This window comes from Gallinula chloropus (genome assembly GCF_964237585.1).
Source record: "Gallinula chloropus genome assembly, chromosome: 7".
NCBI lineage: Eukaryota > Metazoa > Chordata > Aves > Gruiformes > Rallidae > Gallinula > Gallinula chloropus.
Window position 1 is genome coordinate 13,831,885 of NC_140092.1, and position 108,742 is coordinate 13,940,626.

At 42.8% G+C, this 108,742-nt stretch overlaps 5 protein-coding genes across 5 annotated transcripts; 2 read left to right on the plus strand and 3 right to left on the minus strand.

Moving 5' to 3' along the window:
• Positions 1–5,404: 5,404 nt before the first annotated feature.
• On the plus strand, positions 5,405–21,030 carry KLB (klotho beta; the record flags this gene model as incomplete). The annotated part of the gene is made up of 5 exons (XM_084267015.1): positions 5,405–6,142; positions 13,580–14,087; positions 16,274–16,542; positions 18,062–19,205; positions 20,104–21,030. The coding sequence occupies 5 exons, from the start codon at positions 5,405–5,407 to the stop codon at positions 20,463–20,465; spliced, it is 3,021 nt and encodes a 1,006-aa protein (XP_084123141.1). The 3' UTR covers positions 20,466–21,030.
• A 1,851-nt stretch (positions 21,031–22,881) lies between these two features.
• On the minus strand, positions 22,882–28,116 carry RPL9 (ribosomal protein L9). The gene is made up of 8 exons (XM_084266892.1): positions 28,106–28,116; positions 27,621–27,667; positions 27,424–27,539; positions 26,485–26,580; positions 26,053–26,185; positions 24,590–24,670; positions 23,990–24,108; positions 22,882–23,003 (listed from the first exon to the last, which is right to left on the minus strand). Exons 2-7 carry the CDS (start codon positions 27,664–27,666, stop codon positions 24,002–24,004), a joined length of 579 nt encoding a protein of 192 aa, XP_084123018.1. The 5' UTR covers position 27,667; positions 28,106–28,116; the 3' UTR covers positions 22,882–23,003; positions 23,990–24,001.
• A 156-nt stretch (positions 28,117–28,272) lies between these two features.
• LIAS (lipoic acid synthetase) lies at positions 28,273–38,203 on the plus strand. Its single transcript, XM_084266910.1, has 11 exons — positions 28,273–28,390; positions 29,062–29,234; positions 29,907–30,000; positions 31,383–31,463; positions 31,690–31,846; positions 32,721–32,778; positions 33,818–33,946; positions 34,648–34,793; positions 36,435–36,505; positions 37,039–37,150; positions 38,061–38,203. The coding sequence occupies exons 1-11, from the start codon at positions 28,313–28,315 to the stop codon at positions 38,111–38,113; spliced, it is 1,152 nt and encodes a 383-aa protein (XP_084123036.1). The 5' UTR covers positions 28,273–28,312; the 3' UTR covers positions 38,114–38,203.
• A 5,093-nt stretch (positions 38,204–43,296) lies between these two features.
• On the minus strand, positions 43,297–55,705 carry UGDH (UDP-glucose 6-dehydrogenase). The gene is made up of 12 exons (XM_084266707.1): positions 55,625–55,705; positions 54,753–54,921; positions 52,459–52,560; positions 50,948–51,148; positions 50,664–50,861; positions 50,057–50,204; positions 48,849–48,943; positions 47,992–48,122; positions 47,170–47,303; positions 45,945–46,036; positions 45,730–45,840; positions 43,297–44,533 (listed from the first exon to the last, which is right to left on the minus strand). Exons 2-12 carry the CDS (start codon positions 54,912–54,914, stop codon positions 44,423–44,425), a joined length of 1,485 nt encoding a protein of 494 aa, XP_084122833.1. The 5' UTR covers positions 54,915–54,921; positions 55,625–55,705; the 3' UTR covers positions 43,297–44,422.
• An 8,262-nt stretch (positions 55,706–63,967) lies between these two features.
• Positions 63,968–106,653, minus strand: SMIM14 (small integral membrane protein 14). The gene is made up of 5 exons (XM_084266790.1): positions 106,524–106,653; positions 90,089–90,199; positions 77,446–77,494; positions 67,680–67,828; positions 63,968–67,121 (listed from the first exon to the last, which is right to left on the minus strand). The coding sequence occupies exons 2-5, from the start codon at positions 90,161–90,163 to the stop codon at positions 67,089–67,091; spliced, it is 306 nt and encodes a 101-aa protein (XP_084122916.1). The 5' UTR covers positions 90,164–90,199; positions 106,524–106,653; the 3' UTR covers positions 63,968–67,088.
• Positions 106,654–108,742: the final 2,089 nt, after the last annotated feature.

Genomic DNA, 108,742 nt, shown 5'->3' on the forward strand with positions numbered 1-108,742 from the left:
TGCCAGGCCGCCGCGGGATACGTTGTTTTGTAGTGCAGAGAGCAAGTGGAGCATCCTAACTGGGCGTGCAGCTGGTGGCACAGGAGTGCAGTCACCATAAGTCGGGTCCAGCTCAGCACATAAAATAACTTCTCTGCAATAAGGGTGCCTCGGTCCCTTCTTTCTTCCTGGCTGTGCAGGAAGTGTCAGGCTTTTGATTCCTCATCCGTATTTTCTGTCACGCATTGAGGCTTGGGAGAGCTCAGAGCCTACATCTGAGGAGAAAGTGGAAACAACGCTCTGTCTTCACCCACTGTTGGATTTGTAATACATTTCTAATGAAATGCTGAGTTTTCTTCCCACTTTTTTCCCTCTTTGCTGAGCAGCAGAGGGTAGAAACCTGAGCGAACCGAATAAAAACAGTTTCTCAGTAATTACTTGTTCAACGCTTAGATTCTGCCCACCTCCTGAATTAGTAATTATTGCTTGTCTTGAAGAGAATGGGCATGTCAACCAAAACTTAGGACATTAAAAAATACAGCCATTGGTTTAGAAAACCACATATAAAAACAAGGGGGGGGGGGGGTATGCATTTAACTTTTAGGTGTTGCATCATGCAGTTTCCAGTGCTATCATTTGTTTACCTTCAGTATTACTACATTTTTTCCCAAAGAATAAAAGATTGTCTACATGACAATCTTTGTCTATGGTCAAACTCCAGCAAGGACAGTCATGTAGAGATGAAAGATCTTTGTCATATCTGAGATGAATGCTAATATTACCATTCCTGTTTAATTCTTTAAATTGGACTTTAAGTAATTGTAAGACCCCATTTGTCTAGAAGTTGCTAGTGTTCTTTTATGAACACAGGAGGACTCATATTTTGAATACTGAATTTGGATTTTTGCATAAGGAGAACGTGAGAGAGGAGCAAGTAAATGCAGACGTACAGCACGGGCTGGTTTGGAGGTTATTCTGTATGCACTCAACTATAACAGCTATGCAAACAAAACTGGTATTGCTTCAGAAAAACATCTCCTCCAATATGTTTGGATTTAGGTATTCTCGTTATGTCATTTTTAAAGCTGTGTGTATTGCTGATACGAAAGCGTAGTTAAAATGGCTGACGTTTGTAAGAGCTGGGCAAACTGTTTAAATAATGCTAAAAGAATTATTGCAGGTGGTTATCTTTATTTGTAGTTGATAAAGCTACCTAGAATAACATGCGGCAGAGCAGTATCAGCTTGTGGGCTTGTGACATGTTCATGTTTCTTGGAAGGCAAGAGTTTAACCCTTTAAGAAGAGATCAGACCGTGTACCTGGAATGACAGCATTTCACGCTGGATAAGGTGAGGACACAATACCGCTGTTTCTATGTGCATGGCTATTGCACCACTGGAAGTAGGAAGAACAGTGCTCTGCAACAGGAAACAAAGCTGAGTACTCATTGTATTATGATGGGCTTTGCAAGATGAAATGAAGGCAGTATCCCTTTAGAGTCTATAATTTACCATAGGTCATGTTTTAAAGGTGTATTACCTAATTAAAAGTACAGCTTTTTAAAAAGCAGCAAAGGTACACTCAATAACATCACTCTACTTACAACTAAGACAAATAATTAAAGAAATCAGACTTGTTTTCTGCCTTTCTGAAAATCACAGACTATTTGGCTTTTTATGCCAGTTTTCTTTTCCAAAAGGCATGAAAAAGTGAGATACTAATTCTCGAGCTTGATTTTTCTCCCCATTGAATGAAAACAGTCCTGGTGTTATTATTTCTGAAGGGTTTGTCTTGCTTATTGAGAGGGAGTTATTTTTAAGAAAAATACATTTTCTTACACTGAGAATTTTTTTTAAAAGTCAGTGTTCTTAGTATTTTCTTGTTTAAATTTTTGTATATTGATACAATGATACAATTTTGGAATTGAAATAAGCTTTTATTGCAACCTTTGAAGCAATGTTTCATTTGCCACTCTACAAAATCTGTATTTTGTATTGTTTGAAATTTAATTGAAGGTCAAGGTAGATACCTGTAACTTAACGCTGAGATACTTTTGAAGTCCATAATGCAGTGCTTCTCATGTGTTTTAGGAACAATAGACTTGGATCATTTAAGAAATCTTTATACTGGAACGGAGATGTTCTGAGCTTCATACGTGTCCAAAGGACCTGAGGTAAGGAATTGTCCTAAAGAAATACAACATGATAATGCTGATATAACAAATGTGTTTTCTGAAACTGAAAATTCAGGTTAAATTATGTATTTTTTTCATTGCATTAACAAACATTAAAATACTCATTTACTAGATGGTAGGCTGTAATTTGGAGGAATCCTGTAGGGAATATTTTGCTTGCTACTGTCTCTAGTAAAGAAAATCAAATTTCTCCCACATGGTAGAAATAGGATCTAGCATTTTGTTGCAACCCAAAAATTCCAAAAATCCTTTTAAAATCTGTTGTCTAGTTTCTATTTACATTTGGGTTTCTATAGTATCCATCACAATTATGTGTCTTAAGAAAAGACTTGATCCCATCTCAAACAAGTTTGTGCTCTATACGGTGAAGTTAAAAGTAAGTGTTTGATTTGCGTCACACTACAATTACATAAGTTGTGGGGTTTTGGGTACCTAGCACTAGTCTGAGCTGTTGATGTTAATGTAAACATTACTCTTTTTTGAAGTGAACTTTGTCTTTAGGTCTTTTCTCTCTCTTCATTTGCATATCTAGGCAGAATGAATGTGTCTTAACTCAGCCTACCATTGCATACGTTCAAAACTCTACTCCTTTCAACTAATGTGTTAGCCATTTCTGCAGATCAAATCCCAGGTTTTCAAGCCAAGCCCCTAAAATGAGGAGAAAACATATTCAATGAATGTGAAAAGTTGTTTCCATGATTTGAATCACTTGCCTTGGCAGAGGCAAGGATAGAAAAGGAAATTTGATAGCTAAGAATCAAACTGAATAATCATTAAGCTTGCCAACTACTGCAACAGTAATGACAGGTGCGCTGGAGCCCTCAGTCTCTCCCAGCCTTGATTCATTCTGAAACCAGATTCATGAAGTGCACAGCCAGAGACAGGAAATCCCATTGTGCAGCACCATACAGATGTCCACCAGCAGCATCAGGGTTCGAGCCCGCTTGAGCTCATGGAGTAATTAATTCCTTTTGCACCCTCACTTCTCAGCAGCCCCTGATCACATCTCATTTGTCTGTGCTAATTGTTTTCCAAATGAATAGTCACAGTGTTTCCCCAACTCTTGCCTCAGCTAGTCAAAACTTCCTTCCAAATTCAAGTCACTGTCTGACTCCCATCAGTTAAATCACTTCCTCCTTAATAGCCCAACAATTAAATAGGAGAAAGCTGTAAGAAAATTGATTCAGAGCCTTGAAATATTGAGCCATTTTTAAATGTAGAATATAGCATGTTCCCAGTCATACCAATAGTAAGGAAATAAATACAGCTCTTAACTGTCCAGATCAAGCATCTGCACCTTTCACTTCTCATGCAGATGCAACACACAGTCAGCAATAAGGTGACAGTGGTACTAACTCTGCTGTAGTTAGTGAGAGAAGCCTAGTATCGTTACCTTGCCAGTATGTTGCCGTGATATTACAGGGCTGTTGTGGGTGTTTTGAACTCAAGCATCTGGTAATCATGGTAACTGACTGCTTTAGAAGTATTGTGGCATGCATCATGTCTCGTACTTGGGTTTTCTTTCATGCAGTACAAATCAAAGCATTTAAATGTTAAAATAGAAGGATTATGTTCACAGAATAACTATCCAAATTAGCAGTTTAAAATGCTATTCCACAGAATAAAAAAGGAACATGTCAGTATATGCTGTAGATCATCTTGGTACAGTCCCTACCTACTCCTGTCTCAGCCTTCGGCAAGACCCTGGCTGAGAAGTGTGGGTCAGATACTTACGGTAGTTGAGGGAGCACTGGGGTTTGTTACATGGGAGAGGGTGGTGTTAGGTTCATGGCTGCCCCACCAGCAAGGAAAAATTGCAGTGCAAAAATTGTCAGCAGGAGCTTTTTTCACCATCTGTGGTACAGAGACATGCTTACAAACATGCATTGAGGTTTCATTGTTTATCATAAAAACAAATGTCTTCCATTTTGTATGTATTTATTAGCTGTATTGTTAAACTGAAGGTAGGTCTCAGTGGCATTATGCAATGCTGCAAGCTGCCTCACAGGTAGCAGGAGCAGTAATGTGGCAGTAGCCCAGCAATCCATCTTCAGTGTCCCACATGCCAGCAGAGCTCATTCATCCAAGCACAATGTCCTACTTAGGTCCCTAGGTTCAGATTTCAGCACGTTATCTTCCTTGCTGTAAAGTCACTTCACACTACTATCTTGTTCCACAAACCTCTTTAGCAACAGTGGTCTATGTGTGAGTACACTTTACATTACTGTACCCCAAGAAAAGCAAAAATAGCAGGCAGGAGTCTTGCTGTATTGAGTAAACTGACAGTCTCTCAACACATGTAGTTTTGCTGTGATTTGAAATAGATGAAAAGATTAAATTGTATTTTGTAAGATATGCACTGTACCAGTGCCCCAGCTGTGTGTATCAACATTGTTAAATTAATACTGAAATATTATCTTTCGGGGCTAATTATCTTTGCTAATTGTATTTATTTGAAGAAATCCAGGGCAATTGCTCAAGGACTGGAACAGACCCATGTTAATTTTGACCTGCTGCTGTAGGTAGGGGAGATTTTCATACAGGATAGAAAGACAGTTTCGTGTGTTTGAAAGAAATACGACTAGCTCTGCATTTTTATACAGGTAGTGGGATGTGTGTATATCTCCTGTGCACAATAAACTTTCCTACAAGTCCAGGAAGAATTTTTCTGCAGAAATAGGATGGTTGAGCAGGGCAAAACTGAGGAATGACGCACTGCCCTTCCAGCCACCCAATTAGATAGACAGGATAAATTGCCTTTTAATTGGAGACTGATTTGTAGTCTGAATTACATTTCTGACACATTTTCTTGAAATACAGCTGCACAGGGAATAAAGGATGCGATAGCTTCTTAGCACCCTTGGTCACCTATATTCTCCCACCCAAATGACTGAGGTCTAAATAATGATAATTTAGTTACTAGTGTTTATATTGTTCAGGTGACCTATTTTCCTGCAGGAAGAATCCAGCTAGGTGTCTCAATGGTCATACAGAGGCCACCTCCCTAAAAATTACAGCGTTCTCTGACCCGTTCCAGGTCTCACAGTTCAGGCTAATCATTGACAGGGCTTTTACGATCACAAGCTTTAAGTGAAGCTTTGATAAGACACTCCAGCAGTTTGTGGCAAATGAAGATAGTCTGCACAGCAGCCAGTCCAGCAGATGAATGGATTTCTTTCAGCATCGGTGCAAGGAATCTGACTTTTAATGCTGGCACTATAAACTGGCGTAATGTGTGGCCAACGACTGGAGAGATTTATTGCCTTTTGGACATTAGTTTTCATAAGGATAGTTACTGGGCTTGCTGGAGAGGGAAGATCTGTGTGGAAAAAGGACCCCCACTTCAGCCCTGTGAGTGAAACACAAATATTTTTGTATGACACTTTCCCCAAGGAGTTTCTCTGGGGTGCAGGGACAGGGGCTTTCCAGGTGGAAGGCAGCTGGAGGAAGGACGGGAAAGGCTCCTCCATCTGGGACCACTTCATCCACTCGGAGTTCAGAGAGGCTGACAGCACAGATGTCTCCAGTGACAGTTATACCTTGTTGGACAAAGATTTATCCGCTCTGGAGTTTTTGGGAGTTACCTTTTACCAGTTCTCAATTTCATGGTCCAGGCTTTTTCCCACCGGCATGGTAGCAGCTCCCAATGAAGAGGGACTCCGGTACTATAACACCCTGATCGACTCACTGCTGTACAGAAATATTGAACCTGTGGTTACGCTGTACCACTGGGATCTGCCCCTGATGCTGCAAGAAAAATACGGGGGATGGAAAAACGAATCAGTAATTGATATCTTCAATGACTATGCTACCTTTTGCTTCCAGACCTTTGGGGAACGGGTTAAGTACTGGATTACAATCCACAATCCATATTTAATTGCTTGGCATGGGTATGGCACAGGTATTCATGCTCCTGGAGAGAGAGGGAAAATAACAACCGTCTACTCTGTAGGACACAATTTGATCAAGGTACAGTATAGTAAGATGTTACAAACTGATCTTGCACTGCCGTGGGAAGTGATGGGAGCAATCAGTCATGTAATCGATGTTAAAAAAAATCAAGGAATGTGAAAACACTGAGAAGTAACCCTTAGCTAAATCCACACATTGATTTTACTATTGTTGTCACAACAGCTGACTCAGTCATTATTTGTTTTAAAGTCCTTGTTTGTTGTTTTATTTAAATTCGGCTTTGCCTACAAAATCTGGCTTTTGTAGAGCACAATTTTTCTTTGGAATTCTTTCCACTTAGTTATGCACACTGACATAACCATTTGGCTAAACCGAAATGACTATTCTATTAGTTTAAAATGAAATTTATTTGCATTTGTTTATTGGATCAATGCTACTAGCAATAGAGAATTTATAAAAATATGATTAGTTCTAGCTTAACACAATCATACAGCAAAATGTTTCTTGCTAAACTAAGAAGGTGGACAGTTCTTGGGTTTGGAAGAAAACAAATGTCCTCGTCAGTATTCTAAGAGTTTTGAAATTTCATTATTTCCTTGATGCTTTCAGCATTTTAAATTTCACGCCAGTCTTTTGTATCAGCTGCCTTCTACACAATTACACATCCAAAAGGCTTGATCCCGTGATCAGTAGCTTCAACAGCTGCAGTACTGGGTCCTAAGTTGTTCATGGTATCCTTTCTTTGAGAAGGACAAAAAGAGAAGTGTGAAGTAGGTCGTATTTTTTAAAGGAGAAAGTGCAGACGTAGTTTCTGGCAATCTCAACCACATTTCAGTGTCCAGGCTCTCCTCTGACAGATTATTAATTTCATTCTACCAAGTAGCTAGTTTCTTTGCAGAGGAGCTTATATTCTTATTTTATCTTGCAGTAATTGAAAACAGTTTCAAATAAAAGCCATTTAAGATAAGAATTAACAATATCAATACAGCATTTTTTTCATCTGTAGGGCTCAAAGTACTTTACAGAGCAGGTTGCGATCTTGTCTCTATTTGATAGAGCAGCTAGTGTAATTCTTCTTGCTCAAACTATTCCTAGCTGGCACAAAGAGAATTTTTCTACTACCTATTACACGTGACAAATGTAATTAACAAATGAATGTATTTTTCCTGCAGAAAGAAGTATGCATGAGGGGAAAAAATAACTGCTAGAGTAGTTAAAAATATTCTGCAACTGGCCATTTCTATTTCTTGCATTGTTTCTGGGTGTAAACCTCCCGAACCTCCTGTTTTTTCAGAAAATTCATGCTGCAATCAATAGAAGTTTTACACACAGAATCACTAACAGATTTCAGAGATAGCACGAGAGCAATTTAACTATAGAGATTTGTGAAGCATCTCAAAGAGAACTGATGCTCAACCACTTTTTTTTTTCTATTTTCAAGTGCTATATAAAATATATTTGATATAATACTTGTAAAAAATACAATGTTAAATTGGTAGCATTTCTTGCCTTCATTTCTGAGTGGCACACTGGGGTATCAGCATTTTCCCACTCTGTAAAATCCATGTGAGCAGTACACAGCACATAGGGAGCAATGCTTCTGCTGTGGAATCGATGGGGTGTTCCAGGAAGCCAGGCACAGACGGGTCTGATACGCAAATTACTGACCTGAGTTCCTTGGTCAGTATTACTTAACTCTCAGACTCGATCTAGCTTTAAAGTCTGTGAATCTGAGTAGAAAATAAATCACTTCAATGAAAGAGTTAATGAGACTTTCAGCCACACACAACACATTAACTAGTACGTTATTAAACTTGGGCAGAAGTCATTTTCATTGTATCTCTCTTACAGCTCCATGAACATTACCTAATGTGTTAGCAGTTCTCTCACATTGCACTGTAAAATTTCTGAAGGTTTTAAGTCTTCATGAAGAATCTCAAATTTGTAGTGATGTATTTGAGGAACTGCAGTTTGATGTTTGGAGTTGGAGGAGGTGGAATGGAAGGAAGCTCTTGGGGTACCAGTTGGCATGACAAAACTCTTCTTATTTTTTTTTTCTTAATAAAATGTAATGAAAACCAGTCATTCCACAGAAGTCATAGGTCCTATTACATCTTCTGAGCCAAGTAGACATAATCTTTCTCAGATATTTTTGTGGGTATCTAAATATTCAGTTTGTTCAGTATTGTTGACAATACCATATGAATATAATGCACTGATCTGCAATCAGGATTCTTGTGTTATGAAATGTCTCCCCACTGAAAGGCAGGGAACGTTACAAGAATCTCTCTTTAAAGAGATTTCTCGTGGCTTTTTATTTCAGGACTGGCATCTGCAAATCTGTTTCTCAGGCACAGCATTATGGCTACCTTCTAAGTTACCACTGCAGACCAACAGTGTCCTCCCCAAAAGAAACAACCAGCAAAAATGCCAGGATTTGGCAGTGTGAGGCAAAGCCTGTTAAAGCTGTTGTAAAGACTCCCAATTATGTCAGCAGCTTTAGGAAGAGACACGTTCTTGTCCATGTCAAGGCTTCATTTTGCACAGGCTGTCGAAAGGCGGTGTTCTCTGTGCCACCCCATGTACCAGGTCAGCCCAGGGAAATGGGTCTGTAATGCTAAGAAGAGACTAATCTGGACAACACTCCGTTTACACAGCAAATTGCTGAACAGTCATTCTCAAGCCTTTTTGACGAGCTTAAAACTTCAACTTAAAAAGCAAATGTGCACATTGCTGTGTATGCTATTCATACACAGAGGGTAATAATAGCTACTCATCCTTTAAAAGGACCTGACACTACCTCCATGGAAATTAAAAGGAAATTTAAAGTTTGATGCTTAACAATTATAAATTGCTAAGTGGGTCATCTAGATAAATCTGTCCCATTGTATGATCATTGCTATTGACAGGAGGCGCAAGTGGAATATTGCATCAGGTGGAGAGTGGCCATCAAAAGTGTATCTCCTCTCTTCATTAAAGGAGACCGTACTTGACAAAAGCAAGATCAGAAAACAATTAATGGTAGCACGTCACTTGCCATGTGACATTTGAAAGACACATCAAGGAAGATATAAAAACTATGAGCGTGTTTCTGAGGCAGCTGTCATACTGAGCCAGAGAAGAAAAAACCTGCACACTGAAAAAGTAGATGGGTTTCTGTGATTTAACAGTAAATAAATCTGACAAGACACAAGGAAATATAAAGCAGATGAATCCTTGTGGCAGGAGCTAAATGAGGTATATACCTGATATATTGCTACCATTTTTTCTGCATATAGTTATGTACTTTTATACTTAGATTGAGGTTCATAAAGATCACACACTGCAGACCAAAGCTCTCCTTCCCTTCTCTGTACCAGTGCCCTCCAGGCAGTTCTGCCTTCGCTACATAACAGGCAGAAAGGGGATTTTTCTTTTTTCCTGTTGAAGATCATTCACACTCCTTTTCATCTGGTAGAAAAGCCCAGGAGAAAACTGTCAAAGTAAGATCACCCTAAAAATTTTCTTCATGGACACACCTTCACATCACATAGTGGGAAAAGGCAATAAATTCCCTTTCAGACAGGGTGTCTCCAGATAGATGTGTCACAGATGGGGTTCATCTCTGTGCCCAGCTGCATTACTCCCAGCTCTTTGGTAGCTCTCACTATGCCAGGATCTCTTTGTGGACACTGCTGCCTTGGGGAACTTTGGATGAGCATGTTCCAGAGAAGTCCTGTAATTTATTCTCCTTAAAAACAATTTTCTACTGAATGAATGGGGAATAATTCATACCTCTGCATCCAACCAGACGCTCTCTTCCCTTCCTCCCGAGGGGCTTCCTTTCCTCAGGATCTGGAATGATGAAACTACACAAATGCCCGTATTTCTTAGAGGAGGAGGGAAGTCTGTCTCCATCAAGTAGAGCTGTAGGGTAAGCAGCAGAATTGTCTCTGCTTGTAAATGCCTTTGCTGGAAGATTTTTCAAACAGTAGTAGCCATCAGTGATGTAAAGTTCAGCACTGATACACGCTTTTTGGTAGGATTTGTTATTTCCAGGTTAGTTCTCTTACACTCGTCGGCAATCATGAGGAAATACACAATCCAAATGCAAGATGGTTAGGGCACAACAAATCTGGTAGTAAAGCCTCAGTCCTTCAAACCACCCTCTTAGAAGTTTAATTGCCTACATCTCAAGAGCCCTTTTTTCCTTCACCAGGACTGAGCTTCAGAGTCAGTTTGCAAAATAAGGGATTTAGTTCTACTGTGTGTCATCTTTACCACAAACCAGAAGGGCCTCGAACTGAAATAGACTCTCCAAATAAGCCACACACACCCACACACCTGCCCTTCTTCTAAAGTGAAGTTTGACACTATCATCACCAGACTCTCTATTCTAGCTCTTCATGACTTGAAAAACAATTAAACACAAAGTCTGAATAATTTTATTAATACTTTTAAAATTCTAGCTTTCCTAAATGCTCTTGCACTCCAGCACACGAAAATAATGCCATATACCCCTGACATCATTTTGTCTGCTCATTGTTGAGTCAGTCAAGGAAAAATTCTTGACTTTAGTATATCTTAAGAATTTGAAAGCATTGGTTTTTCGATAGTAAACTCTTTGCATACGTACATGATAAATTATAGGATCAGAGTTTGAAGAGAGCATTTAAAGAAGAAAGAGCAATACTGTTGTCTCAATTTTATTAAATTGACTTATCTTACCTAGCCTTTTTACAGAGTTAATACTAACTGATTTAGTGCACTCTGTGACTTTTAGATCTATGGAATAATTTCTGTATAATACCAGAAAAACATGCTGAAATTAATGTGTCATATATATCTAGAATAAATACACAATATTGATCCTGCTTTCACTGTGTACTTAGCCTTGACATTTGTCCTTGATCTAACAAGGAAAGTGAAAGATTAGGGATTAAACTCTAACTGAAAAAAAAAATATTTGTCAAGATTTACTCAAAATAGCAAACTGATGTATGATACAGCTTTTAGCATTCTTCCTCTGAGAACCTTAAGCTGCTTTCCAGCTAATTAACATCTGAAACAGAATTACAGACAAACAAATACTATTGTCTCTGCTATGTCTGTAAAAACTTTCTCTGTGGACAAGTGGCTTTTTTTCAGTAGTTAACCCTTAGTGAGACATCAGCAAAACATACGAATTTGTGTATGGGGATCCTGTCTTGACCCATTAAATGTACTTGTTTGTACTTGAGGCCTGCTCTGGTGACTGGGACTGTATTCTCCGCTCTGGGCAGTGTTTTTAATAGTAACTTTACTGTCTTCTAATCAACCTCTTGGAGGTGCTTATGAATACAGAGAGTTGTCCATGATTGTCTGTGACCTGCCGATGCTGCAGTCTAATTAGCTGCTTTTTGACAAATGGCCTTTCTCCGCTTCACCCAGAAGCGTGTGACTGCCAGGACTCACCTGCTGCTCCTGGCATGCTGCTTGGCCCTGTGCGTAACACAGATGACTTCAGCAGGGTTTTTCTTGTTGAGCCAACGCAGCTACAAACCTTTTCATTATACAGTAGTGTTAATGGCCTGTATCTGGGGGAAAAAACCTGTACTAGCCAGGTGAGAAATCACTAGAGGCAGAGAACAGAGCAAGCCTGGCCTCAGCACCAGCCCTGGGCTCGACCTTGGGGAGAGGACAGTGTGGGGATGGCATTTTCTGGTGGGACTGGTAAGAAATCCATTTTATAATATTTTAATTGTATCTCGCAGTTTGCCTCATGAGTTCAATTTTGCTGACTTCCTTTTTCAGCTACAGAACCTGCATTTCAAAGGTTAATGTTACTTTATCAGTATTTTCAAAGACAGACCTTGAACAAATGTTACGAGCGTGACCTTAGAAACCATAAACAACTGATACACAAAATTTCACAAAGTGTAATTCTTCAGTACTCCCTGGCTTAGCCAACTATCTACCTGACATCTGGTCTTTTGTTTTTTTAAACTGTCAAGGCTGCGTGTTTCTAGATAAATTAACTGAAATTATTGTCAAAGGTAAGCAATGCTGTTTGGCTTGGTAATGATGTCAGTCTAACTCGGCATTCTGTTTCACAATGCCTCTCAATGTTTCTTCTGGGTGCAAACAGTTATTTTCTTTCCAGCTTAAGAGTACAGAGCCCATGTCAGGAATAAAGTAAACCCTGAGTTACTTGACAACTCCTCAGCTGGGAGAGGTCAGCTCCCCTCCCCGTGTCAGATCCTCTGGCATGATTCATGCTGTGATCCAGTCACCCTTCTCTGACACCCCAGCTCTCCCCCTTTCCTATGGGGCTCTGACAATGGTAGTGGTCCCTCAGCCTCCCATATATTCAATTTTTTGTGTGTGTATAGATTTTGACTGCTGTATTCTCTTATTCAAGTAATTCACAACATGACATTTGAAGGCAATTCTGGTGTGTGACCATGTTAAGCTTTCTAAAACACAATGATAATCAGAAGAATGGAATTAATGTTCCATACAGGGCATGCCTCCATCATCACCAACAAAAACAGCAAAATCCTGTCTGTCCTAGGCAGTCCCTATTTGGCCAATGACAAGTATGGAAGCATACCATGCCCTGCTCAACAACATACCATACCCTGCTCATAACCCATACTCTTATAAGCAGATCTCACGAGATACTGCTGCCAAATTTCTGTTTAAAACCCAAGTGGTGTTGCTCTCTACTTGAAAATGAGTAAGTTTCATTCTGTGCTGTTGTATGTACTATCAGAAAACTGATTATAACAGCAGCTTCAAAGAAGTGAACTAAAATCCTGGACCACAGGACTGTGAAACTTGACATTTGGTTTCAAACTTTGCAGCTGGGTCCTTTATCCAAGTTTTTACATTTAGGGACTGTGCAAATACTAAAAGTTGAAGATTTACTGACATGATAAGGCCAAACTAAAACAAATGGAAATATATCCCAAGAAGAGGGATGGGGAGGACATGGTTTGGTCAGAGTAAAGCCAGGTAACCCCCCATAGCACAGAGCAGTTAACAGCACAAAGCCAACACCAACAAAGGAAACATCATTTGAGATTAATAATTCATGGAACAATTGTAAAGATGGTTTAAAATTTTAACTGTGCCAGAAATTATTGCTTGACAAAGAAAGACCTAGACAGGACTGTCTATGTCATAGAGTACAAATCCCACATTAACAGCTGTTTAGTCCCAAAGCGTGCATCTAACAGCTATTCACATCCCTGATGGGGCCTCTCCTGAGATTCAAACCTACGTTAAAAGGCAAAAAGGCACAGCCCTAATGTGTCACAGAGCAGTGCACATCTGATAGTGAGCATTACCAGCACCGTGAGGTGCCATGCAGTACAACAGCATGTTACAGCTGTTACAGCTGTGTGTGCCTTTACCTGTTAATATCTCCATAGAAGTCTGCAGTGGATCAGATGCAGCTACCTGCCTGTTTAGCTGCCAACACACAGAGATTTATTGGAGAGTTCAAATTTAATGCTGTTTTTCTCTCATCAGGCTCATGCAAAAGTTTGGCATAACTACAAAAACCACTTCCAACCATATCAGAAGGGGTTGATGTCCATAGTATTGGGATCCCACTGGATCGAGCCTAACAAATCAGAAGATGCTTTAGACATTTCTAAATGCCAGCAGTCTATGGAGAGAGTACTTGGGTGGTTTGCTAAACCCATCCACGGGGACGGCGATTATCCAGAAGAACTGAAAAATGAATTCTTGTTTTTGCCACGCTTTACTGAGGATGAGAAAAACTACATAAAGGGAACAGCTGACTTTTTTGCATTTTCCTTTGGTCCTAACAACTTTAAACCTCCAAACACTCTACCAAAAATGGGACAAAATCTATCGCTTGATTTGAGGGAAGTACTGAACTGGATTAAGCTGGAATACAACTGTCCTCGAATCTTGATTGCGGAGAACGGCTGGTTCACTGACAGCCACGTGAAAACAGATGACACCACAGCCATTTACATGATGAAAAACTTCATTAACAAGGTTTTACAAGGTTTGTACATAGATTAATTGTTGGATTTTCAGGGAACTCATTTCATATTTAGCTCTGGAATGATTTAATTGTTGTGGCTTTTTTAAAAGAGATAATGGCAACTAGGTTAATTATTAATATAGCATGAGTACAAATCATGGATCAGGATCTACTGGTACTATGTGTTGGACAAACATGGAAAAAACCCATAGTCCCTGTCCCAGAAAGCTAAAGTCCAGCATCTGAGTTTGATTTTAAAACTCAGTGCAAAACTCTGTCAGAAATGAATGAAAACAAATCTATTGGATCACTTTTCACCGCTGGCAGCCCAGCTGTAAATTTTTTGTGCAGGTACACACTTTGACAGCAGGAAAACAAGACAGGGACTACTGTCTGACAGACTGCCACTGCCATGCTGGGTTCCTACTACAGCATAAAAAGCACAAAGGAAATCAGCAGAAGGGCAGTTGTTCTTCAGGGTTACTGTATGACAAACAGAGATACCATACTTTTCATTGTGTTATTTGCCCTTCATAAAGCCAGTGTACAGGAGTACTCTCTGAAGGCAAAAGATTTCATTTTGTATGAAACACAGAAAAGGGAAAACATGAGTAATTTTTTACTCCGACCCCAAATCAGGAAGTACTCACCAAGAACTGCAATTAAGCTCCAAATGAAGATTATCCAGATACTTTGAAAATTGGTTCAAACTGTAAACTTCACATAGCCCAGCTGTGCAGTATGTCCTGCCTTTCCCAGGCTTTGGGGAGGTCACATTCCAGTACTTGGTTTGTGATATTTAACATGCTGCAGAGCCACAGCAGGGAAGTCTCGATGCAGGCCTGGGTTCAGAGGTGTGAAACAGGTAGATTTCTGGACACATACCTTCTTGTTTTAATCCTCTACAGCAGACCTGGCTGTAATAACCATCTGTGGATTTATACTTCTGAAATACTTGGTCAATATTCAGCAGTAACTACTTCTTGAGAATTGTCACCTGCATTTGTATGTCTGCCTCAGAACGCTGGTTTATCTCTTAATCCGTGCCGGTTTTTTCATGAAGTGAACTTTGTCTGATAAGAAATAACATTTGGAACACATTTTCAGTTTCACTTACAGAGAATTCAGGTATAAATTTGTCATTTGCAGCAAAATCAACTAGATCACATTAACCTCAAAACATCATTTATATAGGCCAGATTGTCAGGGGATGGTAGCTGTTAGGGTTGCATGTAACAGGCTATAAGGAGCTACTCTGTGTGTGTGTGTGTAAAGCACTGTAACTGTCCATCTGTCTGTGTCAAAATCCTCAGTAACCCCACCTGGTCACTGCTTTGCCCTTGATATTGCAGCTCTTACAAGGTTAAGGTGAGGATTTGTCCTGTCACGTTTCCTAGCTTAAAGCTGGTGATAGGCAACTAACAGGACTGAGCCTGGAGTCTGGACTTCCAGGCTGCCAGCTGGCACACACCAAAAGTGGGTAACGAATCTTGTTGCTTGTTAGTGTCTAGCAAGAAGCTGCTTTGGAAGTTCTGTTGCCCTTCCTGGTGAATTGGGTTCCAGGTCTGAAAGCAGTTAATTCTGTCATCTTTCTCAAATATAACATGTAAAAGATTGTACATACAGTTCCTTGCAAGGTGGAGGGACATTAAGATTGCCTGAAGAAGGACACATGTGCTGCACCCTTTCCATGAACAGATCAAACACTTCACGCAGATTCTTCTAAAGTCAATACATACCTCATACCAACACATTTAATTTTTCAATTTAGGAATTTCAATTCTTATATGTTAGAGCTTCCACAGATCTTTCAGCTAAAGGGAGAGAGTTTTAGCTTCATGACAAATAAAAATTCATAAACTAGATCAACTGTTGCACCCTTAATTTTTAGTCATGATTCTCTTGTTTTATTGGTATATGATTTGCACATCATCAAATGAAACGTAAAATCTGGATATGGTACAGTATTTCGTGTTTACTCAGAGGAGAAAAAAAACACCCTACAGTAATTTAAGGAACTAGCTATGTACATATTTTTTAATTAGTAAAGACTAAGATGCATAATGTTTGCCACAGTTTTGCAATTAATTGCAAAACTAAGAGCATTAAGAAAATCCTCAAGATTTTCAAAGAGAATACTTTCTCATAAAGCTTTAGCATATATAAGGGACATTTAAGACTCACGGATGTTACTTTCTCTTATGCAGCTGTTAAATACGACAACATAGATGTGTTTGGTTACACAGCCTGGTCACTCCTTGATGGCTTTGAATGGCAACATGCTCACAGCATCAGGCGTGGATTATTTTATGTAGATTTCCACAGTGAAAAGAAGGAAAGGATTCCCAAGTCATCTGCACTTTACTATAAACAAATCATACAAGACAATGGCTTCTACCCAAAGGAGTCTACCCCAAGCTTACAAGCTCAGTTCTCCTGTGATTTCTCCTGGGGTATCACTGAGTCTGTTCTCAAGGTAAGTGTAAAATACTGGGAAGACCACTGGAGGCAGAGTGATCAGCAACTTTACTTTGTGGTTAAATGACTCTGTCCAGCACCTTGTGTTCAGGAATCTCAGCGCGCGCTGCAAACAGAAGTTAAGCCAAGCCATGACTGCATAGGTTCAGCTTTAGGTACTTCACAGGTTTTCAGGTGAGCTAGTCACAGAGCACTGGGTGCTCCTGCAGCCGCAGACACTGCTGCAGGAGCCCTTCCAAGGCTTGCATGTCCATGTGGCATATCAGATCGGGAAAGCACGAAATTGACCCCAACCGATTGTTCCTGGGTTATTTTTTAACCAGGGGAGTTTCCCAATCCAGTTCGCAGTGTATCCATAAGGATGCCTACGAGAGGGTGGCACAGGGCAGGGACGAGGTGGTTATGCTGGTGGCAGCAGAGCTACCTTCAGGCTCAAGGTCTTGCCTAAAGCTACTGAACAAGGCAGAAACAGATTCTAGCTCTAAGTGCTACTTAGACAAGAGGGTGAGAAGGCATTCTTTAAAAAGACCACCGCAGCAGAGACATCAGCACACATGGCCCTTACCATCTAAGCTGCCACTGAAAACATAGCGCACCACCTTTTTTCCAAACTGTTTTCTACAGTACCTATTACTATGTTAGATGTGGTAGATAAGCTATCAGGATGTGTGGCCAGTGTTTGAATACTCTTTTTATCATCACATATGGAAAGACAGTCCAACGACCAATGTCAGCCTCAAAAAGTAACAATAAAACTCTGTAAGTTAACCTACTTTCTGACAACCAGGGGGAAAAAAAGTAAAGCTTATATATACATATATATATTCAAAGTCCATTTTCTTTTAAAAAACCACCAGATTTAAACTGAGTATTTTAAACTTTACTATATTGGATTCCAAATCTGACAAGAAGCATTTTTAAAAATGGAATAGAGAAAAAACCCAAAACATGTGCTACACAGAACCTTACTAACTAGTAGAAGATAATGAAAGATAGAACTCAATGCTACAAGCTGTTTGTGTCTGATATTTTCATAGGCAGAAGGACTATGGGTAACATGAGGGAACACTATGCCACACTTCCACAGGGTTGGTCTCAGCTGCAGTGCCAAAATAATCCGTGCCTGCCTCACATACATGCCGGTGCTTGTTCTTACCACCCTGGTCTCCCACCAGCTGCCTGAGAACTGCATGACCATAAAGTTAAGTCAGCCCAGGAAATGTATCTTTGTGAAAATAGATGTCACATAGTCTGGTGGTAGAGCAAATGCCAGTGTGTAGCTGGATAGAAAGAACTCAATTTTAACGTTTTCTGAGGTAGGAACGGGTAAGACAACAACTAGCACAGACAAAGCCCAGTATAGGTGAGTCAGTTATCCTCTTCTCCTCAGAGCGTCTGAGCAACACCTTCTGACATCCATCACTAATCCTACAGCCAAGCACAGGCAGAAATGCAGACTACAAGCAGCCATTCATTTCAGTAAGCTCCACTGTAATGTATCGTCTTTATTTCCACAGGCAGAATCCGTGGCTTCCTCACCACAATTCTGCGATCCCAGCCTGTACCTCTGGAATGTCACAGGAGATGGGCTCCTGCACAAAGTTAAAGGGGTGAAGCTAAAAACCCGCCCAGCACAATGCACAGATTTTGTCAGTATTAAAAAGCAACTTGACCTCCTGGAAAAGATGAAAGTCACCCATTACAGATTTGCACTTGACTGGTCACTAATTCTACCCAATGGAGATCTGTCAGTGGTCAACAGGCAAGTTCTCAGGTATTACAGATGCATGGTTAGCGAAGTGCTGAAGATCAACATTCAGTCCATGGTCACATTGTATTACCCAACTCACGCCTACCTGGGCCTGCCAGGTCCTTTGCTGCAGAAAGGGGGGTGGCTGAACCAGTCTACTGCCTACGCCTTTCAGGACTACGCAGCCTTATGTTTTCAGGAGCTCGGCGATTTGGTTAAACTTTGGATTACAATAAACGAGCCCAACCGGCTAGGTGATATCTACAATAGGAGCAGCAACGACACGTATCAGGCAGCACACAACTTACTGATAGCACACGCCATGGCCTGGAAAATATACGATGAGCAGTACCGGTCCCTTCAGTATGGCAAAGTGTCGCTGTCCCTGCATTCAGACTGGGCCGAGCCTGCCAACCCTTACTCTGAATCGCATTCAAAAGCTGCCAACAGGTTTCTTCAGTTTGAAATAGGCTGGTTTGCTGATCCCATATTTAAGACTGGGGACTACCCAGCTGCTATGAGGGAATACATTGACTTGAAAGCCAGAAAAGGCCTCTCACACTCTTCGTTGCCATCCTTCACAAGCGAGGAAAAGCAACTCGTCAAAGGTGCAGCTGACTTCTATGCCCTCAATCATTTCACTACCAGGTTTGTGATTCACGAGCCTCAGAATGGGAGCCAATATGAATTTGACCGTGACATCCAGTTTCTGCAGGACATCACCTGCCTGAGCTCCCCTTCCCGTCTGGCTGTGGTGCCTTGGGGACTGCGCAAAGTTCTCAGGTGGATTAAAAAAACCTACGGCGACATTGAGATTTACATCACAGCGAACGGGATAGACGACCAGTCCTTGGACAATGATGAACTTCGGAATTATTACTTAGGGAAATACGTACAAGAAATTTTAAAAGGTGAGTGTATGACAGATTGAAGTTCCCCAGAGCCATTCCCATGGCACCGACCCAGGCATTCCTTAAGCAAGCAGAAAATGAGATGGATCTTACTCATGGCTAAGCACTGCTTCAGATTACTCTTAAGACACCAAAAAGAAAAAGACCATTCCCCCTCCAGTACTTAGCTCTTTCTCCATTACTGGAGGACTAATGAGCATTTGCTAGGGTATTTGCTGTGCTAATTTCACATTGCAAACAAAACAACAGTAAGTTACTAAAGGAAAAGGTTGTTTAAATGGCTCTCTTCTTAGTATTCCCATTTTAATTTCCAGATAGCTTAGAGTACTCACAGGAAGATCCTCTCTCCAACCATTTACAACTTCTTACTTCATCTGGGTCACATCCCCAACTATGCATGTCTTGGAGAGATGCTTCTTCACCAAGGACTGCTAGTTATGATTTCATTACAGCACTCTGACCCAACACTTGGGTGCAGTGGTAGAGCAAGCCATACTGCAGGGCTGAGCAGCTGCGGTTGGAGAGGGCAAGAATTTTCAGAAAGCTCCTCTCATGGCACAGAGGTGCAGCTGCTCCCCTGGAGTCAGGGCAGTTGAGAGAGCAGCATCTGGCTGTCCCTAGGAAAGCTGTTTCCCAGCTCTTACCCTATTGAAATCCAGCTTTTGCAGAGTAGCTACAGGAAATTCCCAAACTCTTTTTTTAAAAGCCAATGATACACCATTTCTAAAGACAGCAGGAGCTCAGTATTGCTAAAAGCACCAGGTGCAAGTAAGTATTTTTTAATGCAATTATGCTTTTAAAGTTGATAATAATTTGAAATCTGAAATTATTACCAGAAGGCTTACAGGTCATGCAAGGTTTTCTTAACATTTGTTTGGTTTTTTTCTCCCCTTCCCAGCATACTACCTTGATAAAGTCAAGATTAAAGGCTACTATGCATTTAAGCTGACCGAAGAAAAATCTAAGCCCCGGTTTGGATTCTTCACTTCAGACTCCAAAGGAAAACCTTCGATAAAGTTTTACAATAACCTGATAAGCAACAACGGCTTTCCTGCCGACCATTCAGCCTGCAGTCCCTCCAGCCAAGAAAAGCAGTGTAGCTTCTGCTTGTTTGTTTCTCAGAAGAAGCCGTTAATATTCTTTGCCTGCTGCCTTTTCTCCACCCTTATCTTGCTTTTAACCATTATTGTTTTTCACAAAAGAAAAAGAAGAAAACGTTTTAAGGCCAAAAGCATCCGGCGCATCTGTGTTTCATTTTAAAAAGGGGCACAAGCCCATGTTCAGTGAGATTCATCTCTATTTGCATTCTACAGAGGACGATGCACATCAGCCAAGTGTAGAAAAGCACTACGTGAGTCACTCCAGTCATACACACCAAGCATTTCATTGGAAAACAGAAGTAACCTTTTGCACAGAAAGACCTATAATGACATTTCTTTCTGGTGAAATTACTTTTATCCACCTTCTGTACGAAGATGATGATAAATTCATCTATTTAAAAAAAAAAGAACATTTCATGATTCTCCTGTGCCTTGGAAAAGCCTTTCACAGTTTGACTTGAAAAGAGGTACTAGACTGTGAGAACTGATAGGCACTTTTCTATGAACCTCTCTGGACCAAAGCATCCTGTGATGTACAGTCATGTTATGAATGTTGTTGAGCAGGAAACTGCAGTTGTTCAGGTTTACAAATAAAAGTGTTATTAAAACTCACAAACTTCCAACTAAATACAAAACCAAGAATGAAATGTGCTGGGCCAGCTTCCGAAGGTACCTGAAAAAGAACAAATCCAAGCTAACTCCCTAACAGGCCAACATACCTCCCTCCCTCGCATACAGGGAGAATAGACATCAGATGTCAGTGGTTTAGGCAGATGTAACTTGACCCATAGAAGACAAGTCAAAATAATACATAGTCTCTCACCTCCAAAATGGGGCAGCTGTAAAAAAAATTGCTAGCAGAGAAGACCAAAACTCAAGAGTGATGAATAGAATTCCAAATTGCACATATTTCATACATATATATTATCACCTTAGCTCTGTCAGGTGCCAGCAGAAGCCATAGGTGGGGTTAAAGCCCCGAGTTTACCGCTGCATTAAACAGAATCTACCAACCCAGGCAGAACATTCTTAATGGATAAACTGCTACTGCGTTTAAGCTCTTCAGGGGCCAAACTCCAGAGGTTTCCCTTGGGTACTCTCAAAATGAGCCCAAGTTCTTTGCATGAACTGTAGCATCATTTAAAACTCACGCTGTCCAGCTTTTTCAGTCACGGCATCAAAACACACTCAGCTCGTCACTGCCCAGGCAGGTACTACACACCTCTGGAGAGGGGTAGAGGAGCTGCTCTAGAAATGGAGAGAAGGGCAAAAAGGGGCATCAGTTCAATTCCTATTTCTCATGATCTTTCACCATGGCTTGGACCATTTTCAAGACAGTGAAACCCCCAACCTCTTCCCATTAGAAGCTTGTTACCTCAAGTCTTAAGTTCCCCAGCACAGAAACACTTTTCCTTCAGGTACTGGTCAAGATCAGGGAAGGTTTTTAAATCCGTCAAGCGCAATAAACCAATGGGGACTCTGGCCCATTTTACACTGTAAAAACATTCTACCAGTGCAGAGCATGGGTGTTGGACGTGCCTGCATCTTCCACCACCCAGTAACACAACCAGTTCTCAGTCACAGCAACTGGTGAATCAAGCTGAAGCATACTACACAATGACTCCTCCTCAATTCTGTGTGTGTGACAGAAGCACAGAGTTTTGGGAGACTCCCTTAGCTGCACAATTTGCACAGCACAAGATCCCATCTCAAGTATGTTAAGCAGTCCGTGCACAAAGTCCATGCCTGCAGTTTAGCACCATTCCATTCCTTTGCCAGGCTGAGACAGTGACACCACATTCCCCTGTGAACTCAGCAGAGTCATGCAAGTGGGTGCTTTGGTCAGTTTTCTGAATTTCTCAGGCCTGCATAGATGCTTTCCTCAGTAAGCTTTAGGCACTTGTTGCCAAATACATTTCTGCACGACCCTGGTATTTTCTGTGTATCTTTTATGAAAAATTGAACATACCTAGCGACAATGTCGCTTTTACCATAGCACAGAAAGAGCACAAAACCCAACTAGATGTAGCTATGCTCTAAGATTAGTAACCAAAAAAGAAGTGACAACCCACTGTTGGTGTAACTCAACAAGCAGCTCTGCCTGAACTCAGCTCAAATCCTCAGCTTGCTTAATTAAGCAATATAGTTAAAGCAACCTGCTTTCAGACTTCTATCTGTACAGTTTAAATGGTCTTATAAATCTGGTTCTACCAATTCCAGTTTTGCTTTTAATCTACTTCAAATTCTGCCATCACAAGCCTGAATTCCCCTCCAGAAATTGTACACAGAAACCAGTTTTCTGTAGTCTGAGGTTCTGAAACGATGTGAAAGAACACTAGCCTCCTTTCCACAGGAACAATGTAAACATTGAAAATAGCAAAAGCAAACTGCCATGTCATGAGAGTTCCAAACCATCAGACTTCATCAGTCTCAATGTCCTCAGAGATCAATGAAGCAAAGTGTACACAGTACTAACATTATCTTGCATTACTCTGTGACAATCTTCTTTTCCAAAAGCCAAAGATGTTGACCAGGTTCACACAATTACCAATTAGTTCTTAAAAAAAAAAAGCAGCCAGGATATGAAATATGTTTTATTTTCTTAAACCTCTCATGGTGTTGGGTTTCAAATCAGGTTCTTCAAGTTGGCATTTGCTGATATCACGTCTCATGGTGGTTTATGCCAGCTTCCAGACAGCTGTAAACAAGAAGTTAAGAGCTTTCAGAAAGGTTTTAACACTGCAAACGTACAACTGAAAGTTTACAGACATCCAAGTTAATTTATCTGATAGTTTTAATGCAAGACATTAATTGCTGAAAGAATTTGCTTTGTTTTATTTAGACAGTATTTCTTAAAGATGCCTTCAAACACAACAGCTCATGGTTGTTCAACAAGCGGGTAAAAGGTTGTTCTGTCTCTCAAGGAACTCAGGACACTACTGATTTTTTCAGCTTACAAGTCTGGTACCTAAAAAAATTAAGTTTCTGAAGGTCACTTCATCTGCACCCTGTATCTCACGCTTAGGTTCAGAAGGCACACAACATTTTTTATTTGCAAGTCAGCCTGTATTATCCTGCACAAGTGTCTGTGCCAGGCATGGAGCCATCCAGAGCCGAGATGCACCAAATTCCTCCAGCAGTTAAAATTCTGTATTATCCAAAACTCCTTGTACTCAGGAGTCAGTAACAAACGTAGATACACCACATAAACAGCTGCCCTAAGTGAACCTTTGTTTACAGCACTTACACACCAACTACACAGGAGACCTTTATATCTAAATTATGTGCTGACCGCTTTTTTTAGTAAGTCAGCAACCAATTAGAAGGAAGGCTGGTCTTAAAGTCTTCTCTGGGAACAGCTGTGAACCAGTGTGTCATGCTAGAACAGCTGGTTTTACACTGTCAGCCAGCCCTGTAACTGGCATTCACAGCACAGAACACAGGACATGAGGAATTTCTCTGCAGCACAGCACAATACCAAACTGACAAGAGATGGGGAGTTGCTGTCAAGAGACCTAGCAGAACTTCAGTTTTGTATTTCTCACTATGCCTTTTAGAAGCTCAACTGCAACCCTGTTGGGAACCTGCTTAATGACAGTCTCCAAGTAGATAAACCTTGTCAAGTCCCCAGACTGAGTACATCTTCCATGTAGAGAGGGTTAAGATCTGTATTATGATACCAACCTATTAAGAGTTTTACTCATCTGCCTGCTGTACCGTTCCTTTCTCGGAGACATAGATACCATCCAAGAACTTCCTGATATCCTTGTTCTTGACTGTAGTGGCTTGCTGAATCAAGGCAGCTGCAGACAAAGCAAGACCATCAACACAAAGCAAAAGATCCAAACCAACTCACAGCCTTTGTTTACTTTGCAATGTTTCAACTAACAACCCAACTGTCATTTGGAGAAAGGAATTACCAACTTGAAATCCTGACAGCTCTAGTGAAAGCAGAATGCATTTCACCGAGCCTGTCTTGGCAACCCTGGGCAGCGGCAGGCTATTACTGCACACAAATAAATGAAAGACTATGAAGTTTGATGCCAAAAAGTCCATCAATGCTGACTGAAAAAAAAGGTGGTTCTGTGGACTTGTAAAACAACCTATATGTTTAGAAAAAAAACTGTAAGAAACCATGAAAAGCAATTATGGTGACTGGAGGGAAAAAAAACCCAAGCTGTCGTTTACCTCAGGGTTTGCAAAAAATGACAGCATGCTAAGCTGACATCTTTAGATAGAAGTGGCTGTATCACTGTATCTTCCCATGCCTCTCCTTTCACAAACCTGAATTGGAGACCAATTCAATGTCATTCCCTTCAAGGATCAGCTCATCTTTCTGGGCTTGAGACACTGCACAGGAAACACCTACAGAAAGGAAGACACATAATCTATGTATTTGGTGAAGATGTTCAGTTTACTGAAGAAACTGTATTCACATCCTGCCCCAATTTACAGATCTAGCAAGTAGCACTCTGGCCAATACCTAGCTTTTATGACTTTTTCTTAAAAGAGTCCCCAAAATCCCTTCCACAACTGTGCTCCCTCACATAGTTTCAGAACTCAAAAAATATGCCTGTGTCATGCTCAGGATTGAAAGCAACCAAGTGATATCCTACTTAAATATTACTACATTACAGCACTAAGCACCTATACTGCCAGATTTTGCCAGCAAGGCTTCATCAGCTAGGTGGTGCCATTTTCCACATTCTTATGTTCATTAAGACAAGGAGTCTCCCAGATCAGAAGTCATTAGAGATCCCTGCCCCCGACACATCTGGCACCAGGTTTATACTAGCAATGATGCAAATACTCACAAGGAGTAAACGACATTCAGGAGTTTAAGAGAAGATTTTCATTTCCAAGGAGACTAATACAATATGTTTTTATAGTTTGAACTACATAGTTTTATATTTTACAATCAATAGCTGTTAGCTTTAAAGTCAGTACTTTCTGTGAAATAAATGCTGACTTAAAAAAAAAAATCCTATACAGTAATCAAACCCATCCTTAATATCCCACAGAAAATTCAAGTCAAAGACACCATGAATAACTTAGCACTGCACCTCCCAGTTTCTGGACAGATCTGATGCTTTCAGCTAAAGCCACCTCAAAAAGACATCAATCCCACTCAATTTCCTTACCCACACCCTCCCCAGAACTATGAAAAAAAGGGATATGGAAAGTGTCCCTACAGTCTGTAAGTAACTGACATGTTTTGTCCCAAGTTCCATCAAACACCTACTGTGTTAGTCATTTTGCTAAAACTCTAGAAAACAAGGTAAAATGGTAACTTTTAAGTTTTATCATGCATGCCCCAAGACCATCAGGAAGTTCAAAACACAACACACTTCAGACACCAAAAATACGATGTGGTGTGAAACTAGTTCACATACAATGTTTAGAATAGAAGCACAAATCTAAAATCAAGTACCTGAAGCTTACCAACTATAAACACTGTCGAGATCATACAAGGATGAAAGTAAACACTAGGTTCCTTGTAACTCATTACATAAAAACCAGCTCTAAACTAGTTATCAGCTAGCTCTCATTACTAAAAACAATTACAAATGCCTTCTTATTAATAAATGTAAACCGTGGAAAAGATATCATAAGCTTACATGATTTCACGCAGGCAAATGCTGCTTTAGCAATCATGTATAACCTGCTGTTATTGGTGGCAGTACCCAAAGAAACCACCTTAGAAGCCCTAGTTAGAAACGGTGAAGTCCATCTCCGGCTGCACTCACCCGGCCTCATACGCACTCTGCGGATGTACTTCTCTCCCAAGAAGTTTCGGATCTCCACAAGCGAGCCGTTGTCCTGTATAACCACGTTGATTGGGAAGTGAGCGTACACTGACCTCATCTTGTAACGAAATCCCTAGGATAGAGGACATCATGGACATCATCAGCTACTGAAGGCAGAATGCATCTCTAAGGTTAAACAGATGGGTAACTCCAACTGGATATACTGAAAGGAGTTTCTTAACAAGAGTAAGACAGTGATCCCAAGGGACATCAGAGCTTATAGCTCGTGCTTTCTTCCAGCTGCGGAACTTGTTTGAGAGGAGAGAAAGCTGTATCTGGAATGCTCAGAAAAGCTCTCACTGAAATAAAAGGCTGCCTGTTGCTGACAGCAACAAAAAATGACAGGTTATCCTATTTCAAAATAAAACTCACCAGTGTAACACCCTTTATCATGTTCTGTACATGGCTGCAAATTGTGCGAACTGTTGCCAGCTCCTTTCTGTTACCCCACCACTTGTCAACACGTAGCTGTGGTAGAACAAAATAAAAAAGCATTAACAAAGCTTCCAGCTAAATTATGAATGCCATTGCAACACAACTGAGAGAGGCATTCAGGCAAATTACTTAAAAGCCCTCTAAACAAGAGCACAAGGGTATCTGGCTTCTTTCAAAGACTATTAAAGGCACACTTAGCTCAAGCCTTCCAAGTCCCAACCCCAGATGTATGAGAACTATTGTTTTCATCTCTCATTACTGACAAATCTTCAAAGAAGCTGAGAGAGACTGTCTAACATTTAAAGCTGAAAGATGTTTCCTCAAATGCTAAACAGTGAAGAGGTAGTTCTAATGTCACCTCCTTGGTATCCTTTATCAACGTCTTAATGTATCCCTACGCAGGGTTCTAGTGATGCTTACTAAAAATGTAGCTGAGATCAGCCACTTTCCCTTTTTTTGGTAGCTTTTAAATCAGCACAAAAATATTACAATTTTTTAGAAAACATCTATTCTCCACAATTACAGAAATTAAATGTAAATAAGCCAGTTTACCTAGCTAAAGCTAGTCTGTTTATAAAACACAGCATGTAATGTTCAATCCAACCCTCCCTCCCAGTAACTTTCTGACTGCAACTACAAAATGAAATGAAATCAACAAACTCACTCCGACATAAGCAGAACTTCAAGAATACCACAGTTCCCAAGGAGGTCCCGAGGTTCCATGAGACCAGAATACACAGAAGCATGCAAAAAGGTGACTAGCTTACCAGTAGCTAAAAATTTTGGATTGATCTCCTACACCATCAAGAAATTTTCGAGCCAGCAGTGAAGCTACCCTGCCTCTCTTGGCAGGGAAACGGCCTCTACAGCACTCACCTTCTTGTGCTTCTTCCCCAGGAGGGAGAGCTCCACGTTGATGTGGTTAAAATCCCTCCGCAAGGTTCCTCTGGGGCCCTTTACAATGACTGTCCGGCCCTTCAGTGAAACGCTGACTAGAAATCAAAGACAAAGGCGCGTCAACCGGCGGCGGGGTCAGCGCCAAACGCGACGTTCAAACGCCGGCGCAGACGTACCTTGCTCGGGGATGTCAACCGTCTGGTTGCTGAGAATGGTCTTCATTCTGCGAACGACAAGGGAAGAGGCTGCAGACCCTCCAGCGACGCCCTTTTTCTGCGTCCCTTCAGCTCCTCCCCCGCACGGCCCCTACACGGCACGGCTGCGGACAGCCGACCCGGAGCCCCCACCCTCCTCTGCCACCGCTGAGCCGCCGCGGCGCCGGGCTCCGCTCCCCACGCCGACACGTCCTGCCCAGGCCTCCAGAGGAGCGGCGGCCTCGGCGCACAACTCCGCAGCTGGGCCAGGCCCGGGCCTAGCACCGCCGCGGGAGGGGGGTGCTGGGGAAGGCGCCGTGCCGGGGACATCCTCCCCGCGGGGCCCGGGGCGGGACTCGCCGCCGGGCCCGGCGCCGCCCCGGGAGGCTGCTGGCGCCCGGTCGGGGCGCTCGGGGCGGCCGCCGGCGGCGGATGGCACCGGATACCGCCACCGGCCCGCGCCTTACCTGACAGCAGGCAGAGCGGAAAGAGACAGCGTTTGACGTCATCACGTATTTATAGCCGCTGCGGCAAGCTAGCGTCATCACGCCGACGTAGACGTCCAAGAGGCAAGAGAAGCCGAGTGCCGATGCGCGCGAGGTAGCTAAGGCGGACGTGCCGGGCGGCCGAGCGCTGAGAGGATCGATTGGGCCGGCCGCTCCGTGGTCGCTGCCATGTCGCTGCTGCCGCGGAGCCGCCGCCGCGGGGTCGCCGCCGTCACGGCCGCTCGGCGGCTGCTGCTGGCGCCTCAGGTGAGTCAGCGCCGTGTCGCAGCCGTGTGCCGCAGGGGGCTGCCGGACGGCGGCTTGTCGAGCGTGCCCGGGAGTGCGCTGCGGCCCGACGGAAATGAGGGAGCTCGGGGCGGCCGCCCGGTGAGGGGCCGGGGCGCACCGCGGCGGCAGAGGCGATGCCGTTACCCGAGCGCGTCTCCCGGTGGCTCCGGGCCGCCTGGCTGGGCCGTGCGCCGTGACGGCGGCGCCGGCGGCGGGCAGAGCGCTGTTGCCAGCACCGGGCGGTGCTGCTGCGGCGTGAGGCGGCCGGAGCGGTGCGGTGCCCGGAGCAGCCGCGGAGCCGCTGCAAAGCCCGCTGCTGAGCCGCTGTCCTCCCGCCGGGCCCTGGCCCCGCAGCGCGCCGTTACTCGCCTCGTCGTCCTGTTTTGTCAGCCCCAGAACCTCAAACGAATCCGTCCAGGGCTGCTTTTACCCGAGAAACTTATGTAACTTGATTTGATACGGAGGTATTGTGGAAATCACGCTTCTTGTCACTTTCACATGGCTGAGAAAGAGCCAAGTAGGTGTTGGACTTACAGGCACCCTGGCAAAGGCGTACACAGGCTCTGTGAGGTGTGTGTCCAAAAGCACAGGCAGTGGTCTAGTACCTAATGCCAGCACATCTGTAATTCCCCAAGTGTTGCATCTTTTAGGTATCCAGGAGCTGTGTGTGTAACCAGTACAGATCGACAGGCTCTTTGCCAGAGGAAAAAAAAGAGTTTCTGCAAAATGGGCCAGACTTACAGGACTTTGTAACTGGAGATTTGTCAGACAAGAGTGCATGGGCCGAGTACAAAGGCAATTTAAAGCGTCAGAAAGGAGAAAGGTAAGTTGTGGTTTTAAACAACTGTAGTTGCTTCCATGTATCTTTACTATGAACTGCAAAACGTATGCTATGTATTTTTATTAAATTCTGACCTGCTGGAGTGCCAATTTCATGATTTTTCAAGAAAGAGCAAGCACATTACTAACTTCAAATATGTAACAAAACGTGAGGACATGGTGTTATGTTTTTCAAGTGCTTGTGTATTAAATTGCCAGTGTACATCAGTAGGTGAGTGTACCCTACTTTGGTGTTGAAAAAATGTTATTGGTGGAGTAGAACAAAAAAATGAAGACTGAATTTAAAAATGTTTAACCTCCCCCCCGTATTTCCAGTCATAAATCTGATCCAACTCTGTGGTGGCTGTGTAACGTACACGGACGTTAATTGTTGTGGTGTCCAGTGCAGCACTGTTAAACCTCACTGGTACAGTTAAGAGTTTTAAACCTCCCAGTGACAACAAGCTCCTACACTGGAATGTTGGGATAATAAACATATAAGAGAGAAGTCTGTTGTGACTATGAATGATGTTAATCTTGGTTGCCAGGTTGCATCAGTTTTCAAAGAACCTTTCCTAGTTGGGATCTGCAACAAACTAAAGCAGATCTATGAAATTAATGGAAACTTACCATGTAAATAATGTATTAATCTTTATGTTTGTTTGGTGTTATTCAGGCTGCGACTTCCTCCATGGCTGAAAACAGAGATTCCCATAGGAAAGAACTACAATAAACTTAAGAATACCTTGAGAAGTCTAAATCTTCACACGGTAAAACTAGTACCGACCAAGTTTTCCTGTAGAAATGAGTACATTTTTACAGTTACAAATTTATTTCTCTGCAGCAGACAGATAGAAATTATGTCTTGCATGATCTTCAGTGCTGAAATGAAGCCCAATGCTGATCCTTTTTACAAGCAGAGAATTTTACCCATAAAGAATAGAGACAAATCCAAGAGAGTATTTCATGTGTTGCTTAATGTGATTTCAAATACTAGGGTTTACTACTTGCATCACCAAAGAGATCAGAGGATGCTATGTGTGACTGCTTTTCATTGAAGCACACATTTCAGTGTTAAGTACATGTTTTGCATGAAAATAAATTACAGAAATACGTATATTCCATTAAATATACCTTCCAGGTGGTAAAAAGTGGTGGGTATGCATGGAGAGCTTTTTTCCCTTTTTTTTTTTTATTTTCAGAGTAGGATCAGGCTTTGATGAATCATAGACTGAACATTTTAGCAATCTTTAATGTGTTAACTGTCCTGGTTTTGGTCAGGATGGAGTTAACTTCTTTTGTAGCAGCGGATGGAATGCTGTGTTTGAGAGTTAAAACGAAAGCAGCGCTGATAACACCCTGATGTTTTTAGTTGTTGTCAAGCAGTCAAGGACTTTCTCAGCTCTTCATACTTCTCTATTCATGAGAAAGGAGGGGCGAAGCCAGGGCAGGTGACCCAAACTGGCCAAAGAGAGTATTCCATGCCAATTTACATCATGCTCAGTATAAAGGGGGGCTGATGGAAGGAGGGGGCTGCTCCAGGACGCGCACGGTCGGGTTCGGGGAGGGCTCTGGGTGGCACGGCCTGAGCTGTGGGTCCGGTGAGAAACTGCATTGTGTATCAACGGCTTCATATATTTTTTGCTCTAAAGTCCTGTTAGCATTGTTATATTGTATCTTTCTGCTATTTTAGTAAACTATCCTTATCCCAACCCACGGGCTTTTGGTTTCTTGGTTTTGGGGTTGTTATTTGCCCCTTCCTTTTCCCTTCCCTTGCCTTCACCCCCCCCACACACACTTCTCCCCCTCCTCTTTTCCTTCAAAGAGCAGGTAGCTGCGTGGATCTCTGCTCTCAGCCGGGGTAAAACCACGACATTAATGAAAGTCTGTGCTAATTAATAAGGCAGTTACATGGTTGAGGAGTTTTTAGAGTTGTAAAGTAGAGGAAGAGAATGGTAATGGATGCCAGGAAACAATTCTTCTCTTCCTAGGTATTCCACTGGCTTCTTAGAAAACAACATGCAACTCTGTTAATCTCATATATCATCAGTGATGTTTTGTTTAGAGGCTGCCACTGAAATTGGTGAATAATAATAATATTCCATAACAACATGGAAAAAAAGAGAAGTATGTTATTGTCTTTTAACTTCAGGTATGTGAAGAAGCACGTTGTCCCAACATTGGAGAATGCTGGGGAGGTGGTGAATATGCTACGGCTACAGCTACTATTATGGTAAGCCATTTCCTGAGTGTCCTGTTAATGTTTGAGCTGTTTGTAGTGTATTGTTTGATCTCCACTGTGATGGAATGGGTTTATTGCAAGAAATTTAGAGTAAAGCTGTCCAAGGGGGTTTTTTGCTTAGTGTTGGGTTTGAACTGACCTAGTGTGTGTGGCTGTTTCTCAGCCGGACAATAGTGATGTGCACGATATAAAGGTAGGAACATCTTTCTTATTTCAGCTGATGGGTGACACGTGCACTAGAGGTTGCAGGTTCTGTTCAGTTAAGACTGCAAAAAACCCACCTCCACTGGATCCCCAGGAGCCTTACAACACAGCGAAGGCCATAGCTGAGTGGGGCTTGGATTATGTCGTGTTGACGTCTGTGGACAGAGACGGTTAGTGTGTTGTCACTCCTGTCTTCCAGTCTGAGCTCTCATGGAGTCTGAGCTAAGTGTCACAGCAGGGGGATACTCACAGACCCTGATAAACACATATTGCTTGGCACAGTAGTTGAAGATGACTATTTTATAGCAATTGACAGTGCTGAAACTTGGAAAGTGTCTACGTATCCTATGCCTGATGAAACGTAATAGAAGTTACACTGCTATTAACAAAATACTGTAATATTTTCATGTTTATTTATTTTTACAAAATGCAAGCATATACACAGAGGTCTATAATTTGTGCAGGAAAAAAGACAACACAAACATTCTGTGATTCATATACAATGCCATTGTAGAACTTCCCTCCAAAAACTAAACTTGGAATATATTATACATAACAAAACTGGAAATTGCCTTTTTCTAAGGTTGTGGTTGTCTTCTTCTAAGGTTTTAGTAGCTCCTTTGTGGTGACACCACATAGGTGGAGAAACCCATCGTAAAGACCGTTCAGTATGGTGGAAAGTCTAGTAGCTTCGAAGCAGCTTACAACTAACACAAGCAATAATATGTATGTATTTCGATTTTTGTATAACTGTTTCTCAGACCAAAACCATAGCTGGATGAAGCCGTTCTGTGCTCAGGCTGACAGTGAACTTAGAGATATGTAAAATGAGAGTAAAAATTTGAAATATGCCCTGGGTGATCACAGTTAGACTTTGTGCAGAACAGATCTGTTCTAAACCTTTGACATAAGCAATAAGACTGGGGTTTGACTGCTTTATTATTTTGTGTTTTAATTTGAATCTGTAGGGGGTTTATGGCTTTCCTAATATGGAAATATATTACTTGAACAGAAAGGTTTAACGAATAATTGAAATGCTTCTAGATATGCCTGATGGTGGAGCAGAACACTTTGCAAAGACAGTCTCTCATCTGAAAGAAAGGTATATCATTAATATGTTACTTTCAATAATAAAACTTGAGAATGTGGTACTGCATATAGGTCAAAACTACTTTTAGCTGGATTATCCCAGGTGCCGTACAAATCCAAAAGTCTATCTTGAGCTATTCTGTGTCCCCTTGTTTTGTGTTTTCCATCTTTCTCATGTAATAGCCCCAAAGTATTTTGAATTTGGATGCATTTCCAATGTAGCCCAGGCTTATCTGAAGCTGAGCACTGGATTATTTCTTTGAACAGGTTTACCAGGAAATGAGAACATACTTTTGAGGTATGTTCATTCTTGAAGCTTGGGGCTCAAACACAGTGGATTTAGATAACAGTGTCACCACATGACAGCAGTCAGGTTTCTCTTTCAGCAGTGATGAGATTGCTTTGCACTCTCCCACAGCAGCTGTCTCTAAGCCTGTGATTGTACCTTCCTTTCTCAGTCTCTGCCACCTTCCCTCTCTACAGTGGTGCCCTGCATGCCATTTGATAGTGCACTTGTCTACCTGCAGATTTAAGTTGTATAACCTCATTTAAGCCTTTATCCAGTGCATCTTGGGACTCAAAAGGTTCCCGCAGTGTTCCCCACCTGCCTTTCTGGGCTGAAATCAGGCTCCTGGACACCAAGATGAGATTCCAGGGCAGTAATGGGGGCCATCTTATCCCAGCAGGCAGGATTACAGCTCATATTTTGGAGCTATGAAATTAGACTTGTGTTAAGTCAACCTGCAAGAAAGACACATGAAATATAATGTATAAACAGCGCATGTGATTAAGAGGCTGCTGGAATGTTTTTTTATATTTATTATTTGGCTTTTGTTCTATTTCAGCTCACATCAGTGAGATCAGGAATTAAACAAAAGATGTTTTATTTGAATTGTAGTACTTCTGGAGTTGTATCCTGAATTAACTCTGCTTTGCTTGTCAGAGCATTATTTATGTAGTTGTGTTTGGGTTTTTTTTAATATAGTGAGGTTTTTTTCATCTACAGTGACACAAATCCCCCAGATGTGTTCATTTCGTCTCCCGTTTTTCAGGAACTCCAAAATCCTGGTAGAATGCCTAACTCCCGATTTTCGAGGGGACCTCAAAGCCGTGGAGAAAGTAGCCTTGTCAGGGCTGGATGTGTACGCCCACAACGTGGAGACGGTGCCCGAATTACAGAGGTGAGCAACAGCAGTACCTACAAGCAGAACAAAGCCCTCCAAGGCGACGGCTTTTCTAAGAGGATTTTTTTGCGCGGGAAGGGACAGCCGCAGCCGTTTACATCCGCACCCAAGCTCTCGCTAGCGATCCCGGCCAAGGCGGGGCTCGGCAGGGCAGGGCTGGTGGGGCCCCCGCCTAGACTAGCGGAACGGAAAAGGGCAGAGCAGAGCGGGCTGGGCTGGGCCGGCGGAAGGGAGAGGAGCGGGGCGGAGCGGAACGGGGCGGAGCTGACGGGGCAAGGCCGCCGCCCGGGCCGTGAGGCGCAGGGCGAAATGGCGCGGGGCGCGCCACCGGCCGGGCCCGCTCCCAGCCTGCCTCGCGCGCGGCACGGGGCAGTGCCCGCCGGCAGAGGGCGCCCGCGCCACGCGGCCCTCGGGCGGTGTCGTCTCAAGCGGGCCCTCGCCGCGCCTCAGGCCGCCGCCTCACCCCCCTCGGGCGGCGGCCGGGCGTTGCTGCCGGGGTGCCCGGCTTTGGAGCTCGAATTGGGACGCCTTCCACCTGCTGTGGTGCTCCTGGGGGGGAGTTGTGGCAGTGTCAAACTGCGCAGCTAAGGGCTCTGGAGTTCGCAGTGAGCAGAAGCTGGCAAAGCGTGCCTTTCTCTGCATCTGACTGGCGTGCGCCCTGTCGTGTGGTTTTCCCCTGGTGCTGGAAACACGAGAAGGAAGGTCCGCGATCCCCGAGCCAACTTTGAGCAGTCCCTACGTGTGCTGAAGCATGCTAAAGAGGTCCAGCCTGGCGTCGTCTCTAAAACCTCCATTATGTTGGGGCTGGGCGAGACAGATGAGCAAGTATATTCCACAATGAAATGTAAGTTTGTGTTGAAATACGTGCCAGGATTCAGGGGAATGAGTTCTGCTGTGCTGGGAAACAGACGCAGGCCTCTTTGCATCTGCATGCAGATCGGTTTGCTGGTGCAGGAAATGTTTTCTAAGCTTTATGGGGAAAAAAAATAGTTTGGTTAAAAATTGAACTTCTGAAATATCTTGCTTTCATATGGCTTCCAGATTTCCAGACAATTTGATGGTGGATCCAGCCTCTCTTGATTTCAATGGAAGTTAATAACCATGTGACTATACTGGTAGTCTCATCTTTCACTTTTTTCCTTATCATTACTTAAATAATGGGTTTGCAACATAGTTGCCTTATTGTACATTCCTGTTCAGGAATAGCAGGCCTTATTGTTTAAAAGAATTTATTTTGGCTTGCTTAGATGCAAAAGTTATCATTGGAGCTGTAGCATATTCACGTGTTTTCATATAGATGTGGTAAGTGAATGCAGTGTGGCATAAGAAGAAATCCATCAATCCCATGGCATTTGTCCCATATCATGAAAGAATGTGTTCCTGGTGCTATATTTTGTGTACAACAACCCATATTTAGAATGCAGTGATACAGTCCATTTTTTTCTGCAGCTGTCCCAAAGTCTGGACTATAAAATTACAGTTCCTGTTCTTTCTATTCTTCATACCTAACATTTCCTAGCCACAGGAATAAGAATTTTCAGATTTGGTGCTATTTGTTTTCAGGTCACTTTCACAGATGTATTGAGAGACAGTCTCCTGCCCACCACCTTCATTCATTTACTCTTAATTTTGTTCCACTTCCTTCTTCTGGGGTTCAAGTTAAAGAATATATAAAAGTGCTGATGTCAGACCAGTTTCTTGATAGAACCATATCAATCTAAACAGAGGTTCTGCACTGACAGTGTAATGCTGTTGTCAAAACACCATCTTTTTTTTCCTATTTGATGTGGGACAACCACCCCAAGTAGCCAGAAAATAACAGGAAGATGTTGATGCAAAATCAGATTCCTCAGCGATCCCTTTGTTCAGAATTCCTGCTAGCTGCAGTGAACGTAATTCTCCAGGCTAGCTATCAGGTGTCCAGATTTTCCTCTGTAAGCAGACTACTTCTGAACTCATTTGCTGTAAATTGATTCCTCTACATACTCAATTTTTAGCAGACAAAGTTTAGGAGATCATGCAGGCAGCAACACTGACGTATATCCTAAGTGTGTAAAACTGGCAAAAGATGTGGGCAATTTCCCTTGGGGTTATAGCTCTTTAGAGCTGTCTGCAGCTTTTCATCACGAGGACAGTGGAGTGGTGCCAAGTGTACATGCATGCATCCATTTTTTGTCAAGTGCAGGCTCTGACCTAAAGACACAACGAAAAGCATTAAGGTAAGAAAGACAAGAGCATGTCACCTCTGACTTGGGGCGCGCTGGTTCCCTCTCTAGCTTTAACCCAGATCGCTCATGCCTTGCAGCCGCATGGAGCTCAGAATGAGGGACGTGGCTACTGCTCCAAGAGGGTGCAAGTTCCCTTTGCTGGAGAACAGAATGTAACCCCTGCAGAGTGACCTTTGGACTTGGAAGAAGGCTGTTTTTGGATTGCTGACAATCCCTTGTGATGCTTCTGCCACTAACAAGGAATTTTGGTTTTACAGTATTGCGGGAAGCAGATGTAGATTGTTTGACCCTAGGACAATACATGCAACCAACAAAACGTCATCTGAAGGTAAAAATGCCTTTAATTTACAGGCTCCCTTATGGTCTGTACTGTGCAAAGTCAATTTCCTCTTTCCAAATTGAGGTGTGATAGGCATCCTTACCTTAACTGCATACATTGGGAAAAATTTCCTTCCTTGTTTAACCTGATCTTCATCTGTTATGGACTGTCCACCAAAAATTACCTCAGCTATCTAATCCCTTTCGTCTTCTGCAGACTTCTCATTGCTACTTTCTACTATGAGCTGGGGAGATAGTTGGACATAAAGTTTGCATGAAAGGACTATTCCAAAACAGTGAAAAAAATGACAAAGCAACAACTGGAAATTAAATTCTAAACTCTCCAGCTAAATATGAAAAGCAAATAAAATGCATTCTTTTGGTAGAAAGCAGAGAGGAAATGCCATTTGTGGCTTGACTGCTTAAAGTTTTGGAGTGTAAATTTTAGAACTTGGGATATAACCATGTTTCATGTCCCTACACACTAGCTATAGCCATTTCCTGTCTAGTAATACCTGATCAAAATGAATTCTTTTCACTTAGGTTGAGGAATATGTAACACCTGAAAAATTTAAGTACTGGGAAAAAGTAGGAAATGATCTTGGATTCCATTACACTGCTAGTGGGCCTTTAGTGCGTTCCTCCTATAAAGCAGGTAAGCTACTGAAAAGGATTCGATTTTTTAGCACATTTTCATATGTACAGTTAGTGATGTAATATGCAACAAAGCTCACCTTAGCTCAAGGACACCTTGCAGAGTCATCCTTTCTTTAATTATTTATACTTACTGTCTTCTATGGGAAATCTAAATGCATCAATATGACAAAATGCTATTTGTGCAACTGCTGTGCTGCTTAAGCCATTTTTTTGGCAGATCTAGTTTGTACTAAGTGTGTGAGGCAGAATAAAGGGTACCCCATTTGCAAGTTTTCCTTTACATTCCTCTCTTGGTAATGTCAGGGTTTAATGGGGCCCTTTGTGATGTAATTTTGTTGCTTTAGACAGAATTTATTTACAGTGCCCTAGAAATAGTTAGACACATTTATGGCAGTGCTTTTTCTGACAAAGCACCCGAGCATTAAGTAGCAGCTGATGCTGACAGAACTGGTGTGTGTGTCCAACGTCCTGATTTTTCCTAAGGAGAGAGCAGAGAAGGCTCATTTGAGGCACCTTGCATCTCTGACTGTTTTAATGCCAGTTCAAATGAAGTTTATAGCAGGTTTCACTATATGTTGCTGATACTTCATGAAATAGGAATTAATTTTTAATTAAATCAGCTCACCATTGCCTGCTGGCAAGCACAAAGAAGCAGAGCTATTTTGTAAAATTGAACAGGATTTTGTGGGGTGGAGTTTGGCTGCTGGTTTATGGGGTTTGGTTTGAGTTTTTTTACATCCTTGTATTTATTTAAAGTGCTGTTGTATAGAAATTAATTACTATGAAATGCTGGTAAGAGGAGGTGTATTGTAGAATAGAATACTCAAGAATGTGTATTGTTTAGCTTTATTTTATTGAAATGCCTACAAATAGTTGATTTTTTTTTGCCTTTTTTACCTTTTAATTAGGTGAATTCTTCTTGAAGAATTTAGTAGAAAAAAGAAAGACAAAAACCGTCTGAAAATGAGAGTGAACCTATTTAAAGCAGTGAATTTTAAGGATCCTTTTTTCAGTGCATAATTATACTCAGTTCCAGAAATGCAGAAGACCAGATGGTGGATGTGCGAATAAACTTACTCTCTGTCCAGAACACTTTTCTCTCACCAAAAAACTTCACATTATTTTCCCTAATTCCTTCTGGCAAGGCTGCAACTACATAGTACTTCTAGCATTCAGCTAAAAGCCAGAAGGCAGAACTGACTTTCAAAGAGCAATGGAACTGAAGTGGAAGACATGTAAACTGAAAAAAAAATAGTCAGATTCAGGAAACAGGTTTGATACAACCACCAGTGTGGCTGCAGTTGATAATTATGAAGGTGCTAATAACGGGTAATGCTAAAGGTACTGCAATTTTGGTGTATCCTACCATTATGTAAGCTTGCAGGGGCTCTGGGGAATAGAAGAGTTCTGAAGTGAAGCCGTGTACCTGACAGGACTGTACTACAGCTGCCCTGAACCACACCAGAGGTGATGGTGTTGGTACCTTTTCAAGAGATGGTGTCTCTCACCTGCATCTTAAGAACATGAGCTGTACCATTCCCATGGCTAATGCTTTTCAGGTGCTTGCTGGTCTCAAAGCATGACCCTTGATGAACACAAGGTATCAAGTTGAAGAAAACAAGCCCTTTGCAACAAAACAATTAACCCTGTGTAGATACTATATATATAAAGCATGTGGAAAATCAGAGTCATCATAACAGCATCAATAAAGCTACCCCTAGTTTGGGTGCATGACTAACAAACCCCACAGAGCTGCACAGGTGTTTCTTTGGTATTGGATATGCAGAGTGCTGCTCTTCTGGACTCGGCTTCTAGTCCACAGGTATCATCTTTAATATCATTACATTAAAAACCCAGTCTAAAGGGGAGGTGGTTACATTTGATTGGTGTCATTGAGACTTGGTCTGGCTGTTGATTCTGAATCCAGAGAAGTAAACTGCATCACCAGTGAAATGTGAAATCTGTTCTATCATACCAAGCTCAGGCAGAAATAAAAGAATGGCTTATGGTATACTGGCAACTGTAAATGCTTCTCTTTGCACTCACGATAGTTCAATGTGCCCCTTTGATTGCCAAAGTGCTCCCTAATGATTCTGAGTTGTCTGCTCTGGATATTAGATACCTTTTGTGAACTGGCTTCAGCTGTATCTTCTTAAAGTTATTTCTGAAACATGCCACACTTTTGCTGCCTGGTCCCATACACATCATGTAGGTAACCCTGTAGCTGGCTCCAGGGTTTCCCCTCTACTGTACCCCTGTGGAAGGGTACTGCCCCCTACTCCGCACTATGTTAGAAGGAAGACAGCTAATTAGCAAGTTAATGTGTAGGAGAAACTTGGTACTGTCATTAACAAAAATCAGATTACTAAGGCCAGTGATGCACCATTGACACTTCACAAAATGAAGTACAAAGTATAGCAATAGTAAAGCACTATGAAGACAAATAGCCTTCAGCTAGAAGGAATGTACTAATTAAGCAGTGTAATGGCAGTGTAAATTAGAGGAAGAGAAACCTGAGGGATGAGGAGCAGAGGTCTTAATAGCTGTACTTTTGTAAAGGCAGATAAAAAGGCAAAGCTTTTTTTAAAAAAATATATAGAACATTTTAAAATAATAATGCATTTTAAAATTTAAGAAAAATCTGATCCCTAGTCTTGGGAAGACCAGGCAAAATGCAAAAGTGCAGTGCTTCAGCTGGAGTACGTGGAGCCCCAGAGCAGTGGAAGGTTACCAGCTATGGTAAGGAAATTCAGTGTTCCCTCCACAGCGGCACGCAGGGAGGGGTGCAGCCTTAACTCCAGGATACCTACACATCTAACAGCTGCCTGCCTTTAATAATATTAGAGGCTCTACTATAAATAATGGCTTTGACTTGCCTGCACAGAGTGTTGCTAGAGCTTTTGCCAAGTTACTGTTATTCCAGTATATCAACGCCAGAAATAGGGAAAAAGGAATTCTGAGCCACACAGCTATTAGCAAACTCTGAAGAGAGGATACTGCACACTGGTTATCCATGACTTCTTTACAGTGAGAAAAATAATGCCTCTGGAAACACATATTATTTCATGTTAGAGTTATTTTATGAGTTGCTGCTGGGTGGTTTGGAAGATGATGTCACACTTCTGCACAACTGTCTGCCAGCTGGTACTGAGTTTCAGAAGCTACATAAGCTGTTTTCTAACTGCGTGTTTTGCTCTGACTTCTGAGGAAAGCAGTCACATCTTGACTGAAGAGATTTCTTTTTTCTTACGTTTGTTTTCAAGAGTCTTTGAGGACCTTTCACAATCTGTACCATAGAGTGACAAGTCTTAAAGTACTTTCCCTACTTAAGGAGTTGTGCTTTTACAGCCATACTTCCTTCCCTGTTGCCCAGTTATGTTAAAGTGCCAGTCTCCAAACTCCTGCTTACAAATTCAGCACAGGTTTCATGACTCTCAATTTTGTTTCTGATCAAGTTTCATGTTTAGTGACATTTTCTTTTTGTATGTCAATTGCTTCACTCTGTCAGTTTGTTTCACAAAGCAGCCATAAAATATTTTAAGAAACATTAATCTTCCTTGCAATCAGGAAAACATCAAACTGAGTTTTGGGAATATGATTTCAAGTTGACACAGACGCTTTAAAAGAATGAGTAGTCTTTTTTAGCATCATTACATCAATCTGCTACACTCTGTGAAGCATAATTAAATGTTTTGCAGCTGACTAAAGAAATGCATCTTCCAGTGCTTTCAAGTCTCTAGATTAAATCAACAAAGCCAGTGAGTTCATTTAAGAATAGCTTTAACACTTTTCCTTCTTGATCAATAATTAATATTGGGTCCCCTTAATTTAAAAATAAAATGTCAAGTATTTATGCTTCTTCGTTACAAGATGGGGCAACTTGGTGCAGATGTTCAGCTTGCAATATGAATGCCCAGCTTGGAATACAAAAAGCAAGTAATGAAAATTGACATAGACAACCCGTTACGCCTTCCTGTGTTGTTTTACAATTCATTTCAAACTTCAGCTGTTGAGCAAGATTATAACACGACTGTAAATTCCAGGCTGCCAGAAGAGCCTCAAGTGACAGGAGTCTAAGCTTGTTGGCCAGTACAGAAATCTCATCACTGTTTCACTGTGCAAACCTCATGAAGTTCAAGACGACCAAGTGTCAAGGTCCTGCACACAGGTTGGGGCAATCCCAAGCACAACTACAGGAATGGGAGCAGCCCTGAGGAGGACTTGGGGATGCTGGTAGGGGAGATCAACACCATCCAGCAACATGTGCTCACAGCCCAGAAAACCAGCTGCCTCCTGGGCTGCATCAAAAGCAGCATGACCAGCAAGCCAATGGAAGTGATTTGGTCACTCTGCACTTGTGAGACCCTACCTGGAGTACTGCATCCAGCTCTGGGATCCTAGGAGGAGTGCCATGAGGATGATCAGCTGGATTCACTTCAGCTGTTGTATTCACATGTGTGCAGTGAAAGGCAGTGTTACTGTAGAATTGTGTTTTAATAACCCCATAAAAGAAGAATTTCAGGGTACAGGAGTCCATTGCTTCTCCTACACAATCAAGAATTACATGCTGCAAGATTCCATAGACAGAGTCTCAATAGCATTAAAACCCATCTCTTACACACACTGCTCAAGCCATCAAAGCAGGAATGCAAGTCATGTCTAATTCTTACTTCCCCCGCAACTGTACCCTGAAGATGATGGGTTATGATTCAGAGTGCTGTGAAAGCTTCCAAAGCTGGCTCTTTTGGCCCGTGGTAAGGTTATCTTGCACATACACAAGGTAAGCACTGTAGCATCCCACAGGCACACACCACTGCCTCTTCAGACTGATCTATCCCACAATCCCAGTTTCCAACTAAAAGACCGCAGCCACCAAGAAGTTAAACAAACTGACTCTACAACAATGCAAGAAAATGCCAGTACCAGTTTTACCCCTTGTTGCTCCTCAGAAAGCATCTGCCACTCCAGCTTTCCTAAGAAAAGGAAGTTATAGCATAATCACTCTAACAAACTTCCCCATTCTTCACCATCTTTATGGCAAATCTGCAAGTCATTATCCAGGCATCAACTCAGCCTGCAGGCAAAAGAGAGAAGGAATAGGGGTGCAGCACCTAGTTCCCCCATCTCCTTGCATGACAAGCCACTGGAAGCCTCAGGAACCCTAATCAGCCCTACAGCTCTTGCACATGCTTCCCATCAAAGTTTATAGTTCATCCATCCACTTAAAACTGACAAGGACAGGTCCCTCTGAGGCACTACTGTGTCCAAGTTCTGGAAAAGCACCCCAGTTTTCTGAAGTCTCTCTGTTAAGATGAGTCCTGAAGTAGTCCTGTGCTACCCTGAACATGGTTCAGGATAAGCAATCTCTTGAGCACAACACATCAGTACCCTCTGACTCCCCAGGGAGAAATGACCAACTTGCTCTGAGGTGCAAGGAGGGGGGCAGAGGTAGTCAGGAAGACGCCTGCCTGCAAAGACACTGTCACCTACCATCAGATGACAGTGCTTACAAATACCACAACTGTATCACAATCTCCTCCCTACCCTGGGGATGCTGTATGAGGGTAGTGCTACTGAGTAAGGAAGAGGAGATGGCATGATAAAACATGGCAGTTTGATGTTAAGCACTTTGACTAGCTTCTGATGCACTCCTCAGAAAAGAATCCTGCTGTAGGACAGGGAGCCCAAGGCCTATTTGCTCAAAGCACTGACTGACTGCTGCACACTAAGCCCTTATGTAAAAGCCATTAATGAATGAGCCAAATTCAGAAGCACCTGGCTCAAGGACCCAGCGCTCTCAGTCAAGCACCTGTCTCATGTAACAATTTGGGTAGACAGTACAGTTACCAAAATCTTCAAACTGCTGTCCTAAAGCTTAAATTCTGTTTCTGTGGGCAGTGTTGGTAACAGCACTCGCTGCCAGGACAACACTGATCTTAGGCTTTGTGTCACTACTCATAGAACATACATGTGTGGAATAAATTCAGAAGGTATTACGTGACTAGTTACAGGATATTTCTCTAACACCCCAACACTATTACTTGTCAAGACATATGTGCTTCCTAGTCTGAAACCTGTTCATGGTCATCCTTCTCTATCCTCCCCTCCACAACCCCATGCAACAAGCCAAACACAAACTTTGTCATCAAGGATTTTAATAGCACTGGCCAACTGATAATAATAAAAACAAGTAGAAATAGGTTAATAGTAAAGGCAAAACCAAGATAACATAGGAAGTATTCATTCCTGCTAATTAAATGAGGTAGCAAGCTGACTAACTTATGGGGCTTTTTTTTTTGTTTGTTTAAATAATATCTTAACAGCAGAGAATAATTTTTGCAGATTCATTAAGAAAGCTGCCTTCAGATGAAGTATGTAAGCAGAAAGGAAGGAAGATAACCATCAGGTAGCTCTGAAGCCAGTATTTGCTTTCTACTTGGACTGACACCAAATTACAGTAATTCTGCTTCAATTCAAATGAGAGCACTCCTCTGCTGAAGGTGGGTGGTATTGCTGTTACTTAGGAAAATCTTGCCCCAGGGATCTGATTAGGTCAATAATTTCTATGGGTGCACATGGAATGTAGGCAGGACAATCAGAGAACCAAAAGTGAAGATCTGCCAGTGGATCAGTTTGTGGCTGCTAATCCACTGTCATTAGTTACATGATAGATGCCTGCAGAACTATCTGGCCTCCCAAGTGATGCAGTTTAGACTGCCTCAGTGCCCACTGGTCCAACTGGGATCAGGGCATTATTAGTACAGTTAGCTCTATTTTAGAGCTCAACCCAAATCCTACCAAATTCACTCAGAACTACTGTTTTGACTTCTATGCCAGTCAAAGCAAGTATTTAACTGGGCAAAGAATTACCCCAGAAGAAAGTGAACAGTCAGTGAGACCAAAATTCCCAATCGCTGTCCATAACTGGACTAAGTTACAAAGATGTTCTGGTTCTTATCTTTCACATCAGTTGAAAGATTTAAAGTGCAGTTTAGGAACGTTTCTGGAAGCAGAAGTCTGCAGTTTGAAGGTAACTTCTCCACTTAAAAGACAAATTGTTATTAAAACCAGGTCTGTACCATCTTCAGTAACAAAAAAAATTGCTATAAAAATAGAGATTTGAAAATAGACTGAATTCACATGTACCAGGTACCATTTGTAGTGTAAAATTGGTTTTTAGTGTTATGAAAAATACCTTTCCTTAAAAAATTCATAGGCTTACAGTTATCACTAAGAAGGTCCACAGAATTCCTTCAGTACCTATTAGACATTATACTCTAGGCTTTTTGACAGGTGGGTCCTGGAGGCTGAACTTAGGGATTTCACATGAAGAAGCAAAAGGAATTCTTTTGGCTGACACCTTCTTCCCAATTGTTTCAATCTGCAAGAGAAAACACATTTAGGATGTGAGTGTGGCAAGCTAATGGAATCACATCAGCCCACGAGGGATCTACAAACTAAATCTAAGACCACAACTGCATTTCACAAACACTGGAATGACAAGCCAGAAAGCAGTGTGCACAGGGACAGTTCCTGGGACTGGAGTTGCAAAGAGCTTTCTGAAGCCAGTGTTTCACAGGTGCCTGCTTTGCTTATTTGGAGCTGCATCTCCCTAATGTGAACATCCACGTGCCTCTGCTTCTACAGGACTATCAGTACAAGTATCATAAAATGTTTCTGGGTATTCAGGAAGTGTGGGGTTGGCCTCCTTCATCTAAAGATTTCTATCAGGTAAATTAAGACAGAAGAAGCTTTCTCCCCTCCTTAATGCAGTGGAGTATCTCCAAAACAGGCTCTGAAAGCCTCGAGGCAGCCAACTCATCATATAAACATGTAACACGGCTGACATATGTAAACCAGGTACTGCAAGATCCAAAGTGAGAGGGGTTCCTCTCACTTTTAGGTCAGAACTTGTAAAGGACAAAACACCAGTAAAATAGTTCAGATGCTCAGTAGTACTGATAAGATGCAAAGCAACAAGAGATAACAGTACATCAATTTTAACTATGTTAAGTAACACACTTCAGAATAAAGTATGTTCTAGACATTTAAACAGTACACCTCTGAGAAGAGCATGCTGATGTAATCAAGTAGTTATGTCAGCTATATGTACTGTATTTGCCCATAATAGCTTCAGTTCATTGGTTAAAGTGATTTCTACAAGCCTGTTCAAAACAGTGTAATAATCATCTGTAGTTTAAGCAGGGGAAAACCAGCAAGAGTCTGTGGCCATTGTGCAGTAATCAGAGTGCCCAGAAGTACACCAACCAAAACACGCATCTGATCTGGCTTTAGGATTTTGCTCTGATTGTGCCTGGCTCAGATGCTTCTATTGGATTATTCAGGTGGTTCTAGTATTAGTTACATTCTGCCTATGCTGTCAGTGCTTCAGGGCACGCTCTCCTCAATGCTGATGGCTTAGTGGCAGGACTGAAGTACAGAAGGCTTTAGATTTAAGTCCTCACTTGAAAAGGTTGGGGTTTTTCCTTGCATCTCAGTCATTATAGAGCAAAAGCAAGAGGGAACAGGGAGCAGAAGGATAGAAACACTAGGTATCAGCATCACCCAGGTGATTACCTGGAAGCCAATGACTTGTAGTTCATTGTGAAGATCATCTAGAACTCTCCTACCATCAAAGATAAATGCAGGCTTCAGCATCTTCTTGTGAATGCGTTCATAATCCAGCTCCTGTAAAGGGCAATTAAAGCAGACAGAATAGATAAACAGCATAGTACCCCCCCCCCCCCCCCTTTTTTTTTTTTTTAAACTTCATTTGAAGATAACATTTTTACCTTAAACATGTCCCATTCAGTGCAAATCACGAGGGCATGAGCTCCATCACAGGCTTCATAGGGATCTTTGCTTATAGTGACCAACCGAGACACTGCAACAGAACAGACAGTTGCATTCTGCACACTGTAGTACCAGTCTGGTGCTCACTGGGCAAACTTGTCTCCTTCCTCACCCTGCTCAGACAAGGGGCATTTCAAGTCACTCATCTAGATAAAATGCCTGTCAGGACAGTTGTCACTGATTTTACTTAGTTAAATGAAAGCAGCTTGTACCTCAATAGTGTCAGGGCACCTAAGTGTCTGAAGTTAAGCATCCAAATTTGATTTAAGCAGTCGGGAGCATCACTAGAACTGGAACTTGCAATAGGGGTTCAAATGCCAGCTCTCAGAAAGGCCCTGCCTGTACAACACCAGCACACCACAGATGCTATTTAACACCCAGCTCACACACCTCAGTAGGGGCTGCCTTTAGCCTCTGAGTGCCCCAGCAGCCACCTAGAGGCAACCCTCCTATCCCTCTCTGATTTATGGGCATGCTAAATAATGCACACCCTTCACTCTTCACCACAGCTTGTTTTCCTCCATTCTCTTCACCTCTAGAAGACCTATCTATCCTTCTCCTGCATCCATCCATCCATCCATCCATCCATCCATCCATCCATCCATCCATCATCTCCATTCTCCCCAACAGGGAAAGGAAAAAACCAATCCTAAATACTCCCTGCTTCTCCACAATAATTTTCTAGTCATAAGTGATTACTTTAAAGCCTTCTAGAATTTAAGGGAACAGATGAATTTGGAAATTATTTGGGGGAAAGGGGAAAATGCTTTACCAAAAGTTCCAGAATTATTTCTTTTCTCCTTTACATATGCAAGCAAGAACTAAGGTAAGAGAGGACTCAGGACACAAAGGAGCCAAAACACCAACATTAGTTTTTCCTACTTCTAGACATTCTTCTTTCTCTTCCTTTTAATTATGCAGAAAGTTCTTTGCATGTATTCAAACGAGTATTTACCAGAAGAAAAATATATAACAGTACAGAATTAGCATTTATCTGTAAAAACTATGGGGAATGGGGGAGGAGTTACAGTAATCCTCCAAGCTCTGCTAAGTGCCTCCAACAGCACATCACTGCCATGGTTAAAGTGTGAAAGTGAATTTAGAATATCTGAACAGACCTTGGTGGGCCTGTGTGTGACAAAAGCTGTACATGAGCATTCTTACCTTGGTTATCTTCTGAAACACCAGGATGTGAGAGATCCAAGATTATTTGTTCCTTAGGTACTTTGGGATCATAGATATGGAGTTTTGCTCCTTCATCCATTAAATACTTGCTAATGTAGATACTGGATGACTCTCTAGGGAAGTGAATCAGATAACCAGATGTCATGTTCTAAGTAATGCAAGTCTTCAAGTGTCATGATATGCAATGCCAGGGTGGCTTTGGTTTGGTTGGGGTTTTTTGGTTTGTTTGTTTTTACACAAGCTTTACATTAAACATCTTAGCAGTAATCCATGTCAGTTTTAAATCCAAACTTGAAGTTTTGAGACACCAAGGAAAGTAATGCAAAAAACAAGTTTATCTCTCTCTTGCTACAAGATACTAAGCCCCAGGACTCCTACTGACCATAATTAATAAGGCGTCAATCTTACAGGCATTCCCCACAAACTGCAGTTGGGGAGAACTGTATAAAGTTTGGCCTTTACCGGAAAGCAGAATTAACCACCTCCGGGAACAAAGCTGGAACATTTGCATCCTTTTCCACAGGGAAAGGAAGAACTCTATCAAAATCTGTCTTTGCTTATGCAAGTTAATAAGGACTAGTGTTATCTGCTCTAGCTTTGAATGACTGAAGTATGTTGTAGAGGTCAAGAATCAATTGTCTTGCCCATTTAAGAAAGACTAATGCTTGTTCATTGGTCACAAGAGGTGAAGGGACCTGTATCTGATCTGTTTTTAACACACAATTCAACTGGGGAGTTTAGCTGCATAGCTGGTGACACATGTAGGGCACCCACAGATGTGAACTGAATTTGCTTTCTTACCTTGTGTCCCCAGTATCCTTCTTGAATGCAAACCCTAAAATAGCAATCTTCTTATCAGTGACAGTATTGAACAAGCTGTCAATGATGCGGGAAGCAAATCTTCTTCTCTGGTAATCATTCATATCTATTACCTGAAATTAGACACACCATGATGGTACAGAAGGGAGCTATTTTAAGCTCTAAATTGATTCTATTAACAGTCAAGCAAAGCTACTCACATAAGTTTAAAGCTTAAAAAAAACTAAGTGTTTTTACTCAGTGTAAGTAATTTGAAGATAAATTTATCAAATTCTGAGATAAATCCTATTTTAATCAATGACAGTTTAATCTACAACATATGGTATTCCAAAGAAAAACATGGAAAGCAATTTCAGTGTTAAGAGTATTTGTTACATAGACATCCCATGGTGTGATGTCACATGGGCCTATGTGTCCTATGTAACAACTGTGAGAACATTTTTGGCCTTTTTAATCCACACTAACAGACTTCTGTGTTCATGTGTTTACATCAAAGGTTTAAAGTGCCTCACTTGTGCCATTACATGGAACTGGGTTCAGCCAGCCTTACTGGTGCTGTGCTTTCCCTCACATCCTGCTTCATACTTTGAGCCCCAGCCCTTGACACACAGGGAACACTGGATCAATAGTGGAATAGCGAAAGTAGGTTCCCCCACCTAGTCAGTGTTCACCATGTACTAGAAAGAACTCTTGATTTAAGATACTATCAACCCAAAATGAGAATTAACATCAGCAGCTTATGGAACACAAGGTACAAGCTATGTGGCAGAAGGGTTCTGATGAACCAGCTTTATTTGAGGAAGAATAGTAAGGCCATGAGATCAATAAAGGACTCGTACCTGTTGCCAGTAGCGGGCTACTTCAGGCAAGTTCAGTGCCTCACAGAGGTACACTAAATTCAAGACATCCTTCTGAAAACAGCTGCCCCCAAACCCTGAAAAAGAAAGTGGCTATTTTACTGGTGACTAAAGTACTCCTGTAACACAATATTTGGGATCAACTAGCTTTTTTGCCATCATTAACACATTACAGAATCGTAATTTTTCCCAGTATCTCACTGCTAGGAAGTGAAAACCTTAAGGTCTCAAAATCCAACTCCTGGACCTACCTTTGCCAGTAACAGAAGCCCTAAAATCTCCTTCCAGTCCCACTGAAGTCAATAGAAATTTTAAAAATTAGGGGCCTGAGATTGCCTTGTTTATGGGAAGTACATGAACAAGCTCCTGGGTTTACTCTCTGTTCAAGACTTGGAGAAATACCTCTCAAAACAGTTATGTTAAAATTAGGTTCTTTCCTACCCCATCCCCAGATGGATATGTAATCATTCCCAAGAAGCAGAGACCACCATGGCTGACTAAGGGAGAACAATTAATAGACAGATCCTTGATCCCTAGAACTTCACTGAGAATCCCAGAAGCAACACACTGTAGAAAGTATTAGAACCTAACAGGAATTTTAGTAGTGTATTTGCCATCTACCTTCCACTCTTGCATAGACTTTAAAATAGCCTTATGAAATACAACATCATAGAATATAACAACATCACCTTCTCTTTCTAGCATGGAAATTGTAGCTATATAAACAGACTTTATTCTTGTTCTGAATGTTTCCTGTCCTGATCACCACTCTAGTAAATCTAAGCTGAATTCATCATAGAAATTAGAAGTTGCCATGACACATTGTGATCTGGAGGTATCCCCTTCCTCAGACAAGTGGCAGCAGTTACAATTGGCAAGGCACCTTGAAGAGCACATTCACCAGTCATGCTTCAGAAAAATAAAGCTACAATTTTTCTTTCCAATGTGGCAGGCAGGATAAACCCTGCACTCTGAACTCCCAGGTTTCAGATTGCCAGGGTCTAAAGCAACCTCAGTCCCACGTTTCACCAGAAAAAAAAAACTCAGTTATGCTACTCCTCTGTAACAGTATTTTTACACACTCATGCTGTTGAAGATTTTAGAGTATCAGATCACTTCAAAACTTTACTAGTAGACCTACTGCACTATTAAACAAAGCCCAGAAAAAAAGAAAAAAAATTTTCATTTACCAACACTGGCTTTGAGAAACTTATTTCCAATTCTTTGGTCTGTTCCAATAGCTCTTGCTACTTCTTCAACATCTGCTCCTGTAGCTTCACAGAGAGCACTGATTGAGTTAATGCTGCTGATTCTTTGGGCAAGGAAAGCATTAGCTGCCTGTAAATAAAAAGAAAAAACCCACAGTAAACAACTTGATTCTTCCAGAAACTGAGATGCCCACAGTTACTTCTGGAAGGGTTACTTTAGCAGTAGCTAAGTGATAACATATCCTATTTAATATATGAACACCAGTTAATGTGTTTAGCAAAATGATGTAATATTTAACTTTGAGAGTTTGAAATGTTTTATGATGGTAACTAGTCTCTGCAGCACCCAAGGTTTACTCTTAGTAATAAATAACACAGCAATAAAAGCAAGGGAAAGATTTAATGGAAAGCTGATATGTATTAGCTCAACTGAGATAACTGGAAAAAATATACTTTGACACATACACTGGGTCCTCCCAACCTTGCCAGTCTTTCCCAGCTGCGTCACTCAGCACCAGTGAACTTCTGCTTCTGAGTGCTGTCTCACACCCTTTGCTCACTGCAGGCAACAGCAGTGAGAAACACTAACCAGTTTAGAGAGTTCTGATGACCAGGTATTGGTTGTGAGGATTTTTTCTTTGGGCACCCAGTGCTCATAAACAGCACAAAGAGCACGGACAGCTTTCTGTCCCTCTGGAGAATCGTCTCCACCAATAAGCACTCTGTCTGGGTTCTTCAGGTCCTTGATGGCTGTCCCCTCTGCGAGGAACTCCGGGTTAGACAGCACCTACAGGCACAGGAATAAAAAAACAAAACAGGTAAAAGCCAGAAGCAACAACCACCCTTCAAACACACAACCCAGATTATGCTTACCTGCAGATCCAAGTTAGGCTTAGTATTAGCATCAAATATTCGACGAATGCTCTCCGCAGCACGCACCGGGACGGTGCTCTTCTCAGTCACAATTTTATAGCCATTTGAGTTCTGCACAATGCGCCTTGCACAGGCTTCAATGTACTTCAGATCAGCTGCTCGGCCTTTTCCCATGCCATAGGTCTTTGTTGGAGTGTTCACCTATTCACAGGTACAGGGAGTGGGGGGGGAAACGTTACAGGTCTCAACTCAAGAGCAACTGAGGAGGTGAAGCTGTTAAGAATGAGGGACACTTTCCTTCCCAGAGTCCAGCTTGCTTCTACCCCAGAATTAGTCTAGTCACCATATCAGATGAAGAGCTATTAGCTTTCTCAATTACCCATTCTGTCTTCTAAAGAAAGCTCACTGGCTCCTATCAGTGAAGCCTGGTCCTTACTCTGGCAACACCAGTAATTTCCTCATGATTGCAGCCAGCCACCTCCTGTTTCCTGTTGCACATTAGGAGTGCAAAAACACACATTATAAGAATCTTGCAGCTAGTAAGGCAGTTAGGGGTCAGGTCCCACTGCAAAGTGGGTTTAAATGCAGAGCTGCTGAAAACTGCTATACTGAAGTGCACAAAGGCAACATGAGGGAAAACACGTCATTTAGATTAAGACAGAGGGTCCTTTTCAATACAAGCTCAATGAAGAAATGGCAACAATATTAGAGCACAATAGCATGTTTTAAGCCAAGTACAGGTGCCAATATCTGGCCTGTACCACTGGCAGTCATCCAGTCAAGCAGCATTTATTTTAAGCTTAATGAATGGAGAAAAATACTATCAGAATGAGATTTCTGTACTGGGGTGCCCTAATAAAGAGGAACTCTGAAGAAAAAAACTGCATGAGTACCAAAAATAACTCAACTGTGGCCTACCAAGATGATTAGCAATAGGTTCTTTTAGATTCTGAATTAGAAACAGCCTTACAGATTACAAGATGTCAGTTTGACTGGTACTATTTACAGCTTTGAATAGTCAGAGCTAGAAAATACTAAAGCTGGCCTCTCTGCCATTAATACACTGTTTTAAAAAGCTTTAGAAATAAATCACCTTTATAACCCAATAATCAGTACACATTTTGCATCCTTTTCTAGGAACTGCATCAGTATTATTAATCCCCAGGGATTTCCATAGTACACTGCAGTGACAGATCTGCACTGTTTTCTGCTCTGAGCCCCCACATGTCTAACCAAGCTGAACTTCAATGCTGTAATTTTTACTTAGAGCCTGTTTGTTTGTCAAATGATCTCCTGGCTACAAGAAACAGATTAAAAAACAATAGAGATGGACACTTTTCACACAATACACAGAAAGACAAGGAGAAAACTGAAACACTGACATGACATTGCTAAATGAATTTACAAGACAAAACAAAGGCCTCTTCCTAACCTAAGAGGAAGATGATGTGATAGTGAAGGAAAAAACCCACAAAAACACACACATATCCACCTCCTCCACCTAAACTTACAGAAATAAATACAAGGTCAGCTTCTCTAATGGCATCATCAATACTGGTGGAAAAGAAGAGGTTTCTTCCTCGACAGGATTCAACCACTTCTTTTAACCCTGGCTGGAGAAAAAAAAAGCATAAGGTTAATACATGTCTTCAGTTTTTCAGATGTAGAGCAAAGCTTTTGTAGATTTACTTATTGGAGGGGGAAAAAAAAGCCCTTCCTTACTCCAAACACTCAAAATACCATCTCAAAACTTTCACCCACACCAAACTGTTATTTGCACAAGTAGATTTCAGGCTGCAGTTATTCCTGTGCTCAATTTTATTACTATGAGCACCAACTGAAGAAATACCTGTAGAGTGATGTTAAGTAGATTCAAAAAGTCTTACAACGTTCCCTAGACTGCAGAAGAAGAGGTCCCCAATCTCCTTTTCCCACAGCTACACATCCCTCAGTCTCTCCCAAGATCAGACCTAAAACAGACTGAGCACAAAAAAAACCCAGCCCACAAGGAAGTCTCCCACCAAATTAGCAAGCCCAGATCCAGAGAAAGGAAGGCAGCAGAGACACACAGGAGCTAGAGACCACTCCTTTTGACAACTACCTCATGCTTGGACCAGATTAAGTTTATCATGGCACCACACCTGCAGCACAGAAGAATCACAGCCACAGTTTGATGAGATTGTTTCAACAGACACATACTATGCCAGAACACTTTCTTTTCCCTTAACACCTCCACACAGGCAAGAGCAGCAGGAGGCCACATGTCCATATATAAGAGGTCTGAAAAATTATATAAACTAAGATAAATTATATAAACTAAGAAGCCTTTACTTTTTGTTTGAAAAAAAAAACCCTAAGTCATGCACTTTGGCAATCAGACCTCCCAACTGAGAAACGCCTATGATGACATGAACTCTTTGAGAGTAAGTGCCAGAAAAGCAAAGGTTCACTGGAGGGAGAGAGAAGAAAACAAACATAAGCTTTCTTAAGCAAGACCTTTTTTGCTATCTCACTTTATAATATAATACCTACCTACTTAAAAGGAAAACAAAGGTCAGCTGGCTGAACAACATGGGTTACAACCCATCAAGTGTTCCAACTATGTCTTACTGGGTGTAACAGAAACGCAGCCCACTAGATAATTCTGACACTGGAAAGAAAAATAAAAAAATAATACCAAAAGCCTCGCTGAAATGACTCAATTTTACAACTGTCTGAACTAATTCTTGGCAGTTTTTGCACATTCTTTGTAAGCAATGGACACCATTCCTGGAAACAGATGTTGCAAGTTTGGGTTTATGCACTGGTTTGTTGGTTTTTTTTTTTTTAAAACACATACCAAGACTACATCTACTTTAACTCATTCACTCTAAGTGTTTATGAAAACAAAATACTTGTTTTCATGATCTTTATTCGTGTCTCACCTGTTAATCTCAGCATTATACAATTTTTTCTTTGAATGTGTCTGACAAAGGAGATTTACTCATTGCTAAAAAAGTCACAGTGTAGGTTTAAGAGGAGAAACCAAAACAAAACCCCAAACCCCTATATTGGTGGTACAGCACACAAAGGATTCAGAAGTCCTCTTAGAGCAAAAGGGTAACTGTTAGTAGCAGGCAGCAGGCTGAGTTTTCACTCCCATTAAAGAGAAGAGCTCAAAGCTATAGAGATTATATCCCATCAAAGATCAAGGGCATGAATGACCTATTCTTTCAGTTGAGAAATAACAAGTGCTACCAAAAACAAAGTAGAAAAATGCTTTATATATCTTCAAATTACACTGAGTCTGTAATGAAGGAGTCAGTGGGACACACTTAAGTAATTTTTACACGGCCTAGTCTTCCCAGGCCAGATTGGGGGTTTATGGTACAAGTGAATCAGGAATATGACTGTCCCCATCTTACAACACAGTTAAGATGGGGAGCACAGGTTGGATTCTGGCAGCATTCGGAATGGGAATAAAGCTTACCAATCAGTATTACACATTCACACTGTGCTACAACACAGCAGATATTACCTGTAGCTGAGGAAGAGGGCTATGTTCAACTTAAATCAGGTCCCAAAAGAAAGTCTGCATGATTTAGAACAGTTCACTACACACACAATTACATTTTTAATTTTTAAAAAATCTGGTTTAATGAGCCGTAGTGACAAGCAGCTGTTCCAGAACGCTCTTTTGAAGGACATGGCTGTTCTTGATAAGTATGTCACACTGCAGGAGTGAGCCACATAGAAATGCCATGTGGTGTTAGGGGAGGAAATGCAACAGTAGCTGGTGGAGGAGACAACAGCGAGACGCAATTACCTCATAAATTGGGAGCGTATCCGAATTCCAGGCATTGATTCTGGCCTCATTGACATCCACAACAGTGACTTTGATGCTGGGACACATCTGTGCAATCACACTACAGGTTGGGCCGCCGACATACCCGGCACCAATGCAGCAAATCTTCTTAATCTCGAACATGACTGCTCTAGTAAGAGGAGGGAGCAGAGGAGAATCAGGGGTCGGAAGCAAAGATACCGGCCAACAATCGAAGGAAACAAAAGAAATATTGATGTGAGAAACACTCCCCTCCAGCCGCTCTCTGTGCCCGGGCAGGCGGCTGGAGCCTGCCCCGCTCCGGGAGCGCCAGCACACGCAGGGCGTTGAGGAAGCGCTTTCTGCGGCTTTCCGTAGAGCAAATATCACCCCCTCAGGCCCAGCAGCTGCCGGAACCGCGGCACTAACAGGCGTGAGCGGCGACCACCGTTCCGGGCGGCGTACAGAGGGAGGGACCGGCGCAGCCCCGCGGCGGGCAGAGCCGCGCCAGGCCGGGACCCCCGGACTGGGCCCGGCCCTCGCCCCGTCCCCGAAGCCGCTCGGCCAGGAAAAGGGCCGCCAGCGCGGAGGCCGCAGCCCCCGCCCCCTCCCCGGTGCGGGGAACAGGCCGGGAAGCGACCCCGCAGCCCCTCAGCGGCGGGGACCGAGGCCGACCCCCGCGGGCTCCGTCCCCGGGAGCCCAGTGAAAGGTTCCCGCCAGCAGCGGCGGGCGGCGGCTTCCCGACCTCAAGCCGGCCCCGCGGGGTAGCAGCTAGCTGGAACGGCAGCGACGCCCACCACCGCCTCGGTGAGCCCCCAGAGAAGGCTGCACGGGGACCCGCGGCCAGCACCGAAGCCGCGGCCCGCAGACTTACTGTAGGTAGGGTCCCGCAGCACCACCCCGAACCAAGCTGGAGCGCTGCAGCGAGGATGCTCGGCGAGCTCCAGACAACACCCTTCCCCGCAGAGCGCCGTGGCAGCTATTTAAAGGGCTGCCGCGGGCCTGAGGCAGACACTGGCATCCCGGACGCCCGTGCTAGCGTCTCCCTCCCCCCGGGGCGGAGGCCGCGGCCCGGTAGAGCCCGCCCCCGCCCGTGACGGAGACGAATGGGCGCGGGACACCTCAGGCGCCGCCGGCGGTCTGGCCAGCGCGCGCCATTGCGCGGGAGGCTGAGGGGCCGCAGGGTGCCCAGGCCCGGCTGGGGTCACCGCGGCCTGGCCCGGCCCTGCCCCGCTGCAGCGGCCATCCTCTGCTTTGAGCGGCCGCCAGCCCCGGGCGAGACCTTGCCCGCTGGTGGCCCTTCCCCGCGCCTCGGCTCTTCGTTTTGTGTGTGTGTGTGTGTGTGTGACGGCGGCCGGGCTGGTCTCACCACCTCTTGGTGGGCGGGGGGTCGGGGCCGCCCCCAGACACCCACCGTAAGGGTACCCAGACCCTCGCGTCCCCGGGGTGCTGTGACGGGGTGGTGCAGCGGGGGACGTGCTGCTCTGGGCCTGCCACCCACCCTCCCCGTGTCCCCCGGCAGCTCTGGGGACAGGCCTGGGCTCCCGGGGGAGTCAGGTGCCACTGGGTGTTGGGCGGGCTGCTGGGCTGAACTGCTCCCCTTTTCTATTGCATCTTTGTGAGAGCCGCGTTTTGGAGGTCAGGTAACACGTGTGAATGCTTTTTGTTACTTTAGCTGTGCTGGCTGGGAAACACCGGGCACCTTCTCTCCCATAGCATAGTGCTGTGGCTAGGAACGTGGCCAGGTAATGGTGAGATACAGTGTTTAAAGTCCAGGTGGCAAATACTCATAGAGTAAGGAAATACACGGAGCTCGTGCTTTATTATCCTTCTTATCTGGGCACTGCCTAGGGATCTGCTGCCTAGTTGTAGTAAAGGTCTTGGGGATTACTCTTTTATATAAATTTGATAGGTTACTATACTTCATCTGCCTTCAGGAGCAAAAAGTCTGTGAGTGATCTGTCACCTTTTATTCTCCATTGTGTTCAAGTTCCCACTTGCATCCCCTAGAAGGTTGGGGCTTTTTTGCTGCATCTGCTGTCCTGCAGTCATTTCTGCTTCTAACAGCTTACAATAATTTCTCTGTTACATGTTGCCAAATGAGGTGGGTAATACATGTATGTCCTGGTTAACAATCTGAACAAAATATTACTTCTTCTGTTAAAGCGTAGAAAAAAGAAATTTGAATTATTGTGTCTGTTTACTATTTTACTCTGGAGGATCTGATCTTCCCCTAGAAGAATCTGTGCTTTCTTAAGTGAATATATACTGGCCTTTTGGAAATGGTACCATGAAATATGTGTGTTTCCACTGAAAGAGCCTACTGAGGTTTTCAATCCCAGTGTGGGATCCCGGTGGAGTCAGCATGGTTAGCCAGAGAACTGCTTGGCCAAGGTGCGGGCTGCACTGTGTTTATCCTGCAGTAAAAACAAGTAATGCCTTGTCTCATGGCTAATTTGCACAGATGTCTCAATTTTGAACGCATCCCCCTTTTTTTTTTTTTTTTCCAGGGAAGCAAAGCAAACAGTGGCTCAGTGAGTTCTCACTACTGAGTCAGCCTTATCTATATTCCCATCTCCAACTCCCCGTCTATCTCCTTGGGTCTTGGAGTAGCTGTAAATGCATATACATTTGTACTACTAAGAACTTCACTCCGTCTCTCTGTACCTGCCTGTTGCTCTCTTGGTGAGGCCACATTCACCTCAGATGCTTGACGTGGTCCCCAAAGGGTGTTGGGGGGTAAGTGTGCTTAGCATGAGCCTGACAAACAAGGAACAGATTTTCTCCACACAATGGTGGTCGTGGTGTGCGTGAGAGGGAGCTGCCTTTGCGTGCTGCTGCACGTATGGGTGGTTAGTTGCTCCTTGGAGGCAGCCAATACATCCTTACTGCATTTGCTAAGAATGAAGGCAGGAACTGGAGAGTCTTCTTGGCTGGAGGCATTCAGACGTGTATCTCAGGAGAGTGCCATGCCTGGTGGGTTATGAAGAAACATGACAGTCTAGTTCTCGACCTGCAGCTAGGCTAGTTTGCCAAGGGGATGGAATAGGGTTGGGGTCTGGTAACCAGGGCCCTTTCCTGCGAGGGGAAAGGCCTGTGTTGTAGTCTATGACTTGGGAGCTGTTTCAGTGTCTGAACAGCCCTCGAGCAGGCGATGGACCCGGTCTCTTCTCTTCACAAAGGGCCTTCAGTGGTAGACTCTGCAGTCACATCCCCTGCCTGCGTCACGGGCCTTGAACTCTTGCAGAACCACTCAGCTTCCCTGGAAGGGATGACGAGGGCTCCTCTTGTTTCCCTATAGCCTGCACTCGGGTGCTGAGGGCACTGCTGGCATGGGCTCAGGGTCACCACAGTGAAAAGGATGGGGAGCTTGGGTCTCCCATCTCGCCACAGAATAGACTCTGAATCACAGAGTGGGTGTTCTGTGCTTCCCAGCACGTAGAATTTTTTACAGCACTCTGAGTTGTGCTCCAGTTTTTTAAAGGCTCAGCATAGGCCGTGAATCCTTTTGCAGCACAGGGTCAGTAACTCAGTGCAGGATTTCAGGGACATGTTTTTCTTCAGTGTTGCCAGTTGGTTAGATCAGATAGATCCTTCTCCTAGTGTATTGGCCAGTCTGAACTTCACTCCATGGCAGCCTTTCCTTCCCGCTGTGGGGAGTTTGTGTGTCTTACTCAGGGCCATAGATTCCCTTCTGTGAGGCAATGCCTAAAGATCAGGTGGGAAAAAATGAAGTTTCACAATGGCCTTTTCTTGCAGGAACTGAAATTTGATAATCCTTCCTTCAGATTAGCAAAACCTACTGTATAAAAATTGAATCTTGGCAAATTCAAGTTCAGGGCAGGTGTTTTCTAATAGTGAAGATAAGTAACCACTGAAATGATGCAGAGATGGTTCATCTCTAGAGTTTTTCTAAAACATATTTTCTAGTGCAAAACCAAATATAATTAATACTATTTAATCCTAGGGATGCCAAAACAGATGTTTTGATGAACTGACTGCAGTCCCCATTCCCCATCCCCCTGTGCCACTGGAGGGGAGGAGGTAGAGAAAACTGGGAGTGAAATTGAGCCTGGTAAGAAGGGAGGGGTGGAGGGCTTTTAGGGTTTGGTTTTATTTCTCATTACTCCACTCTGATTTGATTAGTAATGTATTAAACTAATTTTCCTGAGTTGAGTCCGTTTTGCCTGTGACCTCTCCCTGTCCTTATCTCAACCCACGAGCCTTTGGTTAGGTTTTCTCTCCCCTGTACAGCTGAGGAAGGGAGTCGTAGAGTGGCTTTGGGGGACACTTGGCCTTCAGCCAGGGTCAACCCTCCACAATTACACAGTATTTTAACTAAAATACTCCGTTAGCTGGTTGCTGAAAGTTACCTTAGCAGGGCATCCATCAGTTAAACAAGAAGATCAAGGAAGGACTGCCAGTGCCTGAAGTTTCATGCATTGCAGCCTGGGTCAGAATTCTCCCTGCAGAGTCTCTCTCAGTGTTCTTTTTTTTTTTTCCCTGGTAAATTCCTATGTGTGTTATTTTGGAATGGAAATGGAGAGAGCTGCTGGTTGAACCAATGAGTCACTGTTCCATTCATCCAGGATTTTACATTTTAAAGATTGTCATTTGCATAATTTACCTGTAAGTAATCTATATACTTCCTAGAGCACTGCTCACTTACACATCCTGCTAAAGCACTCTCTTCAGACCCTGGTATTAAACAGCCTGAACTATAATTCATGGAAGCATCCATGTCCAAGAAAGGTGATTATCATAATTCATCCACACCTGCTTGAGGAGGATAGGCATTTTCAGAGACACTTCTGGAAGTTTTAGACTACAGATACACAGAGGATAGAGTTAATAACCTAGGCAGTAACCTAGTCTTAGGGGATGGACTCTGAAAGATACATAAAATCAGAAGATACTCAGGTTTTGACAGTATGCTTCCATAGGTACCTAAAGGTATACCTTCTGCCTCAGCCTAGTATGATCTGAGTGCTTCAGTTGTCTGGCTTGTGTCTAAACTTGATCTGATCCTGAAATTGAACAATCCCTTTGCTACATGCTCCTGTAGGCCTGGCTTTAATGTGTGCTCAGGCAAAGGCTCAGACCAGCAGGATCAAGTGCCATGCAGTCCAAAGAACAATGACTGCTTCACTCCAACAGCCTGGGTGAGGACAGTGGTAATGTCTTTTTAATGTAGCAGGTCAGTGGCTAAAGCACGTATAGAATGTATGTCAGACCTGATGTGTGTCCTCCATATGGAAAAAAACCATGGAGGAGGTTCAAGGCCTCACCTCAGCCTTTCCAGAAGCCATCCAGCAAAGGCCAAGCTGAATACCAAATGTGGGGTTTTTCTTGGGGGGCAGCATTCTTCACCTCTTGTGTATGAGCTGATTCATTGTGCAAGGGAGAAATTGTGATCTGTAGAGGATTTGGGGGAGGAGGGGAAAGGAAGTATTGAAGGAGCATGTGAGTGTGTGATGATCTGGCCAGCACACTGCTGCTGGAGGTGAAAGGAAAAGCCACCAAGATATGAAAGAGGTTTTGTGTCATATCTAGGGAGTGTTTAATGTCAGGCTAATTCCCAAACAGATTTAGCCAATCATTAACTATGGGCAGCTGTGTTTGTGTAATCATACAGGGACACTGACACCTGACACAGATTTAACAACCACCACGGCCTACCAAGCCTTCAATGTTTGACACAGCGCGGCCAGGAGGTATCCCTGCATGTGATGGGGAAACCTGAGCCGCTCGGCAGCAGTCCCAGGCTGCGGCACACGGGTGCCCAGAAGAGGTGCCTGCAGACCAGTTGGATCAGTATTTGAATCCGTGCTTTGTATTTTGTGGCGCTGCAAGGAAGGAAGGGAACGCAGCTGAAGGAATGACACGGGGACGGGGGGGACTGGGCATGCGTGTTCCTCTGGAAGAGGCTGCGACAGCTGCCGACAGCAAGCCCAGTGCCCGGGCTCCTGTGCCTGGGCAGAGCCAACCCCAACAGCGCAGAGCCACGGCTACGAGAGACATGCCCTGCCTGGCACAGCCTCCTCGTGCCCGCTCCTCACCTCTCTCCCCTGAACTTTGACTTTGCTGTTTGGACTGAGAGTTTGCCCATACAGTGTTCAGCTGATCTAACGCAGTGTTATTGTGAGTGACAGCCAGCACCCCAAACTGCAGTTGTGGGTAAAGTTGGTCCCAAAACGCAGCGAGTTCCTGGTCAGGCTCAATGCCCCTCTTTGTGTAGGGCCCAGAATATGGAGACAGTGATCTGAGCTGGACTCATAGGCAACATTGCAATATAAATACAAACCAAATGCCGCGTGAGATTAAAGCAACATTTAAAAACCAGAGGAAGGCCACCCTGAAACCTCTGATACCTGAGTACACCCTCTCAAACTCTGTTCTTGTAGTTTCTGCACAACGATGTTTTGTTTTCCAGCATATGACCTTTCTCTAATTAGATTATTTAAGTCTCTCAGTATACACAGAGATTATTCACGCTTCCAGCCAGGCATGGTTATATTTAATGCCCTTATCTATTGTTTAGTAACTACCACTTCTTTTCCCCCACAGTGTTCTTCTGGAAACTGTGCATGTTACGCCAGCCGTGAAAGCTGTTGGTTCCTCTGGCAGCAGCGCTGTGGGCAGCAGTGCTGCTCTCCTGAACATGGGGCATACCACATCTCCCACAGGAAAGCTGTCTTAGGTGTAACAGCCGTTTCGATAGAACAGTAAGGAAACCTCCAATGCTAAAAGTAATACAAGGGGAGTAATACAAGAGCCAGACAGGGCACAGCTTTTCATCAGAGCCCCTTTGGAGGGAAATTGGCTCGTAGCGTGGCTTTGAAGGTTTTGAAGGTTCCCATCGCCGTAATGGTTGGTCACAGAAAATAAGGTGAAGATTTGATCCACTGTTAGGGAATAGCTAATAACAAACTTGGCTTCAGCTCTTCCCCCTACATACTGAGCCCAGAAGGAGCATGCAGCCGGAGGGGGGTGTGTCAGAGACAAGGTGCACTCACATTCACATGGCAAGCTAATATTTGATTGGGTAGGAAAAATTATTAATTTGGATTTTTCTGTTTCATCTCTGTGAAACTGAGGAGGGAAAACAAAGCCCTGTGAAATCACTCAGATTGCTGAAGAAACTGGCTTTTTACTCACCATCACCATACCACCAAACCCCATTTTGATGTGTGACACCACTTAGTGCAGCATCGGTCCCATGGATCATTTTCTCGCCAATCAAAGTCAATTTGTCGTTTGTCCTTTCTTCTACCAGTTCTGCTCCAAACTGAGCTCCCACGTCTTTTCTAAGAGCAACTTCTTGTATCGCAGCAATGACGCTGACAGAGTGTTGTACAATGGTGGGAGGTTGTTTTGTTGGGGCGATTAAGAAACATTTTCTTGCCTCTAATCTCTTACATTTTAAGAGTGTTTTCTGCACCAGAAGATAACAACCTCCAATAATATAAAAAAAGGTGAAAGGCTGAAAATGACATCACCACAGGAATTACTCACTTGTTTCATCATTTATATCTTGGAGGACATAATAAAAAAACCCCATAAATGTAACTTTTTTTAAAGCTTGCTGCTCCTGATCTTTGATTAGAAATTACTGCTGCATTTTCTATTAACATTGCATAAAACATTTTATAGTATCACTTTCCACCAGGCGAGTAAAACCTTTACGAAGCTGGGTACAGATGGTGAATGAATAGCTGCTTATTGTCCTGTACTGTCCTTCAGGCACCCCGTGACCAGCACTCTCCCCTGCAGATGTTCACAGCTGTTAGACTGAACGACAAGGCGTCAGCTCGTGAACTGGCAGTAACTGTGACATGAGACCCAGTAACTCAGGTTCAGTTACACCTTCTCTCTGAAAAGAGACAAATCTTAGCTGGTGCCGATGAGTGTAAGAGAGTTGTTACACTGTTTACACAAGTGAGGGTCACGGTGGGACAGCCAGCTGCTCCCCCCACCCCAAGGACCACACCTTTGCAGTGAATTGCACTGAAGGCTCTTGGCTGGTACTGAGCAAGGGCTGGAGGAAAGAATGGAAGTTGTCCATTTTCCCAAGGAACCCACTTCAGCTCACAGAATGTTTTGCTGAAGTGGGTTCAAAGAATTTCTCCCAGACATCCTAGATAGGATGCTTTGTTTTGTTTTGTTTTGTTTTGGTTGGTTGGTTTGTTTTGTTTCTTGTCCTCAGGCTTTGGGGCAGGGTAATCTCCTCCACTTACCTGGTGGTCTTGAACAGCAAGCAGATCCATAGGACATAGTTAATGTAAATGTGTGGTCATTTCCTTTCTGTAACTGGCAAACTTTAAACCAGTGTGCTTACAAGTGAAGTTTAGCTTTAACAGGCAATTATAACTGCGTTTGAATAAAAGGGTGTGTCTCGATAAGTAGATATTAAGGATCTCTGATTAAGATCATAGAGTTTCTAAATTGAATCAAATGCCTAAAGCATTTTGTTATTACTTTATTAGTTTTTATTATTATTACTAATAATAAATCGAGATTTTCTTTCTGATCCTCTGGTATGTATTGCCACTATCTCTGGATATTACATTGAACCCTAATTGCTCTCTGGTGTGGCATTTTCCTTTTTGTCCTTGGGTTAACACCAGAATCCCTAATGTGGGATCTGAGCTGCTGCCAAGGCAGCCCTCCGTGTTTCATGATGAAGGAAGGAAGAGTGCTGCACTCCATGGGAACCATGAGGAAGCTGCAGGTCTCTACTACTTCTGTATGGTGCCTCAGATCCGCTGGAACATCTTCCTACCTCAGAACAGATCCGGGTCCAACACTGCCATGAACCAGGACTAGAAAACAGACTGCAGATCCCAAAGTAGCAGGATTTGATCTAAAAGTAAGTAACCTAATTGGTGTGTTTGGCCTCTGTCATTACTTTTCTTACTGCAATATTTCTAACTTCCTAGGTTGCATAACTACTTTGAAGAGCAAAAGGCAAGTGACATCCATGCTGGTCATCAGAGTATCTCGTAACTTGGATACTGTTTAGTTCATTCTGGTTGCTTGAGACACACACAGAAGGCAAGGGGCTACTAAAAAAGTTAGAATTTACATGTAGTAATTTACACAGGTGACATTTTTACTGATACTTCTTTCTAGATGATTTCCAATTACCTTAGTAATGGAAAGGGTGGAGCAGTCCTACACCTTATATAAAGACTGAGAGACAAAGCCAAAAGGTTACTAACGATTGCTATTTATTTTGTTAAGTCAATAAAAAGTGCATAGTACAAGCCCTTTATCCCAATCCAAGTACTCGGTCAGAGATCACTGGGAGACCGCAAATGGCACGATGATTTTTCGTTTGGCGTAATTCAGACATTTTAAACCACCGACTGACATTAGGTACATCACATCATCACTCTTCCTTTTTCAATCATGAACATTACAAGGCTAAGTGATCTGCAGACAAAAACATGAATACATATGATTTCTCATTTTGGAGTATAATTGTGTTAAGCAGATTCTAAAATCACTATTGTTTTACCAAAGTTCTAAGCTAAGGTGAACTTCTCTCCGTATTGCCCAAGTTGCTACAACTCGCCTCTCCTACTAACCCACCTTAAAACCCTCATTACCGAACAAAACATATCCTGAAGCTTCACATACCACTCATCTCTTCCACGCCTCGCAAAATTTACCATAGACATCTGCAACCATCATACAATTATTCCATCGCAAACTAATCACTAAAGGCCAGATTTCTGCCACCCTTACTAAAGCTGCTACTAGTACATTATCTCAGAGTAGCCCCACAAACTTCAGTGCGACTACTTGATGAGTAAGGCACTATTTAACATGAATAAGAGTGGCAAAATACAGTCCTACAGTTAATTACTTCGTCTTTAATTAAGAGCGGCGATCTGAAGGGTCTATCTTGGAGTGATTATCTGAATTGAAAAGGCATACGTTTTGGTGTGGGATAGTGGCCCGGCTCTTTAGTAAAACATTTTACAATAAAATATTTCCAATGCTTTTTCTTGTACATAGAAAATTTAAAATAGCAATTTACATGAGGAAAGCATACATGTATAAAATCACTGGGACGATTACTTAGAGGAATTTCAAGCAAAGACAGTTCATTTAACTGTAAAACACAACATTACTCTGAACAAAAAGTTCATTTGCGAAGCCTGTTAGAGCTGGGTGCGCGTGGCGAGCCTGATGAACAAATACACCCACGTGTAAGTACAGCCAGACCGATCCCCACAAGTGAGGAGCATCCGCTGTACATCTCACCAGCTTCCAACAGGATGAGGAGTGGCGCTCTGCCTGAAATGAAGCCCATTTTGGTTGGCTTTCTGATCAGCTGGAAGCCTGTTAAATGCATCTGACAGCAAAGAATCCTGGCCAAAAATTCTTGGAGAAAAGGTCACTGTAGGAGATTACATATATTTTCTTGGTGTTGTATTACTTGTTCTGTTTGACACAGCGTCCCAAACATAAGCGTACACAGAAGGCAAAAAGCAAGCACAGTCAGATCGCTTGTCCCAGTGACACTTTACACAGTGTTTGTGGCCTGTACACCATTAGACGTAATAGGCCAAATTCTCTCAGCTTCTCTGCTGCAGCCCCACTGCTCTACGTGGCACTGCACCGATGTCGCTGAGAGCAGCTGGCCCGAGCTTCACTTTCTACAAAAATGTATTTCTCTACACATGCTCCTACGCTCAGGAGCAAACTACTCCACAGAAATTCAAAGGGCAGTCACGCCAAATTACAGAAGCCTTTCTTCAGGTCTACGCTGTACCTTTACTAGAGGCTTTGCTGGCCCCACCATTTACCCTGAGGAGGAAAACCCTGCGTCTGTCAACCGTGGGATCTGCTGTGAGAATTTTGTTAGAGCCTGTTAATACAAACCTTTATGCATCCTAACAGTTAGTCCCTTCAGCTCTGTAACTGAAGCCCTCATGGAATAAAGGTTTATAGAGTAAGGCTTTGAATCCCCATACGTCTGTTCTACTGACCTTCGAGGAAAGAAGCTTCATGTTGGTAACATAAAAATGTTCTTTACATTATTCTCATCAATTTTTCAAATTGATCAAGAAAAATATACAGTGTCGCTTTTCTGTACATCTTTAAAAGGTTCTTAAATTAATGTACATAAAAAAGTCACTCCCACTTGCTGCAGTGGGAGATGTGCACAGGCGCGTGCACAGCCACGCATACACACACAGAGACACACCACACACACAAGTATCAGAGGGAGAAGACATGCCGTATGCAGTCACCTGCCAGTTCTGGTATTCTACAGTTACAACCAGTAGATAAGGATGAAATGGTAAGGATTGCTGATAACACACAGGTGAAAAGCCTGGATATCCAGTATACGGTGTATACCAAAAGTTGGTAACTATGGTAACCTCTTGGTACAATTTCATCCTGCCCCAGACACATCACATCATGGCTAAAAACTCGTTAGGACACCAATTATTAGAATACTATACCAGGACAGAAATTTCTACCAAGTTCTTCTCTCTAAATTTCTCTTTTCATCAAGTCTAGAAGTAAAAAATTCCATTTTTGGAATATATTTTTAACAACACACTGAATAAGTTACATAATTTATTAACGAACAAGATTTAATTTATTTGTTTTTTGGGTGGTATAATCTTTTGTGTAAAGTTCCCAATATATATGTCAAAGCTTTGACGGTGGCAGTTATCACACTCACGTCTTTGCACGCACGCACACACACACACCCCAAGTATAATTCTAGTGGACAATCCATGTTTTCACCAGCAGCCCTGAAAACTATGTTAGTGGTCCAAAGACCATACTAAAAGCTGCTCTGAACCCAGGGCAAATATAAAACAATTTCAGTTTTTCACCACATAACTAAGCTAGTAGTTGCAACCATAATACAACTCTCAAAAGCATACCAGAGGAAAAATACAGATCAATCTGAAGAAAGGTCAGTAACCTTCCATTGTTGTAGATGCAGAGGGATTTTCTTTTTCTTTTAATGCATATCAGAAATCACTGCAAAGAAATTCAGATCATTGTAACAGAAAGAGACTGAGTGGAATGTCCACAGTAATGGTGACAACCAAAAAAACCCCTGCAATGCCTTATCATTATTTAAATTACAATCTACTAGGAATTGTAATAACATACAAAGCAAAAATTAACTTGAAATTGAAGTTGCTAAAAGCAGTTAATGAAGGTAACTGCTGAATGATAATTCTGCTCTATATAAATGAGAGAAGAAAACAGTATTGAATGGGGTTTAGGAGTAATCTGGTCACTTCGTTCATTTGGTCGTGCTAGGTTTTAGCTGCTGAACTTTTCCAATGATGAATGCTCTAGTCCACTGGTGGGGCCGGTGGTTCTTGTCCCTAGGGGGAAAGAAGGAGGAGAAGAAAAAAGCAACCACATACAGGATTAGGGATGGTGCTTCACTGTTTAAGGAGGATTTAGCAATAACAGTACTCAGAAGAGTTACACTGTGCTTTTAAGACTTTTCAATATCTCTTTCAATGTTCAGAGTAAATGAGCATCAAAACCCAATACTGTTTCCTACACTGACAGGGATTTTTCCAGGACAAAGATCACCTTCCTAGTCTCATGCTGTAATTTTATTTACTGACTTCTCTAAAAGCTGTGATTTCCTCCTTCTGCATAAGAAGGCAGGAGGAAGTTTCAACCAGGGACAGCTGGTGTTCAGAGGACACTATGACCCATGCTCAGTCACCCCATGCCTGCTACATCCCATGGTAAGCCTCAGCAGGCCATGAAGTTAGCCTTCACGATTCTACTTTACCTCTGGGTTTGCTCATTTTCACTGATCATGGAGTTCCAAGAAAATTCAAGGATAACAAACCTAAGTAAAAATGTGGATAGGATAGCCTGTATCTTTTGTCAGGTCTCAGCAGGGCATTTTAAGATGCACTTACATTGTGCGGGCTGGTTGGCTTTCCGGCTGTGTTGGATCCTCTCAGATTACTGGGTCTCAGTAAGAACAAGACAAGTGCAATCACCACCCAAGCCATCATTATCATGGCAAAACTGATGCCATTGTCACTGGAGGAATTTGGTCCTGGCACTACAGAGAAGGAAAACTGAAGTTAAAACACAGAGAGACAGCAGGATTCTTTCCCCAAAACGAAAACAAAAACACAACCTAAGGCTCAGGCAAAAACCTGAACTATTTTTCAACTGAGTTCTCTGATCAGTTGTTCCTTTCAGCTTTCAGACAAGTAATTCTTGGTTAGTGTTACACTGTGTCTTTTATCTCATTTCTTATCTCTTTGAAAAGAGGCCTTATTTCAGATTTTTTCACTGAAATTCTCAGAATATCACGACTGTTTCTTAGTTCACATTAACTCCTAATGAACTGGAGATGACAAATGCGCTTTGTGTTTAAAGAAATCAAACTTGATGCAAAATACATTTATGTAGGAAAAACCTCCATCTGTACACTGATGTTCTTGCTGCCTCAAGAGAGTAAAGAGACGAAAGCTTAGACTCCACGGTTAGACCCCTCACAAAGAACACAGGAATTCTCCTAAGAAGGGAGCAAACTAATGGTTATAATTTTGTTGGATACTGTAAGTTATTTATTAAGACCTTGAACAAGTGTCAGTGTCAATATGCCACATCTCTTTGACTGATCATCCAGGTCACACACTACTTCTGATAGCATCAAGGAAAACGTTATCTGTCAGGAGGGGCAGAAACTGCTGAGCAGAGACACGAAAAAGTGGAGCCCAGGGATACAATACAAAAATGTAACACCTCATTTCCATAAAGAATAGCTGAGACATCAAAGCATGGAAATAAAGGTGAGAGAGTCCCCTCAGACTGGAGATGGCTGGTCAGTCTTGTTGGATCAAGAAACTCTAGCAAATACCTGCACATTGGAAAAGAATGACTGTTCCCCTCTGAAATGTAACTTCAAATAATCCACCTGTAACTGATGTTGTTGGCTGAAGAGCAATCTGATGTACAGCCTTTTAAGAGAGGCTCTTCTATGAAAGTGGGTTCTCCCTGACACAGCTGAGACACAGCAGAGGGGCACTGTGGGGATAGATGCTCACAGCTGTGCCAGTCACAGCACTGATGTCCTGTGGATAAAACTTCATGAGATGGGGCTGTTGGACTGATATCCTTTGCCAACGTTACAGGTACTCAAAGCATCAATGGAGAAAAAAGCTGTATTATGGAAGTTCCTGCTTCCCAAAGCACACACCCCACCCTTAACCTGTACGAGCAAATTAAACTGCCAAACGGCTCGTGCTTTTTAAGGGCCCAAACACAGACATTTCAAAACCTGAGAAGCTGCTAATACAGAGGAATGTTATTAGATTAGAAGCATATACAGGTGGCAATGCTCTTGAAGATCTGAGTGAATGAAGGGCGCTGTCTATGGGGAGAGGGCATGATGCAAAGAAAAGAAATGAGAATGCTGCAGCCTCTAATTCATTGAACTCTAACATATAATTCATTTGTATGGAATCGTGCAGGTTCAGAGTTGAGACCTGTAGTAATGTTGAGGGAAAACTGCATTGTTATCAACATGATATATCAAGAGTTGAAATCCTAGATGACCTTTCCATATGCAATCCAGTAAACCAGCATATACTCAGCATGAAAAGAACAACTGGTTTACTCTGGGGTTTCCAGATGACATTACTAACCACCCTGAGACTACTTTCAGCAGCACATAAGACAGCCTGAGGTACCTGCTTTGGGCTGTATGTTCAGTAGAGCACTGAAAATTCACGTCACCTGCTAGGCTGGATTCCCCATACAACTGGGAGGAACAGGGACTAGCCAGGCTGCTCACCAGAATCTTCGCTGAACCACAGTGTACTCAGGGTCCGTGGTTAAAAACAAGTTGAGGCAAGTAAATGCTGCTAGGTCAGCTCATGCTAAGGAAAGGAGCAAAAGGAACCACAGAGGGAAACCACAGGCACTGTAATAACGGCTCGGATGGAACCAGATCTCATGTTCTCAACTGTTAAGTGAGACAATGTAGAGACTGGCAATGAGCAACAAGCTTAATGGGTGAAATCACACAGATTATATACATTTGTTACTGCAAACCTGGCAAGCTAAAAACCTGCTAACTGGTTACACACACTGTTCACACCACACTGATTGGTTAGTAATTATAACGAGTTCTGATAAACATCTCTTATAGCTCAATATCATTAGTTTACCTTTGATGCCTAAAAGCATCCACACACCTGCTGTTTTCACCATCTTATTATGGTTGGTTCTTAACATGTTCCGTTACTCCCAAGTACCTTCCCATAACTACTTCTTGGTTTAGGGCAGCCTGTACCCCTGCCATCAAGGCTGCTGTGTTTTGAGAATGGGATTATTAAATTCCTCTCAGCACGAGTAACTTTTTCCATCTTATGGGAACAGGAGGATATTGTCAGAACCTAAATCTTGGGAGAAGAGAGCTAGGCTGCTAGCAGGCCTGCTGACTTCCCCAACAAGACAACAGCCTGGCCCTGTTCTGCCTCCTCAAAGCAGCCAGGAACTAAACCAGCCACAACACTGTTTATGTTGCTCAAGTACTGTTAAACCCCCATCTCTCAGAAGTGACCCTGTGTGTTAATGGGGATGTGAGATACCTCAGAATCTGTTATTTAATCTCTTAACATAGAGAGATGAGAGTGAGGAAAATCTCACTGAGCTGGGGCAGATCACGCTGTTCAAAGCTTTCCATGACAAATCAAGAGAACAGACAAGAAGCTGCTTCAGCTACTGGGAGCAATAATAATCTGTAAAAGATGACAATCTTTTGCTATAAAGGCCTCCATCACTGAGATCACAAAATGATCAGACAAGGCCAGCTTACGGATAAGGAACAGCTGAGTGAAGCTGAAACCAAGCAGAATGGAGTTTATACTGAGGGGCAGAAGGAAAACCCATCTTGTTTCTCAGAGCTCACAGCCATGGTGTTTTTACCTGTAATGGATATTTTTTGCAGGTAATTTAAAAGTGGTTTTTTGATTCCTTGAAGAATAAAGGCTACCCTGTAAGAGCACCTGTGATGATATTTTTTAATATTTCCAGAAAATTCTCGAAAATTCTCTGGTTTGGACATCACAGCTGAATGTCCCTGCCACCATCTACTTTGATCCATGGATCTGGTTATTAATCTCCAGTGCCTGGGAGACACAGACTAGTACAGAAAATAGCCATACATATTCCTGTGTCACTGAGTGACACGGAACTCCCAGTCCCTCACCTGCCTTTCCACACAACACCAAATCCAGCCCAAGGTCTTTATTTTCAGAGTAGCTGAACCCCTGGGCTCAGCAAACCTAGTATAGAATCTGAATGTGTAAGGTTGGAAGGGACCTTTGAAGGTTGTCTAGTCCAACCCCCCTACAGTAAGCAGGGACATCTTCACTAGATTGGGTCACTCAGAGCCCCATCAAGCCTGACCTTGAGTATCTCCAGGGATGGGGCCCCCACTACCTCTCTGGACAACCTGTTCCAGTGATGCACCACCCTCATACTGAAGAACTTTTTCCTAATACCCAACCTAAATCTGCTCTTTTCTAGTTTAAAACCATTACCCCTCATCCTATTGCTACATTCACAGAATCACAAGGTGGGAAAAGACCTTTAAATATCAAGTCCAACCAATCCTATCCTAAGCTAAACCATATCCCTAAGTACCTCATCTACCCTTTTTTTAAACACATCCAGGGAAGGTGACTCAACCCCCTCCCTGGGCAGCCTGTTCCAGCTCCAACAACTCTTTCAGTAAAAAAATTTTTCTAATATCCAATCTGAACCTGGCCTGGCACAGCTTCATGCCATCTCCCCTTGTCCTGTCACCTGTCACCTGTCCGAAGAGACCATCGCCCACCTCTCTACAACCTCCCTTCAGGTTGTTGTAGGTGGTGATAAGGTCTCCCCTCAGCCTCCTCTTCTCCAAGCTAAACATCCCCAGCTCCCTCAGCCATTCCTCATAGGATTTGCCCTCCAGCCCCTTCACCAGCCTGGTTGCCCTTCTCTGGACTCCTTCAAGGACTTCAATGTCCTTCTTATGGTGGGGAGCCCAGAACTGGACACATTACTCAAGGTGTGGCCTCACCAATGCCAAGTACAGGGGCACAGTTACCTCCCTGGACCTACTGGCCACACTGTTTTTAATACAAGCCAGGATGCCACTGGCCTTCCAGGCTGCCCAGGCACACTGCTGGCTCATATTCAGCCTGCAGTCAACCAACACCCCCAGGTCCTTCTCTGCCTGACAGCTCTCCAGCCAGTCTCCCCCAAGCCTGTAGCTCTGCATGGGGTTGTTATGTCCCATGTGCAGCACTCTACACTTGGCCTTGTTAAACTTCATCCCGTTGGTCTCAGCCCCATCGGTCCAGTCTGTTCAGACCCCTCTGAAGAGCCTCCCTGTCCTCAGATAGATCAACATTTCCTCACAGTTTAGTGTCATCTGCACTGAGGGAGCATCCAATCCCTTCGTTGAGGTCACTGATAAAAATGTTGAACAGAACTGGACCCAGGACTGAGCCCTGGGGGATGGCACTCATTACCAGCCTCCAGCTGGATTTGGTTCCATTCACCACCACCCTTTGGGCCCGTCCATCCAGCCAGTTTTTAACCCAGCTGAGGGTCCACCTGTCTAGGCCAGTGGCAGCCAGTTTCTCAGTCAGAATGCTGTGAGAAACTTGAGGTTTTACTGAAGTCCAGGTAGACCACATCCACAGCCTTCCCCTTGTCCATTAAGCGGGTCACCTTGTCATAGAAGGTGATCAGGTTAGTTTGACAGGATCTGCCTTTTGTAAACCCATGTTGACTAGGCCTGATCCCCTGGCCATCACACATTTGACTAGACCTGATCCCCTGGCCATCACACATGTGCTGCATGACAGCTCCCAAGATGACCCTCTCCGTGATCTTCCCTGGGACTGAGGTCAGACTGACAGGCCTGTAGTTCCCCAGATCCTCCTTCCAACCCTTCTCATATGTGGGTGTAACATCTGCCAGCCTCAATTCCTTTGTAAACAGTCCTTCCCCAGCTTTCTTATAGGCACCTTTCAGGTATTGGAAGGCTGCTACAAGGTCCCCCTGGAGCCTTCCCGTCTCCAAGCTGAACAACCCCAACTCTCTCAGCCCGTCTTCATAAAAGAGGTGCTCCAGCCCTATGATCATTTTTTTGGCCCTCCTCTGGCCACACTCCAACAGGTCCATGTCCTTCTTGTGTTGAGCAATAAAGCTGGACACAGTATTCCAGAGCAGAGAAGCAGAATCACCTCTCAATCTGCTGGCCACACTTCTTTTGATGCAGCCCAGGATGTGTTTGGCCTTCTGGGCTGCAGATGCACATTGGTGGCTCATGTCCAGCTTTTCATCCATGAGTTACCCCCAAGTCCTTTTCCTCCGGGCTGCTTTCCAGCACGTCATCTCCTAACCTGTATGGATAACGTGGATTGTCCCAGCCCAGGTGCAGGACCCTGAACTTGGCTTTGTTGAATATCATGAGGTTCACCCAGGCCCACTTCTCCAGCTTGTCCAGGTCCCTCTAGATGACATCCCATCCCTCTGGCTATATATATATATATATATATATATATATATATATATATATCTCCATGTACTCCTGAATGAAGCCTGTGAGCAGCTGTGCCCCTCTGCCTACCATGGCTGAATTATCTCCATGCAGGATAAAGCTCCATGAGGGGCTGGTCTGAGACTCTGGGATAAACTCTCATGAGAGCGAATGACTACGGTGAATCCTATCCGCTGCTCCACACACGAGATGCTGTTCTTTGGCTTCCTTTTTCCTATAGACACAGACTAGGCCACATAAACTAGTCTTTCTGCAAAAGAAAGGCAGGAAACCATAGGAAGAGAGGTTATCTTACAGAGGAATCATCAGGGAAGGCAGAGAGCCTGGAGACCTTCAGCAGACACTGTCAAAATTAAGAACAAGGAAATTGAAGAAAGCCAAAACAGACTTGAGTGGAGGAAGGGAGAAGGGAATTACCAGAAAAAGGGAAGAGCTGGCAGACAGTTCATGCAGTTAGGTTAGGCTGCTGTGACTCCCCTAGATGAGTACAACTCAAGATTAATCACAGATCTGCACTGATATTAAAGTATATAAAAATCTGGAAGTAGAGTAGACAACATTGAGACAGTAATTTCCGATCACATCACAAGCTAGAAGAACACTGAGAAAAGCATTGTATGAATGTGGCAGGAGTCTAGGTCACAACATCTGGGACTCGCTAGAACAGAGAGAAAAAACTCAGGCGGTGGCCCCTCGCTTCCTTTGCTGGCTGACTGTGAATGGCCATGAGCCATCAGAACAGCTCAGTACCGGGTGGGGATCCTCCCTGGGCTGGAGAAACCGTTGATGTTGCAACAGCAACTCACTTCTGAGAAACCTTTCCTAGTCTGACTTGTATTAGTCAAGATTGAGAAAAGCCCTTACTCCTCATTTCAAGGGAACTGTAACATCAGCTGGTGAAGGGGCTGGAGGGCAAATCATATGAGGGACAGCTGAGGAAGCTGGGGATATTTAGCCTGGAGAAGAGGAGGCTGAGGGGAGACCTTATCACCACCTACAACAACCTGAAGGGAGGTTGTAGAGGTGAGCGATGGTCTCTTCAGCCAGGTTACAGATGACAGGACAAGGGGAGATGGCATGAAGCTGTGCCACGGCAGGTTTAGATTGGATATTAGAACAAAAAATTTTACTGAAAGAGTTGTTGGGGCTGGAACAGGCTGCCCAGGGGGTGGTTGAGTCACCTCATCCCTGGATGAGGTACTTAGGGATATGGTTTAGCTTAGGATGGGAATGGTTGGACTCGATGATCTTCAAAGGTCTCTTCCAACCTTGTTATTCTGTGATTCTGTGATCTTCTGATTTGCTGAGCACAAACAGCCCCAACAGAATATTAAATGTGTGTTGCATATTCAAAACCTGTAGCCTTTTTTCCTCCCAGGCACGCACTGAAAGGAAGGGAACAGTCATCAGACTGATACATGCTTTGTGGTCACAGCAGATACTCCCATGGAGAACCAGTGAAGGAACAGCCACCAAGCACTGTGCCCAAATGCTCTCGCATCCTCTGCTATGTAGGGGTACAAACCAAAAGCTCCTGACCCTGGCAGGGAACTCTCTGCAGGGCAGTCAGTCACCACTGTGCGGTGCTGCCAACAACCATAAACATGCATTTGCTAACAGGAAAAGGCGAATGAGGCAGCCCTGGTGCTGCTGCTTTGATATGTCTCCAAAAATCTAAACCAGATCTGGAATCAGGGCTTGAAGAGACAAAGTGTGCTTAGGAAGAATCAATGCAGGGTGTTTCTGAGAACCTCCAGCTGGTAGCAACGCTGCTGTGACACTGGCTGAAACACAGCCCTGACTTTCCCAAAACAAAACCACATACATCTCATCAGACATTCCACAACCCTGCAACTTTAAGAAACTGTGTATGACAACATTCCCAGCTGCCCTTCCAGAAGGAATATCAAATCCTGGGAATGAGCAAATGGGTGGGAGTGAAACAAGATTTTTTTATATTGAGGTCCTGAAATGAGGCATCAAAGTCAGCAAGTAACGGGAAATGGAGTTCTGGGACCAAGGGAAAAGGAGACCCACCTCAAAAATAAGGTCATCACAGTATAGCTCATCAGAACAGGATGAAGCAATGGACAGAAGATGAGTCCAGAATTGGTTTAGTCTGTCCCTGAAAGCATCTCTAGAAGCTTCTCCAGGCTTAATCTGGTTTTGCCTCTGACTCCTGGGAGGTTTGCAGAGCTTGTGTTGGCTCAAGCACAGACTCACAGAAGCATCACAAAATAATCTGACAAATATGCAGTCAGTGTCATTGCATCAGCAGAAAAATACCTTTGCTGGAACTAAATTTAAGGCAATATAATAACGTAGGAGAGGATTTGCTCTGTAATTTGTGCTTTGGTTTTTGAAACAAACCACTGGTTTGGAACAATTGCTGCCAAATTGCTTGCATCTGCAGAGACTGTCATTGCAAGGATCTCTTTCAGGATGGAAAGCTATTTGTTGCAAACCGTTCACATCCCCACTGTACTTTCATGCTTGGTAGCATGAAAGCTACCCCACAAGCTTTGTGCCCACACATAACAGAACTTGCTCATTTATACAGGCATTCATTTAAGAGCTTCACTGTAAATACTGATGAGCCAAGACTCCCAAGGCCTTGGTGAGAATGACCTACCATTGCTTGGATCTGACTATGGACTAAAGCTCAGAAAGCTGCACCGCCTGGTCCGTGCCTACTTCTAACAGAAAATACTCCATCTCCTGTCATCTGCCTCTTTGCCTTCCCTACATGCATGTGATTTAAAAAAAACCCCTGTATGTTGAAGCCTAAGGTGTGGGAGATGAAAAAGTCTGGCCCAGGATAGGTGCATTTGGGAGCTGAGGGGTGCTTAAGTCACAGACACACAGTATAACTTGGAAAGCTCTTAAAGAAAGAGTAAAGCCAGCAGCACAAGTGGCCCCCAATTTTTCCCCCAGAATTATCCAGGAAAGCTTATAGCTTTTCCCCTTCAGCCCACCATGGCAATGAACCTGAGACTGTTTCACACTGGGAGGTCAGAGGGGAAATCAAGATGCCCATCTCTAAACAGGTTTTACTGGGAAGTGAACAGGGGGGAACATGAGAATGAACAGAGGCAGCATGCCCTCTCCCCAGGATCCTGGGAACCTTGACTGCACTGCTCCTAGACCTGTAGAAGACACAGGCACCAGCAGCTCCTGCTTCCAGGAACACTGCCTAGGTGCTCCTTGCTCCCTCTGAGCATTACAGTAGTCCTGATGCAAATTGAGTGAGTTCATATGCTCAATTGGGAAGGCAATATAGGAAAAACAGATCCACTTCATTTTTATTTATAAGCATTTGGCAACATTCCCTCTAGACCATGAAGTGTAAACAAAGTGCCTCAGGGCAAGCCTGCATTACTGCCTAACCTCTGCACAGCTATGCTTCCCTGCAGGTGCTGGTAACGTCCGACTGCCTTAGTTGTGTTCACCATTTGGGAGAGCTTTTTGGATGTATTCCACAGCAAATCTCAAGCAAGTGTACACATCAGTGCTCTGCTCCATCAACTACACAGCCACCATATCAAACAGAAATGCAGTCACCATGTGTGTCAACTTCACAGTCAGAGCTGGTGGGGAATCTCCTCCCCTCTCAGAGAGGAGCAGAGGGTTCACAGTACTGACAGTAAGTTACTCAGACCCAGCCACAAACATTGTGTAGGTGCAGGGGGCAGTGCTGAATATCCACCCTTCACTGGTTAGGCTGCTATGACTGTAAGGAGGACAAATTTTCTCCTTAGGGAAAAAATGAAATCATCCTGTTTGGAGGCCCGTGGCAAGATTCAGTAATGCTTGGGGCCCGATTAATGGTCACAACACTGTATCGATACCTCCAGCCCACTCACCAGTGCTGCTTTTGTACCATGCTGCCAACATACATCAATGTGCAATCACAGTTACTCAGAAATTACCTCCCCTACGTGATCAGCCTGAGTACCACAGTTACTTGAGTTCACGTAATACATTCCTGTGATATTAAACCAATGGCTGCGTTTTACAGAGCAAGGCAGGTTCTGTAATTCTATGACTGTACTTTAATTACCACTGTGTATCTTACTTCCATGCACCTGATCTCCATAGCTACTCACGTTCCTGAAGGCATTCTGTGTCTGTGCAGTACGACTGGGATTGTCTCAGCTGAAAGAGAGAAAAAGAAAGGCAATGAGCCTTGGTCAGCTTTTACCAAAACCACCATTTCATCCAGTGTCTGAGCCCAAGTTCAAGATGAGGAAGGTTATAACTGACCCTTCACTGCATTGCACTTGGCTCAGGTGTGTGGGGAATCTCAGGAATGGATCTAGTTTCTGAACACTTTACATGACACCTTTAAATCACCTGACTAAAGAGTTACTGCTTCCACACAGGCTGAAGCCATTGTATGCCTTTGAAAACTCAAGTTAAAAAACTAGTGATAGAGACATTGTAAGACACAGATACACATATTGTAAGACTCTGTACACATTTTGGGATTTAAAATGGACAGTAGTTATCTCCCATTCTTGGTGTTACACTTTATCCAAACACAACTTTTTAAAAGCCATGTAATTCAAGTTTCTATAAAAGCCACCTCAAAAAATGGTGCTTGTACTTTCTGTTGCTGTTAACATCCTGCTCCTTCACCTGCTCCCACTGCTCCCATGAAAGAAAGATGGAGCTCCAGCTTTGACTGACGGGATCCTGTCAACCACCTGAGAAGCGTGTTCAACAAAACCAGAAAGGAATTCTGGCTACAGCTATGCTGTTCTTGAAGTGTGGTCTCTGGGGTGACCATGCTCACACCACCACGCTTTGTCCCTCACTGTCCCCTTGGTCCTTTCTTCATGAAAAGCCTATACATTGTCTGGAAATGCCAGCTGATGTAGTAGGCCATCTGATTAAAACACAGTAAGTATTAAATATGAGAATTTGTGTGCCCAGAGCCTGCACTCAGTTACTGAATTTTATCCTTCAGGCACTCTCAGTCATGTCTAAAAAGACAGGACGGGCTCCAAGACCTTAGAACGAAAAGGTCTGCTGGAAACACCAGTGATAGAAGTATTACAGTAAGCAAGCAGCCCTAAGAAAAATACCATTCGGAGTTGCTCTACCAATCTCTGCTGAAAAAATACTCTTATATTAGCTTATATCCTGCCAATAAGGAAAAAAGTCTGCTTGTGTATGGAGGAATGATATAAGAAACACCTTTGCAAAGCACAGAACTACCTGTACTCTGATAATATGGCTGTGCTTTCCAGAGGGCTTGGACAACAAATATTGCATGTTTTCCAAGGGGATTTAGACACTGTCTATACAAGGTAGGTTTAGAAACCTCAAATTATACTGTGAAACAGTTATAAGAGAAAAGTATGAAAAAACCTGCATTTTTTAATAATTGGTATGAAATTCCTCTAAATTGACAACAATAGATAATCATGCAGTCATCCCACTAGAATAATTACACTTTGCAGTCTCTGCAACATTCCCACCCAGCAACACAAGTATTTCTTAACTATTCCAGGTAATATGAAAATGTCATATAAACTCCTAGTGTCAGAGCAGCTCTGGTCGGAACAGCACCACCCATAGACGCAAAGAGACTTTAAGATGCCACAGATCATATGACAAAAACCACAATCAAATTCCTTGAAATGCTCACTTCCCCTCCTGACTACAAGCTCATGTGAAACCTTCAGTTGGGCAGAAGCTCTGGGGGGGCTCTGTAGGCCAGGGAGCCATTTTTAGCAGCTTGGCGACAGGCGGCGTGTTGTTCTCTTGGGATGAAGCACGGCAGAGGATGGGAAACTAGCAGGGGCAAAACCAAGTCCTTCTCATTTCACTGGGGCAAACCAGTCTCTAACTCGATACAAATCTGATCCCTTGTGGTCACTGAATTAGTCAAACCATGAGAAATGATTCTGGCACGTGTGTGAAACACTTGTGTAAGCTGAATGGCTGGGCAAGGCAATGCCTTTTGCTGAAAGAGCACTCCTTCTACCAGTTAGCTCTCTCTTGGTAACTACACCCTTAAGGGACACAGCAACTGTTGGAAAACCTGGGAATATGAGACATTTCCATCATCAATTCATAAATAAACAGTCCCTTGCATTCAGATTTTCTGTTCCTATGTGGAGGGGGCGTTTGGATGAAAGTTTGTGGAATACTAGCAAAAAATCGACCCAGCCAATCCCTCTTCTCAACAAAACCCTCACAAAGTCTTTCCAGATACACTCAGTGTTTTTCAGACTGGGAATACAACACATTTTTTGGATGAGAAGAATCTGAATAAAGAAGCAATTCTTAGAATACATTAACTCTTACAGAGTTAAAGGCAATGCCATTCATGGTGGGTTTGGTTTTATTCATATTTCAGAGATCCTTGTGTTGTCAAAAGTGTGAATATAGAGGAAGATTAATATAATATAGTGGAAGATTAATAATTGACTCCCTGATCTGACACTTGCTAAAGGCAGCAACAGCTTTTTCATGTTTTCCAGTATATTCTGGAACAGGCCCTTAAAAAGAACACAGAAAGTAGGTAAGTGAAACAATGGGTTTTATTCAACAAAAGCAGCGAGTGAAAAATATTACAAAATTAAATATTTATAAAAATGATTATTTTCTTTCATTTAAACAAAGAGGATTATATCTTAATTTTAACATTCTCTGTGCAGTTTCTCATCCAAATACAATAAATGGCTTAGTGCATGTGAGCCAAAAAATGAACTAATTCATCTTTTATCATCCAAAACGAAGTAAACACAAATTGTAAACAGCATGAAAGCTCAAAGGAAGCTAAAAAGGGTCCAGAATTTTCAGTTTTTAATATGATGCAAACTTGCAGGCAATGTAAGTAAAAATTCTTATTATAAATGCACATTATTTAAAATACAATGGTGAACTTTAATTCCCTCCAAGTACATTTAAAATCTCAAATAGCTTAGGTTAAAATAATTTAAAAATAATAACCCCCACAGCATAGGAACTCCTGGTCAATATGAGTATTTGCTTTCTATGGATATTTTTTGGAATTGGGAGGCACCAGAGGCTGAATTACAGCAAAGCAGTGCCCACTTACTGACATATTTCAAATCTAAACCTAACACAGTGCTGAGAAAAAGAGTGGTAAGAGACAAAATGACTTTTCCTCACTCCCCATGACACTGAAATTCTCCATTTCAAAAATAAAAAGAGCACATTTAAAATGATTCCCAGTTGAAATTTGAAATAGCTCTACCTTTTTTTTTTCTTCTTCTTCTAAAAGACATGGCTTTTACTCCCAGCTCACACTAACACAGCAGTGTTTAGTTCCTGCTCGTTTGACACCATGTATACAGCTTTAACATGCCATCTTGTGGATCAACAGCACCTACCCATCAAGCACCTGACTGTGTCCTGCTCCTACCCTCACCACAGATCCTGGTGCTGACAGGGGCCTGCCCTGTTTGTAGCAAAGGGAGCCTCCACTTTTCACAGTCCCCAGCTGTGAACAAAACGTGACCAGTCGCAGTAAAGGCACCGTGTGCCCATCAGCCTCTGGAACCTTTTCTGTGCAGTCACTATGTTAAGTCTCTATTTTTCTTCATGTGCAAACCTACTATGGGGACACAAACCTGCCCCTGTGTAGCAGCAACAGGGCGCAAACTTTTACTGCACGTAAGCTGCTCCACAGAATCCCTGAACTCCAAGGGAAATAGTAAGCCCAGTGAAGCAGCCTCATCCAGCTAAACAGAGAGCTTGTTTTTCCAATACAGTGACCTCAGCCGCTGGGATCATTCTGGTCTCCCCATGAAAGGAAGTCAGGCTGCTTCGCATTTACCGCTCATCACAGAAAGCTGCTGTGGGGAGGGAAATCCAGACCTCTGCCGACTTCCACAGTGACTTGTTCTTGTGTCTCACTGCTTCTTTACAGGAGATTTCTGAAACTCTTCAGGTGAGTGTTCAGAATTTGGTACACCAGAGCTGAACAGTCTCACACACGCCAGGACGGGTCCTGCAGTCTCTCCTCAGACAACTTGGGGTTTTTTTATTAGTGTCAGTACTATCCTGCCTGAAAAAAAATTAAAACTTCCTATCCAGTATGAACACTTTGTTAAGAGTTCAGTGTGGTTTTTAAGAACTAAAAAAGATCAAGCATACAAATACCAGGAAGATAGTGATGATCAGACAGTTCACCACTTTGCCATTTTTCAGAAGGCATAATGGCATGATCCCTTTCCAAAAGCACTTTCCAACTCCAGAAATGGTGTGATAAAGAAGTAACAAAACAAGAACAACAGGAGTAGTGGCAGGAACACGGTGCAATAATCAATGGAATCTAGGGTGAATGGCAGATGAGATGAAAATAAATTATTTCTGTAGGGCTAATTAAAATAATTGCCTTTTAGAGTAAGTTTTAAGACAGTTCCAAGCAGAATAAGTCCTCAGAAAAGACACAGATGGAAAAAGAGCTCCCATACAAAAAAAAAAAAACAACAAAAAAAACTGGGATGGAAGAAAGCCCAGAGAAACATGTGAAAGAAACAGATAAATGAGGTACAAAGATAACAGAGCAGAAATGGATAATCGTAGCAATGAAAAGGACAGACAAGTAGGAAAGCAAGGGCAAATAACTAACTTGACGTGGTCATTTATTCCAAGAACAAATGTCAATTTAAAATGGAATCAGAAAGACTGTTGATAGAAAATTTTATGTGATATTAAGGGCAAAATATCATCCGCTGTGAAAACACTTTTTTGCAATTTAGACCAGTTACAAGCTCTGCTTTTTCTCTCCAATGATGCCAGGAGATGACAGCACCATGGCATACACCCGATTGCGTTCTCACGCTTCAGGGTAATGAAATCACTGTTTAAGCTTTGTTGGCAGCCATATCTGTCCTGTCCAAAGGATAGAAACGATTTAGTAAACACCATGGTAAATAAATTGCTGTGGTAGGATAGGCCAGATTGCAAACGGAACTGTATCGTTATCTGTAGAGTTCGGATTTAAAGATGCAACAAATGACACCTGCATGAGTTACTCTGCTACAAGCTGGCCAAGAGAAAGAAGAGAAAAATAAGGGGGAAAGAAAGGGATACTGATGGACTTCAATAGTCTCTTACACTGCACTAGCTTCTCTCAGAAGAATAAACAATGAAAAAGTGAACACTGTCTTCCCCACCCCTACATTTTCTGCGAGCATATGCAGAGTTAAAATAGAATCATAGAATGAGTTAGGTTGGAAGGGACCTTTAAAGGTCATCTACAATAAATTAAATGATTTTTCACACAAGGACAAAATAACAGTCTGCGGTAAAAACATGGAGCTTGGTCCTGTGAGGTGAGAAGTAACTTTCTCTCCCATGACAAATGAGAAAGAAGGATGTCTGGTACCTTTCAGAATAATATTCCTAGATTACAAACCTACTCTGAAGCCCCAGAACCATCACCCAGATATGACAGAGGGAGAATGTTAACTTTCATACTCAAAGACACAAAATCTTATCAAGTAAGACACAGCAGATAAACAAGTCAGAGAGACCACTGCACAAACAGGAGCCCAGATTCAGGCCAGATCTCATTCTTCCCTTCATTTCACCGCTCCCAGGACTGCTGTTTCACCTCAGTGTCATCTCAATTCCCCCCTTTCCACACTTCCCTCCCTTTCCTAGAAGTGCATGACTTTTATTGGTACCTCATTTTATAGTTTTGGTGACCTTGACAACCAGTGATACCAGCAGCATCCTGCTTTTAGTGAATGCAGAGCAGAAGGAACTAGCAGAACAGGGAGAGTCTGGGCAAAGAAGATGAAGCTGTGTGATGAGACCATTACAAGGAGCTCATAGCACCTCTGACTACATGAAACAGTAGACAACAAATGGATAAGGTACAATATTACACAGGATTACTACAGAGGCATCAGAAAATTGTGAACACACACAGTTGTCCCAAGAGGCCATTAACAAACTTATATCTAAAGTATAAAAAAAGAATACACGTGGGTTTTTACCAAACAGTTGAGTATCTTCTGCAAAATGATGCATATTAGCAAATGAAAAGGGTACTCCCACGTAGGCAGCCTTGAGGAAAAGGCTTAGAACTAGGAGTTCCAGCAGATAAGTACAGTTTGCTCTAAGCACTGATTACATCCACATGTGGTCTGACAGAAAAAGCGTAATTTTCTCCTTTTTCCTCAAATGAGACGGCTGCAGCACAGCTCTGATCATCCAACACAGTTCAGCCATTCATAATACAGGTTACAGCTATTAATTACTTCTGGAATATCAAGCTGACAGAACTTTCAATGTGCAATTTTCTACACTGCTAGCAATACTGTTGTCACACTATGCATGCTCTGAGGTGGTCAGGAGGCATCACTGAGATTTTAAAAAAATTTTATTTTAAATATATCCTGATTAAGAAGCAGCAGCTTTCAGCTTACTGCAAAGCTCAGCAATTGGAAATGCAAAGAATGACAGGCCCCTTCAACTTCAGTTAAGTCCTTATATCTAACCCCTTACAGGAAAAACGTGGTCAGCATGGGACATAGACCCAAGCAGACACAATTTATCATGGGTGGTTCCCCCCCCCTTTTTTATTTAAAACATCCACTTACCTGTCTAGAAAATAGTCTCCATTTAAACTGCTCAACCTAGAACTAATTTCTGTGATACAGTTTTGGAGCCTTAACCTGTGTAACACCAGCACCTTAGGTACCCAATGAAGGTGGGGAAAGGGAAGTCAGCAGAGCAGGAGTGCACAGGAACAGACTCACACCCTGCTACTCCAACCGTGTGCTTCATTCTTATGGCTCAGTGCTTTTCCTCTACATCTCTTTGTCCCAATAAGCAGCCTACAGTTCAGCTGTTGGGAAAGGTCCCTTTTGAATCAGCTTGAACTCCAAGAAATTGGGAACTGAAGGCACAGTTCTGGAAGAAATGGGGCAAGTGAGAGCCAAATGCAATTTCCTGCTCTTGGGGAGGTTAACGGCTAAGAAGGGGTATGGACTAGAAGCAGGAGGAACTGCTATTGAAAGAAATGAATTAGAAGGCAAATGCTGTGGAACACATGTAAGAAGTCTCCAGGGCAAGCTCCATATTTAGAAGGTCACTTTAAATTATTTCAAATGTATTGAGTATAGTTCTGCTGTGACAGAGCTTCTACAGATGCAGAAGGCCACATCTGTAGGATAACTCACTTTTGCTGGTTGCCCGAGGGACTGTTTAAGTCAGGCTTAGCTGCGCTGACATCTTGAGAGCTTTTCAACCACTTGCAGTACACAACACAGATCTATTTTAGTCTTTTGTGCTGCTTCTGTGTTGTTTGCAGAAAGTCTCCCTCAGCCAAGATTCATGGCTATGCCAAATACTACTCCAGACCATGCCAGTTTATAATAGAAAGAGTAAAATGACCTGGCCAAAGAACCATGTGGAAAATTGGTTGACAATAGCGTTTGAACCAATTGTGTTGAAATAGTTTGAGAAATTGCAACTTTTGCTATAAAAACCTAGTAACACCTCAAAATACAAGAAAGATTAAAATAAAGAATGGTTTACTTTGCATCCCCAAGAGTTTTTGAGACATTCAAGTCTTCTGGTAGAGCAGCATAACTAGACATGGGCCATTACTTTGCAATTAGCTACAGAACAACAAAACACAAGCTTGTAATTCCCACAGAAGACTGTAAGGCCATCAAATCTCTACAGTAGAGCTGCTGGCAGTTCATCAAAATGGGTCCTCCTGTATTACAGACTTAGAAATGTTTTGGGTTAGAGAACATATTGCTCATTTTCATAGAAACTTGTATGGGAGTATTCTAAAGTCACACTTTATGTAAAGCAAGTAACACTCTAGCAGAAGGGGGCATGAATGTTTAAACCAAAGATACGCATATTAACAGACTTGCTTTGCCATTTCTGGCCACTCTTAGTCATGAACAGGTCTCGGGCTTGATGGAAGATGCTCTGTGTATAGTTATCCCCCATCACTGCATTTTCACTCTACTTTTCAGACTTGAACTGAGCCTTGGGCTAAGAGAGCCCATGGATCAGCCTCGCTTACTCAGAGAGCATCGAAGTCTGGAGGAGTAACATAGTATAATTGCACTTTTATTTCAGAAAAGAAGTGGAAATAGAGAAAAGGAAATAAAGAAGGGAAATAAAAAGGTTTAAGTATAACAGAGATTTGCTATCCTCTTCCACAACTAAGATGGGAACCATTTCCTCTGGATACCAGAGAATGGCGTTCCCCATGGCTCTTTCAAGCAACTGGTCCCTTGTCTGACAGTCCCCCCATTAAAGTACTTGATGTTATTTGTTGGTCCTCATTCTTGAACTTTGTCTCTTCTTGTCAAAATAAGTTTTGCAGATGGAGGAGACTGAACAGGAGATAGAGTCATACAAGCAAACAGACCTGTCATTGTCTTGACAACTCCTGTGTATCTGCAGAGGATGGAAGTATTTTTCTTGTGATATTTTTCTTCTATGCTTACTTCCTCTTACGGAGGTTCCCAATTATCTGCTACATCCACAGAGTAAATAGTGAGCTCAACATACAATAGTCAAATTGTTACACACCACCACCAAATCGCAACAGATGCTGCTGCTGGTATTACATAACAGAAATTACATTTATGAAGATACACCCAAAGACTTGAGATTTCTGTAAATCTGGAAATCATAAGGTTTGCTTATTATTCACCAGTGCCCATACTACAGAAGTTTACCAGGTCAGAAATTTTCATATTTTGACACCAAGGTGAACCCTGAAAAATCCACTTTAGAGCACTGAGCATAAGAGAACTCAATGCCCCTTAAACATATCAGGCCTGAACAGTATGTACAGTACCTCCAGTTTACCTAATGAGCAGCAAACATACACGTTAGAGATGTACAGTCCACTGTCTATCAAATCTGCCTACAAAATTCATTGCATTATAAATCAAGAAGAAAAAACTCTCAACAAAATAAATTCCTGCTTAGTCAAGCAAAATGAAGGACAGAAAAATAATCAAGCCATGTAGCTTAGGAAGAGTTAGGCTTTTTAAAAACAAACAGCTCCCTTGTTTTTAATTTTCTGTGGTGTAGCAGAGAAGAGTTTAAATGACAGCATCTTTTTTTTAACTGTATAAGCATTAAATGTAATGACAAGATGAACTGAAGTCTGCATTTTTAGTAGAGATTTAAACTATATGCTCTATAAAAAAAATATAATGTATTCATCCACAAATTGCACCTTGAATACCAAACAGATTTTCTAAGATTTTCCAAGTAAATACACCAATTAAATTAGAAATTAAAAGTAACACTTTGGGAATTAAAATGGAAACTTCAGGTTGTAGGGGCACACATTTTGACGTCCTCCTGACTTTGGCATAGCAACATCATTGATATTTCCCATACTGTTAAACCTAGCAGAAATCCTGTGTGTCTGTATATCCTGTGCTGCTTCATTAACAGAAGCCTTAATTCTTATCAGTGTTGTTCTATACAGGTACAAACCTATCACTCTGCAGAAATCAGTTTACTTTAACCCAAATGCAAGTTATTAAAATTTACATCAGTCATGGGTGATCTTGCACAATGTTATTACTGGAGTGAAGAAGCCTAGAAGTACATTTCCACACTTGGATATCTCTTATAATTACATTGTTATTCTGTTTAAATTTAATCTTAACTCTGAACTTCTGTATTTACAATGCTCAGTTTGGGGATAACTATAACCACCTTGTTATACAATTTGCTCCAAAATCCTGACATATACTCCCAGCTGTAACACCATCCAAACGTGCTCTGGTGTGTTTTATACCTGTTCAGGTTAAAAAGAATCAACAATTAAGTAGGTATGGGGAACTCTCTGAGTATGCAGCATGTAGAATTTTTCTCCCCCACAGGCTGAATGGCTAAATTGTTATGCTTTCTTCTATCACAGTGGTTTTGGAGTAAAGGTTTTGACAATCCAGCTTTCAGAGGAAGTGGGCACCCAGTCTCCATTGACCCTTGTAGGGTTCAGCAACTTTGAGAACCCACGTCCAAGGGTTCCTTTTAAAGCAGATAGTAAAATTCCTGTCTGCTCATATTGTGTGAGATTGAGTGACATAAAAGCAGTGTAGAAACCAAACTCTTACTGAAGCATAAAAGTTAGAGATGCAATGATGAAGGTGTAGCAAGTCAGCTAAAAGCATACAACAGGTTATTTGAGGATAGTCTAGCTGCTGACTTGAGACTTGTGAGACTTTTCCTTTCTAGATTCTGCTGAATTATCCCAGCTAGTGATTTGCTCTTATAAATATTTAGAAGCATCTGCTTTGCTTTTTAGGACAGATGAAATCTGGCATTTCCCTTTCATCCTCACAGTTTCAAGTGCTAATTGGTATGATCTTTTTGGAAGCTGGACATTGAGCAATAAACTCCATTCCTGCTATTACACAGGAACACTGTTAGACTTGTCTTGGTGGCTGCCCAAGAGGGTGCACATACAACCTGCTGTTTACACTCACAAGGCAGAAACTAGTGCGACTCCAGATGATCCATTTGCACCCACCATAGACTGACTGCATGGAGCAGCCCAGGAATAAAATCTCAGAGACCTTTGTGGCACTTCTGACTTCAGACACAACTGGCCTGCATGACTCATACCCAGAATCCTCCTGCTAAAACATAAAGAGAACTGGCTGACAGGTGCCATTGGCTGCCAGTATCTTCTGGCAAAAAATGAAAAAAGCACTGAATAGGCTGGACCATACTGGCTCAGATTTGCATCTGACAAGCCTCAGAGGAAAGAACAACCCACATGTGTCCTCCTTTTTTTTCCTTCCAACTTCCTGAAACTTGGTCCTGGGGGTTCCTTTGTCATCCCTGTAACACGTGTCCAGAAGCCTCAAGGTCCAGAATCAATACAACTGTGGGATATGGCACAAATGTCATGTTTAAAACAAGAGGAAAATCCTTTTTGGGAAAGAACGTGCATATGAGCATCCACAGGGGGCAGCAGGAAGAGCTCAGTTTTTGAAATTGTGCCTCTTACTGGGAAGCATGAGCTAGGATGTCTGGGCCCTGACGTAAAGGCTCCACAGAAGACACAACTGTTGTCCACAGAAGCCTCAATTTTCTACACCCTTGTGCCAACAGCACTGACCTTTAAACAGCATGCAAGTAGACTGAAGGATGCGATTACACCCCTGCAGTCAGCACTTTAAGCCTATATCTGGAATACTGCAGCCAGTCTTGGGCTCCCCTACACAAGACAAATTTGCTGCTTGGCAACTTCAGCCCCAGGGTTGCATGATCTGTTGAGATGACAAGCACTTGTCCTTTCCTCTTGCGCTTGTGGGGGATCATTCTGTGTTCTGCTGCAGCCACTGATGTAGTCCTCCCACTGAGAGCACCTGACCTGGGGTATTTTGGCTTCCAGTGTGACCAGTGTGTTTTTGAGGAGGCATTCTGTGTGCACAGGCCAAAGGGCATGGTGTCAGAACACAATGGCACAGGTCCTCCAGTGCTGTGTCATGGACAAGGGTGGCGAGCTCTGCTGGCTCTGAGAAGAATCATTCTGGAAAATGGGGTCATCCAACCTCCCTGAAAACCCACACAGGTACAGCATCTGCCCAGGTTTAGGTTCTTCACCTGGCACTCCATATGAGAGTGTAACAACACATTCCAAGGCCAAGAAAGTGTGAACACTCAGGATCACATTTAGGGTGAAGCAGGGATATAAGAGTATAACCCACACATTTTGAAGGAGCAGCTATATGTAATCCTTGCAAAGCACTGTTTAAAACAAGTTTTTCTTTTGTGGATGTGTGCACATGGAGGTGCTTTTCATGTAAATTGATTCCTTATTCCCAGACATACATTCTTTGGGGGCTTATATATTTGCTCTACTCATATCACAGGCTAGTGGATGCTGTATTTTCCTCATAACCTTTCTAAAATACTGATAAAAAAACTCCTGAAGAAATGTCTGATCCTAGAGAGGATGCTCTTCACACATACTGCCTCAAGCAGTTGATGTATTCAATTATTTAAAAAGACATTAATTTAAGTCCTAAGAAATATAACAGGATAAAAACAGATTTATGAAAATTAACAAGGGGAAGTATACCAAATGAAACTGATGTACAATGTGATCTTAAAACCCAATTGTAATCAAGTTCATTTAATTGCTCACAGTTCACAGTTGCTAGTGTTATTTTTTAAAAATATACACTTGTACCTTAAAAAAAATAGTACTTTGTGGCTTTTCTTCAATGACAGTGAACTGAATTCCACACAGAAACAAAGAATCATTGCTATTTTACAGGTCAGTTAGAGCAGTGCAAAACAAGTTGCTTGAAGCTGCTCAATTATATCAATGACACAGCAAGAAACAGGAGTCAGAACTCAAAATCACTGGATTTTCAACTTCAGATTTTTTTAAGGTTAGTTTTAAGAAATTCAGACATTATTCTCTTGCCACGTGAGCATGGGGAGTTTTGTACGTGTGGTACTCAAAGAGTTTGCAGGGCAGTTCGTTTCTGTGCACACCAGAAGAGGGTTATGCAGAAACATTTCAATAGAAACACTGTTAATGCTGTCAAAATGCAGCTCTGGGAAAGAAAGCAAGGCATCATTCCTATTAACTATTCAGAAGCTCATCAGAAAGTCAGATGCACAGTTTCTAACAGTACATACAACTGAATAAGCAGAATCAAAAGCATCAGTAACTGCAGATCTGCAAGAGTTGAAGTAATGTCTGAATAACCACCCTTCCCAATATCCTCATGTTATCCTTACCAGATTAATCAGTCTTCTCATTGCATGTTCATGGGAGCAAATGCATTCACAAGGATCAAATCCACCTTCTGCCATGGTTCCCTGGATAAACCTGAACTTGCCTGTGAACACCTAAGAAGAATAAGAAGAAAAGGACAATGAACTCTTTTTCAGCTGACCTTATTTTCCAGAGACTCACACATCAAGTTTCAGTTCATTTAATGCCAGGGTGAAAAAGCAAAACAAACCAGGATAATCCTATTATTCCTTTGGCAGCATGAATGAAGAAGTCTGGTATGTGCAGCTACATTTTGATGTTGCTGAAAGCAGTGTCCCACACAGGCTTCCTTGAAGAGCCAAATAATTGTTTTGCAAAATTCTGTGTGTCTCCCCTGGGTTTTCCCACATACCGTTACGAAATACATCCTAACAAACAAGAACCACTAAGATTAAATTCTGTTCTCTCATCTGCATAGTGGGACTTTTAACTGTGCAAATATAATTTGGAAAGTCAGGGGAGCCTGCACTCCTAAACCCCTAACAAACTGCTGGCATCTCCCTCTGGATCAATGTACAGGAAAGTAATTTAAAACCCACTAACTTCTTTGCTACAGGGAGAAACAATCATCCTCATTGTATAGTGAAAGCAAGCAGCAGGGGTGCAAAAGTGGATATACTTGGAAACACTTCAAAAATGGAGATAAATTAATTTTAGATCAAAGAAGTAGGTCATTCACTTAGCAATACACAAAGTTCAAAGAAGCTGTAATGGCCATGGTAGGGAATCAATTCTAGGTTAGTCACCTGCTAAGCCCACCAACACCAGACACAAGCAGACACAAGCATATCTTTACTATTTACCAATAGCTATCTCAGTGATGCTCAAAGTGGGTAGCAGATTGCAAGGCATTTCTGCTCTTGTGGTCGAACCAGGGAGTGATTTCTCTCAAATGAGGACTCATAATGCTGTATTAGATCAGCTCTGCATAATGATACTTTCAAAATATTTTTGTTAACTTGGCATGGACAAAGCTCAATTCAGAATGTTTGTGTTGCATGCACTGGGGCCCTAATGTGAGATAACTGGCAGGCTTAATAACTGCAGCAACACAGAGCAGACACATCCTCTCAATTTCCTGAAACAAGTAGTTTATGGAGCTGCCAGCCATTTGACAAGGGCATGCTGAATCAACAGATGTGCTCTGCAGTCATCACCTATGAAAACTTACAGCCTTGATCACACAGCATTTTAATGTTTTAACTTCACTAGAAGAAAGAGGAATAACCCATATGGCTGTGAGAAACCTTCACTCAACAGAATGTATCACCACAATAGTTCTATCCTCTTGGGGGGAGAGCGAGATGGAGAAAAGAAAATGCATTTGAGAAGTCCTTCCTCTGTCAATGTCTACTGGACTTCTCTATTATTCTCTGTCATGGTGGAGAGACAGATCGTAAAAGAAGGTCAGAGATAACCAGATCTTCATCAGGCAGTCTGAGCATCAGTGCCCTGAGTCTGCTAGCGCTGCCACTTTCTAAAAAGAATACTGAAAATGGGAAAAGAGAGGAGAAAAAAAAAAAAAGGGAGGGGTGGAGGGGGGGTGTGTATGGGGGGCTGGGAAGAGAAAAGGCTTTTTGCCCAGACACTAAGAAATAGTAATCTGACAATGTTCTGAGATGACAATTGAGATGATTTAATATGTAGCATACAAGTACCTCTGCATAGAAAAATAAACCTGAGTGTTGAGTTCTTCAGGCACAATGTGATCAAGAACCTGGAAGCCATAATGAACCAAATACAAAGGAGAAGCAAAACATACATTTTTACCACTCCAGGAACTGACCAGTCCAACAAACTGCCACGGAATTGCCATCGCTCAACACACTCAGCTGTGCTTCACCCAAATACAGGTTATTGAGTAGAGAAGCACCCGAGTTTGGATATAATGCTCTCCAACATACAGGAGATCACAGCAGATGATCTAATGATTCTTTTTTATAGTCAGTTACAAAGCTACACCAACTTTTGTGAAATTATCTCAGAACCACCAGAGCTGCCTAACAACAGAAGAAATGTTTTAGCTGGGTGATGCACCACGTCAACCAAAATAGCCTTCCTAAAACTATTTTAGCACAAGGAACAGGCAAAAGCACTGACTGCTGAACAGTGCAAAATTATTTTTCTATATATAATGCTGACAACCTAAAGAATATTTAGTTGTAATTTGAAAGAATTCAGGACTCAGTCACACATAGCAATGTTTCAGCAATAATAGAGAAGCGTTAATCTATGCATGAATACAAGAAATCAAAACATCAGATAAGGTGTTGAATGAAACCAGGCTAACATTCTCTGTAGAACATAAATCTGAAAAAGGTTAGACAATAAATGGGATAATTAATTTATAATATAATACCATAAATTTAAGTGGAGGTGTAGTACTAGGACGAATTTCATACAATCACAGACTGCTTTGGGTTGGAAGGGACTTCAAAGATCATCTAGTTCCAACCCCCTGTGATGGGCAGGGATACCCTCACTAGACCAGGTTGCCCAATGGTCCATCTAACCTGGCCTGGAACACTGCCAGGGATGAGGCTTCCACAAACTCTCTGTGCACCCCGTTCCAGTGCCTCACCACCCTCATAGTAAAGAATTTCTTCCTAAAGTCTAATCTAAACCTACCCTCTTTCAGCTTAAAGCCACTGCCCCTTGTCCTATCACAACAATAACAGTCCCTCTCCCACTTTCCCATATGACCCCTTCAAGCATTGATTGGTACACTGCAATTAGGTCACCCCAGAGCCTTCTCTTCTCCAGGCTGAACAAGCCCATCTCTCACAGCCTGTCTCCACATGAGAGGTGCTCCAGCCCCTTGATCACCTTTGTGGCACTCTTCTGGACTCGCTCAAACAGCTCTGTCTTTCCTGTACTGGGGACCTCAGAGCTGGATGCAGCACTCCAGGTGGGGTCTCACCAGAGCAGAGTAGAGGGCAGAATCCCCTCCCTTGACCTGCTGGCCACACTGTTCCTGATGCAGCCCAGGACACGTTGTCCTTCTGAGCGGGTAGCACACATGGCCGGCTCATGTTGAGCTGTCATCCATCAGCAGCCCCAAGTCCTTCTCCTCAGGGCCGCTCTCAATCCATTCTCTGCCCAGCCTGAGTTATGCTTGGGATTTACCCCAAGGCATCTGAACTGTAGGCAACAAATTACCTTATCAGTTAAAATAAAGCAGAACATGTCACCAATTAAAATGCCATCCAAGCTTTGAACTAAAGATCCCTTACCAGCTTTTCCACTGTCACATGATGCTGAAAGGAGTCATCCTTTACCTTGCCTTCCTATAAGCCTGTAACAAGCACTCTCATTGGCAAAAGACCAAAGATGCACCATCTATTTTGGTACCATCACTAGGTTTTTCCCAATGAAGATGCTAAACTTGGATTAATTTATTACTCAAAACCCCCAGCAAAAGGCAGGTAACTAATCTCCCTTTATGCAATTATTTTTTTCTGGAAACTGGAGGAAACAAATTTGTCACTGGTCAGCCACAGAAAAAAAGAGAGAACCATTCTATGCTAGGTTATCATTTTCACTTTTAAAATTACACTCTTGTGTCTGTATTATTCATTAAAGTATTCTTGGCTTAAAACGTGTGTTATTTGTAAGACATTTCAAATGCATGAAGCACTAACTATCACCTAAGCTCTGTAACCAGATCCTTAAGTTTATGAATGTTCTGCAATCCCACGTAAGATTTGGTAACAAGAGACTACTATTTTTATATGTCACGGAGCAGGATTCCTTGGCTCCTCTGCATGCTCTCAGGCAGCCTGTTCATATCAAAATCCTGTTCCAGAGTTGCAGTGTGCTTCCTGCCCGCCTCCCGGTACTCGCAATTGTCTGATCTCACGTCAGTGGCTGACTCGCTCTGCCCAGCTCTGACCTCGCTGTGAGTCACGCCAGAACCTCCACCTTTTGTAAATACAGTTGTTCTTCCACATAGAATCTACCACAGAAAAAGGGAGAATGTGCTCTTTTCTTCTCCTTGTGACCTGAGGAAAGAAGCTGCAGCAGATTATAGTTTGGTTTTGGGTTTGGTTTTTTTTAAACTCTGCTTGTTTGCCAGTATGGTTTGCTGTTAATCATTACTTTGTTTTTCTTGGAATTACAGAGTAACTGGTAAGGCAATTGGTGAGGCTCGGACATCAAATACGTGCCAGTACTCTGACTTAAAGCATTACTTTTACTCAACTTAAAATTAGGGTATTTTTGTTTGGCCACATTACTGCTAGGAGAGTATTTCACTCACAGGACTCAGAAAAAGCCAGAAGACACATTTGGTCAATACACCAAAGTGTCACTGATAACAACCTCTAGGCAATGAAAACTAATAGCATAAAAAAGGAGAGAATTAGTAAATGTGGACAAAAATGTACCATCAAAGAGTCAATATGACCTTTCCAGTGTAAAGAGGCCTGCAGAGGCAATCATAAACACTACTGCTGAAATTAAAATACTAAGGTCAGAGCCGGAATTACTGTACTTTGGAAGCAAAGCAGATGATGGTCTCTGATAATTTAAGAGGAAATAAAAGCCCACCATTAACTTCTGACTTGAGCATCTTTTTGAAATTGCAGGTAACAAAGCCATATTGGAAAATATTTCTAGTCTCTCATGATTTAAAAAAACCACCCACCAAAACACAACATTCTGGGTTATAGTAATTATTATAAATTGTTTCTTCTTTTGTACCAGAAATAGCGATACAGATACAGAAATAGTGATAGAAAGGGCATTTTGTACCAGAAATAGTGTGGCCAGCAGGACTAGGGCAGTGATTGTCACTATGTACTTGACACTGGTGAGGCTACACCTCAAGTTCTGTGTTCAGTTTTGGGCCCCTCACTACACGGACTGTGAGGTGCTGGAGCATGTCTGGAGAAGGGCAATGAAGCTGCTGAAGGGTCTAGAGCACAAGTCTGATGAGGAGTAGCTGAGGGAACTGGGATTGTTTATTATGCAGACAATGAGGCAGAGGGGAGACCTTATGGCTTTCTACAACTACCTGAGAGGAGGTTCCAGCCAGGTGGGTGTTGGTCTCTTTTTCCAAGTAACAAGCAGTAAGACACCATGAAACCACCTCAAGATGTGCCAAGGGAGGTTCAGATTGGATATTAGGGAAAATTTCTTTGCCAAGACCATTGTCAAGCACTGGAACAGGCTGCACAGGGAAGTGGTTGAGACACCATCTCTGGGTGTATTTAGAATACGTGTAGAAGTGGTGCTTAGGAACAGGGTTTAGTGGTGGACTTGGCTGTGCTTGGTTAATGGTTGGACATGATGATCTTGAAGGTCTCTTCCAACCTAAACAATTCTATGATTCTGCAATTCTTTATCTTCCCCTACAATCTATTATCAAAAAAGCAACCTTTATGGCTACAATCTGATTTTTTTTTGTACCTGAAGGACAGTTCTGTATTTAAAATTATTCTAATGACTATACATATTTCCCAGTTCAGCAACACCTCTCCTGAGTAAACAGCATGCAGCTGGTAAGCTCTGGGAGACAGAAATTCTACTCTGCCTTTCTCCACCCTAATCATTACAAAACTGAATTCTTTCCAGCATGAAGGCAAACAAGAAGTTTTGTCAATTTTCCCTGTGCTGGATGCCCTCCAGTGTGACTCCAGTATAACACTGATCAGCAAGATTGTCAAAGTGCACGTATCAATGATCTCTACTCCTTGGTATAAAGGAGCATGCAAAAGTATTTATAATTCCAGTATTCCACTCCATATGATACATAAATCAGAGTCACCACAGACTTATGATGGACTAAACCTGGCATCTTTAGCATCAAATCTCTAAGCTCATTAAATTTTATCTTTCCTGGATGTAGTCACTTTTAAAATGTAGACTACCACACACACAATACATACAATGCCTGAAGATTTCCTCTGCTAAGAACTATATTTTATATATTGCTATTTTCTTGAATATTGAAGGTAAGAAGTCCTCAGGAGGAAAATACTTACAGTACATCAGACAAGTAACAGTACTCAGTACTTTAAAGAGAAACAAAACCCTATTCAGCTCCTCATTGCTGTTTTTTCAGCCAACTGCAATAACTCAAAGCACAATTGTCAAATATAACAAGCCGTAAAGTTAATTTTGGGATTTGAGTTCAGTTGAGAGAAGCGCAGCAGAACAAATGAAAATACTTATAAAACTGAAAGCAAAAGCACAGAAAGGAAGCAAATGACCTGTTATGCCTCTGCAGGCATTCTGAGAAATGATAAAGGGCTAAAATAGCAAAAACCATACACAAAGCATGAACAATTCACTGCCCCAAAGATAAAACATTCATTTTTATCCCACTGTCAGAATCAGAAACCCTCTCTCCTACTCTTGCATGATCTCCTAAAGGATGCAAGTTTCCAGAAAAAGGGTTTGTTCTCTTGCCCTTTTACCTGCATCCAGGACATCTTAGTATTCATGCTTTCTACAATACCCGACCCTTTCTGTAATTTTCTTCACAGCATGCCCCAAATTTGGTTCTTCCATATCATCTTACCGATCTCCAAATGACTTCCAAGTATTCTCCTCTGGCATCTAAAGCATCCTGTACATTGGCCTTGTGCAGCCTAACACCCACGCAATCCTGCACATGAAGTCCTGTCCCAGAGAAACTACCAGGCACTAAGGCTGTGTGACCAGGGGGTGGAAACTTGCTTCAGTGAAAGCAAGACAAAACTGCTGTGATCAGCTCCTCAAAGCTCCTGGTCGCTGCTTTTATAGGACTGTCTCCTCTCCTCCTTGGTCACTCTGTCCTCCTCGGTACCATCAACATTCCAGGGGCAACTGGCATCACAGATGACTCATTACTGGGCGTTTCAAAATGCCTCTGGTACCACAGCTTACTCCAAAAGCTGTTTCTAATCCTGCCTCTTCTAGGGTGGGGACTCACTAAGCCCTGCCTAGTCACACAAATCCAATTCAATATCAATTAGGTATACAGTAAAACAACAGATGAAGGTATCTTCAGTAGGGCAATACCACTTACTAGTGACTAACCGACCAAGAGGAGCCTAAACATCCAAACCCAATGAATCCCAGCAAACTCAGAGTTTTCTTTGTTTATTTCCACCTGCTGTAATATTTGTACTTCATGCACATCCAACCTCCCACAGAATCCTGTGTGGTTTTTGAGCCTTTTGATGAACTACCTACATCCAACTTACTAGTCTATTATTTAGCCTCCTGTTATTTCAGTTTTACAGCTCAACTTTGTAAGTAAGACAGGCCAGGGAGTTTTATCCATTGATTTCTACTACATCAAGGTTCTCTTCAGGCTGGGTTAGAGCACAGACGAGGAGAATAATATGCAGAGATCTGTGGTTTCTCTCTTTAATAAAACAACACACCAGAGATATGTTTAGACAGGACTGGCTGATTTCACCTACAAAGATTTTTTGTGACATTTCTAGTTTTTTCAATTGCTGCTACCAGAAATGTAACACATTTCCTATCACTGGAGCAATATAAAGGAGACACAAGGCAGAAATGGTAACAGACATTAAAGAAGCAAAGGAAGGGAATAACTAAACACAGTATAAAACCACAAGACAGCGTAAGAAAAGAACGGTGTTTGTAGGTGAATAGGGAGGAAATGTCACAAAAGGACTACAGAAATAGAAAATACAAGAGAAAAATCAGCAGTACTTTAATAAGTAAATGTTATTCTGCCTGAAAAGAATAGCTGCATTATCCTAAGGCAATGGTGGTGGTGGGGGGGGCATTGCACTACATCAAAATTAATCCAGAAGCCAAGGGTCTGGCATATGTATCCAGTGGAGATGGTCTGCATTTTTATGGAAGAGTTTTAAATTGTCAGGGTTACAGAACTGAAGATTTCTATGGAAAATGCCTTAACAAAAGAACTTCCTCTGTTCAAAGGCAGCTAAAAATAGGTTCTATAAAAAAAGAGAAATCTTGTATACAAATTGATACTAATTAAAACATTCCAGGGATCTGTTCTCCTCTATTTAGATAGTTAAAGTAAATATTCCCTCACAAAGTTAACTCTGAAAGACATTATACTTGGCTTTTTTATAATGGTAATTTTTGATCCTTTTTATTAACATGCAACAGCTCTCTCCCATCACCTCTTCCACGCTTACTGCTCCATTCTGCTTTTACTGAAACAAATACCAGCACTTCATTGGCTTCAGCAGACCAGGATCTAGTAGCTCTGCAAGGTCACAGATCTCTAGAAGACAACGGATGTTTTTTCTACCAGGCCTCCTCCTGAGCATTAAATTGAGTTTTCAGGACAAAAGGAATCCAACTAGCTGGCTGGGCAGCAAAAGGAAAGCAGCAGGATATAAACATGGGTCCTGCCAGGAGGAGTGCTGCCACAGTAAAGTGTGGCTCCAATTATAGCTTTCTCCAACTAATTGTCCCAGTTCAGATCCTCCCGTTTAGCTTTCTTAGGGAAAAGAGCTGCAATGATTTTGATTGCTGATACAATGCCCAAAGAGGGCTCCTAGACATCACAACACTTTCAGAGCATAAAGCAATCCTCTCCATGCTCTTCCCTTATGATTCCAGGGGGGCGGGAGGGAATGCAGCTGATTTTGTACTTGAAAGCATCAGCGCATCTCCCTGGACTTCCAGCTGTAGCCTAATGAGTTGGCAAGTGTATTTTTGCGCTGCAACTTTTCTCAGGATAATTAACAAGATCTGAGATCAACTTTTCAATGCAGATTAAGCTAAATCAGTTCCTCTCCTCATGGACAAGGCAGTGCTTAGCCATGCACACAGATGTACAAAGCTAGTGCTGGTTTTGCTGGTTTCAGAGACATCAAGACCAGTAGGAGCTCCACAAGAGAACTGTTCACCCAGCCACATCCTGCTCAAGACATACTAGTGGGTAACTTTACTACTCTCTCACAAATCATTTGGTATGTAAGTAAATTATGAATTAACTTTCTACTGCCATCCATCTGGTGCTTCTTACAAATGATAATTTAATACAAAACAACTCCTTAAAAATAGAAGCAAACCCAAAGAAACCAAGAAACGCTGAGCCAGCCACTGAAGATGCTACAGCAACATGCCAAAATCAGGGAAGGAACTCTTAAGTAGGGACAGGCTCATAACTGAGAAATAACTGCTAATGATCTTCTTGATTTTTTTTTTCCTGATGGTTTCATAAAACTACTGGAACACTGGTACATCCCTTGTCCTCACAGAGTCCACCACTGCTTGACCACCACAACATTGTGAGCACTGCTGGGCCACTAGCATTTTCACTCTGATATGGGCATTTGGACTTGCTCCAAGTGGGTTGGGAAATTCTTCTGGCAGCTCAGCCAACAATGCTAGCACAAACAGCAGAGAAGCAGGAGCCAGAGTATGAAAACTAAAAGACTTATAATTATGGTCAAAGCCCTTTCACAGCCAAGGACCACAAGTCTTCTCTCACTTAAGCAGGCAAAAAAGCTGCATCACTTCAAAGGGTGGCAGGATCTAATAGGAACCTGGTAGGTTACAGGTATGTTGAGGTGCATCAGTTCAGCATGATAATTTATCAAGGAAATACAGGCAATGACATAGATGCTTTCTTCGGTTCCATTAAGGCTTGTCAGTGTCAAGTCCAAGTCTCAGAGGACAAGAACCCACACACTAAAGCCCCCCTCTGTTCCCCACCTTCCTTTTCCTGGCCAGTCCCCAATATGTGAGGGAGGATATTTCAGGCTTTGAGGCTGATGTCAGCCATCAAAACTGAATTCCCCAAAGGAGCTCAAGAAGTCCAAGTAAGATTTTTTTAAAGCTTTTTATTTATTCCTATGCAGGTGGCTTAACATTTCTTCTGGGCAAAACACTTGCAAAGAAGCTAATTATGCACATCCAGCCATGAACCAAAAAAGCCATCCAGCTATTTCAGAATTCATTTACTGATATGTGATACAGAATGCTATTGCCAAACTCCAGCTGTCAGCATTTGGTCATCCTTTTGTTAAAATGATGACATTTTTCTGAAAGAAATCTCTTAGAATATGAAAGCTAATTAAGAGAAAATGGCAATGACACAGAACATTGTCCAAGAATAATACTCTCTTTCTGCTAAGTAAATGCTTCATCTTCACTTTAACGTTTATTTCTCGTGTAGGAGGCTGTGACAATGGTTTAGGACAACAAAGTTATTCTTATTGCACTGAATGACTAATGGCTATTTAATCATTTTGTTTGACATATATTAATGGGAAAGGGTGAGCTATCCTCTGTAAAATTACTAGCGCATTGTATTTCAGTCCGTTTACAGAGCAAATGGGGAGCCCTCTCCTGTGGTCTTCAAGAACTCTCATTGACTTCAGCAGGATTTTCCATAGTAATGGTAAGCACAAGAGCTAGGAGCTAGCTCCTACACAAATTTGCTTACTCTCCTGCTTTTGGTCGTTGTTTCTGGCACTACAGGCTGCCTGTGTTGACATTCCTCTGTCCATTCCCCAGCAACAATTGCCAATATCCTAACTTCAGCACCCCTGCAGCTGAGCTCTAGGGGTGATGCACTACTGCTAGAAGCACCACATATTGAATGTGAAACCCCTGCTGAGAGCACTTCTGCACCAGCACCAAGAGGACAATCATGCTGTGCCATGCTACAGGCTTCTGTTGCAATGTTCTGGCAGCGCCGACTCTGAACGAGTGACTACACATGAAACGGGCTGGCCATACAGGGAGCAGACTTGTGCAGAGAGGCAAGAATAAAGGGTACTCTCTGCAGATGGAAAACAACAAAGGTGAGCATCTTGAACCAGTATCTCCATGGGAGTAGAACAGGCACAAGGATTTTGCTGTCGGTTACCCCACCCAAGCAATGTTTTGCACTTAACTTTTGGGATTCATAATACAAAACTAATCATTTGCTTTAAAAGACTAAGTATGAGAAAATAATATGTTCCTGTAACAAACTATGTAACCTACCCATGAAACGTCTCTGCTCTTGTTCCAAGACTTATGAATCGAGATTATAATCAATATGTTCAAATATACTGGAGCAACTTGAGAGCTCGAGGCGGATCCAACCTGAAAGCTCCCCCAGTGAGGCTCAGGACTCAAACTCATGAGCAAATTGCTGTGGTGTAACGTTGCCACTGCAGGGCAGCTGAGCTGTAGCAGCGGTCTCAGCACACGCTCTTGGCCCATGGGAACTGTGAGCGAATGTCACTTGGCTCAGTCTGTAAGAGAGATGTTCAGCTGAGACACTCCAGGGCTGCCTGGAGCTAACCATGAGCACCCAGGTGGGTACTGCAGCTCAGGTGGCCTGCAGCAGCTCAGTCATATGAAGTCAGTTTTTTTGGAGGGTCGGTCACTTAGAAATATTCACATTTCATCTCCCTGCAAAAATAAACAAAAAACCCCTCTCTTTTCACTCTTTCATAAAAAATGTACAATTTCAAAACAAATAAAAGTTTTTCCATTGTACTGAGCCAGCAAGTGCAGCCCTAAACCATGAGCTATAAAATTCTGAGACTCATTTATTAAGCTTACCTTTGTTTAGATTATAAAATACCTTACTAAATCCTCAAAACTGTAAAAATACACTATTCCTTAATGTTACTCCAATCACATATAAACACAAAATTATACTGAACTTCTTTGGAATATTTTATTTTTTTTCTCCAGGGATGACATATGTTTCTAATAACTTGCCACTGAGCAAACAGATTTAGCAGGGTAGCAGCATGCTGAGAAAGATAGCAGGATTTTCAGTTTTCAGATGAAAGCAGCTCTATTCCCTGGCAGCCCTACTCCTAACCCCTTTAGGCCAGATCAAATTTTATCTGAAGCTAGCTGGTGCCTGTCTTTGACTTCAATGGAAGTTGAATCAGGTTTTCTACATACCTGCAGTAAACAATTTGAAGCTTATCAATTAGAATACTTTTCATCAGTACTTATACCAGAGGGAATCTGTACCAATTAACAGGATTTCTGGGCTTGGTTATTTACATATGTTTAGTTAAAAGACGACCCAGTTTTTACCAGAGAACAACATTCATCTAATTCATCACTCACAGACTAATTTAGATTATCAAAAGGAAAGCACTATGCAAAATATCCAAGTCTCCCTTGCACCTACAAACAACAGATTTTAAAATCTATTACATTAATTTGCACAAGGAAAATCTACAGAATGATTTCACAAGATCAGGATTAGTTTGCAACACACATCTCACCTTCAGCTCCACAGTTTTCCTGCAGAACAGAAGGTATTTTGCATCTTTAGACACATCTGTTCTACATACCAACTTGAAATGGAAGCAGCTGACAATCTCTGTGGCTCAAGAAAAGTCCATGTACAAGACTATTTCTACATTCCAGAGACCTTTCTGATAAAAGCTTTATCTAGTACTTTCCAACAGGAGTGCTCAATGACAGGTGTCATCTAATCAGCCTCACCTAGATATGAAAGTGATGAGCCCTGAATGACACCATAACCACTCGCTCAGGAATTCTTGTTAAACTAAGGCCACTGAAGCTTTGTTTCAAATTTGATTTAGTCCAACTATTTGAAAAGCTAACCCCAACTTTTCTTCATATCACCATGTAATTTCATTCACACTGATGTTTTTTTCCTAAACTACCTTTTAATGTATGAAAACTGACATAAACTATTTCATCAAGTTCTCTATAAAATACTGCTTTACTCAAATTAAAGCTTTTATGATTGACTAGTGGTAAATATATAATATACATGGGAACAGATGAACAAAAAAGATCAAAGTTCTATTACTTGAGGTCTGTATTTGACAAAGATTCAACAAATAAAGCACTGCGGCTCTTTAAATCATGCAAATAGTTGGTGCTACGTTTTTGTAGAGCTTTTCTGTTCTTTCTGATAAGAATCTTTTCTTTCCTAGGAGAGCTCAGTGCTTTGGATCTGACATTTGTCTAGCAGTTTTATAAAGTAAGAATGAAACTATATTTAGCTCCAGAAAGCCATGGTTTTAAATGTATGCAAAGCTGCAAAAGAATCAGAACTAATCTTAATAAGGAAAACTTTTATCAAGTGTAATTCTATCTGTTTTCACCCAAATGGGAGTAATTTGTTCCATTACCTGTAAAAATTCCAGCCAGACACTTTGACTAAAGCCTCTGAAGCATATTTGTTCAATTAATAACCATGCAAATGTACAACCACTCAGTCATGTCAGGGGCTGCTCCCCACACATCTTTAAATCTTTCATGAAAAGCTGTATCAATCATCACTAAGGGACCTTTTTCTTGCCTCAGCCAATACCATGGAACAGGTGATGGGATGAAAAGAGGAGGAAAATACCATACTTCTCCACTGTCCTGCTACTAAAGTCCAACAGACACACAACTAGCACAGACTGATCCTTCTCACACCCCTGACTGCACTCCATCATGAGGAACTGAAGAGTCTGTTTTCAGACGAGGCTCCTCGGGAGCCGGGGAAGCTAGCTATTGGTGAGTCAGGGCATACAAGGTGAAGGAGCTATTCTGGGAAAAGAATTCCTTTTTTTTTTAAAAAAAAAAAAGCAAAAAAAAACCCTGCACAAGGACTGCAACATTTGGCTGTGTGGTATAACCTTACACAATTTTAATAGCTTCCACTGAACTTAGAGAGGAACTGGGAGCACTTCGATCTTCCAAGTAGCACTCAGTGTCTTGCAGAAACGGATGCCTCGTTAACAACTAGGTAGATCTTTATGTATTAATAAGCTGAATCTATACCCTAAGAAGTTAAAGCAGTAAGTGTGTTTAACATCAAGTTTAATAGCATGTATTTAAATGCATGTATACAAAGCACGTATGAATAGCATGTGTACAAAGCAGGCTCACAGGCTCTCTGATTTGCTTCCCAAGCAGAATATGGGCAGATGACATCAATTTTTCTGTGTATAAACGCATCTGCCAAAATATTTTTGTATTTGTTGTGATGACTAATCTGAAAAGCATTCAAAACATAAGAGTGAGAATGTGATACTTAGTATTGTCAGGGCACTGTACACCTTCTCCATTCATGCACGAAGAGAAAGAGGACCCAGCTACTTTCCTTGCACTGGTCCTCATGATGTTGTTAAGCCCACTTCTATGGGCTACGACAAACGAGCAGAGACAAAATTTGTCTTTAAGAAAGCACATCAAGTACCTAAAATAACAAGCAGGGAAAATTCTGAAACACGAACATAGACCTTGTTTTATTACGCATCTGTTATGCAAATAACATTCACACATCACTAATTCTGAAGTCTAAATATATGAAAGGAGAAAATGAGAAGTTAGTAACAAAACAAGAAGTTGGATAGAAACTAACTTTCTCTAAAACCAAATACCAGACTTTTGGAGCAGGCACAATAGCTACTAAGTGATTAAAACCATAATGCATCTTGAAATGTTTTTTCTGTAGGCCACTTCTTTAACAAGAACAAGGGGAGAACATGAACTGCAGAATGTTGCCCATGTAACTGGGCCGTGCACTTTGGCCTTAACAGACTTGACTGTGGTTTGGGCATGATGCTGAAAACATATCACAATGTGCCCAGTATAAGGAATTTCACAGGACCATGTTCATTATATTTCTGTAGTCAGGGAAGTAACAGCCAGCTAGGCTAAAATAAGACCCACCCAGAACTAGAGAATGGCTGCTACCCAGTTCTAAAGGAGACCCACCTGGCTCATGGCCCTGGGTGGGTCAGGGACAGCCCTGCTTGCCAGAGAAGCACACACATGGGACATTGCTTTCTCAAATTATCAATAACACATCCAGAATAGCTTTGCACTTGCTTAGCACCTTACACAAAATGATCTTAAGCCACTTAAAATGCAGAATTTCCTACAGCTCTGGTTAGGCAAACATTGCAAATTTCACATTTTACAAAATGGGGCAAAAAGAACGGAAGAGGTTGGACTTGCCTACCTCAGTGGCAGGAGAAGGAACAGTGCTCAGGACTGAGCCAACTAATGTACTGCTAACATTACAATCACCTTTGTTTGCCAACTGCTTCTACTATTTCAAGTGACACTGTCAGTGACAGGGTCACTTTTTAAAATCAATGATCAACAACAATAACTTCTTTCATCTTAAGGGATGGAAGGAATTATCAAAGATTTACTCTCACTGAATATACAAAGAAATTAAGATTGAGGGGGGTTTTCTTTTGCTTTTTTGCATGTCTGCTTTTGGAAAATAACAGAAATGAGTAAAGGTACATAGCATTCTAATAGCTAAGCATGTGAAGACTTTTAAGATGTAACCCACTGATGCTCACTGCAGATATGTACCTTTCCCAGTAGGGACACTAATAACATAAACATAATCTATTAAGACCAAAAAAGCTAGATATTCTCACCTCTAGAAACTGGAGATGGTTTTCACGAGTTACTTATATGCACAGGTGTGGGTGTTCAGCCAGTTTACAACATGAACAGTCCCTACACCAAGAAATCTACAATCTCAGAGACAGTCCTGAAGGCTGACTAGACAAACAGGTGTTTGCCAGGCAACAAAAGTTTTTGATGTGGGTCACGCAGCACGTTCAGGTCAAAGCGCTGGTTAGCTGGGCCCGGGAACTGCCATGGGAGGCAGTGGCCAAGCTGCAGGGTATCTGGGGAACCTGGCACAGTGGCAACTACAGAGGAATGTCCATGGACGTATCTTCTTGTCTCCAAGGCCAGTATACCCCTTCCCCACTGTAATCCACGACAAATCACATCTTGGAGTGCACACCTGAAGAGGCTGCTGGAGGAACCCTATCTTTAATAAATTAATGGCAGCGTGACACTGCCCTTTCCCTCAGACTATCTTCCACAAGACACTGTTCAATTGCTCCCACTTGAGTTGCACACGTTTTTCAAAGAGCAGGGAGCAGCCTGGGAGCACATACCCTGGTGTCAGCACACCACTTCCAGCTACTTTAAAGAGAGGAAACTAAACCTCTTTGGCTCGAAGCATCAGATCGAGATCCTTAACAAAAAATCAGCAACCAACACACGAGTGCCACTTCGCACTAAAGCCCCCAACAATCAGAAAAGCCCCGATCAGACCTGCGGCAAAGACGAGGGGACGTTCCCCTGGTTTGGAAAAGGAAAGTGCTGGCTAATAACGAGCGGCACGGCTCTGGCTCTCCCCATGTTTACCTTCCCGGGAACGGGGCGCAGCGGCGGGCGGCGGGGACGAGTCTGTGCTTCAACAGGCTTGAAGTTACCCCCGCAGCTCACTCCGGGGGCTCTCCAGGCTCCGCGGCCACCTCCCCCCCGCCCCGGCCGCACCGCGCCCGGCGAACGGAGGGACGGACGGGGGGTGTCCGCGAGAAGCCGCCCGGTTCTTCCTGGCCGCGGTCGGCCCGCGCCCACCCCTTCCCCGCCGCGGCAACCCCCCCCCCCCGCCCCCGACCGCGGCGCCCCCACCCCGCTCACCGTGCTCTGGCCGCCGGCGCGGAGGACTGCGGCGGGCTGCGCGGCTGGGGCGGGGGCAAGGCGGCCGGGCTGGCAGAAGCGGCCCCGCGGCTCGGCCCCGCTGCTTCGGGCCGGCTCACACGTCAGCCGCGCCACGAGACCCGGATCTGCCGGCTCCCGGCGGCGAGCCCGGGGCGGGGCCGCGCGGCTCCCGCCCCCCGCGCACGCCCCTCCGCGGGGCGGCCACCACCCCGGCACGGGAACCGGCCGTTCGGCGCCCGGGCTCCTGGCCGAGCAGGGAGAGCCGCGTCTCGGCCTCCGCTCCCCGACGGAGGTCAGGCTTGGGTGCTCCGCGGGGCGGAGGACAGGCGGCCGCGGTGGGCCGGCGTGCAGGGCGGTGTCGTTCTCAAGCAAGGCATCGACCTTAAAAAAGCCCCGGTAAGTCAGCGCTGAGAAGGCGCAAGGAAAGTCGCGCTCCTGGAGCCAGGTGTGCCGGTGGGTCTGCCGTAGCCCCCGCTGTCGGGGCTCTGCATTCCAGTCAGAGATACGGCCATGTCAGTTGCTTGGCCCCCAGCCATCACCTCTGAGGTAAGAGGGAATTTACCGTGCAGCTTCTCACCTAGAACTCTAAAGCCCGTTTAGGAGCTCGTGACTCACAAGGCTTCCCTGCAATTAAAGCATCCATCAAAATGTGCTTTTAGCTGCTGTGGAATTAAGTCAGAAAGGAAAATTTCATGCCATGGCTTCTCACGTCAGCAGCTGGGTTTCCCTGTGCCTAGCTGAGGAGCTGGGATGTCATGTCCCCATATGGAACAAGGGGCCTCATCCTGTGCTGGGGACAGCGATGCCACGCCATAATGTAATGGGCATTACACAGGGCAGAAAATCTCATCCCCCGATATTTCCAAACACAAAGCTATCCCAGACAATGGTGTCAGAGAGTGGTCGTAAGCAGAATGATCAACTGTAGCTGCATCCTTCCTTCCACCTCTGCCTCATCTGTCCTCCTCATGTTTCATTAGGGAACAAGCCATCCTAGAAGCAAGCAGAGACAGCTTCCCAACACCACTAAGCAGCCTTGCCTATCTGTCTCCCACACCTAGCACACAGGGCTTAGTCATTGTTCCAGAAAATGGATCTGAGCTCCTGAAATCTCCAAAACAGATGCAGTTCATCACTGGTCCTGGCTCAAACAAGAAAGCAGGGCAGTGGCAACCACACAGCAGTGGAAAGGAAGGTTCCTCCCATCAAGCTGAGGCAGGAACACCGAACTCCAAGCAGCCTGCTCATGCTAGAAGGATGGCAAGCAGACTTGGAGCAACTGTTGCAGTTGGAAAAAGAGCCTCATAGTGATTGCTCATTGGAGCACTGAATTTGTACAATCTTAAAACTGGAAGGGCAAAACTAAGTGATCTAGATGATGCTTTGTCAGGAATAGTATGAACCTGCAATGAGTCTGTAAAGGAGAGGCAGGACCTGTCAGGCATGATGATGGAGTGATCTGCAAGAAAGCAGTATGCAGTGATGGCACTTCCAGCTAAAGCTGTGATGTCTTCCTCTCTTACACTGAATCAAATGCAGCCTCCTCAAAAGTTGGCGCATCACATCTTTCAGGCTCATTTCTCACACTACCCCATCCAGGAGCTTGCATCATGTCTGGTACTCTCTTGAAATTTTCCTTTGATGAGGTGTGCAAACAGCACTATCTGGCTGGCCAGCGAGCCCTCCAGGTGAGATGCACACACTCACACCAAGCAGCATCCCCTCACTACTCTTGTTTTCACCCCACCCCCACCATGTTTTTACTGCAAAGTTTCTGTAAATAGTTTTACAGAACTGGTCTCAGTAAAGAGCTGAGCTATTTCTTCAGTATTGTATTCTGCATGATTTGCACTGCCTTTCTGACAGCAAAACACTAAGTATTTTCCTGATACATATATGTTTCCATTGGCATTCTTGGAAATATGGGAAGCCGATGGGCCTACTGAAGGATGGATTCATGAAAGGGTGATCCTCATGGATGAAACTTGCTTATTCCTTTCAAATAAGCAAATACATACATACATATATATATATTATATCAGCAGAAAGTAGCTAGGTATTCTGCATAAAACATGCTGCCAGAGCATCCCTCAGAATTTGGCCCTCCTGGTTCCCACGGGCAAATGAACAAGTCATAGCAGGCATGGATTCTATCTCAGCTTCCCACTTCAGGCTTCAGCCATCTGCTCCCCCTTACA

What these genes read in the sequence shown, in the direction of transcription:
- SMIM14 (XM_084266790.1), bottom strand. Translation starts at nt 90,163, where the DNA reads ATGGCAGAAGGTGGATTTGATCCTTGTGAATGCATTTGCTCCCATGAA. An exon ending in CACAGAATGCCTTCAGGAAC is followed by an intron (nt 67,829 to 77,445) that starts GTGAGTAGCTAT and finishes CCTTCTCTGTAG; the next exon opens with TGCCAGGACCAAATTCCTCC. An exon ending in AGCCAACCAGCCCGCACAAT is followed by an intron (nt 67,122 to 67,679) that starts GTAAGTGCATCT and finishes CTTTCCCCCTAG; the next exon opens with GGACAAGAACCACCGGCCCC.
- UGDH (XM_084266707.1), bottom strand. Translation starts at nt 54,914, where the DNA reads ATGTTCGAGATTAAGAAGATTTGCTGCATTGGTGCCGGGTATGTCGGC. An exon ending in CTGACCTTGTATTTATTTCT is followed by an intron (nt 51,149 to 52,458) that starts GTAAGTTTAGGT and finishes ACCTGTGAATAG; the next exon opens with GTGAACACTCCAACAAAGAC. An exon ending in TACAAGTCATTGGCTTCCAG is followed by an intron (nt 44,534 to 45,729) that starts GTAATCACCTGG and finishes TTTCTCTTGCAG; the next exon opens with ATTGAAACAATTGGGAAGAA.
- RPL9 (XM_084266892.1), bottom strand. Translation starts at nt 27,666, where the DNA reads ATGAAGACCATTCTCAGCAACCAGACGGTTGACATCCCCGAGCAAG. An exon ending in GGTTGACATCCCCGAGCAAG is followed by an intron (nt 27,540 to 27,620) that starts GTACGTCTGCGC and finishes TTTGATTTCTAG; the next exon opens with TCAGCGTTTCACTGAAGGGC. An exon ending in TGATAAAGGGTGTTACACTG is followed by an intron (nt 26,186 to 26,484) that starts GTGAGTTTTATT and finishes CCTCTATCCTAG; the next exon opens with GGATTTCGTTACAAGATGAG.
- LIAS (XM_084266910.1), top strand. Translation starts at nt 28,313, where the DNA reads ATGTCGCTGCTGCCGCGGAGCCGCCGCCGCGGGGTCGCCGCCGTCACG. An exon ending in AAGCGTCAGAAAGGAGAAAG is followed by an intron (nt 29,235 to 29,906) that starts GTAAGTTGTGGT and finishes GGTGTTATTCAG; the next exon opens with GCTGCGACTTCCTCCATGGC. An exon ending in GACGTCTGTGGACAGAGACG is followed by an intron (nt 31,847 to 32,720) that starts GTTAGTGTGTTG and finishes AAATGCTTCTAG; the next exon opens with ATATGCCTGATGGTGGAGCA.